General features: G+C 48.7%; 4 protein-coding genes across 4 annotated transcripts in view; 3 read left to right on the top strand and 1 right to left on the bottom strand.

Moving 5' to 3' along the window:
- Positions 1-365: 365 nt before the first annotated feature.
- Positions 366-16,645, bottom strand: LOC119971373 (agouti related neuropeptide). Its single transcript, XM_038806816.1, has 4 exons — positions 16,567-16,645; positions 4,597-4,761; positions 3,714-3,799; positions 366-705 (listed from the first exon to the last, which is right to left on the bottom strand). The coding sequence occupies exons 1-4, from the start codon at positions 16,643-16,645 to the stop codon at positions 517-519; spliced, it is 519 nt and encodes a 172-aa protein (XP_038662744.1). The 3' UTR covers positions 366-516.
- Positions 16,646-17,230: 585 nt separating this feature from the next.
- LOC119970888 (chymotrypsinogen A-like) lies at positions 17,231-68,596 on the top strand. The gene is made up of 8 exons (XM_038805996.1): positions 17,231-17,375; positions 17,975-18,088; positions 62,986-63,089; positions 64,128-64,207; positions 64,850-64,931; positions 66,455-66,635; positions 68,155-68,288; positions 68,380-68,596. Exons 1-8 carry the CDS (start codon positions 17,231-17,233, stop codon positions 68,539-68,541), a joined length of 1,002 nt encoding a protein of 333 aa, XP_038661924.1. The 3' UTR covers positions 68,542-68,596.
- A 26,355-nt stretch (positions 68,597-94,951) lies between these two features.
- LOC119971372 (chymotrypsinogen A-like) lies at positions 94,952-103,608 on the top strand. The gene is made up of 7 exons (XM_038806815.1): positions 94,952-95,019; positions 96,052-96,155; positions 98,212-98,291; positions 98,373-98,451; positions 99,499-99,679; positions 103,185-103,318; positions 103,397-103,608. Exons 1-7 carry the CDS (start codon positions 94,962-94,964, stop codon positions 103,556-103,558), a joined length of 798 nt encoding a protein of 265 aa, XP_038662743.1. The 5' UTR covers positions 94,952-94,961; the 3' UTR covers positions 103,559-103,608.
- An 8,707-nt stretch (positions 103,609-112,315) lies between these two features.
- LOC119970976 (chymotrypsinogen 2-like) overlaps positions 112,316-121,896 on the top strand; it is an 11,590-nt gene continuing 2,009 nt past the window's right edge. Inside the window, exons 1-5 of the mRNA XM_038806085.1 lie at positions 112,316-112,462; positions 112,562-112,665; positions 116,527-116,606; positions 116,703-116,781; positions 119,029-119,209. Coding sequence (XP_038662013.1) covers positions 112,354-112,462; positions 112,562-112,665; positions 116,527-116,606; positions 116,703-116,781; positions 119,029-119,209 — 553 coding nt within the window. The 5' untranslated portion in view covers positions 112,316-112,353. The remainder of the gene's footprint in view (positions 112,463-112,561; positions 112,666-116,526; positions 116,607-116,702; positions 116,782-119,028; positions 119,210-121,896) is intronic.

Here is a 121,896-nt window from a genome sequence, read left to right as displayed (position 1 = left end):
CTGGTATCCTGCGACCATCCCTGTACTGGTATCCTGCCACCATCCCTGTACTGGGATCCTGCCACCATCCCTGTACTGGGATCCTGCCACCATCCCTGTACTGGTATCCTGCGAATATCCCTGTACTGATATCCTGCCACCATCCCTGTACTGGTATCCTGCGGCCATCCCTGTACTGGTATCCTGCCACCATCCCTGTACTGATATCCTGCATTGTAATTAAGCCTGAGATTGATGTCTTATAGAAATATTTTTTTGACCTTTTCTGAGACACATTTAAGAAGTGTAGTTTTAAAATTTCCCCCAAAATAGTTACAAAGTCCTACAATGTCTACATGTCTCAAATAAAGAAAATCTTCGTGGTACAGCCATAAACACGTCTATTTTTTTCTGAAACGTGTGTCGTAAGTTTATTTTAACTCTTACATTACAAGCAAGACACAAAAAACAAATAACATAAATTTGTGCATATGCTCCCTACAGAAACATATTCAAGCACACAACATAAGTACAAAATTAACTCTTGCCCTGGTGACAGCTGTTGCCGATCTTCCTGCAGTAACAAATGGCATTAAAAAACCTGCAATAGCAAATGGCACATGGGTCACAGCAAGGCAGAGTATGACCAAAACAGGATTCCAAGTGTCGGACACATCTCCTGGGCGAACGCTCTGATCTCTCTATCTCCAGAGCATTGGATATTACCTGCAAAGCAAATTTAAAGATCAGAAAAGCACACCATTTCTTCATATTGCAGCAGTTAATGAACAATTGCATTTAATAGTGAAACACGAACAATAGACAGACACACAGGATCTGACAAGATCATTTTGTTGCATCTCGCCAGCCAGTAATAAAACACACAGTTCCCTACTTATATCTCTAAATTCTCATCAAATGCCTGTCTGAACCCACTTAAATGAGTGATGTTAAGCAGCCTTGATAGACTCCCAGGGCAGCTTTTCCAAACATTTATCTCTCTCTATAGATTTTCTTTCAAATATTTGTTCAGTTCACACAATTCCCTGCTTCTGAATGCTAGCACTGTAACTACTTATCCCAGAATTCACCTTGCCAATGCTTTTCTCTGGCTCTCTTCATTTAATGTCCTCATTGTTTGAGGGCTGATAATCATCATTTATACCATGATATCACAATGGGGCAAGGCCAGGAGAGGGGCCCAAAAAATTACCTCAGCCAGTACGGGGAATTGAACTCACTCTGTTGCTGCTATTTTGCACCACGCTTGAGCCAACTAGTCAACTGGCTCCCTGCCTATAACTTTAAGGATTTTTAATACAAAGTTGGGAAAAAAATACATTGAATGCTGGGATTTAAAAAATAATATCCATTCTCTCAAATTGTATTTTGGGGCCAGGGCGTTTTTTTTCCCAGTGACTAAATAAATATCAGAAAATGCTGGAAATACTCAGCAGGTCAGGCAGCATCTGTGGAGAGAAACAGAATTAATGTTTTGGGGTGATGACGATCCTTCCTCATATCAGATTTCTGGCATTTGCAGCATTTTGTTTTTGGATTAAATAAATGACACCCGTTTTATTTTATGCTTCCCTAACTCATGGATTAATCTCTTATCCTGTACTGTATTAAAAAGCCTGCGGCCTCCACCACCTAAAAGCCTGCGGCCTCCACACACCATCTCAATTTGGACGTGTAACACCATTCCTTCATCATCACCGGGTGAAAAATCTGGAGCTGCCTCCCTAACAGGCCTGAGGGTTCACCTTCACACACGGAATGGTGTGGTTCAAGAAGAAGGCTCATCACCACCTTTTCAGGGCCAATGATGGGTCAGCAATAAAACACCAGCCTTGCCCGTGAAGCCCATGTTCCAGGAATTAATTTGCCCCACCGTTGTAATATATCACTGATTAGGAAAATCTAAATTTGAAGTGTGGGCTCCTTGTCGCTCTTATTCCTTGTACTACTTCCTTGGGTTCCTTTATAAATCCTGCACTATTTATTTAAAAACATTCAGCTCCTGAATATGTGACTGCAGGACATTCAATTTACACTTATCTCGCATGTTGGTTACCACGTGAATCCCAGTCACTCCAGGATCTTTGCTAAAATATTTGCCTAGAGACACTGGGCGGGATTCTCCTTTCTGGGGACTAAGTCCCCATGCCGGTGGGAAAACCGGCGCGAACCACTCCGGTGTCAGCAGCCTCCGAAAGTGCGGACTCAGAGGCACTGCCAGGGTACCATGGGGCATTGCCAAGGGGGTGGGACCTGAGAGGGGTCACGGCCTAGAAAGGAGGGGTATTGAGAGGTGGGGGCATGAAGTGGAACATGGAGGGGAGGACCTTAAAGGAGGGGCCTTCGTGGTGTTGGTCACTTGGGGGGGGGGGGTGGTTGGTACTAGCGATGGGGGTGGGGACTGATGCCTGAGAGTGGGGGGAGGATGTTCTGCTGGTAAGTAGGAGGAGAGGGGCTATGGGTACGTCTGGAATTTGAGGCATTGGGGCATCCTATCTCCGAGGAGGTGGTCTGGTGGTGTCTTTATGTCCTGCACATCTGTTTCCCAACGGGAGCCTCCCCAAGTTACATGTGGGAGAATTCCGAGGGGAATCACGGTGGTATTGTGGCCGAGATTTTCACCGGTTTTCACGCCGCAAAGTAATTTCTTGGGAGAATTCCACTCAACGTTTTGAGTCCATATAACTTCTTCAGAGCCCAGATGATCTGCTTTTCTGACGTTGACCGAGGATATTAATTCTGGGATAACTTTCCAGCTCCTTCCAAATAGTGCAATGAGATTTTTATTGTACATCCACGCAGGTGGAGCCTCAGTCTAAAACCTCATCTCTCCCTCAGTACGGAGCTGGGATGCAAACCCAAAACCTTAGGCGGGATTCTCCGGTCACTGACGCCAAAATCGTGTTCGGTGATCAGCCGGAGAAACCCCGTTCATGAGCGGATCGGGTGCAGCGCCTCGTTCACGATGCTCCGCCCCCTCCAAAGCAGCGTACTCGGAAAGTACGCCATGCGCCATATTGATGGCCTCAGGACATTGCCTGAGGCTCACCTCCCGATGGTCCGCCCCTGACCGGCCAAGTTCCCGACAACGCAGGTCGCGTGTGGTCTCATCCATTGGGAACTCGGTGTAGCAGCCGGGGAGGCTGATCCGCGAGCAGGGGGGACTTTGCCAGGGGCCGGGGGCACTGTTGGGGGGTGGTCCAGGGCGCACGAGCCAGCCAAAGAGGGGCACTATTTTGCAGGCCGAGTCCCCGAGCGGCCGCTGCCGTGTCGCTGCAGGCCACCACTGTGTGCTTGCGCAGGCACAGACCTGGCAATTCTCTGGGCCGTATCAGCAGGTAGAGCTGGGTGCTCTACGCTGCCTTGATGCTAGCCTCCAGACAATCGGAGGATCGGTCGCTGTTTTACACTTTTTATGTCGTAAAATGCCACTGTTCCCACGCCGGCGTGGGAACATAGCCTCAAAAACGGAGAATCTAGTCCACTTGTGCCTCACAGGTGAGAGTGCTGCTAACTGAGCCTGTGCTGACAAGTCAATGTAACAGAAGAATTTCACAAAATCTCATTCAATCATACAAATAGGCCGATCTGCACAACATTTGAAAAATTATTATTAAGAGTCTATACTTATCTGTAATAAAAATTGAACTACGTTAATCACACAGCAACAGTCATCCTGCTTTGCGTTGTTGCTGTGTGAAAATTGCAACTACCTGAGGTTCCAGCATGATGTTCTCTGACACACGATCCTCCTGAACTGAACCCACTGCTCCGTCCAATGCGGGGCTGGACAGTGGACCTGGATTACAGAATCACATAACGTTAAATTAATTTGCAAGATGCTACTTGGTCAAGGTCAGATAGTGAAACACTCAGCTTTGATTTGATTCTTACTAAAAATGAAGATTCTTCGAAATCAACATGCATTCTTGTCTCTACCAGGACGGCATATTTTGCAATTTTAAACAATGAGGGATAGTTGAAAGAATCGTGCTTTATGCACCGTCTCTTCCCAGCAGGATATCTATCGAGTGGGGGTTAGGCGGAGGAGAGGCGGGGAAAGCACAATACAGGAACTGAGAGAGAAACAGGAGAAAACTGACGGAGACAAGTCAAAAAGAAACTTGACAAAAGCAGAGCGGGAAATGAACAGTCGATGGAGGGAAGAGGGACAAAACTATTATAAAAACAATATCCTCCTGTGAGCAACAGAAGAAGTCCGCCCACTCTTAATAAATTAAAGGTTACTTGTTTGTTGATACATTTGAAGTAAATATGAGACAAAATAATTGATTCAATGCGAAAATCAGAATGCAAGCTCAGAGATCTGAGGTAAATGTTGCAACTTAGAACAGAATTTTGCAACTGCCCAGCTACTCAAGTAGTGAGGACGTTTGCTTTACAAACTCAGAAATTACTCACTCCCTCTCGATAAGGACAATCATTTTTAAGTCGATTTTGTGACCCATTTGTTCTAAGCTCCTGAAAGTGCCACTTGACTGCCAATTGTGGGTGAAGCGGCGGGCATTTACTTGCCTGACTCCTGGACTAACACAGACAAGCGCAGAGTGAGACACAAACAGTTCAAACACACACCTGCGGCAGGCAGGAGGGTCTGGACCCTGCTCAACAGAGCAAGGTCGCTGTATGGAGCGTCATTCGGCATCAAGGTCAAGTCCAGCTCATTCTCTGCAGTCCTGGTGAGAACGACCTGAACCATCTGCAGGCTCCAGCACAACAACACAACTCTAAACATGATACCTAGGAGGCAAAGGAAGAAAGTTCAGCCGGAGCAAACATTCAAATTATTAGCCACAAGTATTGGTACACGGTATGATTTCTCTTTCATAGGTATAAAATGCATTTGCTAAGATACGATTTAAAACCCACTGCGAATAAATAACCTTTAGTTACCAAAACAAAAAGTATTGGTGAGAAACGAAAGGAAACTTTCTTGTCCAACCACTGCTTGGTGCGAAGTGCTACTGTTTTGAGCCCTGGATTTATATCCGCTGGATGCAACTTCATTGTCACGGTGACGCCAGCACTGAAGGAGGAGGAGTGGGATTTGTATTTACCTCACTCAAGCTTTCTTTCAAAAGCAATCATTTAGCTGATATCAACGTGGCAGCCTGGACTCAGTGGTAGGTAGTTCTCTGCCTCTGGGTCAGAAGGCTGCAAGTATAAGCTACACTCCAGAGGCCTCAGCACACAACCCAGGTGGACACTCCAGGGCGTGCTACACTCTCACTCACTGAGGGAGGCACTGTCCCTCCAAAGTCCTGTCTGCCCTCTTAAGTAGAAAAGGACCAGTGGTGCCATGTGGCAAGCACGCCAACAGCTCCCCTGTGTGCCCAGACTAGTATTTATCCTTCAAACAACATCGCTGAAAACAGATGGGGTTTTGGGTGCTTGTTTTTGACCAGCGCAGACGTGATGGGCCGAAGGGCCATTTTCTGTGATGTATGACCTCTATGACTGTATGAGGTTATCATTTTAAATGGGTAGGAATTTGGTAGGAAGAAAAAGTCAGCCTTGTTCCCTGTATGTTCAGCATTTTATTTGTCTTGCTAACCTTTGCCAAACACCATCAAAGTCTGTCATTGCTATTGTTGGCAGGCCGGGTGCAGTCGGTTAAGATGAACATTTTGCCGTGGTTTTTATTCTTGTTCCATTGCCGAAAATGTTTTTATGGGGGTGGAGAGGCTGATTTTGTTGTTTGTATGGGCTATTACAGGGTGGAAAACACTGAGAAGGAGCAGGGCTGGAGTAGGGAGACGGAGGCTTTGTGGGTGAAAATGGAGGCAGGTTTTTGTAAGGGGTCGGGATTGCGGGCGTTGGCAACGGCACCCCTTCCATTTGCCCCGGGGAGGTATTCAGGGAATCCGGTGGTCGTGGCCATGCTGAAACTATGCCGTTTTGGCAGCACTTTCGGTTGGGGGCGGGGTCGAAGTTGATGCCAATTCGATGGGAACCATGGGTTTGAGCCTGGGAGGATGGATGTGAGGTTTCGGGGATGCGAGGAGCGAGGGGTGGTGGAAATAAAAGATCCGTTCTAGAAGGACGGTTTGTGAGTCTGGAGGAGTTGGGGGAGAGGTTTGGGGTGTCGCGAGGGGAAGGTTTCAGATAGATGCAAGAGCAGCATTTTGTGAAAAAGATCCGTCCGATCTTTGTAATGACACCTCCCTCCTCTTTGCCAGAGCCGGTGTCGGTGATGGGATCGGAAGGGGTGGGTTGTCTCAGCGATTAATGGAAGCATTTTGGAGGAGGATAGAGAGTCTCCGGAGGGGTTAAGGCCAAGTGGGAGGAGGAGCTGGGGATGGTGCTGGAGGAGGTGCTACGGAGGGTAAATGCCTCAACCTCGTGTGCGAGGCAGGAGTTGATGCAGCTAAAGGGAGTACATAGGGCCTGACAAAGTCGAGGATGAGTTGGTTGTTTGAGGGGGTGGAGGATATTGGTGAACATTGTGGGAGGGTCCCAGCCAATCACATTCACATGCCTGAAGTTGGGGAAGCTTTGAGTGTCGTTTTTCAGCGTGTCGTTTTTCAGCATCATGTGGGCGATCTTGCATGTGGACTTAGAGCCCAGTCCCCTGGGGGCCATACTCAGGATGTTGCACCTGCCGGAGTTGCAGACGGGAGGGGGGACAGATGTTTTAGCCTTTGCCTCGTTGATTGATCGCAGGCGGGTTCTGTTGGGATGGAGGTCAGCTTCTCCACCCTGTGCCTCGCTATGGCTGGTGGGGGGGGGTTTAATGAAATTCTTGTATTTGGAGGTGACATTTGCTCTGATGGGGGCGAGTGAGGGGTTCCACAAGAGATGGTGTTTGTATTGCATTTCGGGAAGCTGGTTGCCGCCAACTGCTAGGGAGGAGGGAAGATGGGAGGGGGTTGGTTGGGGGTCTTTGGGAGGAGGGTGGGCCTGGGATTTGGCTTTATTTTGGGTTGGTTTTGTTTTGTAAATGTTATGTGTTTTATGTGTTTAATTGTTAAAATGTCAAAATTTGAATAAAATATTTTTTTAAATAACAGCCTGTCATACTTTCCAGGTTTATTTTCAACTTCATCCTCTGGCATTTTGGGACCATTCCCAAATTATTTATGACACCCATTCAATCTATAATATAAACAAAGTTCTTTTTGTGGCTGCTTGAGAGAGACCCTTCCAGGTGCAGGGGGTTTCCAGTTTAAATATGTTAAAGAGTAATTAGCTGTTTTAATTAGGGTCCGTAACTTCCTCAGTGTAGCAATCTCCAGCAGATTGGCACTCTCAACAGACTTACCCACGTTTTAAAAAAAATTTAGATTACCCAATTATCTTTTCTCCAATTAAGGGGCAATTTAGCGTCTGACCTGCACATCTTTGGATTGTGTGGCTGAAACCCATGCAGACACGGGGAGAATGTGCAAACTCCACACGGACAGTGACCCAGGGCCAGGGATTCAAACCTGGTTCTCTGCGCCGTAGTCCCAGTGCTAAGCACTGCCCCACATGCAGCCCTTCGACTTACCCACGTTGATATTCCAAAGCCTCTGTCTCGCCCAACCTTCCCTACTTAGGCTGGGTGAGACAGGAGCAGCAAAACATGCCCCTGCTGCATCGGTGGAGTCACTGAGACTCAGAGAAGAAAGAAACAAACTGCCATAAAATAAGTGTTTAAAGGGGCAATTTGAAGAGAAAGGGTAAATTTGTACCGGAATGGGGGAGGAGGGGTGTTAGACGTTTAACTGCTGTTGTATAAAGAGTCAAAGATTCTGCTCCTTTTCAGAAACACCTTTATTTCACTTTAACAGACTTTGCACAAAACTCTATCTTCACATCACCTGACACAAAGGCCACCTGAAGCCTCTTTACATATCAATGTCAATTGTTGGATACTTAACATAAATGAGACAACTAATTGGAATGTCTCTTAACCCATTACTTAACAGTCTCACCTTGGAGAAAAAAAAAGGTGAAAACAAAATTACAAGAAACTCAAAAACATACATGCAATTTTCACCCTTTAAAAAAATTTTTTTTTTGTAATAAAAATAAAACAGTCACAGAAACTTCATTAACAATATCCAAAAGTTTCTGTGAACTAGCCCCTCTTTTTGTAAAACAGTCTGACAATTGATAGCTACGGTCGACCCATTTAATTTTTGCTATCTCCCCTCTGTCCAACATCTGCTTCAAACTTGCGATGTCTATCTTTAACCTTTTTTCATTGACACTTTTTTTTTTAATTTAGAGTGCCCAATTAATTTTTTCCAATTAAGGGGCAATTTAGCATGGCCAATCCACCTAACCTGCACATCTTTGGGTTGTGGGGGTGAAACCCATGCAAACACGGGGAGAATGTGCAAACTCCACACCGACAGTGACCCAGGGCCGGGATTCGAACCCGGGTCCTCAGCGCCGTAGGCAGCAATGCTAACCACTGTGCCACCGTGCTGCCCTTTCATTGACACTTTTTGTAGAGTGCAAATTTTCCCACAGGGATTTATTGTCAATGTGGCATTCAATAGGTATATTACCCAAATCCTTTAATCCCAAAATTCCTGTCAATATCTGAGATATATAAAAGACCATATCCCCCGCCTCTACAAGGCTTAACGTCTCAGCACCCAAAGTGCTTTTGACCACTCTCCGTATTTTCTTTGTTTCCCACACAAGAGGGCAACATTTACCATTGTTCCCAAGAGGAAAATTATAAAACCTCCTGCGCTTGAAACCCCATCTCATAAATTTGCATAGGATGCATCACTATAAACTATAAGTTTCAAGTGCCTTAGGTCACCTAAAACCTGGAACCTCAAAACACACTCCTGCATTTTTAGTTTGACCGACGCTTTATTTGCTCTTATTATGTCTTCCACTTTGGGATCATTCATTTTTGTACTCAACTCTAAGACATCAAAACTCACGTCCGATCTAGTCTGCCTACCTAACCAATGTAGTTGCCCAATTAAACTTTGCAGTTGCTCTTTTTCCATCTTTGAAACCATTACGTCTTTTTGTGAAACCCGGCCACGACTAATTGCCATTGGGCTGATGCTTTCCAAATAAGGTTGCTGACGCAAAGTTGCCCTAACTTAGTCTGTCCGATTTCCAGTCCAATATATTTAAATGCACCAGAAGCCTGACTTCCAACACTGAATTCTTTCCTCAGATAAGAGATTACAATAGCTTCAAAATCACTAGTCCCACCCCACAAAAAATCATCGACATGCATCATAAAGATGCCAGAAAGATTTCCTTTATAGTGCCAGTAAAACATTGCCGGATCTGCTTTCAACTGGCAACAGCCTAACTTTAACAAAACTGACCTTACCGAAAAATACCAGACTCTAGACGCATCATTTAATCCATATACACATTTGTTCAACTTCCAGAGTACCCCTTCTGTGTTAGCTGTCACTTTAGGAGGACGGAGAAAAATGTCTCTCTGGAGCTGATGCCCCTGCAAAAAGGCATAGATTTGCATTCCCATGCCTTTGTGGCTAATAGAGCCAAGAAAATCTTTAAAATAACCTTTCCTGCTGTAGGTGAATCTACCCTTAAATCCTGATTGTCTAAGTTTTCTTCAAATCTCCTTGCCACAAGCCTGGCCTTTGCCCTAGAAGAACCTTTTCTGTGCAAATCCATCTGTGGGATAGAGCTCTTTGTCCCCTATCTGGTACTTCCGTATATACCCCAAATTCATTCCAACAGTTCTTGCTGTTTTGCATCTTTGATAACTTTTTATCTAATTTATTGAAAGTCACCAAATATCACATGCATCTGGGCTTCTACTCCTATTATTATTTGTATTCTTACTCATGTTCCGAGATCTTGATAAACTATGTCCCCTCTCCCGCCTGGCATCTTGTTCTGTACTGCTACTGCTTGATCTTTCCCTTCTGCTGTGGGATGTCCTTTCAATAGTTCTCGACCTTTTCCTGCGGAGTTGTTCACTATCCGATGTACTATCTGAACTGGCACTACGTTACTGTGCCCTCCATTTTTGAACTTTGTGTTCCCAATCCATTGTCTTGACTCCTCCTGAATGCTGTACATTCAACCAATGTTTATACTTTCCAGTGGCCTTCCGTGCTCTACTAATAACAGTTGCATCCTTCCATTGACTAGACCAGGGGTGGGCAAACTTTTCCGTGCAAGGGCCACATTCAGAAATTCACAATTTTAAAGGGCCGCATAGTATTAATAGTCCCGGTTGTAACCAATTAGCATGCGGCATATACCTCAGCGCTTCCCCCGGCGGCATCCTGCCTTTAGCCCTCTTTATCTCTACTTTTCAGGGTAGCATGGTGGTTAGCATAAATGCTTCACAGCTCCAGGGTCCCAGGTTCGATTCCCGGCTGGGTCACTGTCTGTGTGGAGTCTGCACGTCCTCCCCCTGTGTGCGTGGGTTTCCTCCGGGTGCTCCGGTTTCCTCCCACAGTCCAAAGATGTGCGGGTTAGGTGTTCAGCTGTTGGTTTTGTAAATAAGGAATTCTGGTGATGGGACTTCTGCCTCCTCGGACTTATTACAGGTTCCCAGACTGAAAAAATCAAACTGAGCAAGTGCACAGGCCCGGTTTCCCGGCCTGAAGAAATTAAAAAATCAAACTGAGCAGGTGTATGTAATGTTTCTTAAATGAATGCTAGAAGTCGTTCAGCAGTTGAAGGATTGTTTATTGTGCTCCACAATAAATGACTTTGTTAGCTTTTTACTTACAGAATAGCACTTGTAAAGGTACTGCTTTTCTATGCTCTGCAACTAGGCCTGACCACACTCACAGCCCTGAGCTCAGCTTCCGTCCCTGTCGTGCTCCGCCGTCTCTCCAGCCACAGTGAGCGAGGGCGGGCTTTCGGCGTCACTCTTATATGTCCCCGTGCTGCCCCCTGGTGGTACTTCCATTTCCCATCAGCCCCTTCTGTATACTCAGGCGAGGATCACTACAGTGCACATGCCCGGTTCCCCGTCTGCAGAAATAAATAATCAAACTGTGCATGTGCGCAGGCCCGGTTTCCGGGCTGAAGAAATAAAAAATGTAATTGAGCTTGTGTGCAGGCCTGTTTCCTGGCCTGAATAAATAAAAATCAAACAGTGCATGGGCACAGGTCCCATTCCCAGTCAGATGAATAAAATTCAAGCTGTGCATGTGCGCAGTCCCGGTTCCCAGCCTGAAGAAATAAAAAATCAAATTGTGCATGTATGCAGGCCCGGTTTCCGTTTGAAGAAATAAAAATTCAAACTGCTCAGGTGCGCAGGCCTGGTTCCCAGTCTGAAGCAATATAAAATCAAACTGCTCAGGTGCGCAGGCCTGGTTCCCAGTCTGAAGCAATATAAAATCAAACTGTGCATGTGCGCAGGCCTGGTTCGTAGCCTGAAGAAATAAAAAGATTTAAGTAGTAGTAGTGCACCCAATTCTTTTTTCAAATTAAGGGGCAATTTAATGTGCCCAATTCACCTACCCTGCATTTCTTTTTGGGTTGTGAGGGTGAGACCCATGCAGACACAGGGAGCATGTGCAAACAACACATGGACAGTGACCTGAGGCCAGGACCGAACCCCTGTCCTCTGCACCGTGAAGCAACAGTGCTAACCACTGCAGCACCGTGCAGCCCTAGGAATAACAAAACAAACTGAGCATGCGCGCAGGCCCAATTCCAGGCCTGAAGAAATGAAAAATCAAACTGTGCGGGTGCGCAAGCCCAGTTCCCAATCTTTGCATGTACGTAGGCCCGGTTTCGATTCTGAGGAAATGAAAAATCGAACTGTGCATGTGCACATGCCCCATTCTTGGTCTGAAGGATTAAAAAATCAAACTGTGCATGTGTGCAGGCCGATTCCCTGCCTGAAGATATAAAAAAAATCAAACTCTGCAGGTGCGAAGCCCGGTACCCAGTCTGAAGCAATAAAAAATCAAACTGTGCATGTGTGCAGGCCGATTCCCTGCCTGAAGATATAAAAAAAATCAAACTCTGCAGGTGCGAAGCCCGGTACCCAGTCTGAAGCAATAAAAAATCAAACTGTGCATGTGTGCAGGCCGATTCCCTGCCTGAAGATATAAAAAATCAAACTGTGCATGTGTGCAGGCCAGTTTCTAAGCCTGAAGAAATAAAAAATCAGATTCTGCATGTGCGCAGGCCTGGTACCCAGTATGAAGATATACAAAATTAAACTATGCATGTACGCAGGCCCGGTTCTCAGCCTGAAGAAATAAAAAGATTTAAGAGGTATTAACGTACCCAATTCTTTTTTTCCAATAAGGGGCAATTTAACGTGACCAATTCACCTACCCTGCACTTCTTTTTGGGTTGTGAGGGTGAGACCCATCCAGACACAGGGAGCATGTGCAAACTACACATGAACAGTGACCCGGGGCCAGGATCGAACCCGTGTCTGCTGAACCGTGAGGGAACAGTGCTAACCACTGCACCACCACGCTGCCCTAGAAATAACAAAATAAACTGAGCATGTGCGCAGGCCCAGTTCCCGGCCTGAAGATATGAAAAGTCAAACTGTGCCTGTGCGTAGGCCCCATTCCCGGTCTGAAGAAATAAAAAATCAAACTGTGCATGTGCAGCTTCCCAGCCTGAAGAAATAAAAGAATACACTGCATTAGCTTCATGTTATTTTTTTTAAATTTAGTGAACCCAATTTATTTTTTCCAATTAAAGGGCAGTTTAGCGTGGCCAATCCACCTATCCTGCACATTCTTGGGGGCGAAACCCACGCAGACACGGGGAGAATGTGCAAACTCCACATGGACAGTGACCCAGAGCCGGGATCGAACCTGGGACCACTGCGCCATGAGGCAGCAGGGCTAACCCACTGTGCCAGTGTGCTGCCTTCGCTTCATGTTATTGTAATTGATATGGGTACTTCACTATTGCCACCCAAGTAACAGCAGTTATTTGTAGCTGAGATGACAAATGGAAGAATGAATGCAGTGCATCGAAATTGAAGACAAACACATTTTTGAAGTCAGTGGAACAAAGGTTGGAAAGGTGAATGTAAATCTGTTTCCTGGAGCTTTCAGCTAAACCAAAGTGTTTAAATTGAAAATGATCAGAAATCCATTTAGGACTGAAAAGGGGAGTTTGTTTGCTCTGACATTTATAACTGAGGCAATTATTTTTCCCGCTCAATACGAATAAGTAAGAAGGCACTTAATTAGAGAGGACCTGAAATGTACTTCGCTGCTATCATTTAAAGTCATTTTAAAACCTACTATACAAAATGTTGAGGGTCTGGTACATTTGCTAAAATCTGTTTTACCTTATGTATTGATTTCCCTTTAATATAGCAAATGTACCATGCTCTTGATGTCAGCAGCAATCACCAGCCTGATACCGTTTACTTTCAGTACAATTTTTACTCATCTCGATATGCAACATTTGACTGCTGCTGTGGACTTCGCTATCCAAAATTCAAAACTAGACACCAAATTAAGCAGAACTTCCAGTCTATCCTAAATGTGTGAAAACATTTATATAAAGAGAAAGGTAACTATTTAAGCAATTTATATGTAGGTGATAGTAGTTAAAATGCAGGGCAACAAATATTTTGTGTTGCTTTGTTTTTACTGTACTGTCTCTTTCTCAGGCAGGTTGTTGGCAGGTTGGCACCCACTGACTGCACCCCCCTCATCCGCCACCCACAGTCAGGGCTTCTCAAGAGCAAGCAGTTCTGATGGGCTTTTGGGCTTTTGTGCTTTTAGACATTGACTGAGAGCTAGGAGATGATTGTCCGTTCTGGTTGTACGAAAGGTTCATGGGTCTGAAATAGCCCTTGTCTCAGGTCGGATGTTCCTCACGGGGTTGACGTTCCACTGGATGTTGTGCTATGCAGGGTAAAGCTGGAGATTGGGTATGGGCTGCTGCCCTGAGTGATGCCAGTATCGCCAAGTTTTAACTCCCTCGTCCTCCTTTGGTGGATCAGCACAAAGTAAAAAGTAGAAGCTAAAATGGGGTGAACATTATTCCCTTGACTCTGGTAAATGTGAGCTCAATTTAACAATGGATTATCATTGTCAGGTAAATAGTATCTGATGGGAAATAAATAAATCTCATTCTTCAATTCTGCTTTGGCATCAGTGAACTGAAACAAAGTCAGAACTTCTGGGTAAACGCCAGTGAGAAAAGTCAAATGGTACAGGGTGGGAAACTATAGACATTGCACACACTCAGAGTGTGGCATTTCCATTTAAAGTTAAGGTGGGGAAAATACAAAAAAATGGGGTTTACTATTATCGAGGTCAACTCTTGGTAAACAGAAAGAGTTGTTGCTGAGAACCATGGATAATTCAAACAATATTTTGTGAATAAAGCATCTTCATTTGTTACATGCTCATTCCAAATTGGTGTTCAGAGTTCAGTAGATCTATGTTTGCCTCGGTTAAATGGAGATCTATGTTGTGTGACTTACATTAAAAACCCAAGTAATTTTTTTCTTCACTTCCCATTGCTGATCCACCCTGTAAAAACCCTTAACTTCATGCTTTTTCATTAGCAGCATCACACCTCCTTCCCATTGTTCTCATTATTAAGAAGCTGCCTTCCTTTACCTCGAAATCAAGGAACTCCTCTATCCACTGCTCTCACAATCTTTCACCAAGGTTTCTCTCCCAAAACTAACACACAGCAGCATCCATTTTAGTGCTGGCAAAGTTCTCCCCCAACACCTTCCAGGCTCTGCTATCCCTGTCTCAATGCTCTCAAATCTTGTAGGGTCCTTTCTAGTTCTCCTGGATCTTTTAACTCCATTAGTCTGACAAGTAACCTCTTCACTCAGGGTTTCCTTGCTGATAATCCTAGATTTCACAATTCAGTGCTATTGTCCAAGAACTACCACAACTTGAAAGCCCATCCCACCACCACCATACTCTGAAGCAGTCATGATGTATCTTAGAGCCTATCCCCACCACCCCTCTCCTGCCTCTCCACTACTTCCACACTGAAGGATCCACCTCTCCAAAGATTATGGACCGAGCAACTCTCCATTCTTGTCACACGCCAATACGCCCTTTATCCGCAAATCAAGGAAATACTCTATCCGCTGCTCCCACAACCTTTCATCACTGTGCCATTGCCATTACATACCAAGGCCACTCTTCCAACACAACCATACAGCAGCATGCTTCTTCCCCAGGTAGCAGAACCATTATCTCCCTGCAACCTGGAGGATTTTCTCTCCTATCATTTTCCATATCCTGGACTGTAACAAAGGGTAAAATGAAAATAAATGAATATTAACAACATACAGTATTCAAGGTTTACATTTTTCACTGAAACATGGGCATAATCATCAAATTCAGTCTGAAAATGCCACAAGGCTCCCATATTAATAAGGGTACCTTAATTCATTCTCCAGAAATCAGTCACTCAAATATAATATTGAATAAAACAGCATAGAATTACTTAGCATTACATAGAAACTAGAGCAACAATAGGCCATTCAGCCCAATTGGTCCATGCTGTATTTGTGCTCCACGTGAGCTAAATGCTCTGAATCACTCTGCACAATTGTAGATAGATTGCTTTCAACCAAAGTTACTGCCATCTTTGCGTTGTTCTGTGAATTTCAAATAATGAGCGTGATTCTCCCAAAGAATTTCTAAGTTAATTTGTGGCGGGTGTGATGATATACATAAGCAAGTTTGTATATAATGTTATGCATGGCCTCTGACCACTAGGTGGCATTGTGAACCCATCATGTGACCCTGTGATCTGGGAGTTGGGAGTAGGTCATGCTGGGAGATAGATGTAGTTTCTCAATAGTTGTTAGTGTTAGTTGTTCATTATTTAATTTATCCCAGTTATCTTATCACGCAGTTGTTCTATAATAAATTATTTTAAACTACATGTTCTGCAGTTCACCATTCACTTCAGCCAGTCAATAGAACATGACAGCAGGTCTTTCAGAGAGTTTCATGCCAGCTCTGCCAGCAACTTCCCCACCGCTATTCAATGACACTAAGAGATTTATTTGGGCCCTGGGAGTTTCTCACCGGTTTAGCCCACACTTCAAATTTTTTTTAGCACTGGGGAACTGAACTCAGAGATCGGGCCGTCATTTTGAAAGGGTGACCCAATCTCTAAGTGAGCTTGTGGGTCCCCCACTTAAGGGCAATATCACCACCCCCCCACACACACACAGATGGACATTACCCCACACCTATTCTCAAGTGAAGACACCCCGCTATGGGTCCCTAGGGGTGCCCCCTCTTCAGGCCTCCCCAAGCCCCCTTACAGTACTCCCTTCCTTCTAGCACCCCCACCCATCACCCCCCCCCCCCCCCCAACCTCCTGGAGGCCCCTACCTACCTGCTCTGCACTTCCCCATCCTTCAAACCTTCCCTCCACCCTTGTTTCATGCCATGGCCCCCCCTCAACCCCTGACCCTTGGCAGTATCATCCTGGCACTTGGGCACCCTTGCACTGCCACCCTGGAACCCAAGCAGTGCCCCTGCCAGCGTGGCAGTGCCATCTGGGCACCTTGGCAGTGCGAGGATAGCAGTGCCAAGGTGCCAACTGGGCAATGCCAAGGTGCTCATGTTCCAGGCTAGGGCCAGGGAGCCACCCTGCACTTACCCTGACCACCAAGGGATCTCCAATGGCCTGGGAAATCCCCCGGATACTGTTCCACCTGGTCCATGTTTGTGTGGACCATCACTGATTGGCACCGGCTGCAGAATCGAAGGAGGCTGGTGGACCCTATGCAGTTAGTTAGTAAATAGGTTTACGTCCTACTTCTACGAGCGTCATTCAGTCCTGACCATTTAGGGCGGGGTTCCGACTCCGACATCTCGCGAGACTCCGGTGAATCTCGCGAGGCACGGAGCCTGTTGGGAAGCTCGCTGCAGGCCTCTCCCGGGATTGTCCAGTCGTGTTGTGCTCTCACATGAGCGCATCGCGGCTGGAGAATCGTGCCCAATGACTATTACTATCCCTCACTCCCTATTAATGTTGTAATTTTAAATTGTGGTTGAGGGGTTCTTTTCTCTACAGAGGTATTCACAGTTCTCATGCTAGGGGCATTTGACCAAATATCTTCGGAAACATCCATCATATTGTCATCACTGACGAGGAGGCTGAACTGTGATGCACTGCATGGTTGAGTAGCTTACCAACACTTACTGTCGAGGCTCATAGCTTAAGAATAATTATTTCACCATTATACTGGAGGAATTGTGTTGTTTTTGGCTCCATACCTGATCTGACTAAGGTTGTGGTTTACTGGGCAGCAGTGATCCCCATGCTTCTCTCTGCTTCAGTCACTTGGACAGCCTGCAGCAGGTGCCTCAAAGCACTGGAGAAGTATTGCCAGTGGTGTCTTCGCAAGATCCTCCAAATCTGGCAGCAAGAAACAGGATCCAATTGCAGCATCACCTCCCAAGCCAGTATGCTCAGGATTGAGGAGCTAACCATTCAAAACCAGCTTTGCTGGATGGCAGATGTAATTTATGTGCCTGACACTAGATTTCCAAAGAAACTGTTGCACTCAGAACTTGGTTGTGGCAGGAGACTCCCAGGAGGATAGTGGAAACACTTTAGAGATGCCCTCAAAGCATCCGTGAAAAGGACAAACATCCCTTCTGACCCACGAAAGAACTTTGACCTGTGACTGACCAAAGTGGCGAAGGTTCATTAAGGATGGTACCGAACACATCACGAGACTTTATTGGGACCACAAAGAGGCAAAGCCAATGCATTGGAAAGAGCGCACAACCTTCCAAAAAACCTCATCTACCTGACCCTTCAAACACCACCTGTCCCGTATGTGGCAGACGCTGCAGATCGCGCACTGAACTTATCAGCCGTTTCCGAATGCACCAAACAGGAGTGGAAGCAAGTTACCTTCATTCCCAAGGGACTGCCTCAGAAAAGAAGACCTAATCTGGATCAGCATCTTCAAATGTGAGGAGAGGGAAGATGAATGAATAAATGAACGGTTTTCGGATCAGACTGGCTACAGATAAATAATTTAACTATATTTTAGTGAATTCAGGGAGAGAAAGGAAAACCTTATTTGGCAATTCAGCCCCAGAATGTTTTGTTCCTGCATCTTTGAATCATAGATGGTTGGTATGTCAACACCAAATCAGTTGTTCCGGTAAGTACGTTTCCGAACATTTTGTAAAATTAAGCCCTAATGTATAATGTACAGTCCTTGACACAACAAATTATCTTGACCTTCTTGCTAAATTGGCTGTGGATGGAAGGCCCTAATTTGAAAGTATAACAGAAAAATAAACTCAGGAACGAATAGAGATTTCTGGCTCTAAATTATTGTGAAGGGAAAACATGTGGAGATTATTAAACCAATGTTAGGTTGTTGTCTCTATGCTGATTTGCTCAGGAAATTAAATAAATTGCTTAGGGCTTGAGAGATAATAAAAGAATACATTTTCCTGATTTGTCAAAATATTTTTGTTGAGAAAGGAAAGCTAATGGAACCAAAGTCATTCAATAAGGTAAACCGTATCCTATTGGACCAACTGTCCATCCAGTTTGATTTGGCCTAGGTTTCATTGCAGCTCATACTGACCAGAACTGAAATTAATTGCTGAATGTCTCAGACATCTTTCAACAAAGGCAGCAAATTCCATCTGCGCCCAAATATAGACGGTTTATGCATTTGAAAAAGTATTTCTTGTAAGAATGATGGTGAATGTGAGTGGTTCAGCCTAAAACATTCCATACTTTTGAACACATTGTATCAGACTCAAGCATACATTAGATGTAAAATCATAAAATGACAGAAAGAGGCCATTCGGCCAATCAGGCCTGTGCTGACTCTTTGGTGGTGCCACTTAATCAATCTCATTCCCTGCTCTTTTCCCATAACCCTGCAAATTTTCCTTTTTCAAGTATTTATCAAATTCCCATTCGGAAGTTATTAAGTTTCGGCCACTTTCAGGCAGTACAGTTGAGTAATTATTCAGCCTATCCACTATTTCCTTCTTTTCATTGACAGTATCCCTATTATCAGTTTTTAAGTGGCCCACATTGATCCTGAATGCCATTCACCCCCCCCCCCCCCACCCACCACACACACAATGGTAAAAATGTTGTTTGATTTGATATCTGTTGCAAGTTTCTTCTGAAGCTCCATCTTTGTAAGTTTTACTATCTGTTTTGCCATCCTTTGTATTTTTATGTGTAACATAAACAAGACTTGGGTCTGAATTTTCAGGGTGGCAAGCGCTCGCCCCTCACTCCCCGCCTACAAACCCAGCAGCAGGGGAACTTAAAATTCTTCCCCATATTTAAGAAAATACAACATAGCATAAATAAGTCAAAATACAATGGTTAACTTCACCAAACAGTTAAAGAGCAAATAAAATGTTGATATAGAGCCTGACTAACACCATAAGGTTGCAAATATTTTGCAGGGGACTCGCAAGTGTGTCCAATTCTACTCCAAGGGAACTCTAACGCCTGACTTCCAAATGTAGGTTCATATGCAAAAAATACATCACTGAAGATACTTTCAAATAAATGAGGTTCTTTGTGTCTTCCGAGAAACATCTGAGGTAACACAAAGAATATCTAAGCATCCAGTCCTCCCTCAAACCCTAAAGAAAAAAGTCCTCCTTTCCTTGGGACAGCCCAAGGTTGTGCTTGCCTGGATATGGTTTCTGTAATAACCCGCGCGGGGCCTATGGAGTGGGAATGATTATCTTCCCCATGGGTCTTGTGGAGCAGGCATTGTCAAATTCGGGGACTTGGCGCGGGTGGGTCACGGGCGGGTGTCGGGAGGTTCGGGGAGCCGTCCGTCGCGGTGCTCCCGATTGCGCAAATCCACGTGCAAGAGCCGGCTTTTAATAACGCTGGCTGCGAGTCACCTTCAAAATAGGAACAGATAGAAAAAAATGCAGCCGCACTGCGCATGCGTGAACGGTCATCAGTGCGCATGCGCAAAATGCGATGATCGGGCACGCATGCGCAGTGCAGCCGCATTTCTTTTTTATGTGGTCGCAGTCATTTTTTTACAAGTTGGGGGCCAAAGGGACCACTGGGCCCAAAGGGACCCAAAACCACTTCCTCCATTTTTGTCAGCAACAAACAAGGAAAGAGAAAATGGTGGGTCAAGCAGGTCGGCCGGCGTGGGTCGCGCAGGTCAGCCGGCGTGGGTCGTGAAGGTCGGCTGGCGTGGGTCGTGAAGGTCGGTGGGTTGGATCCAAAGGTTAGCCGGTTGGTAAAAATGGGTCCCCGGAAAAAAAGTTTGAAAAACACTGTTGTGGAGTACAAGCTTCCCTGCAAGGGGCGGGAGATCTCTATTGACCTCTGTATAAAAGGTCGGCCAGGGAGGCACCAACCAAAAAGGACCCGATAGGGATCTACTGTGCTGTGTATATATAGTGCTGTAAATAAAAACTTTGTTTCTTTTATTTTATTCAGTGTGGACTCCCCTGGGCTGTAAATGATTGGAGGATTAATTTTGAAGAAGAGTCATATGGACTCGAAACGTTAACTCTGTTAACTCCACAAATGCTGCCTGACCTGCTGAGATTTTCTAGCATTTTCTGTTTTTATTTCAGATTTATAGCAACTCAGTATTTTACTGTTAATTTATTGGAGGATTAATGTTGTCGTCTGTGCTAATTCTATTGCAAAAACTCAAATGCAATTTAATGGGAATGATTAATTATGATATTCCCATTTAGCCTAATGACGGAAAAAATAATCCAGGCTGAATTTACTTGATACAAAAGCAGAATGTTGTGACAGCTGGATACATGAGCCGGAATTCTCCAGCCGTTGGGATTCTCTTTTCCCGCTGGCAGTGCACATTCGCCCACAGGCTGGTGTGGGGTGGCTTCAATGGAAATCCGATTGACAAGCAGCGAATGTCACCAGCGAATGACTTGCTGCCAAGAAACACACGGCTGGGGGACTGGACCTCCAGTCCCGACATAAAAACAGAAAATGCGCGATGGCTTGGCGGCACAGTGGTTAGCACTACTGTCTCACGGCGCCGAGGGCCCGGGTTCAGTCCTGGCTCTGGGTCACTGTCTGTGTGGAGTCTGCACATTCTCCCCATGTCTGCGTGCGTCCCCCCCCCCCCCCCCCCCCCCCCCACAGCCCAAAGATGTGCAGGGTAGGTGAATTGGCCACACTAAATTGCCCCTTAATTGGAAAAATAAAAAAAACCTGAAAATGCCGAGGAAGTATTCAACAGCTCTGATGACCCTTTGTTCTGACTGGAGGCCATTGATCTGAAATGTTCATTTCGTTTCCCTCTCTCCAGAAGCCATGAGTAAGTCCAGCGTTTCCTATATCTATTCCATTTATTTGGTAATGTTTAGGGTAGGATTTGGCAACCCATCTCGTTTGCGGGATCTACTGGTCCCCCCGAAGGCAACTCACCTCGTGATGGGTTACCTGGCGAGGGGGGTTGGGCGACCCATGCAAAATGCTGTAGGCATCAGCAGGACCCCCTAAAGTTCCCGTCGGCAGCAAATGGGAGCTGCCTCCGCCCTCAGAAAACACATTCTGGCGAGGAGGAGGGGGGGGGGGGGGGGGGTGGAAACAGGACAAAATTTGGCCCTTAGTCTATAGATGGCAGTCAAATGTCACAATATTTGGAAGGAGAGGGAATGAAATCACAATGCTGTATTGACTTGAAAACAAAAATGAATTCCTAAATACAGAGGGACAAATCACAGAATGCCTGCATTGCAGAAGGTGGCCATTCGGTCCATCGAGTCTGCAGCTGCCCTTGGAAAGAGCACTCTACCCCACCCACACCTCCACCCCAACCCTGTAACCCTACCTAACCTTTTGGACACTAAGGGCAATTTATCATGGCCAATCCACCTAACCAGCACATCTTTGGACTGTGGGAGGAAACCGGAGCACCCGGAGGAAACCCACACAGACACAGGGAGAACGTGCAAACTGCACACACACAGTTACCCGAGGCCAGAATTGTAACTGGGTCCCTGGAGCTGTGAGGCAGCAGTGCTAACCTCTGTGCCAGTGATAGATAGAAGATGGATAAATATTGTACATCAAATTTAAAAAAAATAATTTTTATTCAAGTTTTTCAATAACAAATTTTCTCCCCACAATTTAAAACAAACAAGGCGTGTTTCCACACCAACACAAGAAAAGAACTCACCCCCCCCAAAATAAATAACAACAAAAAACCAACAGCAATACAAGAAAGAAGTAAATAACAACATAGCAAACCCACCGCCGCAAGAACAAACCCCCTAACCATCCCCAAACCCCCCCCCCCCCGCCCCCGCCCCCCAAGTTGCTGCTGAGACCGACCACTCTCTACCCCTTCGCCAGGAAGTCGAGAAAGGGCTGCCACCGCCGAAAGAACCCCTGTACCGACCCCCTCAGGGCAAACTTCATCCTCTCCAACTTGATGAACCCAGCCATGTCGTTGATCCAGGCCTCCGAACTCGGGGGCCACGTATCTCTCCACTGTAACAGAATCCTGCGCCGGGCTACTAGAGACGCAAAGGCCAGAATGCCGGCCTCTCTCGCCTCCTGCACTCCCGGCTCCGAAGCTACCCCAAAGATCGCGAGCCCCCAGCCCGGCTTGACCCTAGACCCGACCACTTCCGACAAAGTCCCCGCCACCCCCTTCCAAAACCTCTCCAAGGCCGGACAAGCCCAGAACATATGGGTGTGGTTCGCCGGGCCTCCCAAACACCTCCCATACCTGTCTTCCCCTCCGAAGAACCGGCTCATCCTTGCCCCTGTCATGTGAGCCCTGTGCAGCACCTTCAGCTGAATTAGGCTGAGCCGTGCGCAAGAGGAGGAGGAATTCACCCTCTCCAGGGCGTCCGACCACGTTCCATCTTCAGTCTCTTCCCCTAGCTCTTCCTCCCACTTCGCTTTGAGCTCTTCTACTGAGGCCGCCTCCTCCTCCTGCATCAGTTGGTAAATAGCCAAGACTTTTCCTTCACCGACCCACGTCCCCGAAAGCACCCTATCCTGCAACCCCCTTGGTGGCAGCCGCGGAAACTCCGCCACCTGCCTCTTAACAAATGCCCTGACCTGCATATACCTAAAAGCGTTCCCGGGGGGGAGGTGTCACTTCCCCACCAGCTCCTCCAGAGTCGCGAAGTTCCTATCCAAGAAGAGGTCCCCAAACTGTCTGATCCCTGCCCTGTTCCAACTCCCAAATCCCCCACCCGTTCTACCCGGCGCAAAATGGTGATTGCCCTGTATTGGGGCCCAAACTGAGGCCTTCACTTCCCCCCTATGCCGCCTCCACTGTCCCCAGATTTTAAGGGACGCAACCACCACCGGACTCGTGGAGTACTTTGCCGGGGGGAGTGGAAGTGGGGCCGTCACCAAAGCCTCCAAACTCGTACCTACACAGGACGCCACCTCCAATCTCTTCCATGCGTCACCCTCCCCTTCCGTCACCCACCTGCGAATCATCACCACGTTCGCCACCCAATATCCAAACTAATTTTAAGTACACTCAGTTGTCCTCTAGCCATCGTTTTTTGGGTGATCTTTTCCCCAGCTTCGCACTGGTCTAAACAATGTATCAGACTTGTTTTAAAACGCTAGAGCAACTGGCCGCCTTCCTTAGTATTTCTGGGTCCCTTTGCTTGGGTATTCAAGTTGAGTTTCACAGCAATCTATCTTGGAAAACCAGAGGTGGAATGGGTGAGCTTGGCACCAGACACTATAATCTGAGGGTCTCAGAGGATCTTTTTGGGAATAGGATATTCTGTCCAGTGTACCCGGAGATAGCAATCTAGAGTACAGGAGGAAAGGTGCTCTACCGATCATTGATGATCATCACCAGACCATCAATGGGCAAACTAGGCAAGAGAAAAATGCATTAATTGAGGTGATGGAACCATCAATTTAGCGAACACGTGTAGTTGGATCTGAACAGAGGCTTTAATACACTTACAACAGAGCCAGCCTATTCTTCGTTGAAATCCAAATAACTGCAGGCTGGCTCAAAGGCACTGATCTTTATACATCGGTCCCAGGGGAGGAGTCCTGGGCAGAGCCAAGGGAGGAGCCCAGTACAAACTCTCACGTACTCCCAGAGCGACTCCCCCTGGTGGTCGGATAGTGCAACTGCACTTACAATGGTGGATAGTGAACATATATACACGGAGTTATATTGGAAACTATATACAGCATTGATCTTACAATGGGTAGATAACGAACACACATGGAGTGATATTGGCAACTATATATAGTGTGAATCACATTCACCACATTCACCCCCTGTTAAAAAAATCAAGTCCGGCGGGGGTGATGGCTCAAAGAGTCAGTCTGTCCGGTGGACAAATTGTCCGTTTTGATCTGCGGAGCACCGGGGTTGCAGCCTCTTGCGGTGGCTGGGCGGGCGTCGAGGTCTGGGGTACGGTTGCTGGGTCCGGGGCGAGTCTTGTCCAAGCCTCATACACCTCCTGGTCGAATGGAGACTGGGGGCACGGGGGGCGGGCTGGTGCTGGCGCTCGGGACTGGTGGGGTGAGCTCGCAGAATCGGGGGCGCAAGGGGGCGGCCGCATAGGGAAGGGGGAAAGGAGTTCCTCGGTGGGGGTAGATGGGGGGCTGGATCCAGCGGGTGCCAGGTCCCGGAGGGATACTGTGTCCTGGCGACCGTCCGGGAACTCAACAGATGCGTACTGTGGGTTGGAATGAAGCAGGCGCACCTTTTCAACAAGGGGGTCGGTTTTGTGCGCCCTGACGTGCTTCCTTAGGAGAACCAGGCCTGGGTCCTCAGCCACGCCGGAAGTGAGACCCCTGTGGTAGTGCCCCTGGAAAAAATGAAGAGCCGCTCGTGGGGGGTTTGGTTGGTAGCTGTACACAGGAGGGATCTAATTGCATGGAGTGCGTCAGGGAGGACTTCCTGCCATTGGGAAACTTGGAGCTTTCTGGACCTGAGGGTCAGTAGGACGGTCTTCCAGACCGTCGCTTTCTCCCTCTCCACCTGTCCATTCCCCCTGGGGTTGTAGCTGGTAGTCCTGCTCGAGGCGATGCCCTTGTCGAGCAGGTACTGACGCAGCTCGTCACTCATAAAGGACGCACCCCGGTCGCTGTGCACGTAGCTGGGGAAACCGAACAGGGTGAAGACACTATGCAGGGCCCTAATCACTGTGTGGGAGGTCATATCGGGGCATGGGAGGGCGAAGGGGAATCGTGAGAACTCGTCAATAATGTTAAGGAAGTAAATGTTTTTGTTAGTGGAGGGGAGTGGCCCTTTGAAATCGATCGCAAGGCGTTCAAAGGGCCTAGAAGCCTTGACCAGGTGGGCCCTGTCTGGTCTATAGAAGTGCGGTTTGCACTCCGCACAGATCGGGCAGTCCCTGGTGACCGCTTTTACCTCCTCGTTGGAGAAAGGCAAGTTTCGGGCTCTGATGTAGTGGACGAGCCGGGTGACCCCTGGGTGGCAGGGGTCATCGTGGATGGCTTTTAGACGGCTGATTTGCGCGCTGGCGCATGTCCCGCGGGATAGGGTATCCGAGGGCTCGTTGAGCTTCCCTGGTCGATATTTGATATCGTAATTGTAGGTGGAGAGTTCAATCCTCCACCGAAGACTTTTGTCATTTTTAATTTTGCCCCTTTGCGAGTTGTCAAACATGAAGGTGACCGACCGTTGGTTGGTAATGAGGGTGAACCTCCTACCTGTGAGGTAGTGCCTCCAGTGTCAGATAGCCTCCATGATGGCTTGTGCTTCCTTCTCGACTGAGGAGTGTCGGAGTTCTGAAGCGGATAGGGTACGGGAGAAAAATGCAACGGGCCGCCCTGCTTGGTTTAAAGTGGCTGCTAGCGCTACCTCTGAGGCGTCGCTCTCAACCTGAAAGGGAGTGGCTTCATCCACCGCCCGCATGGCTGCTTTGGCGATGTCATCCCTGATGCAGCTGGAGGCCTGGCGCGCCTCAGCAGACAGGGGAAATAGTGTGGCCTTGAAGAGTGGGCGGGCTTTTTCCGCATATTGGGGGACCCACTGGGCGTAGTACGCAAAGAGCCTCAAGCACCGTTTGAGGGCTTGGGGCCATGGGGGAGGGGGAGTTCTAAGAGCATGCGGTCCGGGTCTGGGCCCAGGACTCCGTTCTCCACGACGTAGCCGAGGATGGCTAGTCTGTTTGTGCGGAACACGCATTTCTCCTTGTTATATGTAAGGTTTAATTTTTGGGCCGTCTGGAGAAAACGGTGGAGGTTGGCGTCGTGGTCCTGCTGGTCATGGCCGCAGATGGTAACATTATCCAGATACGGAAACGTGGCCCGCAGCCCGTACTGGTCTACCATTCAGTCCATTGCTCGTTGGAACACCGAAACCCCGTTAGTGACGCTGAAGGGAACCCGGAGGAAATGGAAGAGGCGGCCATCGGCCTCGAAGGCCGTGTAGTGGCGGTCCTCCGGGCGGATTGGGAGCTGGTGGTATGCAGACTTCAGATCAACCGTGGAAAATACCCGATATTGGGCGATCTGGTTTACCATGTCTGCAGTTCTGGGGAGGGGATACGCGTCTAGGAGCGTAAAGCGATCGATGGTCTGGCTATAATCGATGACCATGCGGAATTTTTCCCCGGTCTTGACGACCACCACCTGAGCTCTCCAGGGACTGTTACTGGCCTCTATGATCCCCTCACTGAGCAGCCTTCGGACCTCCGTTCTGATAAATACCCTATCCTGCAGGCTGTACCGCCTGCTGTGGGTGGCTACCGGTTTGCAATCCGGGGTGAGGTTGGCGAAGAGGGGGGGGGGGGCGATGCACAGCGTGGCGAGGCTGCAGATAGTGAGTGGGGGCAGGGGCCCGCCGAAGCTGAGGGTGAGACTCTTGAGATTACATTGGAAATCCAAGCCTAAGAGGAGTGGCGCGCAGAGGTCGGGCAAGACATACAGTTTAAATTTGGAATAGCTAGCGCCTCGAATCGTTAGCGTTGCTGTAGTGCGGCCTTGGATTTGGATGGAATGGGAGCCCGAAGTGAGGGCGATAGTTTGGTTGACGGGATAAATAGGGAGGGAACAGCGTCTTACCAGCTCTGGGTGTATGAAGTTCTCTGTGCTCCCGGAGTCGAAGAGGCACAACGTGTTGTACCCGTTGATCTGGACCTCCGTCATCGAATTTCTCAGATGCTTGGGGCGAGATTGGTCGAGGGTGACCGCGTTGAGTTGCGGGCCGCGTGGTGGGTGCCCGGAAAAGTCGAATTCTTCCGATCGGGCGTCCTGTCGAGTAGATGCCGCTGCGTTCTGGCGAGCTTGATGCAGGAACACTGCGCTGAGTTGCGGGCCATGTGGTGACTGCCCGGGGAGGTCGTACTCCTCCGATGAGCTGTTTGAGACTGGGGATGCAGCTTGGGCCCGTGGATCGCACGTGGAGGGTGGTGATGAAGATGGCGTCCAAGATGGCGGCCCCCATGAATCGCACGTGGCCGGCCGCATGGTGGAGGTTTGCCAAGATGGCGGCCCCCATGGATCGCACGTGGCAGGAGGGTGCGGAGCCTGAGCATAGGCCGCAGCGTTTCGGGCCCCGCGGGCCTGCTGGTGCTGGGGGCGATGTTTTTGGGCTGTTGGGGTGTTGAGGCCTGGGACCCTTCTGCCGGGGCACACTCTAGCATCGTGGCATTTCTTCCCGCAGCTGCTGCAGGCCGCGGGTGCTGGCTTTGTCCACAGAAGTGGCACACTCTGGCATAGTGGCCTTTCTTACCGCAGCTGCTGCAGGTCGCGGATCGGGCTGAGCAGTGCTGCCGCGGGTGCTGGCTTTGTCCACAGAAGTGGCAGGCTGGAGCAGTTGAATAACTGGTTTGGGGAGCTGAATAGTGGCAGGCTGGAGCAGTTGAATAACTGGTTTGGGGAGCTGAATAGTGGCAGGCTGGAGCAGTTGAATAACTGGTTTGGCAAGCTGAGTAGCTGGCTGGGGGAGCTGAGTAATTATCTGGAGCAGCTGGATAGCTTGAGTAGTTGACTGGGACAGTAGGGCGACCGGCTGTGGCCGCGCGATAGCTGGGGGGCCTTGCGGCACAGGCTTGAGGGATCCTCAGGTCGGGGGCCCATGCGGGGTTAGCGGGGTCCGCGGGAAACGAGTTGAGGCTGCGGAAGGAAACTTCCATTGTGATAGCAGCCTCTACGGTAGTCTCTAAGCCCTGGGCCCCATTTTCTAATAGTCTCTGGCGTACATAGTTAGATCGAAGGCCCGCTACAAAAACGTCCCGCACAGCAAGCTCCCTATGTTCGGCCGCGGTTACAGCCTGGTAATTGCAGTCATTTGAGAGATTGTTCAACTCGCGTGCAAATTCAGCTAAAGTTTCGGTAGACCGTTGTTGGCGAGTCGTGAACACATGGCGGGCAAAGACCTTGTTCATGGGCCTAATATACATTTTGTCCAAAATCGCCAGCGCTGTGGTGTAGGAACCGGCTGGATTTAGTTGTGTCGAAATTCTGTGGCTTACCCTTTCGTGCAGTAGGCTGAGCTTTTGTTCCTCCGTAGTTTCAGCGGTGCTGATCTGGGCCAGGTAGGCCTTAAAACATTTCAGCCAGTGACAGATGGTTTCTTTCGCCTCTGCATCCTGCGGATCGAGTTCTAGACGTTCTGGTTTTAGAGCGGATTCCATGCTTTACTTCGGCAGCTTCTTAAGTGTATTAAATTGATGGAACCATCAATTCAGCGAACATGTGTAGTTGGATTTGAACAGAGGCTTTAATACACTTACAACAGAGCCAGCCTATTCGTCGTTGAACTTCAGATGAACTGGCAGGCTGGCTCTAAGGCACTGGTGTTTATACATCGGTCCCAGGGGGAGGAGTCCTGGGCGGAGCCAAGGGAGGAGCCCAGTACAAACTCTCGCGTACTCCCAGAGCGACTCCCCCTGGTGGTCGGATAGTGCAACTGCACTTACAATGGTGGATAGTGAACATATATACACGGAGTTATATTGGCAACTATATACAGCATTGATCTTACAACGGGTAGATAACGAACATATATACATGGAGTGATATTGGCAACTATATATAGTGTGAATCACATTCACCACAACCAGGACAGTGATGGTGGCAGGATACCAGTACAGGGATGGCCGCAGGATACCAGTACAGGGATGGTCGCAGGATACCAGTACAGGGATGGTGGCAGGATACCAGTACAGGGATGGTGGCAGGATACCAGTACAGTGATGGCCGCAGGATACCAGTACAGGGATGGTGGCAGGATACCAGTACAGGGATATTCGCAGGATACCAGTACAGGGATGGTCGCGGGATACCAGTACAGGGATGGTGGCAGGATACCAGTACAGGGATGGTCGCGGGATACCAGTACAGGGATGGTGGCAGGATACCAGTACAGGGATGGTCGCAGGATACCAGTACAGGGATGGTGGCAGGATACCAGTACAGGGATGGTGGCAGGATACCAGTACAGGGATGGTGGCAGGATACCAGTACAGGGATGGCCGCAGGATACCAGTACAGGGATGGTGGCAGGATCCCAGTACAGGGATACGCGCAGGATACCAGTACAGGGATGACCGCAGGATACCAGTACAGGGATGGTGGCAGGATACCAGTACAGGGATGGTGGCAGGATACCAGTACAGGGATGGTGGCAGGATACCAGTACAGGGATGGTGGCAGGATACCAGTACAGTGATGGCCGCAGGATACCAGTACAGGGATGGTGGCAGGATACCAGTACAGGGATATTCGCAGGATACCAGTACAGGGATGGTCGCGGGATACCAGTACAGGGATGGTGGCAGGATACCAGTACAGGGATGGTGGCAGGATACCAGTACAGGGATGGTCGCAGGATACCAGTACAGGGATGGTGGCAGGATACCAGTACAGGGATATTCGCAGGATACCAGTACAGGGATGGTGGCAGGATACCAGTACAGGGATGGTGGCAGGATACCAGTACAGGGATGGCCGCGGGATACCAGTACAGGGATGGTGGCAGGATACCAGTACAGGGATGGTCACAGGATACCAGTACAGGGATGGTGGCAGGATACCAGTACAGGGATGGTCACAGGATACCAGTACAGGGATACTCTCAGGATACCAGTACAGGGATGGTCGCGGGATACCAGTACAGGGATGGTGGCAGGATACCAGTACAGGGATGGTGGCAGGATACCAGTACAGGGATGGTGGCAGGATACCAGTACAGGGATGGTGGCAGGATACCAGTACAGGGATGGTGGCAGGATACCAGTACAGAGATGGTGGCAGGATACCAGTACAGGGATGGCCGCAGGATACCAGTACAGGGATGGTGGCAGGATACCAGTACAGGGATGGCCGCAGGATACCAGTACAGGGATGGTGGCAGGATACCAGTACAGGGATGGCCGCAGGATACCAGTACAGGGATGGTGGCAGGATACCAGTACAGGGATGGTGGCAGGATACCAGTACAGGGATGGCCGCAGGATACCAGTACAGGGATGGTGGCAGTATACCAGTACAGTGATGGCCGCAGGATACCAGTACAGGGATGGTGGCAGGATACCAGTACAGGGATGGTGGCAGGATACCAGTACAGGGATGGTGGCAGGATACCAGTACAGGGATGGTGGCAGGATACCAGTACAGGGATGGTGGCAGGATTCCAGTACAGGGATGGTCGCGGGATACCAGTACAGGGATGGTCGCAGGATACCAGTACAGGGATGGTGGCAGGATACCAGTACAGGGATGGTGGCAGGATACCAGTACAGGGATGGTCACAGGATACCAGTACAGGGATGGTGGCAGGATACCAGTACAGGGATGGTCACAGGATACCAGTACAGGGATACTCTCAGGATACCAGTACAGGGATGGTGGCAGGATACCAGTACAGGGATGGCCGCAGGATACCAGTACAGGGATGGTGGCAGGATACCAGTACAGGGATGGCCGCAGGATACCAGTACAGGGATGGTGGCAGGATACCAGTACAGGGATGGTGGCAGGATACCAGTACAGGGATGGCCGCAGGATACCAGTACAGGGATGGTGGCAGGATACCAGTACAGGGATGGCCGCAGGATACCAGTACAGGGATGGCCGCAGGATACCAGTACAGGGATGGTGGCAGGATACCAGTACAGGGATGGCCGCAGGATACCAGTACAGGGATGGTGGCAGGATCCCAGTACAGGGATGGCCGCAGGATACCAGTACAGGGATGGTGGCAGGATACCAGTACAGGGATGGTGGCAGGATACCAGTACAGGGATGGCCGCAGGATACCAGTACAGGGATGGTGGCAGTATACCAGTACAGTGATGGCCGCAGGATACCAGTACAGGGATGGCCGCAGGATACCAGTACAGGGATGGCCGCAGGATACCAGTACAGGGATGGTGGCAGGATACCAGTACAGGGATGGTGGCAGGATACCAGTACAGGGATGGTGACAGGATACCAGTATAGGGATGGGGGCAGGATACCAGTACAGGGATGGTGGCAGGATACCAGTACATGGATGGTGGCAGGATACCAGTATAGGGATGGGGGCAGGATACCAGTACAGGGATGGTGGCAGGATACCAGTACAGGGATGGTGGCAGGATACCAGTACAGGGATGGTGGCAGGATACCAGTACAGGGTTGGTGGCAGGATACCAGTACAGGGATGGTCTCAGGATACCAGGACAGGGATGGTGGCAGGATACCAGTACAGGGATGGTCACGGGATACCAGTACAGGGATGGTCACGGGATACCAGTACAGGGATGGTGGCAGGATACCAGTACAGGGATGGTCGCAGGATACCAGTACAGGGATGGTGGCAGGATACCAGTACAGGGATGGTCTCAGGATACCAGGACAGGGATGGTGGCAGGATACCAGTACAGGGATGGTGGCAGGATACCAGTACAGGGATGGTGGCAGGATACCAGTACAGGGATGGTCGCAGGATACCAGTACAGGGATGGCCGCAGGATCCCAGTACAGGGATGGTGGCAGGATACCAGTACAGGGATGGTGGCAGGATACCAGTACAGGGATGGCCGCAGGATCCCAGTACAGGGATGGTGGCAGGATACCAGTACAGGGATGGTGGCAGGATACCAGTACAGTGATGGCCGCAGGATACCAGTACAGGGATGGCCGCAGGATCCCAGTACAGGGATGGTGGCAGGATACCAGTACAGGGATGGTGGCAGGATACCAGTACAGGGATGGTCGCGGGATACCAGTACAGGGATGGTGGCAGGATACCAGGACAGGGATGGTGGCAGGATACCAGTACAGGGATGGCCGCAGGATACCGGTACAGGGATGGTGGCAGGATACCAGGACAGGGATGGTGGGCAATCTTCTCTCCTGCAATGTGAGGGTGAAGAGTTTAGCTACAGTTCACTCTCCCATTTGACGATCATGGTCCAGAAACAGAACAGAAGTGATGAGCCTGTCATTGGTATGGACTAGGGCTTCCATTACCATCCTCCCAAACATACATAGATTTAATTCCATCCCTAGGGTGAGGGTTGGCACTGGGCACATATCTCTTCGGGAAACTATACGCTGCCTGCCTTGGGGCCTCCCTGTTCAGAGGTGTGCAGCCTCTTAAAACTCTCATGGTTGACAGCTTGACCGCAGAAGGTCACTGAAGCGCTTCCTGCGCAGAACCCAAGTCCTGTTGAACGAATTGTGGCAGCTGACCTCTCTGACGACTCCAGTCTAGCCTCCTTTGTTTGTCGCCTTTGCCTCCTCCTGCTGCTCTCTGTAAATACAATGCTCCTCCAGGCTCAGGCTGCATCCAGCTTGACGTTCAGGGAGGTTGTGGTGAGCCTTGAGTCCACCCCTGCCACGTTCGTGATCTGGAAGCTTGTTCCCTCAGGGCTGCCACTCATTGGCTGCATTCGCTTTGAAAGCTGACGGACCCCTTAAAATGGAGACTGACACCCCATTTCCCGCCTCCTCATTGAGCCCACCATATGCAGTTGCACGGATATTGCAGGGGAACTCACTAGGTGGTGCACTCTGACCTCCTACGGGATTAGGATCCGGGAAAAGGCTCAACACCAACAACATCAGGAAAATCCAGCCCAAAGGCTCAGAGCTGGTTGAGAAAGAAATGGAAGATGGTGAAGGGATATTGAAATTGAGTACAAAGAGGTTTTGCTGAATGTCTATAAGTCAATGGTTCGACTCATTGGGAGTTTTGAGTCTAATTCTGGACACCACACTTTAGCAAGAATGTGGGATGGGAGCAAATTTATTGGTATTGTCCGTGGGGTGAGGGGCTTCGTTTACATGGAGCACGTGGAGAAATGGGGAATATTCTCTTTAAAGCAGACAAGGTGACGGGTAGACGGGTTCAACATTTTTGAAGAGTTTCAGCTGCGTAGTTAGGGGGAAACTGTTACCATGACAACAGAGGGTTGATAACCAGAGGATACAGAATTACGATGGCTGACAAATGATGAGGGAAAACCACTTTACTCAGTCAGTTGTTGTGATCTGGAACACGCTGCCTAAAAGAGTATTGAAAGCAGAATGAATTGTAACGTTCTTAAGGGAACTGGATAAATACTTATAAAGGAAACATTTTTACTGGGACAGCTTGGCTAGGGGCGCAATTAGTTCTGGAGCACGGTCTTCAGTACTACTGCCAGGTCCTGGTCAGAGTCCATGGACTTTCCTGTGTCTAGTGCCTTCACCTTTTTCTTAATATGAGGTGGAGTGAATCAAATTTACTGAAGACTACCTTTGCTTTCGGGTCCTCAAGAGCAGGCCTAGAAGGACTTTTAATTGGGGGTTCTGGTCAAAGATGATGCAAACGCTTCAACCTTGGCTTTTGCACTGTTGCTGGTCTCCACCATCATTGAGGATGGGGATATTTGTGGAGTCTCCTTCTCAAGTTAGTTGTTTCGTTGTCCATGACTGGATGTGGCAGAACTCCAGAGCTTACATCTGTCCTGTTGAGTGTAGGATCACTTAGCTCCATCAGATACGACTTCCACTGTTTAGTGTGGATGTAGTCCTGTGTTGTAGCTTCACTAGGTTGGCATCTCATTTTTGGTTATGCCTAGTACTGCACCTAGTATGCTCTCCTGCACTCCTCACTGAACTAAGTTGAGTCCCTGGTGAGATGGTAACAGTAGGTTGAGAGATCAGGCCCAGAGATTGTGGTTGATTACAATTCGCCTGCTGCTGATGGCCCACAAATCCTCAAGGACGCTCAGTTTTGAGCTGCCGGAGCTGAATTTATTCCATTCAGCACGTTGGTTGTGCCAGACAGCACAAAGATTATGTGATGATGGACATTGCCGATCCCTGATCCATTCTGTGCCCTTACTCCTTCCAAGTGGTATTCAACATGGATGAGCACAGTTTCACAAGCTGAGGGAGATCAATAAGTGGCAAGTGGAGGTTTCCTTGTCTATATTTCACCTGGTGCCATGAGACATTATGGGGTATACCACTGTGCTTTTCACCAGTGTGAGGCCCCTTCTGGTGAATCTGCCCTGGGTTGGGACATTCCCAGAGATGGTAGTGGTGGTGTCTGGGACATTGTCTGTGAGGTATGATTCCATGAATATGACTATGTCAGGCTGTTGCTTGACAAATCTGAGGGACAGCTCTCCTAATTTTGGTACAAGCCCCCAGTGCTCATCCATGTTGAACACCACTTGGAAGTAGCAAGGGCACAGAATGGATGAGGGATCTTCACTGTCCATCACCATGGTTGGCTTGGGAAGCACTACTACTGATAAAGCTGGCCGAATCCAGAACAATATATATGCCAGTCTGGGCTTGAGACAGGTGGTGAGGAATTTAACAAGAGTAAAAACCTATTTGACCTCATCCTCACCAGTCTACCTGTCACAGGTGTATCTGTGCATGACAGTATTGGTACGAATGACCACATAACCTTTGTGGAGACAAATGCCTGGATTTTCCAGCCCTTCCTGCCAATGGACTTTGCCGGGTGGATGGGCAGGATGTGCCGTTGTTATTTTCGGTGCCGAGGTCAATGCTAGGTGGTCCATCTGCTTTTATTCCTTTTCAGCTTTTCTGTGGCGGTTTGGGAAGACTGAATTCATTAAAAGTCAACCACGTTGCTATGGGTCTGGAGTCACATGTAGGCCAAGCTGGGAAAGGACAGCAGATTTCCTTCCCCCAAAGAGCAATTTGTGAACCACTATTGTTTTGATGACAATCTGAATGTTTCATGGTGAGAATTACCGAGATAAAATTCTAGATTTATTATCAAATTGAATTCCAAATCCACTGGCTGCCTCCACGGGATTTTAACCCATGTCTTCGGAGCATTTGCTTGGGCCTCGGGATTACCACTCTGGTAAACTTGCAACAACGCCAACATTAGCTGAAACGATTGGGAAGTGTCACAATCCTCAATCCCCTTCACTTCATGTGTCAGCCGTGGTTGAGTGGGACATCCAAGTCTCCCTAAACTCAAAGGTTGTTGGTTCAAGACCCACTTCAGCTTAGGCTAACGTTTTCTGGAGTGCTGCACTTCTGGATAAATTTTTTAGAGAAATTTTCAAACTTCAAATTTTAAACCAAGGATCTGCCTACTCTCTAAGTTAGACGTAAAAGATCTATTGAAGTATTTTGAAGAAGAGCAGGGGAGGTATTCCTGTTGTCCTGGTCAGTATTTGTCCTTCCATCAACATCATAGAAGCAGGCGATCTGGTCTCAATCACATTGCTGTTTAAGGGACCATGCTGGGTGTAATTGAGTGCTGCGCCTCATACAATTCACCAGCAAATGCACTTCCAAAAGATTTTATTGGCTGAAAAGTGCTTTGGGATGTCCTCTGATAGTGAAAGGTTCTACAAAATGCAAGTCGTTTTAATCATTCATATAAATTTATGAAAGTTTCAAATGTTGGCTTTGCCCAAATATAAAGTAGTTAATCAGAGCTGCCACCAGATGGCAGCCTCATACAAGTTATTTTAAGTTTCTCAGGTCACCTTTACTCACCTACATCAATGCCTTTTCAATGTACTTTGGAATTTAATGACCTCCCTTCTTCGCTGAGGTTTTGTGATCATTTATATCTTTTATGCAATCATTACATTTCCGCTATTTTATTAAACAGAGCTTTTCTGCTCCTGGCACATCACAGGGACCTCCCGCATTTATTTTATTCTTTCATGAGATGTGGGTGTTGCTGGCAAAGCCAATATTAGTCCCCAACCCTAATTGCTCTTTTTAAAAAATATGTTTTTATTGGATTTTCATATTTTATATTCAACAATTCATAAATTACAAATTACAAAACCGCTCCAAACAAAAAAAAGGGAAAAATAAAAGACCCAACGCATATTTTTCCCAGCATTGTTGCTTCACAGTGCCAGGGGCCCGGGTTTGAATCCTGCTTGGGTCACTGTCTATGAGGAGTCTGCACATTTTCACATTCTTCCCGTGTCTGCGTGGGTTTCCTCCGGGTGCTGCGGTTTCCTCCTGAAAAACGTGCTTGTTAGGTGAATTGGGTATTCTGAATTCTCCCTCTGTGCACCCGAACACCAGGGGATTTTCACAGTAACTTCATTGAAGTGTTAATGTAGGCCTACTTATGACACCAATAAAGATTATTATTACAAATAGTGTCTTCACTACAACTGTAGCCGTGACCCCCTTTTAAATGGCACACATATTGTACAATCCTCAATATGGCCAGAACACGTATTTACAGGTGTCTATTTATGGTTGGTTTGGGCCTCAGCTTGCCCTCGGACCAGCCTCCTCCGGCATTGCCCTTTGTGTTCTCTTTGCGCGCCTTTGCACCCCCTCCCTCTTCCCCCCCAGTTCTCTTCCCTTCCCCCTCTTTCCTCTTCCTCTTTGACCCGCGGTTCATCGTGTCTTCCCCCCCTTCCTCTCTCCCTATCCACATTCTGTGGAAGCCTTCTACCAACCCATGTGTGGTGAATTTATTCACCTAATGCATGAGCTGCCTTTAACCTATGACCTGGAAGTGGTGATACGAGCTACTTCCAGGTCCTGTACTGTAACCCTGGTGGGCTCTGTGGTAGTCACCACTGATGCGTATATTGTATATATAGGTGCTTTACGGTAAGGCCCTTGTATTACAGGTACGAGGGTAGATCCCTGCCTGCTGGCTCTGCCCAGTAGGTGGAGTATAAATATGTGTGCTCCCCATTTCGTCAGCTGCTGTAGGAGGCCACACATCTCAGTGTAATAAAGCCTCGATTACATCCTACTCTCATCTTTGCGCAATTGATAGTGCATCAATTTATTACACTAAGATTTTTCAGAGATGGACCTCCGCATCAAGCCGGATCGCTTGTAGCTGCATCCTCAAGCAGACAACGCCAAAAAGGACTTTGAACATTGGCTAGCCTGTTTTGAAGCGTACATCAGGTCTGCGCCAGACACAATTCCAGAAGCACAGAAGCTCCAGATCCTTTACACGCGGCTGTGCTCCGATGTCTTTCCACTCGCTCAGGACGCACCAACCTATGCAGAGGCCATGGAGCTACTGAAGGAAAACTATACTCAGCGGACTAACAAAACCTACGCCAGACACCTCCTCTCCATGCGGCGCCAACTTGCCGGTCAGTCGGTGGAAGATTTCTGGTGCGCCCTGCTCGCCCTAGTTAGAGACTGTGACTGTCAGGCCGTTTCGGCCATGGAACACTCAAATTTGCTGATGAAAGACGCAATTGTTACGGGCATAGGGTCTGACTACATCCGCCAGCGCCTCTTAGAAGGGGCCACGCTCGACCTCGCGGCGACCAAAAAACTAGCGCTCTCACTTACGGTCACATCACACAACATTCAGGCCCATGCCCCCGACCGCGCGACCCACCCCCCACTGTGCATCGTGGACTCCACAGACGGCCGCCCCATCGTGGACCCCATCAGTGACCGCGCTCAGCCAACCCCACGCCTGTGCTGCACGGCAGCCAACCAACCCCGGGGGGCCCAAATGCTACTTCTGTGGGCAGTCAAAACACCTCCGACAGCGCTGCCCGGCGCGGAGCACCCTCTGCAAGGCCTGTGGCAAGAAGGGACATTTCGCTGCAGTGTGCCAGGCCGCTATTGTCCCGGCACCCCCACGTGCGGCCAGTGGGTGCCGCCATCTTCCCCTCCTTGGACCACGTGCGGCCAGTGGACACCGCCATCTTGCTCGGCTCACAACACGTGTGGCCCATGGCCGCCGCCATCTTGTCCCTCCCAGGACCAACGGGTGTTGCCATCTGGCCTCCCCCACGACACGTGCGGTCCTTGGGCGCCGCCATCTTATCCGCCCAGTAGGTGGAGTATGAATATGTGTGCTCCCCGTGCAGCAGCTATTTCATCAGCTGCTGTAGGAGGCCACACATCTCAGTGTAGTAAAGCCTCGATTACATCCTACTCTCGTCTTTGCGTAATTGATAGTGCATCAGGCTCCGCCTCTGGTTCCGCCCTCACCGGGGCCATATATAGACCCGCCACCTGTGGATGTCACTCACCTGTATAACCAACTCTGACTCGGCAAGTTCATGATTAATAAAGCCTAATGTTCACTCGCTCTCTCAGTCTCTCGGTGAATTGATGGTACATCAACTTATTAAACATCGACAGCACCAAGGAAGCCCCTCTAAGGCCAAATAAGTTAGAACTCGACGCGCATGTGTCAGAAACCAAAGAAATATCCGAACATTGGCTTTGATGTTTCTAGGCCTACCTCGACTCCTCCACAACGCCTCTCACGGGGACCCTCAAGCTGCGACTCCTCCACGTCGGGTGAGCCATTGAATCTCAGTAATGATCGAGGAAGCGGCCATGTACGAGGCAGCGGTCGCAACCCTCAAGGCTAATTTCGTAAAGCCCGTAAATGAGGTGTTCGCCCGACATCTTCTCACTACTCGGTGTCAAAGCGTCGGGGAATCACTGGACGAGTATCTGGAAACCTTGACTCTACTCACGAGGAACTGCAGCTATTGGGATGTGATGGCGGAGGAACATATGAATTTACAGATCCGGGACACCTACGTGGCGGGGGTCCGATCGAACTACATCAGGCAGCGCCTGCTGGAAAACAGGACCACTGACCTGCGGGAAATGGTAAAGCTAGCAACCTTGTTAGAGATGCCCTACCAGAGCCTCAGTGCGTTCCCCGTGGGCCCGGTGAATCCCTTGTGGACACCATCGTTGCGGCCCCCGCTGGACCCGATGACGTCACAGGCCTGCGCAGCGCGCCTGCCCGTCCAGACCTGGGAACTGCAGTGCTAATTCTGTGGCCAGGGTCAACACCCCGGCAGCGTTGCCCAGCCCGCACAGAGATTGTGGCAAAAAGGGACACTTCGCTAGAGTCTGTCTGGACCGACCTAAGGCCCAGAAATTGAAAACGCACCAGGGGCAGCACGGTGGCCTAGTGGTTAGCACAACCGCCTCACGGCGCTGAGGTCCCAGGTTCGATCCCGGCTCTGGGTCACTGTCCGTGTGGAGTTTGCACATTCTCCCCGTGTCTGCGTGGGTTTCGCCCCCACAACCCAAAGATGTGCAGACTAAGTGGATTGGCCACGCTAAATTGCCCCTTAATTGGAAAAAATAATTGGGTAATCTAAATTTATAAAAAAAAAAGAAAACGCACCAGGCACGACCCATCGACTCGCATGCCCGCAGACCCCGTAATGTGGCTGCGTGCCTGCCCGGAATGCCCCCTTCTGACGCGTCATCAGCCTCGTGCGACTCGTGGGGGCCGCCATCTTGGCTGCCTGCTCCAACACTGACCCACACGTGCGACTCGTGGGGGCCGCCATCTTGGTCGCCGGCTCTGGCACCGACCGAGCCGTGCGACCGATGGGTCGGCCATTTTGGTCACCGTCCCCGCCCAGCCTGACACGTGCGATTCATGGGGGCTGCCATCTTGTGAGTCCACCGACCACACAGGCTACCCGCAGCTGGGCGCAGTCACCCTCGACCAATCGCAGCCAAAACAGCTGAAGAACTCCATGGTGGTCGTCCGGGTCAACGGGCACGAGACTGTCATAATATCCACTTATGTATATAATGAGGTGCAAACAGACAATGATTGACACACAGGATGACCAGTAAGCACACAGAACACAGCAGCCAATTACCAGGCACGACACGACCACTATAAAGCCAGAGGGCACTAGGTTTCCCGCTCTCTTGGGATCCAGCCTCTGAGACAGTCAGAGTCCATGAGCCAGCAAGTGAAAACACCATGCGGTAGCTAGTAAGTCTGGTCAGGCTACTACTAGGTCTCCAGTCAGTTCAGTATAGTGTTGTCAGCTGAATATATTTATCAGTTCTATCGTTGAATAAAACAGTGTTGGATCTTCTCCAGTGTTAGACGTCTGTTTCTAGCTTCCCTGCATCGAGTGCAGTCCACATCAAACCAACCTGCCTAACACATCAGAGACCTCCTGCCTTTGTCTATCCCGACATGGTAAGGCGCTGCTCCCTTCACACCTACCCAGCCTCCCAAACAATCTCCCTTGCTACGGGTCCCATTCGGTTCAGATCCGGGGGTACTGTATCGCCAATCTTGCAATGCAGGGCGCAGAGTACGCTTGTTTTAAGCTCTATGTCCTCCCCCACCTCTGCGCCCCCTACTGCTCGGATTGGACTTCCAATGTATTCACTGAAGCCTGACCCTACAGTTTGGCGGACCCTTGCCCCCCCCCCTCATGGTATGCAGCCTCGCGACCCTCAAGGTCTCCCCCCTTCACTCTTTGCGAACCTCACTTCTGACTGTAAGCCCATTGCCACCAGGAGCAGACGGTATAGTTCCCAAGATATGACGTTTATCAAGTCGGAGGTCCAGCGACTGTTGAGTGAAGGGATCATCGAGGCCAGCAACAGCCCCTGGAGAGCGCAAGTGGTGGTCGTCCGGACCGGGGAAAAGAACCGGATGGTTGTGGACGACAGCCAGACAATTAACCGATTCACGCAACTGGATGCGTACCCCCTCCCTGCATAGCAGAGGTGATCAACCATATCGCACAGTACTGGGTATTCTCAATGGTCGATCTGAAGTCGGCCTACCACCAGCTCCCGATCCGCCCGGAAGAGTGCTGAAGCAGCCGGCCGACTCTTCCACTTCCTCAGGGTCCCTTTCGGCCACCAATAGAGTCTCGGTCTTCCAGAGAGCGATGAACCAAATGGTGGATCAGTACGGGTTGCGGGCCACTTAACCAGTACTTGGACAATGTGACCATCTGCGGCCATGACCAGTAGGACCATGACGCCAACCTTCAGGGGTTCCTCCAGGCCACCCAATCCCTCAATCTCACATACAACAAAGAAAAATGCTTCTTCCGCACCACCCGACTAGCCATCCTCGGCTACGTCGTGGAGAACGGAGTCCTAGGGCCCGACCCCGACCATAAGTGCCCCCTCACAGAACTCACCTCTCCCACAGCCTCAAGGCCCTAAAACAATGCCTGGGGCTATTCTCCTCTACGCCCAGTGGGTCCCAAATTATGCGGACAAAGCCATTTATTCAAACCACCATTTTTCCCCTGACGGATGAGGCCCACTCAGCCTTCAGCCGCATCAAAGCCGATATCACCAAGGCCGCAATGCACGCGGTGGATGGGTCCATCTCTTTTCAGGTAGAGGGCGATGCATCAGACGTTGCACTGGCTGCCACACTCATATGCGGGCAGGCCAGTAGCATTCTCCTCTAGGACCCTCTACGCTTCCAAAATTCAACACCCCTCAGTCGAGAAGGAAGCACAAGCCATAGTGGCAGCTGTGCGGCACTGAAGGCACTACCTAGCCAGTAGGAGGTTCACCCTCGTCACCGACCAGCGATCGGTCGCCTTTATGTTTGACAACGCACAACGGGGCAAAATAAAAAATGAAAAAATCTTGAGATGGAGGATCGAACTCTCCACCTACAATTACGATATCAAGTATCGTCCTGGGAAGCTCAACGAGCCCCCAGATGCCCTGTCCAGCGGCACATGTGCCAGCGTGCAAGTTGACTGACTTTGGGCTATCCACAATGACCTCTGTCACCCGGGGGTCACCCGGCTTACCCACTTTATTAAGGCCCGCAATTGCCCTACTCCACCGAGGAGGTCAAGGCCATGACCAGGGACTGCCAAGTCTGCGCGGAGTGCAAACCACACTTCTACCGGCCAGACAAGGCCCGCCTGATAAAGGCCCCCCGGCCCTTTGAGCGCTTGAGCATGGTCTTCAAAGGGCCCCTCCCCTCCACCAACCGTAATATATATTTTCTCACCATCATCGATGAGTACTCCCGCTTCCCCTTAGGTGTCCCCTGCCCCGACATGACCTCAGCCACCATATTAAAGGCATTGCACAGCATCTTCACGCTGTTTGGTTTCCCTGCTTACGTCCACAGCGACTGGGGCACATCGTTTCTGAGCGATGAGCTACGTCAGTACCTGCTCAGTAAAGGCATCGCCTCGAGCAGGACTACGAGCTATAACCCACAGGAAAACGGGCAGGTGGAGAGGGAGAACGTGTCGGTATGGAAGGCCGTTCTTCTGGCCCTCAGGTCTAGAAGTCTCCTGATCCCCCGCTGGCAGGAGGTCCTCCCCAACGCCCTCCACTCCATTAGATCACTCCTCTGCACGGCCACGAAAGAGACCCTTCACGACCGTTTGTTTGTCTTCCCCAGAAAGTCCATCTCCAGGGTCTCGCTTCCATCTTGGCTGATGACTCCGGGACCTGTCCTTCTCCGGAGGCACATGAGGAGCCATAAAACCGACTCCCTAGTCAAGAGGGTCCAGCTGCTGCATGCCAACCCCCAGTACGCCTGCATCGCACACCAGGACGGACGGCAAGATACGGTCTACCTACGAGACCTGGCGCCAGCTAGTTCCCCTGCCAACGCACCCCTCTCTCTGCTGCCCACCGCCACCCCCAGCACCCCGTATGCCCCCTTGAGTCTCCTGTATTGCCCCGCATTGGCACTGTCACTACCCACCACCCCCCTACCTACACCCACTCCCCAACCATCTCCGACACGCCGGACAGAGGCTCAAGCTCCAGACACAATGCCCCTGGAGTCACCACCTGCAACAACCGTGCTTGCCACACCACCAGAGCTGCGGAGGTCTAAGAGAACGATCCGGCATCCAGATAGACTGAATATGTAATGACCCCCACGTCACCCCCGCTGGACTTGATTTTTTAACAGGGGGTGAATGTGGTGAATGTACTTCACCAGAATGCATGCGCTGTCTATATGATACTGTAACCTATGACCTGGAAGTGGTGATACGAGCTACTTCCAGGTCCTGTACTATAACCCCGGTGGGCTCCGCCTCTGGCTCCGCCCTCACCGGGGCCATATATAGACCGGCCACCTATGGGTGGCACTCATCTGTATAACCGAATCTGGCTAGGCAAGTTCATGATTAATAAAGCCTAATGTTCACTCGCTCTCAGTCTCTCGGTGAATTGACGGTACATCACCACGGATGGAAAATTTTAGTTTCTCCAGCCTGAGGAATTCAACCAGGTCGGACAGCCAGTCTGCAGCCTTGGGTGGTGCTGCCGGTTGCCAGCTGAGCAGGATCTCTCAACAGGAGTTTAGGGAGGCAAAGGCTAGGGCGTCGGCCCTCCTCCTGATGAAGAGCTCTGACTGATCTGATGCACCGAAGACCGCCACTTTTGGGCACAGCTCCACCCTCACTCCCACAGCCCTGAACATGGCCTCAAAGTAGATCGCCCAATACCCAACACGTCTGGGACATGTGCAGACATGTGGGTGTGGTTGGCCGGGCCTCCCTGACACCGTTCACATTTATCCTCCACCTACGGGAAGAACCCGCTCATTCGGGTTCTGGTCAGGTGTGCTCTGCGCACCACCTTTAACTGCGTTAGACTCAGCCCAGTGCACATGGATGTGAAGTCCGCCATGTGTAGTGCTTCAATCCAGAGTCCTCCCCCTATCTCTATGCCTAGTTCCTCCTCCCATTTTATCCTTGTTTTATCCGGGGGGAGCCTACCTCCTCCAACAATCACCCGTACAGGTTCGCACAGTTTTCCTTCCCTAGGTTGCCCATGTCTAGCAGTTCTTCCAGTAACAAATGTCCTGGTGTCTGGGCGTACGTTGTTTCCTTGCAGAGGAAGGTTTTGACCTGAATGCATCTCAGGTTGTTTCCTCTTGGGAACTGGAACCTCTCCGTGAAGAACCTCCCTAACCGACAGTGTCCCCTCGTCTGTCTCCACCTTTTGAAGTAGGCGTCCATTATTGCGGGAGTGAACCTGTGGCTGTTACAGATGAGGGCCGTGGTGGACATTTCGGTTAGGCCTAAGTGTTGCCTTATTTGGTACCACTGGGTGGCTACTACCACTGGGCTCCTCGGATATTTGGCCGGGGTGGGAGTGTAGAGCTGCTGCGGCTAGGGCTGGGAGAGATGTCCCTATGCAGGAACTCTCATCTTCACCCACTCTGCACCCGGTTCCTTAACCCAACCCCGTGCTCTTTCTGCGGTGGTCGCCCAGTGATAGAACCGCAGGTTCGGAAGGGCCAGGCCTCCCACATTTCTTCTCCTTTGTTGGACCTTCTTTTGGATCCTTAGGTTCTTCCCTCCCACACAAATGCCATGATTAGCTTGTCAACTGTGTTAAAAAAGGCCTTGGGGATGTAGATCGGGAGGGATCTGAACAGGAAGAGGAACCTTTTTGATCATCTGTATTCTCCCTGTGAGGTAGAGTGGGAGTGGGCCCCAGCTCTGCAGGTACTTTTTGACTTCCTCCATCCGACTCGTCAGGTTCCATTTGTGGATCTGTGTCCAGTTGTGGGCTATTTGGATCCCTAGGTAGCGGAATTTAGTCTGGGCTTGCTTAAATAGCAGTCCCCCTAGCTCTGTCCCTCCCCCCTCCGGATTTACATGTAATCGGCCATGCTCCATACCACCGGGATGTGAGATTGGAAGCAGGTCGGGAAACAACACCCCCCATGGAGGCTGGACACGGCCCTCCTGGCCGATAAGGCATTCTGTGGACAGATATGACAGGACATAGATGGATACATTACCAATAATCAAAATGGGGAGGTCTCACCCTCCACGTTCTGGGAGGAACTGAAGGCTGTGATAAGAGGGAAAATTATCGCGTACAAGGCGTGCAAAGATAAGAAGAGGGCACCGAAGCATCATCTAGGAAAATGGTGAGCATTTTATCACATTCATGACTTGTGCCTCGTAGATGGTGAAGAGGCTTTCGGGGAGTCAGGAGGTGAGTCACTCACACCAGAATTCCCAGCCCCTGACCTGCTCTGGTAGTCACAATATTTATACGGCTGGTCTGTTCAGCTCTGGTCAATGGTAACTCCAGGGTGTTGATACTGATGGTAATGCCATTAAATGTCAAGGAGAGATGGTTAGATCCACCTCCATGTAGGAGATGGTCGTTTTCTGGCACTTGTGTGACACAAATGTAACTTGCCATTTATCAGTCCAAAACTGGATGTTGTCGAGGTCTTGCTGCAGTACAACATGGACTGCTTCATTATCTAAGGAGTCACGGATGGTGCTGAACATTGTGCAGTCACCAGTAAACATCCTCACTTCTGCCTTATGATGGAGGGAAGGTCTTTGATGAAGCAGCTAATGGTATTCGGACCTGGAGGAACTACCCTGAGGAACCACTGCAGTGATGCCCTGGGGTTGAGACGATTCAACAACTGCAACTATCTTCCTTTGTGTTAAGTAAGACTCCAACCAGTGAAGAGCTCTCCCCTGTTTCCCATTGACTCAGTTTTGCTGGGGCTCCTTGATGCCATTCTCCATCAAATGCTGCCTTGATGTCAAGGGCAGTCACTCTCACCTCACCTTTGGCATTCAGCTCTTTTGTCCATGTTTGAACAAAGGCGGTAATGAGGTCAGGAGCTGAGTGACCCTGGCAGAACCCAAACCGAGCGTCTGTAAGCAGGTTATTGCTCAGGAAGTGCCGCTTGGTAACTTTCCATCCTTTTGCTGATGACCAAGCGGAAACTGATAGGGTGGCAAATGGCCTGGTTGGATTTGTCCTGGAGGACGGGATATATTTGGGCAATTTTCCATACTGTTAGGTAGATGTCAGTGCTGTAGCTGGACTGTCACAGATTGGTGAGGGGTGCGGTTAGATGCTGTGCCTTCAGTCAATTCTTTGTATCACATGAAATGAATTGAATTGGCTGACAACTGGCATCTGTGATGCTGCGCACATCAGGGAGAGTCCAAGATGGATCATTCACACGGCACTTCTGGCTGAAGATGGTTGCTAGCATATAACTTCCCATTTGAACAGATGTGAATATGTGGCATTAATGCAACTATGAAAATATCTTGATTCACAAAGAGAGAAATGAAGCTAATCAAAAACATATAAGAAAGAACCCAGGCGAGCTTCTCCGCCGCCAATGCTGAAATTGGGAAAAGCGATTGGGCGGAGAATTGGTCTAGTCGCTGAAATCGTGGCCGACACCTGGTTCATGACAAATCACCATTCTCAGGTGCCGCGACAGCTCCGTCAATACATTCTACTTTGCACGTACAGTAAATGCCATTCGCATATCTTTTAAATAAATAATCTGTTAAAAAGGTTTTCCAATTAAGGGGCAATTTAGCGTGGACAATCCACCCAGTCCAAAGATGTGCGGGTTAGGTGGATTGGCCATGCTAAATTGCCCGTAGTGTCCTAATAAAGTAAGGTTAAGGGGGGGGGGGGGGGGTTATTGGGTTACGGGTATAGGGTGGTTACGTGGGTTTGAGTAGGGTGATCATGGCTCGGCACAACATCGAGGGCCGAAGGGCCTGTTCTGTGCTGTACTGTTCTATGTTCTATGTTCTACCCTACACATCTTTGGGTAGCGGGAGTGGGGCCTACACAGTCACAGGACATGCCATCAAAGACTCCGGCTGAGAAGGGGGACAGTGTGACATATCTGCCAGATCATGGCGAACCTGGTACCACGGGGAATGGGGAGGACACCTGCTCCCGATGGCCGTCAAAGTGACGGTTGCCCTGAACTTTTACGCCATGAAGTCCTTCCAGGTGCCAAGTGGGGACCTGCCCGGAATCTCACAGAGCTCAGTGCACAGGTGCATCCGCACCATCGCGGAGATCCTGTATGTCCGGTTGCCACAATACATCAATTTCAATGTAGACCGAACCCACCAGGATGCCCGGGCAGCAGGATTCGCCACCATCGCCAACATGCCCCGGGTCCAGGGGGTGATCGATGAGATGCATGTCTGCCTGAGAGCACCTGCTGGTCTTCACAAACCAAAAGGGGTTCCACTGAATGAACGTGCAAATGGTGTGTGACCCTGACGTACGCATCATGTATGTCTGCGCCTGATACCCGGGCAGTGTGCACAACACCTTCATCCTAGCACACTCCAGGTTCCTGACCTCTTTGAGGCACCCCCTCGGCTGGGGGGTTTGTTCCTGGGCTACAGGGGTTATCCGCTGCGGTCATGGCTAATGATACCAAGCCGGAGGCCACAGACCGATGCGGAGACCCGCTACAATGATGCCCATACCGCGACCAGGGACATGATCGAGCAGTGCTTCAGCTTCCTAAACAGGCGGTTCAGGTGCCCTCCAGTAGAGTGCTCGGAGGGTCTCTCAAGTTGTGGTGACCTGCTGCATCCTCCACAACATCGCGCAGCACAGGGGCGATGTGCTGGAGGAGGAGGATGAACATCAGTCCTCGTCCGGCGAGGAGTATGCAGGGGAGGGGAGGGAAGGGCAGGACATGGGATCAGGGCAGGCATGGGAGGCTGCACAATGTGTGTGCCTGGACCAGCGGCACAGACAGCCCTACCCACCAGGCAGTGCATCAGCAGTGGAGACAGCCTGCTGCGATTCCCAATCTGTGGCCTGGGTCCCCTTTGGTGCCCGTCTTCTGGGGTGGCGGGGCCTGGATGGGTGCAGCTACTGCTTGCATGTCCCAGGTGGCATGGTGCCTCCTTGCTCTGCCATGCTGCCCATGTGCTGCATCAGGGACAGGAATGGGGGGAAGTCTGAGGCACCTCCCCTGCAGACCCCATCACCTCCTCCTCCCTTATGGTGCCCCATGACGCCTGGGCTACTCCATGGGACAGGGTCCCCTGTCACCTGGCACTGCCAGAACTGGAGGCACGCTCTTGTCTCAACCAGGGTGTCCATACTCGCGTCCATGGAGCACAGGGATTGGATCACCTTCACCTGGGACTGTGCCACATCAACTAGTGACTGTGTCACAATCTTCTGGGTGTGTGCCACATCAGCAAGGGACTGCGCCATCTCCCTCTGGGACTGGGCCACTTCCCTCTGTGTCTGTGCTACTTCTGCCCGCGCCTGGGTAATGCCGTTGATGCTCTCAGTGATGACCCGCGCGCCACTGCAATGTCCAGGTGGCACTGATACATGGCTGCCTTTGAGATGTCAGCCCTGTCCTGGGCTTCAGCCACCGCCTGTACAGAGTACCCCTGATCTTGGACATCTGGGCCCATGGCCGAAACCTTTGCCCCCAAGGCCCCCACTGCGGACGCCACCCATGCAGTGTTGGCCTGGGTAACATGCATGTTTGGCACCACCTCCTGCATGCAGTCGGACTCCTCCAACTGCACTTTCAGATGTTGGATGCTCGCCAACAACGCCTCATGTAGTCCCTGGTTCTGTGACTGCGTCTCCCCAATCAATGGGACTGTCTGTTCCAGAAGACCGATACCCGTCTGGACGGCAGCTAAATCTTGGGGTCAGAAAATGCACAGTCCAACATATACAGCTCAGGGGGTGGGTAACTGGTGGCTTCAGTGACCAGGGCACCTGGCCACAGTAGCCGTTATGGGTGCTGGCATGTGGTTCAGGGTGGGGTTTGGCCACCTTCCGGGTGGGGGGGGGGAGGGGGCGAGGTGTTACGGGTGTGTGGGACAGTGCTGTCTACTCACTCTGGTCATCCTGAGGAGATTGTCCAGTTTTGTTCAGCATTACTCACAACGCTCATGACCTCTGACACCTATGCCCAGGCATGGCGAACAGCCTCCTCCTCACCCCAGGGTACAGGGCCGCCTGCCTCTCCTCCATGGTATCTAGCAGTGTCTCCAATTTGACGTTCCTGAAATGGGGTGCCACCTTCCTTACTGCCAACTTGTTGGCTGGGATGGTATTGTGGGGAGTGAAGTGTGTATATGCGGCGGCAGCTTGTCGGCCTCCTGAATGTCAATCCTGAACCTGGTGAATCCGGCACCATTTCTCATTGGAATCGATTGTGTTCCACGTAGCGACGGTGCTAGCCTAGTTAAGGTCGTTGAATCGGTCCAGGTGCGGCGCCAGTGTTGCTGTCATAGAAGTCCATGAATCCTGCCCTGTGTCAACACTTAGCCTCAGGGAGAATCCCGCACCCCATGTTTCCTCACTTTGATTTAAATAAAAGGTTTAAGAAAAAAACATCTAGTCATTTACAAAAGACAAGGCCACAGTTATCAATCTGTCGACAAAGCTGTGGGTGAAGGATTTCTTTCTGCAGCTCTTTGGGAACTGACCATATGTGCAGAAATCTATATCTCAATTAATAAGCAATGAATTTATTTTGTTAAGTTCTAAAAAGAGCAGGGTTTTATCCAGGGCCCACCAATACAGTGGCAGCGGCTGTCAGAGGGCAACATGACCAGGAGGATCGTTGTCCAATGTCGGAAGGCCTCCACCGAGCTGCAAGGGTAGGTTAGCACCTCATTCCTGGCATCAGTTCCACCTGTCCCCTCTCAAATTCCCAACACCTCCCCAAAACTCCCACAAATCACTGGCTGACACCTCGCACCCTACCCACATCCAATCTTTGGGCTTGTTCCTCAGGACCCCCTGGCACCCACCAGCGCAACCCCTTCATAGCCAGTTGAGGTGCCCACACATGCCACCTGCCTAGACAACCCCCAGCCTCCGATCCATCAAGTGTGCAGCTCACAATGCCCTCTCTTTGTCCCCAGAGGTGAAGATAGCCCATAATAATTGGGAAAAGGCCAAGACAGGGGGCGGAGTACCAGGGATTGGGGTCACCCCTTTTGAGGAACGCACCCTGGAGACAGGCTTCTGGGGCACATTCTGGTAAGCACCACAGAGTTACTGATGCACACCAGGGGGAGGCAGGAACATCCAAGGAAGACAGCAGTTGGAGTTCTGCTGGATCCCAGAGCTGATGCTACTGATTGAACACAGCCGTGAGATTCAGAGAGGATGTCAGTGACATTCCGGCGAGTGCATAGTTGGTTGGAGGAATCCCAAAGGCTATGGGCGCAGGAGATGATGCTGACAATGTGTGCCATTGAGGCCAACACTGCTAGGGTGGCGATGGTAGTGGAAAGCCTGTAGCACTAGGTCAACGTCTTGAGTGGTTTGTCCAAGGCGTAGCTCAGTCTGTGATGACCATGGTTGAGGGCCTCGACATCATGTCCCTGTCACTAAGAGGCCTGTCCCAGATGCATTTGGACATTGCCGAGGCACTGCAGCGCATGGCCCAGTCGCTGAGGAGCATAGTTGAGGGCGTCTGCACCAAGGTGCAGACAATGGGGAGGCACCAGGATCAGCAGAGGAGATGACGCAGAGTCCCCTGGAGCTCACTCCAGCTGCCCCTACATTCCATGGAGCCCCTGGGGCCTGCCACCAAGGAGACGACGGCGGTCTCCAGCTCTTCCGGATCCCCCTCCTTCTGACATCCGCGCATTTCAAGCATAGTAGGCAGAACAGGTTGGCACGGTGATGACTCCTGAGGACATCAAAGGCCACGGGAAAGTAGCACCTCTGATGTTCATCCTGGGGACACACCAGATTTAGCAGTGGACCACATAATATCAGAAGATTGAAGATCACTGGTTGGGCACTGTGTGTGGGAGTCACTATCTGTAGCTAGGGGGAATGGAAATGTTCACTATTAAAACATGTCATGCTTGATACGTGTGAAGCCCCTGCCAAGTTAACCTTCACAGTGGGCTTGCCTGCACCCCCATTCCGTGTTGATCTCCACTCCCCCCCCACCCACCCTTCCCGCCCCCCCGGAACAGTGTCCAAAATCAAACGGCCCAAATGCAGACCCCATTAAGAGGATGAGTGCGGTGTCAACAGAAAGGCAGGAGTCAGACTTTGCCACAAGCTGAGGAGCACCAGATCTAACCTCACAGTGCGTGATCATCACTCTCCTGTCTTGGGCCAATAGAGGCCTATCACCTTGAGGTGGTGTTACACAGACTCTGGGAGGGTATAACAGGATAGTCGGGGGAAGGGGGGGTCCGGGAATAGGGAGGAAGGAGAGGAATGGGAGGGAAGGAGGGGAATAGGAGGGAAGGAGGGGAATGGGAGGTAAGGAGGTGAATGGGGGGGGGGGGGGGGTGAGCTGACGGACAAAGCTTTGTCCTATGACCAAACATACATTGTGTATCTTTGGTAAAACATTTTGGGGTCTATTTTGGAAGATCTTTTTAAACTGTGTATCTTTTATGTGGTGTGCTTAAATGTTATATTTTCATTTAATAAACATTTTAATTGTTCATTTCTACGGAGAAAACAGATTAGAATCAGCCAATATGGATTTCAATCTGAGATCTGGCTTGCTCAGCATTAACATGAGCTATGACTCGCTGCATCCGCGGTGGGGAAGCCTACTATGGTGGGCTGGAACATTCCAGCCAACATCTCCAAGCATTGCGCCTTTGTCAGATAAACAAAAATTTGGGAGACATTCCCCATATCAATGCCTTGACTGATCAGTATTGACCTGTCTGGTTTGAATTTCCGCAAAATCATGATAATGTACTGTTCCCTGTTGCATTTTCCATGGCAATTCCTCTACCAATCACAGTCCACTTGTCTTCCAATGAGAACTCTCATCTCATGCAGTACAAATTGTAGTTCCATTGGAGATATGACATTCATGCAAATCTGCCCTGATGAGTGCAAGATGAAAAGTTTTGACAATATGTTTCTTTGTTCTACAATATTTAAAATTTAACCGTGCAGCTACTACTGCTTATGCTCAAAAGAAAATAAGTTTAACGTGAAGGGTCTTTCTGAGCCAGCACAATCATCAGAATCTTCCAGTTTTAATATGGGGACGTGACCAGTTTTATGGGCTGAGCCTGCCCTGGGCAAACTGAATACAAAGAGTAAAGAACAAAGAACAATACACCACAGGAACAGGCCCTTTGGCCCTCCGAGCCTGCGCTGATCCCGTGTCCTATCTAGATCAACCACTTGCATCCTTCTATATCCTGCCTGTTCATGTGCCTATCCAGATAAGTCTTAAAGGTCGCCAACATATCTCCCTCAACCACCTCACTTGGCAGTGCATTCCAGGCCACCATCAACCTCTTTGTAAAATCTGTGAATTTAGAATCATCTTAAAAGATATGGAGAAATATGTATGTAAGTGATTTTGGACATTATTTAAGTTTGCAATGCGTTAATCTTGTGGGTTGGTTCAGCCAATTATGCCCAGATTATATTGATGTTACTAAAGTAAACAAGTGGAGATTTAAGGCCACGTTTTCTTTCATCAACATTCCTATCAATTAAATGGTGTGGTGAAAAAATATTTGTACAGTTCTTTGATATCGTGTCATCCATGTGGAAAATCTATCACTGTATCATTCATGAAGTAACTAGTATACCACATATAATTTTCAGTGATAACTGAAGTAAATGATTTTAATTCTCAGTAATTATATTGCACAACATTTATTTTACAGATCTGGGGGCGAAATTCTCCGACCCCACGCAGGGTCGGAGAATAGGCGGGAAGCGGCGTTATTTCCGCTCCCGCAGGTTTTTGAATTCTCCCGCCGGTCATAAACCGGCGTTGTGCAAATCCCACCGGCAGCCTGTGAAAACAGCTGGCGCCGGCGGGACTTCATTTTTAAAAAAACTTACCTCAAATCTCCGGCCCGGATGGGCCGAAGTCCCGCCGCTGGGAGGCCTTCTCCCGCCGCCGAGGTTTAAACCACCTTGGTGGCGGCGGGCTCAGCGGCGCGAGCAGGCCCCCGGGGTCCTGGGGGGGCGGGGGGCGATCGGACCCGGGGGGGGTGCCCCCACGGAGGCCTGGCCCGCGATCGGGGCCCCCCGCTCACTCTGCGGGGCAGTGCCGTGGGGGCACTCTTTCTCCTTCCGCTCCGCCATGGCGGACGCGGAGGAGAACCCCGCATCGCGCATGCGCCGGCAGTGACGTCAGCGGCCAGCTGCCGCTGACCTCACTGCCGGCGCATGCGCCGACCGCCGAAAGCCTTTCGGCCAGCCCCGCTTCCGACGGCGCCGGGTGTTTGCGCCAGTCTTCTGGTGCAAACTGCTCCGGCGCGGGGCTGGCCCCCAAAGGTGGGGAGAATTCCCCACCTTTGGGGAGGCGCGACCCCTGAGTGGTTGGCGCCACTCCCCTACGCCGGCACCCTCCGTCACGCCGGGTAGGGGAGAATCCAGCCCCTGTTTTGACTTTTCAGATGCAGGGGAGGCAACGATGTAATGGTATTGTTGCTGGACTAGTACTCCAAAGACCCAGGGTAATGTTCTGGGGTCCTCGGTTCCAATCCCACCTTGGCAGATGGTAACATAAAAATCATTTAAAAATTTGGAATTAAACTTCCAATAAATACCATGAAACCATTGTCAATTGTTGTAAAAACCCATCTGGTTCACCAATGTCCTGTAGGGAAGGAAATCTGCTACCCTTACCATCCTGGCCTACATGTGACTCCAGACCCTCTGAACTGGCCCAGCAAAACACTCAGTTTAATGGGCAATTAGGGATGTTTGTAAATACCTGCACCACATGCCCGACCAGCGATACCTACATCCTCGAACGAATAAAATAAAGTCTGGATGTTTTTAATTATTACTCCAGAACAAGGAGTATGCAGTACCAAATATATAACATCAAAATTATTGAATTGAAACATTATAGACAGTTTATTGAATTGATTAATTTAATTGGTTCTATTGGAAAGAAATAGGACTACAAACACCAACCATCTCTCTACACAGTTCCAATCAGTTGCAATGACACAATTCTTGATTTTTTGATTAGATAACTGTTACAAGTAGTTTTCAAAATGCACACCATGGACCAAAATAACAGCCATCACCGTTAAATCTTATATCAAACCTGGCCAAGACCAGGTATCTGGTGGAGGGCGGCCGGGGGGGGGGGGGGGGGGGGGGGGGGGGAGGGGCAGGTCTTGCATTGTGGGGGGGGTGGCCCTCCAATGGACTTTGGGGCATTTTCCTTAAAGAGTTACCCCCTTGGTCCACCGCCAGGTCCACTGCATCAGGGCCACGTTTGTAAATACACGCACCAATTGTTGCTCACATGATTCCCAGCTCAGAGGACTGGAGAATCACCAGTCCTCGGAGAATATGGTGCTCAGCCCATTAATAAGATGCAAATGGGTCTTAATTTGTGTACGTCCCCCATAATTTGCAATGGAATAAATAACTTGATCACTTGTTTTTGGTATTGGTTGATGAATAAATATTGACGAGAGCATTGGATGAACACCCCTACTCTTCAATGAATATGTCAAGGGAGCATTAGCTCCACCCAAGAGGAGGGTCTCAATTTAACGCCTCAACCAAAAGTTGCCACCCTCAGTATTGCACTGTTGCTGGCCGTGCCGATATGCTCTAGTTCTAGAATAGAGTTTGTGACGCAGCTGCAAGAGTGCAAGCACTGAGCCAAGGTTTATATAATTTTAATACTGACCCAAACACCAGGGACTAACTCCCAAAAACTAAGCAGGAGTGAAATTGAATAAAACGTTTTGGATATTAAATTTCTTTGAGAAACCAAGACCCACAAGGTGAGGTATCATTAACCCACAGGGTAGGCTTTCATTAACCCACAGGGGGAGGCACATTAACCCACAGGGTAGGGCATCATTAACCCACAGGTTAGGGCATCTTTAACCCACAGGGTAGGGCATCATTAACCCACAGGGTAGGGCATCATTAACCCACAGGGTAGGGCATCATTAACCCACAGGGTAGGGCATCATTAACCCACAGGGTAGGGCATCATTAACCCACAGTGTAGGGCACATTAACCCACAGGGTAGGGCACATTAACCCACAGGGTAGGGCATCATTAACCCACAGGGTGGGACATCATTAACCCACAGGGTAGGGGATCATTAACCCACAGGGTAGTCTTTCATTAACCCACAGGGATAGGCACATTAAACCACAGGGTAGGGCATCATTAACCCACAGGGTAGGGCACATTAACCCACAGGGTAGGGCATCATTAACCCACAGGGTAGGGCATCATTAACCCACAGGGTAGGACATCATTAACCCACAGGGTAGGGCATATTAACCCACAGGGTAGGGCACATTAACCCACAGGGTAGGATATTATTAACCCACAGGGTAGGGCATCATTAACCCAAAGGGTAGGGTATCATTAACCCACAGGTTAGGGCATCACTATCCCACAGGGTAGGGTATCATTAACCCACAGGGTAGGGCATCATTAACCCAGAGGGTAGGGCATCATTAACCCACAGGGTAGGATATCATTAACCCACTGGGTAGGGCATCATTAACCCACAGGGTAGGATATCATTAACCCACAGGGTAGGACATCATTAACCCACAGGGTAGTGCATCATTAACCCACAGGGTAGGGCACATTAACCCACAGGGTAGGATATTATTAACCCACAGGGTAGGGCATCATTAACCCACAGGGTAGGGTATCATTAACCCACAGGGTAGGACATCATTAACCCACAGGGTAGGATATCATTAACCCACAGGGTAGGACATCATTAACCCACAGGGTAGGGCATCATTAACCCACAGGGTAGGACATCATTAACCCACAGGGTAGGATATCATTAACCCACAGGGTAGGGCATCATTAACCCACAGGGTAGGATATCATTAACCCACAGGGTAGGACATCATTAACCCACAGGGTAGGGCATCATTAACCCACAGGGTAGGGCATCATTAACCCACAGGGTAGGGCATCATTAACCCACAGGGTAGGGCATCATTAACCCACAGGGTAGGATATCATTAACCCACAGGGTAGGACATCATTAACCCACAGGGTAGGGCATCATTAACCCACAGGGTAGGGCATCATTAACCCACAGGGTAGGGCACATTAACCCACAGGATAGGACATCATTAACCCACAGGGTAGGGCACATTAACCCACAGGGTAGGGCACATTAACCCACAGGGTAGGGCATCATTAACCCACAGGGTAGGGCACATTAACCCACAGGGTAGGGCATCATTAACCCAAAGGGTAGGGCATCATTAACCCATAGGGTAGGATATCATTAACCCACAGAGTAGGGCATCATTAACCCACAGGGTAGGGCACATTAACCCACAGGGTAGGGCATCATTAACCCACAGGGTAGGGCATCATTAACCCACAGGGTAGGGCACATTAACCCACAGGGTAGGGAATCATTAACCCACAGGTTAGGGCACATTAACCCACAAGGTAGGGCATCAATAACCCACAGGGTAGGGCATCATTAACCCACAGGGTAGGGCACATTAACCCACAGGGTAGGGCATCATTAACCCACAGGGTAGGGCACATTAGCCCACAGGGTAGGGCATCATTAACCCACAGGGTAGGGCACATTAACCCACAGAGTAGGGCATCATTAACCCACAGGGTAGGGCATCATTAACCCACAGGGTAGAGCATCATTAACCCACAGGGTAGGGCATCATTAACCCACAGGGTAGAGCACCATTAACCCACAGGGTAGGGCATCATTAACCCACAGGGTAGGGCACATTAACCCACAGGGTAGGGCACATTAACCCACAGGGTAGGGTACATTAACCCACAGGGTAGGGTATCATTAACCCACAGGGTAGGGCATCATTAACCCACAGGCTAGCGTATCATTAACCCACAGTGTAGGATATCATTAACCCACAGGCTAGGGCATCATTAACCCACAGGGTAGGATATCATTAACCCACAGGGTAGGGCATCATTAACCCAAAGTAGGATATCATTAACCCACAGGGTAGGGCACATTAACCCACAGGGTAGGGCATCATTAACCCACAGGGTAGGGTACATTAACCCACAGGGTAGGGCATCATTAACCCACAGGGTAGGGTACATTAACCCACAGGGTAGGGTAACATTAACCCACAGGGTAGGGCATCATTAACCCACAGGGTAGGGCATCATTAACCCACAGGGTAGGGTACATTAACCCACAGGGTAGGGTAACATTAACCCACAGGGTAGGGCATCATTAACCCACAGGGTAGGGCATCATTAACCCACAGGGTAGGATATCATTAACCCACAGGGTAGGGCACATTAACCCACAGGGTAGGGCACATTAACCCACAGGGTAGGGCATTATTAACCCACAGTGTAGTACATCATTAACCCACAGGGTAGGGCATCATTAACCCAAAGGGCAGGGCATCATTAATCCACAGGGTAGGACATCATTAACCCGCAGGGTAGGCCATCATTAACCCACAATGTAGGGTATCATTAACCCACAGGGTAGGATATCATTAACCCACAGGGTAGGGCATCATTAACCCACAGGGTAGGGCACATTAACCCACAGGGTAGGGCATCATTAACCCACAGGGTAGGGCACATTAACCCACAGGGTAGGGCATCATTAACCCACAGGGTAGGGCACATTAACCCACAGTGTAGGACATCATTAACCCACAGGGTAGGGCACATTAACCCACAGGGTAGGGCACATTAACCCACAGGGTAGGACATCATTAACCCGGGGTAGGGCATCATTAACCCACACGGTAGGGTATCATTAACCCACAGTGTAGGGCACATTCACCCACAGGGTAGGATATCATTAACCCACAGGGTAGGGCATCATTAACCCACAGGGTAGGGCATCATTAACCCACAGGGTAGGGCATCATTAACCCACAGGGTAGGGCATCATTCACCCACAGGGTAGGGCATCATTAACCCACAGGGTAGGGCATCATTAACCCACAGGGTAGGCCATCATTAACCCACAGGGTAGGATATCATTAACCCACAGGGTAGGATATCATTAACCCACGGGGTAGGGCATCATTAACCCACAGGGTAGGGCATCATTAACCCACAGGGTAGGATATCATTAACCCACAGGGTGGGACATCATTAACCCACTGGGTAGGGCATCATTAACCCACAGGGTAGGATATCATTAACCCACAGGGTAGGATATCATTAACCCACAGGGTAGGATATCATTAACCCACAGGGTAGGACATTATTAACCAACAGGGTAGGGCACATTAACCCACAGGGTAGGACATCATTAACCCACAGGGTAGGGCATCATTAACCCACAGGGTAGGGCATCATTAACCCACAGGGTCGGGCATCATTAACCCACAGGATAGGATATCATTAACCCACAGGGTAGGGCATCATTAACCCACAGGGTAGGATATCATTAACCCACAGGGTAGGGCATCATTAACCCACAGGGTCGGGCATCATTAACCCACAGGATAGGATATCATTAACCCACAGGGTAGGGCATCATTAACCCACAGGATAGGGCATCATTAACCCACAGGGTAGGGCATCATTAACCCACAGGGTAGGGCATCATTAACCCACAGGGTAGGGCATCATTAACCCACAGGCTAGGGCATCATTAACCCACAGGGTAGGATATCATTAACCCACAGGGAAGGGCATCATTAACCCACAGGGTAGGGCATCATTAACCCACAGGGTAGGGCATCATTAACCCACAGGCTAGGGCATCATTAACCCACAGGGTAGGATATCATTAACCCACAGGGTAGGGCATCATTAACCCACAGGGTAGGGCATCATTAACCCACAGGGTAGGATATCATTAACCCACAGGCTAGGGCATTATTCACCCACAGGATAGGGCTCATTAACCCACAGGGTAGGGCACATTAACCCACAGTGTAGGGCATCATTAACCCACACGGTAGGGCACATTCACCCACAGGGTAGGATATCATTAACCCACAGGGTAGGGCATCATTAACCCACAGGGTAGGGCATCATTAACCCACAGGGTAGGGCATCATTAACCCACAGGGTAGGGCATCATTAACCCACAGTGTAGGGCACATTAACCCACAGGGTAGGGCATCATTAACCCACAGGGTAGGGCATCATTAACCCACAGGGTAGGGCATCATTAACCAACAGGGTAGGGCATCATTAACCCACAGGCTAGGGCATCATTAACCCACAGTGTAGAGCATCATTAGCCCACAGGGTAGGGTATCATTAACCAACAGGGTAGAGCATCATTAACCCACAGGGTAGGGCATCATTAACCCACAGGGTAGGGCATCATTAACCCACAGTGTAGGACATCATTAACCCACAGGGTAGGGCATCATTAACCCACAGGGTAGGGTACATTAACCCACAGGGTAGGGTACATTAACCCACAGGGTAGGATATCATTAACACACAGGGTAGGGCATCATTAACACACAGGGTAGGGCATCATTAACCCACAGGTTAGGGCATCATTAACCCACAGGGTAGGGCATCATTAACCCACAGGGTAGGGCATCATTAACCCACAGGGTAGGGCATCATTAACCCACAGGGTAGGCTTTCATTAACCCACAGGCTAGGGCATCATTAACCCACAGTGTAGGGTACATTAACCCACAGGGTAGGACATCATTAACCCACAGGGTAGGGCATCATTAACCCACAGGGTAGGGCATCATTCACCCACAGGGTAGGGCATCATTAACCCACAGGGTAGGGCATCATTAACCCACAGGCTAGGGCATCATTAACCCACAGTGTAGGGCATCATTCACCCACAGGGTAGGGCATCATTAACCCACAGGCTAGGGCATCATTAACCCACAGTGTAGGGCATCATTCACCCACAGGGTAGGACATCATTAACCAACAGGGTGGGACATCATTAACGCACAGGGTAGGGTATCATTAACCCACAGGGTAGGGCATCATTAACCCACAGGGTAAGGCATCATTAACCCACAGGGTAGGGCACATTAACCCACAGGGTAGGGCATCATTAACCCACAGGGTAGGGCATCATTAACCCACAGGGTAGGGCATCATTAACCCACAGGCTAGGGCATCATTAACCCACAGGGTAGGATATCATTAACCCACAGGGTAGGGCATCATTAACCCACAGGGTAGGGCATCATTAACCCACAGGGTAGGATATCATTAACCCACAGGCTAGGGCATCATTCACCCACAGGATAGGGCTCATTAACCCACAGGGTAGGGCACATTAACCCACAGTGTAGGGCATCATTAACCCACACGGTAGGGCACATTCACCCACAGGGTAGGATATCATTAACCTACAGGGTAGGGCATCATTAACCCACAGGGTAGGGCATCATTAACCCACAGGGTAGGGCATCATTAACCCACAGGGTAGGGCATCATTAACCCACAGTGTAGGGCACATTAACCCACAGGGTAGGGCATCATTAACCCACAGGGTAGGGCATCATTAACCCACAGGGTAGGGCATCATTAACCAACAGGGTAGGGCATCATTAACCCACAGGCTAGGGCATCATTAACCCACAGTGTAGGGCATCATTAGCCCACAGGGTAGGGTATCATTAACCAACAGGGTAGAGCATCATTAACCCACAGGGTAGGGCATCATTAACCCACAGGGTAGGGCATCATTAACCCACAGTGTAGGACATCATTAACCCACAGTGTAGGGCATCATTAACCCACAGGGTAGGGTACATTAACCCACAGGGTAGGGTACATTAACCCACAGGGTAGGATATCATTAACACACAGGGTAGGGCATCATTAACACACAGGCTAGGGCATCATTAACCCACAGGGTAGGATATCATTAACCCACAGGGTAGGGCATCATTAACCCACAGGGTAGGGCATCATTAACCCACAGGGTAGGATATCATTAACCCACAGGCTAGGGCATCATTCACCCACAGGATAGGGCTCATTAACCCACAGGGTAGGGCACATTAACCCACAGTGTAGGGCATCATTAACCCACACGGTAGGGCACATTCACCCACAGGGTAGGATATCATTAACCCACAGGGTAGGGCATCATTAACCCACAGGGTAGGGCATCATTAACCCACAGGGTAGGGCATCATTAACCCACAGGGTAGGGCATCATTAACCCACAGTGTAGGGCACATTAACCCACAGGGTAGGGCATCATTAACCCACAGGGTAGGGCATCATTAACCCACAGGGTAGGGCATCATTAACCAACAGGGTAGGGCATCATTAACCCACAGGCTAGGGCATCATTAACCCACAGTGTAGGGCATCATTAGCCCACAGGGTAGGGTATCATTAACCAACAGGGTAGAGCATCATTAACCCACAGGGTAGGGCATCATTAACCCACAGGGTAGGGCATCATTAACCCACAGTGTAGGACATCATTAACCCACAGGGTAGGGCATCATTAACCCACAGGGTAGGGTACATTAACCCACAGGGTAGGGTACATTAACCCACAGGGTAGGATATCATTAACACACAGGGTAGGGCATCATTAACACACAGGGTAGGGCATCATTAACCCACAGGTTAGGGCATCATTAACCCACAGGGTAGGGCATCATTAACCCACAGGGTAGGGCATCATTAACCCACAGGGTAGGGCATCATTAACCCACAGGGTAGGCTTTCATTAACCCACAGGCTAGGGCATCATTAACCCACAGTGTAGGGTACATTAACCCACAGGGTAGGACATCATTAACCCACAGGGTAGGGCATCATTAACCCACAGGGTAGGGCATCATTCACCCACAGGGTAGGGCATCATTAACCCACAGGGTAGGGCATCATTAACCCACAGGCTAGGGCATCATTAACCCACAGTGTAGGGCATCATTCACCCACAGGGTAGGGCATCATTAACCCACAGGCTAGGGCATCATTAACCCACAGTGTAGGGCATCATTCACCCACAGGGTAGGACATCATTAACCAACAGGGTGGGACATCATTAACGCACAGGGTAGGGTATCATTAACCCACAGGGTAGGGCATCATTAACCCACAGGGTAAGGCATCATTAACCCACAGGGTAGGGCACATTAACCCACAGGGTAGGGCATCATTAACGCACAGGGTAGGGTATCATTAACCCACAGGGTAGGGCATCATTAACGCACAGGGTAGGGTATCATTAACCCACAGGGTAGGGCACATTCACCCACAGTGTAGGATATTATTAACCCACAGGGTAGGGCATCATTAACCCGCAGGGTAGGGCATCATTAAGGTGGGAAAGAGTACAACATATGAGGGAATACAAAATATAAGGCGAAATCTAACTGCCATACTGTGCCCGAACCGGGGCGCAACACGGCTGGTAAATCCCGGAAGATGCCTCATTTAAAGTGACAGGCACCCTAATGAAGGTAAAACCACTTCAAAACTTCAAATTACAGTAAAATACAGTAACTCTGCATCAGTAATACTGGACAAGACCAGTTACTGGTACCCTTCATTGCCAAGTTTTACTGGGCTTCGCTTTGCAGCGAATTGACTGGCTGATAGGCCTGAAATGTGGCCTGAAGTAATCCAAAAAGCCAGGGTGACTTTGCCGCTGACTTTCCGACCCAATGACCAGACCCCTGCCACCCTGCTGAATGTATGGTGATTGTGTACAGGAGCACATAAACCTGCACGTATGAAGCCAATTATACTCTGCATGCGGGGAAATAAAAATAGTCCAGACGTTAGCTGATTTGTTTCCAGATTTTCAATAACCTTGTACTCTTCCATTTGTTTACCTTGGAAAGGAATAAGCAGCATGTGCACTTGCTAATTTGTTTAATGGTGCTTTTCAATCTTTTTAAATACTATTCATTATCTGTTCACAACATTCCTACTGTATGGCACCCACAGTGCATGGCAATATATAAAAGCCATCACCATTCTCTTAAAGCTCATAGTATCACAAGCCATGGCATTCCTTTGGCTTCTCTCCTGCTTTGCCTTCATTGGTGCCAGTTACGGTAATGTTGTTTTGAACAAAGTCCTAGGTTTAATAAGTGACATTGAATATATTGGTTTGGATCGTCAGATGCTGTGATAATACAAAATTGTAATAATTGCTTCTTTCTACCTGGACGCAGGCTGTGGCTCTCCAGCCATTTCTCCTATTGTCACGGGCTATGCTCGAATTGTCAATGGTGAAGAGGCTGTTCCAGGATCCTGGCCCTGGCAGGTCTCCTTACAGGTGAGATAAAGATTGAATGGTATATAAATGTGATGGATTTATAATTGTTCTGTTGAAATTCCAGCAATGAAAACCATCTTGTGTTATACACGAGGACATGGTCTTCTACATTTAGGTCTTGTTAAATAATTAAAAGTTAGACCGTAAACAGTGAGGGGGAATAATAAAGGACTATTTGCTGTTTATTGCACACAAGATTGATTGGGATGAAGAAGGGTTGTAGGCTACACTAGTTCATACAGATAGAAGGGATCTCTGCACTTTGCATTATCCAATTGCTTTCATGAAATAATTCCAATGTATTTAATCACCACTGAATAGTGCAAGACCATTCCATGTATACCTCTATATTCTTATTTTCACCATCATATGTACAGAAAAATCAAATATTCAATTAATATCCTGCCACACCTTCATCCTACACAACTGGACTCTGTTGAACATCCACAAGTGGTCCTAGCCTGTCTTTAAGTATTTTTAAATAAACCTTTTATGTGTCTCTGAAAGCCAATATCATTCATTTTTCTATTATATGTTGTTGTTTCTTCATCTTTCCTTTAGCCATTCTTTTTTACCTCTCCAGCTCCCTGTCCCGCATTTGTCTTTTGTATTGTAAGTCCTAATGTTATCATATGCCTACCGTGCAAAGTTTCAGTTTTGTTTTATCTCATAATGCACTTTTCGAACTCTCACCTGCAATGTTTTTATTTTAGTTCACATTATCTGGTTTTAAAGATCCCCTGGAGCTGATCTGATGACTTTTAGCAAAAAGAAGATAAATCCAAAAGAAATTTAATTCGACAACAAAAGTAAAGGCTGCAACGCGGCTTACAGTCCCAAGGTCCCAATCAGGACTATTGCACGCGCTGGTCCCATTCCGAGCCGGATTTTATGAGGTGATCTTTACGATCGTACTTCTCAAGTCCCATGGTGGTTCTCGTGAGGGTTATTACAGAATGGATATTGAATTGCTATTTACAATGAGAAAAAAATACATTATCAAAGCGATACTGAGCATTTGCTTTCTTTGTATCATAGACCGACTCTGGCTGGCATTTCTGTGGGGGCTCTTTGATCAACGAAAACTGGGTTGTCACTGCTGCCCATTGTGGTGTGAGGTAAGTCTTTAATGAGGCATGCAAAAAGAAAAAGAAAAAGCTGGAATTGCATCTGTACAGCTTCGTTCAAGTTAAATGGGGCGGCACAATGGTTAGCACTGCTGCCTCACAGTGCCAGGGATCCCGGTTCAATTCCAGCCTTGGGTGACTGTCTGTGTGGAGTTTGTACATCCCCCGCGTGCCTGCGTGGGTTTCCTCCGGGTGCTCCGGTTTCCTCTCACAGTCTGGAGATGTGCAGGTCGGATGGATTGGCCATGCTAAAATTGCCCCTTAGTGTCCAAGGGTGTGCATTGTAGGATTACGGGGATAGGGTGGGAGAGTGGGCCTAGGTAGGGTGCTCTTTCAGATTGTCGGTGCAGACTTGATGGGCTGAATGGCCTCCTTCTGTACTGTAGGGATTCTATGAATAGTGCAGTTTTAGCCAACATAAAATCATAATGCAAGATGTAAACTGAGGGAAGAATATTGATCTGAAGAATAAGAAGATCCTTCCCTGAATAGAGTTAGGGAAGGGGAAGCTGCCGGGAAAGTAACAATGACAAGAAAGTACAGTTCTCAGTTTGAAATCCTGGTGGAAGTACACCTAGATTTTGCTGCAAATACACTCACTGTCACTTCCTGCTTCTTTTCTGTCTTGCACAGTACTGCAGACTTGGTTATTGTTGGGGCCCATGACAAAAGTTCAAAAATGGAATTGAGCCAGAAATCCATGTCCGTTGCCAAGGTATGTACAAATAATTCTGTGAACCTAGGATTTTATTCAAATTCCGTTCAAGTTTGGATTAAACCACGGTTAAGATCCCCAATAATTGGTGGGGGTGGCGGGTGGGGAAGGAGTGAAATTGGGTGCCCCAAAGTATAACCACATGTGATGCTGGCTGATGTACCGTCAATGACCACGAGACGAGAATGGTGAAACAATCGAGGCTTTATTGCACAAGGTGTTGTGCCTCCTGCAGCTGGAACCAGAATGGGAGCAGCGTAGGAGAGCACACACTTTTATACGCCGCCTGCTGGGAGGAGCCAGCAAGCAGGGATTTACCGTGGTACCTGGGTAGTACCGTAATACATGCAATGTATTACTAGTGTTTACCACACTGGCATTGGATGGCCAGAAAAGAACTGCTCCATTCCCTGACATTAATATTCCTCACATGTTTGAGCATGAAACCATCATGGGTGGAATCCTCCATTTCCCCAGCTGCGTGTTTCTTGGCGGTGCGAGATTCTCTACTGCCGCTGCTGGTCAATGGGCATTCCCATTGAGGGCACCCCATGCCCACAGATAGAAGCGCATTGCCAGCAGGAACAGAGAATCCCAGCAGCTGGGGAATTCCATCCCATACTTCTGACAACAGAATCATCAATCGTGTTGAAACCCATTGGAAGCAAAAGTTACTTTTGAGTAAGAAAGAGTAAAGTAATGGCAGGCATGGATTCTTAGAATTCCACATGCCCCTAAACTCTGGGCCATTGTTTCAATCCATCTCCCTTTCAAATTCTCGAACATTGATCAGTACATACTATCTGAAGAGCTGTTAATAAAATTATTAGCCATAACTGTGATTGAGAGGATCATTAAGCTCAAGCATGCATACGTCAGGCAGGATTAGATCTTTCACTTTTTAATAGATGAAATTGCAAGACTGTAAAATCCACAAAGGTCAACGCTGAAAGAACATCAGGGTCAAGACTTACGAGGTTGGTTTCAGAATCATTTCACAACTTGCAGCTGGGATTCTTCTAGGACCGAAAACCCACAAAATAAAACATTATAATTTGCAATAAGTCAATCTCACTCAGAATGAATAAGGACTGACAGGGCTAAATATTATAAACTTACTTGTTGTTCTCAATAGATATTTTAGCTTCAATTTACTGGAAATATGATAAGAATTCTATTAATTGAAAACTATAAAGAATATTAAATTCACAAAAAAAGAAATTTGAAATGTGTTTCATACAATAGCTTACAGTGAGCCAACGTGCATATTTATTTAGTATTATAGTTTTTATTTTGTTCACCTGTTTTCCATTACCTTGCTGACTAGTCAATCTTTTTTCCAGTGATGTGTTTTAATTTGTATTATTAATGACCATAGGAATGTACTGTTGCATTTATTTGTGCAAAGATTTCCCCTCTGAAATCCAGCAAAGCCTGCAGCTATTTGTCTGAATTAACTGCTTACCTCTACAAACATACAAGAGAAATGAGTACAGCCGCTATTCCTGCTCTTTCTATTACAGGTCATTACTCATCCCAAGTGGAACACTTTCACCATTAACTATGATGTTTCTGTGGTGAAGCTTGCATCCCCTGTTCAGTTCAGTAGACAAGTGGCCCCTGTTTGTCTTGCTGCCGCAGCTGCTAACTACGCCGCTGGCATGATGTGCGTCACGACAGGATGGGGAAGGACCCGTGCATACCGTACGTCTGTTCAAAACTTGTTCTAATGTGGCACAGTTCAGTATTTCTCTGCAATTGCCATTGGGTTGGTATCTTCAGCCTCTTCCCTTGAGGAATAGTAAAAGTGGTGGAGAGATAATAATAATAATCTTCATTAGTGTCACAAGTAGGCTTATTAACAGGCCGACTGACAGTTTGGCAGGCCAAGAGATGGGCATTTTGCGTGGCTGCAATCTTTGCTGTACCTGAAATGAAATGAAAATTGCTTATTGTCACGAGTAGGCTTCAACGAAGTTACTGTGAAAAGCCCCTAGTCGCCACATTCCGGCGCCTGTTCGGGGAGGCTGGTACGGGAATCGAACCGTGCTGCTGGCCTGCTTGGTCTGCTTTAAAAGCCAGCGATTTAGTCCAATGAGCTAAATCAGCCCCTGATGGGGTGGTTATTCCTAAACAACAAAATAGCTTCACAGGCTCAGACAAGCCATTACACAGTGATGGGTTAACCTGCACTCACCCATCACCAATATTCCACACTGCGAGTCTCCACTTGCTGTGAGACTCCAGGGCCAGGATTCTCCCCTACCCGGCGGGGCGGGGGGTCCCGGCGTAGTGGAGTGGCGCCAACCACTCCGGCGCGGGCCTAGCCGCTGATGTCACCACTGGCGCATGCGCGGTAGGGGGATCTCTTCCGCCTCCGCCATGGTGGAGGCCGTGGCGGCGGCGGAAGAAAAAGAGTGCCCCACGGGACTGGCCTGCCCACCGATCGGTGGGCCCCGATCGCGGGCCAGGCCACCATGGGGGCACCCCCCGGGGTCCGATCGGCCCATGCCCCCCCCAGGACTTCGGGGGCCCGCTCGCGCCGCCAATCCCGCTGCCACCAGAGGTGGTTGAAACCACGTCGGCGGGATTGGCCTGTAGGCATCGGGACTTCGACCCATCGCGGGCCAGAGAATCGCCGCAGGGGGCACGCCGATCGGCGTGGGGGGCACACCGGTCAGCGGGTCGTGGTTCCTGCTCCCGCCGATGCGGGAGAATTCCACCCCAGAGGAGGATTTAAACCTTCCAGCCTCTGACTCCCCAGCGTAATTTCTACCACTAAACTAAAGGCTATGGTGATCAAATTTCATCTTTCACTTGCTCCTATTGAATAGCTGCGTTTTCAAATAGTAATTTGTGGAAAAGGTGTAGAACAAATCTATATGAGTGTAGGACACTGGGAGGGCTACATTTTTCCAGGTTGGTGAAAAGCGCTTGCAAGTTCTTCGGGATTTTTGCTGCCCTCTTCTGTTTTTAGGACTAATCTTCTCGTATCAGAAGATTGGCTGGCTTTTAATTAGGAAGTAACACTCAAGAGGCCATCTGTGAAAATGAGTAAATACTGCTGCTAACAGCACCCAGAAATAAATGACAAAAGATTCTGTTGACAATTGTCTGAAAACAACTTTAATGGTCACAATGCAAAGAGAAAAATGAAGGATTAAAGCAAAGTGCAATTTTCTTGGCAAAAAATTGATTCAGACATCACCTTATTTGTTTTCAGCTCCTCAGCGTCCTGACAATCTTCAACAAGCAGCCCTTCCTCTTCTTACCAATGCTGACTGTAAGCAGTACTGGGGTAGCAAGGTCACCGACATCATGATCTGTGCTGGTGCCTCCGGCGCGTCCTCGTGCATGGTATGAACCTGCCTCAAGGCATTTTAAACTTTCATTAGTTGTAACAAAGTGAAAATTAAAACTCTGGGGTATTTTTCCCTCCGTTTTACAGGGTGACTCTGGTGGCCCTCTTGTCTGTCAGAAGAACAATGCCTGGAATCTGGTTGGCATTGTTTCTTGGGGCAGTGGCTCCTGCTCCACCTCCAGGCCCGGGGTCTACGCCCGTGTGACTGAGCTCCGAGGTTGGATTGATGAGACCATTGCTGCTAACTGATCGAAAAACAGACACATGAAATGAAAAATAAAACAAATGGATTTATCTAAAATGCATTTTAACCTTGTCTTTTTTAACTGGTCCTGAAGGGTGACGTAAATCGTAATTCATTCAGACTTAAAGGGCGGAATTCTCAAATTTGGAGACTAAGGGCTGGATTCTCCAATCATGGGGCTGTGTCCCCATGCCAGCGTCAAAACCCGGGCGTTTCGTTCTGGACTTCCTTTAAGAAAGTCCAGAGTGGTTCTCCAATTTGCAGGGGTTTAGCAGGGTCCCGGACTGCTTCTCACAGCTCTGGCTGCGGACACGAGGCCCTGCATTTCTGGTCGGGGGTCCGCGCAGGTGCAAGGCGGTCGCCCCGTGGGACATGGTAGACTTACACCGCGGAGCAACACCAGTAACGTAGGTGCACCCGAGATCGCGCGCACCCGCGGATCGGTGCCGCCTGATCGCTGCCGTAGCCATCCATGAGGCCCCTCCCGGTGAAGGATCCCCCCGCCCCCCACCAGGGCAGTCGTGGACTGAGTCCATGAGAGACCCACGCCGTCAGGAACTCGGTCAGTTACATTTGGAAATTCACCGTGGGGGCCTCTGTCAATGACCCGCGGTCCGTAGACCGCGCCCGCGCGATTCTGAGAGCGGCATCGCACCGGATTTTGGCTTCAGCGCCCATTCTCCACCCCTGCTCCGATCGCGATTCCGGTGCGGAGGCCCGAAGAATCCTGTCCTAAATGGGGTGGCGGGCAGCTCCGGCAGTGCCTTTCCCACTGGCCAGAATGGTGGGATCCCTCACTCAATTCCACGCGTGGAACCTTATGAACTATGAACAGGCGAGTTCCCCTCCGAGTCTCATGGTGGGCTGGCAGCTGATTCGTCTGTCCGTCCTCAGCTGACAGGTTTGAAGATCCCTGGTGTCATATTTAAATTCCAGTCCAGCACATTCATGTCACTCTATCCAGTCCACTTGTCTTCACCAGACTAACCAGAATGTCAGCAACCCAGAGAGAAAAGACTAATAGCCTCAAGAGGAAGTTCCTCAATTCAACCACCCTCCTCTCCTGAGCCATTCACCTGTGAAACACCCCATGCCCCACTTGGACCTCTACCTGTCACATCTGGAGTCTTCATCCATTCCCTTCCAGTAAACACTGTGCTATCCCTTTGACCCCCTTGTTTGTCAGCTTTTCTTGCAGGCTTGTCGCAGTCCAGCTTCCCTCCTCTCGGTCTTCTTTAAAAAAAAATTTTTATTACCAACATGTATCAAAACAAGTAACAACACGTAAACACCCCAGGAAACATACTTCCCAGCAATCAACTATACAGTCTGCACAGATTTTCCCCCTTTTTCACCACCCCTCCCCCGCAACGAACAGCCCCTCAAACACGGTCATAAACATGCCCCACCTTTCTTCAAACTCGCCTGCTGAGCCCCTTCACACATACTTTATTTTCTCTAATCGCAGGAAGTCATACAGGTCACTCAACCAAGCCGCTACCCCCGGTGGCAATGCCGACCGCCACGCCAGCAAAATTTGATGCCGTGCAATCAGAGAGGCGAAGGCCACGACATCGGCCTTCCTCCTCTCCATGAGCTCCGGCTTCTCTGAAACCCCAAATATCGCCGCCAAAGGGTCCGGGTCCACCTCTTCCTCCACTATCCTGGTGAAGACCACGAAAACTCCCGCCCAGAATCTTCCCAATTTTTCGCAACCCCTAAACGTGTGGACGGCCCGATGCCGGAGTGGTTCGCGCCACTCCGACAACGCCGGGACCCCCCGCCCCGCCGGGTACGGAAGAATCCCGGCCCTGGTCATCAGGACTGGTCTCCGAATTTGAAAAACAGAAGTGAGTTGCGCTGGTGTGATGACACAGCACCAGGGGACAGGGAAGAGATGTCGTGGGCAGATGTTACAGTCTCAAGCCTGGCAATTCGATTAAAGTTTATGGAAATCAGGTTCATGCCCTCATTGCGTGTGAACCTTATAACATTATCAGCGGTGGGGTCGGGGAAGATCTCAACCTGAGATTTCGCCGGCACAAATCCTGCTTTTGGCCACTCACAAGATTTTCCGGCCATTACGAGAGTTTCACCTGTGGTTAATGCAGCCGTTAGATTGCGGCATGGTGTTTAGTTTTAGATATCAGTGTTGCGGGTAAGGCCAGTGACAGTGAAGGAACAGTGACAGAGTTCCAAGTCAGGATGGTTAGTGGCTTGGAAGGGAACATGTGAGTGATGGTGTTCCCATGCGGATGCTGCCCTTATTCTTCTAGGTGGTAGTGGTCATGGGTCGGCAAGGTGCTGAGGCAATAAAGTTTGTAATCTATTGAGTGGAATTTACCGGCTGTTCATGCCAGCGAGATATTCCGGTCCCACCGACAGTGCACCCCCGCCTCAAGTTTCCCGGCGGACAGGGGTGCAGTCAATTAGAAATCCCGCCGACAGCGGCGGGATCAGAGATTCCACTGGTGGGTTGCCTCTGCTGCTGCAAAAACACGTGGCCAATCACGCCGAAAATCCCACCCATTATCATTTATACTGTCTTGGGAAATAGGGTATTTGCACAAATTGGAAAAATATATTAAATTGCAATTTCACTACAATACCGATAAGCCACAACCTCTCACACTGCTCAGCGTTCACTTGTTAATAAAGGAAACAACACCCAAACCAGGTTTTTCTGTCTATGTAATATTTTTATTACTATGTAATAGTAAAGAATCTTTCTTGAAATACTCAAACTTGAAACTTAAAATAGAGGGTTGTGGTGTTAGAGCAGATTAAAGAGATAGGGAGGAGAAAGACAGTGGATGGAAACTTTTCAAAATTTGGCTAAGTGTTATTTTTGGTGTGGAGCGAATCCCGTCAGCCCTATCGGTGTGATCTAGACCAGAATTGTTAGACACGGGGGAAAAAATGTTCACAGGACAAACGGCGTGCCTGTGGTACAATGTGTCTGATTAGCCCACACCGTCTGGTCCATCGCAATTATAAGTATCACTGCCAGCGCCATAGGCTCCATCGTAATATCTGAAATGAAACTATAAGGGAACAGACAGACATTCATTTACCATTAATGGCCCATGACCATGCCTAGACCCACTGGTCATCCTCACTTACCCGGGAGAGGCCAGTCGAGGAGAATTACTTGGACTGCTCGCATACTCACTGATATCAATTCCTGTCAAATCTCCAATGATGGGGAAATGTTAGGATGGTTTGGGTTCGGGCAGGGGTTTGTGGACTGGGTCCGGCTCCTGTACAAGGCGGCAGTAGCGAGTGTATGGATGAATCGGGTGAGCTCGGGGTTACATTGTCATGTTCCTCCATGAGGTTCGAAGGCAGGTTGGTTGAATGCAGTCAACTGCCCTCAGCCCTCACACCTGGGAGAGGGTAGGGGGAGTGCATGTGGCCTGCAAAGTTATGAATTTGAGAGAATCATGGAGCCAGGGAGCCAAGGTGGAGATGGTTGACAGCTTCCAATTCCTAGGGGAGCACATCACCAATAATCTGTCCTGGTCCACCCACATCGACGCTGCCACCAAGAAAGCACAACAGCGCCTAAACTTCCTCAGGAAATTAAGGAAATTCGGCATGTCCACACTGACTCTTACCAACTTTTACAGATGCATCACAGCCTGGTATGGTAACTGCTCTGCCCAAGGCTGCAATAAACTTCAGAGCGTCCATCACACGAACCTGCATCCCATCCATTGATTAAATCTACACCTCCCGCTGCCTTGGGAAAGCAGGCAGCAAAATCAAAGACCCCTGTTATATTACTCTTTGGTAATATATCTTTACTCTTTGCTTTATATATCTGGAATGGTCTGATGATATGATTCTCAAGAAACTACCAATCTTCACCTTAAAGCAAAACAGATTTAATGAATAACAAATTGATTAATATTGTGTTTGCACACTCTACAGAACTAAAACTAATCAAGTAATTCAGAATAAAGTATTAACTACTTTAAACTACACATGCTAGCTATACTGTTATCTATCTCTCTAACACTCTGCTGTCTAGTCACTCCTGGTTCGAAGAGACCCAAGATCCTTTGAGTTCTCATATATATGGTGGAATCTAGCGTTTCCATCTAGTGGCTGTATTACACTAAGATGTAATCATTAACCCGTTAAATGTCTCTCTATATATATATGTATATATATCTCTACATCTCCCTTTTTTAACATTTCTTATGTGTAGCAAAAGGAAACATTTATATGTATATCTCTGTACATTGCAAAATGAGTAATAATCTATTGTAAACATTTACAAGTTCAGTCTATTAGGTATTTCCCTTCTCGTTGATCTTCTTAATTGACAAGGAGGTGACGATGATGTTTTTACAGTTGTTTGTGTGTCATCACAACTTTGAGTGTTTGTTAAAGTGTCTTGAAATATTGTTTCATGGAGTTGTAAGTCCGGAAAAACGGACTTACAACTCCATGAGTAAGTGTGTAGCCTAATTTTCTAAAATGCTCGTCGATTTCTGCGAAGAATGTTTCCTTTAGCTGTTTTAACGATCTACGAGCATGGTGCTGCATGCCTTATGGTTCTGGCAGGAGCAGACCAACCGCCATCAGGTACCTTGATCCTGATGGTGTCATCTGGAATTTATGTCTCCAGCTGAGTTGCATGCATGTCATAGTATGTTTGTTGACGAGTACGTTGCTGTAGCATTTTCTGTAACACTGGCAGGTGATCTGGATTTGGCAGTTGTATGGATGCTAATGTCGTTCTCAGATCCTGGTTCATCAACATCTGTGCCGGGGAAAGTCCTGTTGATAGAGGAGTAGCTCTGTAGGATAGAAGCACAAGATGGATGTCTGACACAGAATCCAAAGTTTTATTGATGAGTTGCTTTATTATGTGTACACCTTTTTTACTTTACCGCTCGACTATGGGTAATGTGGACTTGATGCAACATGTTTGAAATTGTATTGTCATGAAAACTCAGTCCATTCTTTGCAGTCGAAACACGGTCCATTGTTTGACATGACAGTGGTGGGTATTCCATGTCTCGCGAAAGTTTCTTTGCTGGCTTTTATGACCGATTTGGATGTTATATCTGGTAGCTTAATGACCTATGGATAATTGGAGTAATAATCGATGATGAGTACATAATCACGACTATTTGAGTGTAATAGGTCCATACCTACTTTTTCCCAAGGAGTTGTGACTAACTCATCTTGCTGTAGAGTCTCCTTGCATTGCGGAGGTTGATACTTCTGACACGTCTCACATGCTAGAACCATGCCAGTTATGTCCCGATTTATTCCTGGCCAGTATACTGCTTGTCTCGCCCTTCGCTTTCACTTCTCAATTCCGTGGTGACCCTCATGAATGTGATCAAGTATCATTGGTCAGAGAAACACAGTGGTATGACTATCCGGTCGAGTCAAAGAAGTAGTCTGTCCACAATCGTCAAATCTGCCTGAACATTTCTAAATTGAGGACACTGCCCTTTTGGCCACCCATTATTGATATGGTGAATGACACATTGCAGCATTGCATCCTTTTATGTCTCTGTTCGGATTAGGTTGATCTTTTTATCCGAGGGAGGTAGAGTCTCTGCACACAGCTGTGCATGAGCTTCAACATCTTGTATGAACTCGAACGGTTCATTTGCAGACGTTATGGAGTGTGATAGCACATCCGCTATGATCAGATCTTTTCCTGGTGTATAGATGAGGTTGAAGTCGTACCTTGTGAGGTTCATCTTAATTCTTTGGAGTCCAGGAGTCATGTCATTGAGATCCTTCTGTATTATATGCACCAATGGTCTGTGATCCGTTTCTACAGTGAAAGTGGGGAGCCCATAGACATAGTCATTGAACATCAATATGCCTGTTAGTCGTCCAAGATATTCTTTTTCGATTTCAGCATATCGACATTCTGTTGGTGTCATTGCTCTAGATGCATATGAAACAGGAACCCAAGACGAGCTGTCGTCTCTTTGCAACAGTATGCTCCTATTCCATCCTGACTTGCATCAGTGGATATTTTCATCTCCCTGTTTGGATCAAAAAATGCTAATATAGGTGCAGTCGTTAATTGTGCTTTTAAATCAAGCCGCTCTTTGTGATGGTATCTTCCACTCAAAAGATCATTCCTTGATCAAGTTTCTAAGAGCTGTTGTTCTGGTTGACAGATTAGGTATGAATTTTCCTACGGTGTTGACAACGCCTAGAAATCGTAGTACTGCTGTTTTGCCCTCGGGGAGTTTCATGCCCTGAATGGCTGCAATCTTCTCATTGTCTGGTCGCACAACATGTTCAGATATCTGGTCATCCAGGAACTTGAGCGTTGAAGTGCCAAAACTATACTTAATCCGATTTAACTTAAGACCATACTTGTTTAGGCACTGAAAAACTTGTTTCAGTCGTTCAATATGTTCTTCCTTTGTTGATGACTATATAATAATGTCATTGATGTACACTCTCTATTCATAAGAACGGTGCTATGTCTTTTCGTCCGACGTCATTTCGTCCAACGACACTTCGTCCACGTCTTTTGGTCCAACGTCTTTTTGTCCGATGATTTTTTTTGTCAAAGACTTTTTGTAACTTGACTTTTTGTAACTTGCTTATTAGCACTCCACTCCACTCCCCACATTAACTTTTTGTAAATAGAAATCTTCTCTAATGCACATAGCAAGGTATAATATGCAAAAAAGGATTTTTATTACCGGTCTCTTTCCTTTAACGAGCCTCGTTAAAGGATAGTTATTATCGTTCTCTTTCCTTTAACGAGCCTCGTTAAAGGATAGATATTATCGTTCTCTTTCTTAATTCGCCCATCCCGAAATGGCAAAGTTCATTGTGTCAACGAAGAGCAAAAGGAAGGTAGCTGATGAAAATAACTACATCTACGATTTTCATTCGAGCAGTCCAAACCTAGGAAAAGAATACTGGAGATGTGAGAAAAGAAGGCTGTGTTCAGTGCGGATTCACACGGTAACGGAAAACAATGAGCCGAAAATTATTTATTTCTCTAATGAGCACCTTCATCCAGCTGATGTTGATTCGTTAAATGCTAGAAAAGCAGTTGCAGAAATAAAGCATGAAGCAGTGGAAAACATAGCAGCAAGTTCGCGTAGCATACTAGCGGCCAAGTTTACGCAGCTATCAGAAAATACCTGCTCTCAACTCCCTAGGTTGCCTGTCGTCTCAAGGACTATTCAAAGGTGCCGACAAAAAAATTCTGGATTTCCCGCTAATCCAGCGGCTAGACACGGTTTTGAAATACCTGACAAATATTGTAAACTTGACAATGGCGAACAGTTTCTGAGATACGATTCGGGCGCCGAGGATCAACAGCGCTTACTAGTATTCGCATCAGAAAGTGCTCTTCAGGATTTAGCATCATATCGTCATTGGGCATGCGATGGGACATTCAAGATTGTGCCACAACAGTGGTTTCAACTGTTCTGCATTCATGTACAAGTTAAAGGAAGCAGTTTTCCACGGGTCTTTGCATTACTGCCGAATAAAAGAAAGCAGACATACGAATTATTTTTTGACCAATTGAAAATTATGCAACCTAATGCAGATCCGATTGATATCATGGCAGATTTCGAAGTTGCAGTTCACAAGGCAATTAATTCATCATTCCTTAATTCATCTGTCGTGGCATGTTTGTTTCATTTGAGCCAATCTGTGTTTCGAAAAATTACCGATTTAGGCCTCAAAGAAAAATACAATACAGACTCTGAATTCTGTCTTAAAATTCGATGTTTTTCAGCATTAGCTTTCCTCCCCATTGAAGATGTCGAAGAGGCTTATGAAGATTTGATAGACGATGAAGAAATACCTGCTGAATTCGTCATTTACTTCGGGGAGATCAGTCGACTTCATGTACGCGATATAAGAAAATAACTGAACGCCTCAAAAGATTGGTCGTTGAATATGATTCTACAACAAAAAATGATTTCTTGAGGAATGTTGCTTACAATTTACATCAATTTTAAGAAACTTCGGGAATTTTAAGTAATTAGTAAACTTTTAGATTTTTTAACTGCATTTTTAGATTTTTTAACTGTATTTGTCAACTTGCATTTTACTTGCATTTTATCAATTACTTGCATTTTAGCAATTAAATTCACTTGCTGTATTGTACTTGCATTTTATCAATTAAATGGTTTTATACGGAGTTAATTTGTAATTGGATAATTGGACAAAAAGACGTTGGACCAAAAGACGTGCGGACAAAAAGACGTTGGACCAAAAGACGTGGACGAAGTGTCGTTGGACGAAGTGACGTCGGACAAAAAGACGCGACAGGCATAAGAACATAAGAACTAGGAGCAGGAGTAGGCCATCTGGCCCCTCGAGCCTGCTCCGCCATTCAATTAGATCATGGCTGATCTTTTCTGGACTCCGCTCCACTTTCCAGCCCGAACACCATAACCCTTAATCCCTTTATTCTTCAAAAAACTATCTAACTTTACCTTAAAAACATTTAACGAAGGAGCCTCAACTGCTTCACTGGGCAAGGAATTCCATAGATTCACAACCCTTTGGGTGAAGAAGTTCCGCCTAAACTCAGTCATAAATCTACTTCCCCTTATTTTGAGGCTATGTCCCCTAGTTCTGCTTTCACCCGCCAATGGAAACAATCTGCCCTCATCTATCCTATCTATTCCCTTCATAATTTGAAATGTTTCTATAAGATCCCCCCTCATCCTTCTAAATTCCAACGAGTACAGTCCCAGTCTACTCAACCTCTCCTCTCCTCATAATCCAACCCCTTCAGCTCTGGGATTAACCTAGTGAAACTCCTCTGCACACCCTCCAGTGCCAGTACGTCCTTTCTGAAGTAAGGAGACCAAAACTGAACACAATACTCCAGGTGTGGCCTCACTAACACCTTATACAATTGCAACATAACCTCCCAAGTCTTAAACTCCATCCCTCTAGCAATGAAGGACAACATTCCATTTGCCTTCTTAATCACCTGTTGCACCTGTAAACAACTTTCTGTGACTCATGCACTAGCACACCCAGGTCTCTGCACAGCGGCATGCTTTAATATTTTATCGTTTAAATAATAATCCCATTTGCTATTATTCCTACCAAAATGGATAACCTCACATTTGTCAACATTGTATTCCATCTGCTAGACCCTAGCCCATTCACTTAACCTATCCAAATCCCTCTGCAGACTTCCAGTGTCCTCTGCACTTTTCGCTTTACCACTCATCTTAGTGTCATCTGCAAACTTGGACACATTGCCCTTGGTCCCCAACTCCAAATCATCTATGTAAATTGTGAACAATTGTGGGCCCAACATGGATCCCTGAGGGACACCACTAGCTACTGATTGCCAACCAGAGAAACACCCATTAATCCCCACTCTTTGCTTTCTATTAATTAACCAATCCTCTATCCATGCTACTACTTTACCCTTAATGCCATGCATCTTTATCTTATGCAGCAACCTTTTGTGTGGCACCTTGTCAAAGGCTTTCTGGAAATCCAGATATACCACATCCATGGGCTCCCTATTATCTGGTAATGTCCTCAAAAAATTCCACTAAATTAGTTAGGCACGACCTGCCCTTTATGAACTCATGCTGCGTCTGCCCAATGGGACAATTTCTATCCAGATGCCTCGCAATTTCTTCCTTGATGATAGATTCCAGCATCTTCCCTACTACCGAAGTTAAGCTCACTGGCCTATAATTTCCTGCTCTCTGCCTACCTCCTTTTTTAAACAGTGGTGTCACGTTTGCTAATTTCCAATCCACCGGAACTACCCCAGAGTCTAGTGAAATTTGGTAAATCATCACTAGTGCATCTGCAATTTCCCTAGCCATCTCTTTTAGCACTCTGGGATGCATTCCATCAGGGCCAGGAGACTTGTCTACCTTTAGCCCCATTAGCTTGCCCATCACTACCTCCTTAGTGCTAACAATCCTCTCAAGGTCCTCACCTGTCATAGCCTCATTTCTATCAGTCACTGGCATGTTATATATGTCTTCCACTGTGAAGACCGACCCAAAAAACCTGTTCAGTTCCTCAGCCATTTCCTCATCTCCCATTATTAAACCTCCCTTCTCATCCTCTAAAGGACCAATATTTACCTGAGCCACTCTTTTATGTTTTATATATTTGTAAAAACTTTTACTGTCTGTTTTTATATTCTGAGCAAGTTTACTCTCATACTCTATCTTACTCTTCTTTATAGCTTTTTTAGTAGCTTTCTGTTGCCCCCTAAAGATATCCCAGTCCTCTAAACTCCCACCAATCATTGCCACTTTGTATGCTTTTTCCTTCAATTTGATACTCTCCCTTATTTCCTTAGATATCCACGGTCGATTTTCCCTCTTTCTACCGTCCTTCCTTTTTGTTGGTATAAACCTTTGCTGAGCACTGTGAAAAATCGCTTGGAAGGTTCTCCACTGTTCCTCAACTGTTCCACCATCCACAGAATACTGGATAGGAGGCCCAAGCCGAATGAGGTGCCGCGGGCGGTGTTGGTGAGGTTCCACCGGTTCGTTGACCGGGAGTGCGTGCTCCGGTGGGCCAAGCGGGAGCGAAGCAGCAAGTGGGAGAACACGGAGGTGCGAATCTTCCAGGGCTGGAGTGCGGAGGTGGCGAAGCGGAGGGCCGGGTTTAACCGGACGAAGGCGGTGCTCCACAGACAGAGCGTGAAGTTTGGCATGTTGCAGCCGGCGTGTCTGTGGGTCACCTACAAGGACCGTCATCATTATTTTGAGTCCCCAGAGGAGGAGTGGGCCTTTGTGCAGGCTGAGAAACTGGACTCAAACTGAGGGTCAGGGATGGGGGTTTTGTATGTAAATGCAACTGTGTCTAATTTTTTCTTGGGGGGGGGGGGGGTTCTCTGTTTAATGCAGGATGTGTGTTCGCTTTAGGGTGGGTGGGGCGATGTCTTTATGTCTTTTTGTATGGGTCTTGTGGACGGGTTCGGGCAGGGAGGTAAACTGGGAGTGCGGGGAGCTGGTGGTGGGGACTGGCAATGGGAGTTGCCCTAGAGGAGGTGGGGTTGGACAGGGCGAAAGCGCGGGCTTTTCTCTGGTTTCTCGTGCTGCGGGATGATGGGGGCGGGGTCGGGGCTGAGAAGCGCGGGCCTTTGCTGGTTGTTATTTTCCCGCGCAAAAGCGGGGGGGGGGTGGAGGAGGGCCAGTTGATGGGCACGAAGGAGGAGGAGTAGTCCCACGTGGGGAGGGGCTGGAGGATGCAGGGGGTGCTGGGGGGTGCTGGGGGGGGGGGGGGGAGTTGCCGCCGTGGGGAACGGGCCGAGCGGGGTCGCTGGCCAGTGGCGGGCAGAGGATGGGTTATGGCTAGTCGGCAGGGGACGGGGGCAGGGAGCCCTCTGATCCGGCTGATAGCCTGGAATGTGAGGGGGCTGAACGGGCCGGTCAAGCGGGCCCGGGTGTTTGCGCACTTGAAGGGGCTGAAGGCGGATGTGGCCATGCTCCAAGAGACGCACCTGAAGGTGGCGGACCAGGTCCAACTGAGGAAGGGATGGGTGGGCCAAGTATTTCATTCAGGGCTGGATGAGAATAATCGGGGGGGGGGGGGGGGAGCGATCCTGGTGGGAAAGAGGGTGTTGTTTGAGGCGTTAAACGTGGTGGCTGACAGTGGCGGGAGGTATGTGATGGTGAGTGGTAAGCTGCAGGGGGACCGGGTGGTGCTGGTGAATGTTTACACCCCAAACTGGGACGATGCGGGGTTTATGTGACGCTTATTGGGGACGCATTCCGGACCTGGAGGCAGGGGGCCTGATCATGGGGGGGGGATCATCCCCCATTGGATCGATCCAGGTCCCGGACGGGTAGGAGGCCAGCGGCGGCTAAGGTGTTGAGGGGGTTTATGGATCAGATGGGAGGGGTGGATCCCTGGAGGTTTGCGAGGCCAAGGGCCAGGGAGTACTCGTTTTTCTCCCACGTGCATAAGGCCTATTCTAGGATTGATTTTTTTGTCCTGAGCAGGGGGCTGGTTTCACGGGTGGAGGATGCTAAATACTCTGCCATAGCCATTTCGGATCATGCCCCGCACTGGGTGGACCTCGGGCTGGGGGAGGAGAGGGACCAGCGTCCGCTCTGGCGCTTGGAGGTGGGGCTGCTGGCAGATGAGGAGGTGGGCGGGCGGGTTCGAGGATGTATCAAGAGGTACCTTGGGGCCAACGATAATGGGGACGGTCTGGGAGGCATTGAAGGCGGTGATTAGAGGGGTGTTGATTTCCATCCGAACCCATAGGGAGAGGGGGGAGCAGAGGGAGAGGGAGAGATTGATAGGGGAGATGGTGAGGGTGGATAGGAGATATGTGGAGGCTCCGGAGGAGGGATTGCTGGGGGAGCGGCGTGGTCTTCAGGCCAGGTTCAATCTACTGACCACCAGAAAGGCGGAAGCTCAGTGGAGGAAAGCACAGTGGGCGGTGTATGAATATGGGGAGAAGGCGAGCAGGATGCTGGCACACCAGCTCCGAAAGCGAGACGCGGCCAGGGAGATTGGGGGGAGTGATGGATAGAGTTGGGAAGGTGGTGCGGAGGGGGGTAGACGTTAATGGGGTCTTTAGGGACTTTTATGGGGAACTGTACCGGTCCGAACCCCCGGTGGGGGGGGGGGGGGGGGGGGGGGGGGGGGGGGGGGGAATGGGGCGCTTCTTGGACAAGCTGCGATTTCCAAAGGTGGAGGAGGGGCAGGTGGGGAGACTGGGGGCGCCGATTGAGCTGGAGGAGGTGGTTAAAGGGATAGGGAGCATGCAGTCGGGGAAGGCGCCGGGGCCGGATGAGTTTCCGGCCGAATTTTTTAAAATGTATGCGGACCTGTTGGGCCCCCTGTTGGTCCGGACCTTTAACGAGGCGAGGGGTGGGGGGGGCTTTGCACCCAACTTTGTCACGGGCGCTGATTTCCTTGATCCTTAAGCGGGACAAGGACCCTCTGCAGTGTGGGTCATATAGGCCGATCTCGCTGCTAAATGTAGACGCCAAGCTGCTGGCAAAGATCTTAGCCACAAGAATAGAGGATTGTGTGCCGGGGGTCATTCACGAGGACCAGACGGGGTTTGTGAAGGGAAGGCAGTTGAATACCAACATACGAAGGCTCCTCAATGTCATTATGATGCCGGCTGTGGAAGTGGAGGCGGAGATAGTGGTGGCATTAGATGCGGAGAAGGCCTTTGATAGGGTTGAGTGGGGGTATCTGTGGGAGGTGTTGGTAAGGTTTGGGGAGTGGTTTGTCCGTTGGGTGAGGTTGCTCTATGAGGCCCCGATGGCGAGTTTAGCCACGAATAGGAGGAGGTTGGAGTACTTTCGGCTGTACCGGGGGACGAGACAGGGGTGTCCCCTGTCCCCCTTGCTCTTTGTGTTGGCAATTGAGCCCCTGGCCATGGCGTTGAGGGTGTCAGGGAACTGGAGGGGTCTGGTACGGGGTGGGGAGGAGCATCGAGTGTCGCTTTATGCGGACGACCTGTTGCTGTATGTGGCGGACCCGGTGGGGGGGATGCCGGAGATGATGAGGATTCTCAGCGAATTTGGGGGCTTCTCTGGGTATAAGCTCAACCTGGGTAAGAACGAGTTGTTCGTGGTGCACCCGGGGGATCAGGAGGAGGGGATTTGTAGGCTCCCACTGAAGCAGGCAGGGAGAAACTTGCCAAGATGACGGTGCTCCCGAGGTTTTTGTTCCTGTTCCAGTGCCTTCCAATCCTTATCCCGAAGGCCTTTTTTAGGAGAGTTAACAGGAGTATTACGGGATTTGTGTGGGCGCATGGGACTCAGAGGGCGAGAAGGGTGTTCTTGGAACGGGGCAGGGATGGGGGGGGGCTGGCGCTGCCCAACCTCTGTGGGTACTATTGGGCTGCCAACGCAGCGATGGTGCATAAGTGGGTAATGGATGGGGAAGGGGCAACATGGAAGAGGATGGAGATGGCGTCCTGTGTGGACACGAGCCTGGATGCGCTGGTAAAGGCGTCGTTGCCGCTCCCTCCAACGAGGTATACCACGAGCCCGGTGGTGGCGGCTACCCTCAAAATTTGGGGGCAATGGAGACGGCATAGGGGGGAGGTGGGGGGCTCGATGGAGTCCCCGATAAGGGGGAACCACCGGTTTGTTCCAGGGAGCATCAATGGCAATTTCTGGGCTGGCACAGGGTAGGTATTAGGAGGTTGCCCCTGTTTGTGGATGGGAGGTTCGCGAGCCTGGGGGAGTTAGAGGGGAAGTTTGGGCTCCCCCCAGGGAACATGTTTAGGTACATGCAGGTTAGGGCATTTGCCAGGTGGCAGGTGGAGGGGTTCCCTCTGCTGCCCCCACGTGGGGTACGGGACAGGGTGCTCTCGGGGGTGTGGGTTGGAGGAGGGAGGATTTCGGACGTATACCGCGTAATGCAGGAGGTAGATGAGGCCTCGGTGGAGGAGCTGAAGGTTAAATGGGAAGAGGAGCTGGGTGAAGAGATTGAGGAAGGGACGTGGGCGGATGCCCTGGAAAGGGTGAATGTCTCCTCTTCCTGTGCGAGGCTTAGCCTCATACAGTTCAAGGTGCTGCATAGGGCCCACATGACTGGGACAAGGATGAGTAGGTATTTCGGGGGCGAAGACAGGTGTGCTAGGTGCACGGGGAGCCCAGCGAACCATACCCATATGTTTTGGGCATGCCCAGCGCTGGGGGAGTTTTGGAAGGGGGTAGCAAGGACGGTGTCGAGGGTGGTGGAATCCGGGGTCAAGCCGGGCTGGAGTTTTTGGGGTTGCAGTGGAGCCAGGAGTGCAGGAGGCGAAAGAGGCCGGTGTTCTGGCCTTTGCGTCCCAAGTAGCCCGGCGGAGGATCTTGCTCCAATGGAAGGATGCGAGGCCCCCAAGCGTGGAGGCCTGGATCAATGATATGACGGGGTTCATCAAATTGGAGAAGGTGAAATTTGCCCTGAGGGGATCAGTACAGGGATTCTTTAGGCGGTGGCAGCCTTTCCTGGACTTCCTGGCGGAACGGTAGGGAAATAGGCCAGCGGCAGCAGCAACGCAGTGGGGGGGGGGGGGGGAGGGGGGGGATTGGGTTTGGTGGGAGGGAGAAGTGTGTACATGGGTTTGTTGGGTGTGGCAGGTGTTATCTCTTTCCTTTCTGTTGTTTGCTTTTTTTGGTTTTTTTCTTGTTTACGATTTAGTAGTTGCATTTGTAGGGGGGTGGGTGTTGTTCTTGGGGTTTTACCATGGTTATTCTGTTAATATTGTTTTGTTGTTTATATTTTGTGAAAACCTTAATAAAAAAATTTTTTTTTTAAAAAACTGTTCCACCATAAAGTCTTTGCCCCCAGTCTACCTTAGCTAGTTCTTCTCTCATCCCATTGTAATCTCCTTTGTTTAAACACAAAACACTAGTATTTGATTTTACTTTCTCACCCTCCATCTGTATTTCAAATTCCACCATATTGTGATCGCTCCTTCCAAGAGGATCCCTAACTATAAGATCATGAATCAATCCTGTCTCATTACACAGGACAAGATCTAGGACCGCTTGTTCCCTCGTAGGTTCCATGACATACTGTTCTAGGAAACTATCGCGGATACATTCTATAAACTCCTCCTCAAGGTTGCCTTGACCGACCTGGTTAAACCAATCGACATGTAGATTAAAATCCCCCATGATAACTGCTGTACCATTTCTACATGCATTAGTTATTTCTTTGTTTATTGCCTGCCCCACCATAACGTTACTATTTGGTGGCCAATAGACTACTCCTATCAATGACTTTTTGGCCTTACTATTCCTGATTTCCACCCAAATGGATTCAACCTTATCCTCCATAGCACCGATGTCATCCCTTACTATTGCCCGGATGTCATCCTTAAATAACAGAGCTACACCACCTCCCTTACCATCCACTCTGTCCTTCCGAATAGTTTGATACCCTTGGATATTTAACTCCCAGTCGTGACCATCCTTTAACCATGTTTCAGTAATGGCCACTAAATCATAGTCATTCACGATGATTTGCGCCATCAACTCATTTACTTTATTCCGAATACTACGAGCATTCAGGTAAAGTACACTTATGTTGTTTTTTTTACCTCCGTTTTGAATCATAACATCTCCAGTTTTATTCCTTTTAGTATTACTGGGCCTATTCACTGAGCTCCCCTCAGTCACTGTACCTTGTACTGTCGCCCTTTTTGATTTTTGACTATGTCTTCTCTGCCTTGCACTTTCCCCCTTCCTTTTTGCTTCTGTCCCTGTTTTACTACCTTCCAACTTCCTGCATTGGTTCCCATCCCCCTGCCACATTAGTTTAAACCCTCCCCACCACATTAGTTTAAACCCTCCCCCTTCCGTAAACCTTCCTTCCTTCAGTCACCTGTTCAATGATGTGGTGGAATATCTCAGATGCAGAGAATATACCGAAAGGCATTCCATTAAAGCAAAATCTTCCAAAAGGCGCAGGGGTTTCTGCTTGAGTCATCCAGCCGCATTTGCCAGAAACCTTGCGATGCATTTAATTTTGTGAACTTGCATGAATTTGCCATCTCGCTGGTGATCTCCTCTCATTTTGGAATGGGATTAGTGTTTCTTTATGATGTTTTTGTTGAAATCCTTGGGGTCTATTCATATACGTAGATCACCTGACGGTTTCTTCATGCAAACCATCGAACTGACCCAGTCAGTCGGTTTAGTGACTCTTGAACTTATACGTTGGTTCTGTAGTCACTCTAATTCTAGCTTCAATCTTTCTCTTAGTGGAGTAGGAATTCTCCGAGGAGGATGTACTACAGGTTTGGCATCAATCCTTCACAAGATCTTATACTTGAATAGAAGTGTACCTATGCCTTTAAAGACATCTGGATATTGTTTTAAAATACTTTGGATATTATCTTGCAGTATGGGTTGAGATGAAGTTGCAGTATAAATTTGCTATATTAGGCATAGCTCCTTGCAGCTTGTGCACCTAAGAATGATGATTTATCTGGCTTGACAATCTCGAATCTTAGTGAGCTCACAATATTTTTGTTGGAAACCTTCAAATCGCATGATCCAATCGATTAAATTGAATTGCCATTGTAGTCTCTCAGTCTACAGGCTGCTGGAAGTATCTCAGGTGCTTGCTTGAGCTTGATGAAATCCAGCTTTGAGAGCAAGTTAGTTGAAGCACCAGTATCCAACTTTAATTTAATTGGTCAGTTGTTAACTTTTAAAACAGTGTTCCATTTTTGTCCGAATTTATGGAGTTAATTAATTGTGGAAGTGTTCTTCACATTTATCTATTATCCCTACAAAGAACATGTTTTCCAGTGAGTAGTTATCTGTGTCAGTTGAAAAATTATCTTCTAAATCTTCTTCTTTGGATTCAACACTACATACATTAATCTGTCTTGAAGCCTGTTTAGCGGATTTAAATGCTAGGTGATGATCTGCACTATGCAGCAAAAATTGTTTCATTTGCCACATGTGAGCATTGTTTTCCTCTGGCAGTCACTTTTTTTGGAAGTGGGAGGTTCCACACCTTGAACACATCATGACATTGACGTCATTACGCACGACACTTCTTCGCGCATGTGCAGATTGGCTCTCGTCCATCTTGCATTTTTTCACGAAGTGCGCATGTGCAGGGTTTGAGTGCGCGCGCGCAAGGTGGCTGTCATCCAAAACGTGCATCTTCTTCATCTGCTACACTTTCTTAACACACTCAACCCCGTGGTGAATTTTTGTGCCCTTTTCACGGAGATAAGACTCTTAGTACTGATTCTTAGACTGTCGATGAACAAGTCATTTTTCAATCGTGATTGCTGGAGTTAGATCCTTGTGCCTAAGTAATTGTTCTCGGAGTGGTTCATCATTAATACCAAACACTATTTGGTCCCTAATCATAGAATCATACGGTGCTGAAAAGTTACAGGATTGTGCTAGCAGTCTTAAGATCAGTATGTGAAATGATTCACCCCTGTTTCGTAATCTCTTATGAAATATGAAGTGCTCAAACGTTTCATTAGTCTTCCAGTGGTCATCGAACTTCTCAAGAATTGTATCAAACTTTGTTTTGTCTTTACCCACAGTGTACTGAAAACAATTGTAGATCTCTATTGCATATTGACCAGCCATAGTTAATAGCAGAGTAATTTTGCAAGTATTGGTTGCATTAGTTAAATCAGATGCTTCCAGATAAATTTGAAATTGCTGTTTGAACAGATGGCAGTTTACATTTAAGTTATCGGTTATCCTTAGGTGTCGGGGAGCTTGAGCTTTATCCATCGATCATTTAGTCCTCGAAGGTCTGTTCTTTGCTGATGATGCTTCTCAAGTCGAATAGCTTCATCATTTTTTTCTTTCTTTCCGAGTTTACTACATTATACTAGCTAGTTTCTGAAGCCAATGACCTGGTACCCTGTTATATTACTCTTTGGTAATATATCTTTACTCTTTGCTTTCTATATCTGGAATGGTCTGATGATATGATTCTCAAGAAACTACTAATCTTCAACTTAAAGCAAAACAGATTTAATGAATAACAAATTGATTAATATTGTGTTTGCACACTCTACAGAACTAAAACTAGTAATCAAGTAATTCAGAATAAAGTAGTAACTAACTTAAATTACATGTGCTAACTATGCTTTGATCTATCTCTCTAACACTCTGCTGTCTGGTCACTTCTGGTTCGAAGAGATCCAAGATCCTTTGAGTTCTCATATATATAGTGGAATCTAGTGTTTCCATCTAGTGGTTATGTTACACTAAGATGTAATCATTAACCCTTTATATGTCTCTATATATACACATATCAATACAATCCGTCACATCCGGCTTACTCACTCTTCCAACTTCTTCCATTTGGCAGGAGATACAAAAGTCTGAGAACACGCACGAAAAGATTCAAAAACAGCTTCTTCCCCGCTGTTACCAGATTCCTAAACGACCCTCTTATGGACTGACCTGATTAACATTACACTCCTGTATGCTTTACAAAATGCTGGTGTCCATGCATTTACATTGCGTACCTTGTGTTGCCCTATTATGTATTTTCTTTTTCTTTTTTTCATGTACTTGTCTGTTAGAGCTACTCGCAGAAAAATACTTTTCACTGTACCTCGGTACATGTGACAAGAAACAAATCCAATCCAAGAAGTGTTCAGTATGGAGGAGTACTGATTCATCAGCTGAGGAAGAGGGAGGGAGGGAGGTGGTTATGGTGGGTGGGAGCATTGCGTGGTGATTGGCAGGAGGTTTCCTTGTCCATGATGCCTGATGCCATGAAACTTAATGGGGTAGGGAGTGAATGTTGAGAACTCCCAGGACAACTGCCTCCTGACTGTATACCATGTGTCATCACCTCTGCTGGGTCTGCTGGTGGGACAGGACATACCTGGGGATGGTGGTGTCTGGACATTAAGGTATGATTCTGTGAGTATGACTATGTCAGGCTATTACTCGACTAGCCTGTGAGACAGTCTCCCAGATGTTAGTATGGAGGAGTTTTCAGGGAAGACAGGGCCGGCTTTGCCGTTCTCGTTCCCGATGCCCAGATCGATGCCAGATGATCCATCTGGTTTCAGTTCTTTTAAGCTTTTTAGCAGCTTGATGCAACTAAATGGCTTGCTGGACTATGTCAGAGGGCACTTAAGACTCAACCATATTTCTATGGGTCTGGAGTCATATGTAGGCCAGACCAGGTAAGGGTGGCAGATTTCCTTCCTTAAAGGACATTAGTGAACCAGATGGGTTTTTAAACACAACGGACATCATTAGTCTAATTCCTGCTTTTATTGAATTTGAATTTTGCTATCTGCCATGGTAGAATTCGAACCTTGGTTCCTGAAGCACCCTGGATCTCTGGATTACTAGTCCGGTGACAATACCACCCACCACTCTGCAGAAGCAGTTTGACCTGATGCTTGTCACATGCACCTGGGATCATCTGGTTCCTAACTCTTGTTGGCGTTCTCCATCTGCCTATAATAATGCACTTTCACAGACTTCATTAGAAACACAGAAGGATTTTTAAATCAGAAGAACAGTACAGCAGCCAGTACGGCTGCATTAGTCCCTACATGTCTCCTGCCTAAGAGAGGACCCACTCAGGGTCCCAATTGGTCCCCCAAGCCAGGTGACACTTACTGTGTTGGCCTTAAAGGGACAATCATGGTCATGGTAATGGTGGGCAGGGGGAAGAAGAAAATGTGTCTTAGCAGATGCGTGGGCAAGCACAATGACCTTTCACTTCTATCAACCTTAGCAGAATGTTTAGATCTTCACCTCAATTCTATAAACGATGGCAGCCTTTTTTGGACTTCCTGGCTCAGAGATAGGTAACTGGGTCAATAGCAGCAGCAACCCGGGGGGGGGGGGGGGGGGGGGGGGTGCATTATTGTAGTGATTATTCTGTAACTTTATAGTGTGTTAATATGCGTTGTTGTTAAAATGCTGGGTTGTTCATGGGGATGGGGCGAATGTATATGATTGTTAATATTATTGTTATTTTCGGTATTTTACTAAGGTGCGTCAATGTTGTATAAAATCAAAATTTCTCAATAAAAATGATTTAAAAAAAAAAAAAAAAAGATCTTCACCTCAAAACCCCTTTCCAGGACTTGAGAGACATGGGAGGAATTTTACCAGGTCCTTGGAAGGAGGTTTTGAGGCAGGACCAGAATGGGGCAGGGGCTGGTAAACAAAAATAGAGAAAATGAGTCAGGTCAGTTTGCCAACATTTTTAGGACATTGGCCACTTTTCTTGAGGTGAGCTGAGTCCGATGCACACTTTCATCTCAATACCTGGAAATCAGGAATAACCGTTCCTACTAAGCAGATACAATATCAATCCTAAATTCCCGTGAGAGTTTACCTTCTTGAGTACCAAGACCTTTTACCTAGTAGTGTGTGAAAATTGACAGCTGAAACTTAACCTTCAGAGTTATTTCTTCTGTCATTTTTTCCTACACATTAATCTGTATACTTTACAACTTCATGATATAGAATTACAAACATACAAGCATACCCATTAATACTGTTCCACCCAGCCATTTATCTCCTTATACTGTTCTTTAAGTTAGAGTGAGTAATTGTACAAAACTTTACCTCAGGAAGTTAAATAGATGGGAATATAGTGTCAAATAGGGTGGAGGAGAGATTTATCTTAGCACCATAGAAAGTCTACAATGCAGAAGGAGGCCTTCAGTCCATCGAGTCTGCACCGACCCTCTGAAAAAGTACACTACCTGGGCCCAATCCCCCACCCTACCCTCATAACTACACCTAACCTGCACATCTCTGGGCTGTGGGAGGAAACCGGAGCACCTGGAGGAAACCCACGCAGCCATGGGGAGAAAGTGCAAACAGTCACTCTGTCACTCTGGCACTGGTGAGGCAATAGTGCTAATCACTGTGCCATCATGCCACTCGATGGGCATACTGGCCAATGTCTGGACAAATCAGAATCACCTGCCTGGTTTGAATTTGAACCAAAGCCTAGCAGTTAACTGCTCCCTGGTTCATTCTCTACGGTAACGCATGTACTAATCCTTTTGCCAACCGATCAGCACTCGCTTTTCATGCAGTATAAATTATTGTTCCCTTTACTATTAGTATTTTTGCTGACTGTCCTGGTTAGTGCCTGATGTAAAACCAAAATCCAATATCTTTTTTTCCAGCAGAGCTCCATTTCAGCGCTACCAAGCAATTATCTAGAAACTTGTGCGAATACTGGGAAAGATGCTTCACAGATTATTCATATGTAAAGAATCATTCTTTCAGTCAAGCTCCTAGATTCTTCCATCATCATCCCTGTGATTGTCCTGTCCCACTGGCAGGACAGACGCACCAGAAGTGGCAGTCTGCCACTACAGTGGTCTACAGCCGGGAATGAGTGGCCTTGGGAGTCTCCAACATTGACTTGGGACCCATCTCTGTCCACTTATAGTCCATCTCTGTCCAATTACGGTTGAGTCCGTAATTAAGAAAGCAAATGTAATGTTGTCATTTATCTCAAGAGGCTTGGAATATAAAAGCAGGGATGTACTTCTGAGGCTTTATAAAGCACTAGTTAGGCCCCATTTAGAATACTGTGAGCAATTTTGGGCCCCATACCTCAGGAAGGACATACTGGCACTGGAGCGGGTCCAGCGGAGATTCACACGGATGATCCCAGGAATGGTAGGCCTAACATACGATGAACGTCTGAGGATCGTGGGATTATATTCATTGGAGTTTAGGAGGTTGAGGGGAGATCTAATAGAAACTTACAAGATAATGAATGGCTTGGATAGGATGGACGTAGGGAAGTTGTTTCCATTAGCAGGGGAGACTAGGACGCGGGGGCACAGCCTTAGAATAAAAGGGAGTCACTTTAGAACAGAGATGAGGAGAAATTTCTTCAGCCAGAGAGTGGTAGGTCTGTGGAATTCATTGCCACAGAGGGCGGTGGAGGCCGGGACATTGAGTGTCTTTAAGACAGAAATTGATAAATTCTTGATTTCTCGAGGAATTAAGGGCTATGGGGAGAGAGCGGGTAAATGGAGTTGAAATCAACCATGATTGAATGGTGGAGTGGACTCGATGGGCCGAATGGCCTTACTTCCGCTCCTATGTCTTATGGTCTTATGGTCTTAAGTCCACTTACTTTATTCGTAAAATACGGAAAGAACATTGCAAATATTTCAAAATGGCCATCGCACAAAGTACAATAATATTCACTTCTCTCCGTACATCTTGTTGCAATCTGAGATGTTTCAATACAGTCAAAAAAACATTAGACATTTCAGAATGGTCAATACAAATGGTGCAAAAGTACTTAAGCTGTGTCCATAGATCAAGATGCACACAGAGGTGCTGCCATACAATTGTGATACATGGAATATTCACTGGATACATTCAATGTATAAAACCCCTTTGTCCTCCTCCCCTCTATCTTAGACAGCGTCCTTTTCCTATTGAGCCTCTGCTACAGCTGCCCCAGGCTTTAGTGAGTCCTTCTCATGGACAAGCACACTTCTTCGATTTTTAATTTGATTCCTTTCTCAAGAGTTACAAAACCAATGTGCAGAGTGGACAGGACAAGCCCTGACTCCGTCTCCTTGCTTGCTCCAAAAACCAATTGAAGTTGAATCCAATTCATGGTCTCCACAAAAGTGACATATTAGATCCAAGCTGACAAGAATAGGTATTATACCTAATCTCACGCTTGATCCTATGCCTGATCTGAGCTAAAAGGGCGAATAGTCCAGTATTGGGGAGTGCTGCCTTTTGGGAGATACCACATTTTGAACATTCAGGTAAGGGGAAGAGATCTGTTGAGGTCACAGAAGCGGCCACAGAGGAAGTGTAAGGAATGAAAGCTTTATTTACAGTAGAAAGATGATTCTATGTATTTTAAAAATAGTACACAATTCCTTTTCTCCAATTAAGGGGCAATTTAACGAGACCATTCCACCTACCCTGCACATCTTTTTGGGTTGTGGGCGTGAGACCCACGCAGACACGGGGAGAATGTGCAAACTCCACACGGACAGTGACCTGGAGGTGGGATCAAAGCCAGGTCCTCGGCGCTCTGAGGCAGCAGAGCTAACCACTGCACCACCGTGCTGCCCTAGGATTCTATGTACACTGATCCCAGAAGGGACTACCCGTGCCCAGCCACACTTGGTCTGAGGTTTTTATATGCTGCTTTTCTCTCCCGATAATGAGGGAGCTCTGCCCCTCAGCAGAGAAGCTCTTACTCCCTGAGACTCATGAGAAGCCAAAACGCCTCACCCCATGGATCTCGTGTAGGTTAAAATATTCCTTCCTCCCAATGTCTGGAAATACGTCTACCGAAGGAAGGCATGGAGGAGGAGTCCTGTATCTATTTGCCCGTGGCTACCTCTCGGGTGTTGTTGGGGCAGGGCCAGGTGGCGTATGATGGTCAGGCGACCATCATTGATTACCATGGCGGTACCACCATCACTGGATGGTCATCAGGAGACTCATCGCTGCCAACTTCCGGTGTTGGGACCTCCACCTCAGAGTCTAAAGCCTCGGCATCCAGCATCTTGCTGTTGAAAGCCCTGTGGGATGGCGCCTGCGGTGATGGCGCCATCGGGGTGTCCAGGGACTGTGCTCCCTGGGTTGGGTCCTCCGAAAGGGCAACGCACAATACAGAGCTCCTATCATGGAGATGATAACGGTGCCCATTTGATTCCCAGTCCCGCACGCAAACTTGGTGCGACACTGGCCCAGTCTAGTGAATGATAGTGCCCGGAATCCACTTGGCACCTGCTCCAAAAATGCGTGCATGGCCTGTGTCACCTGACACGAGCCACCTAGGCAGGGCATGCTTGGCAGGATAACACCCCAGCTGCTCATGTCCATGGTGTATCTTTCCGCAAACATTGGCTTATGCTCGGCTGAGGCGAGTGTGAAGCCAACGGCCCATTAGAAGTTCCACCGGCACCATGCTGGTGGCAGGGTAGGGAATGTGGTACAGTAGCAGACAATGAATCTCGCCAAACCCATGTCGAGGGACCCATGGTCTGCTTTTTCATTCTACACTTGATGCCTGGACCACCCACTCGGCCAGACCTTTGGACGCTGAGTGATGTGCGGCAGTGTGTATGTAGCGTACTCTATTGGTCCTCATCAAATTTCTGAACTCCACACTAGTAAACGGCGTCCCGTTGACAGAGACCAGTACCTCTGGGATGCTGTTAATACTAAACAACATCTTCAGCTTTTTGACTGTCGCCCTCAAAGTTGTCGATGACATCATGAGGACGTCCAGCAACTTTGAGTGGCCGTTGATAAGGAAGAGGAACGTGGAGCCTTAAAAGGGCCGGAAAAATCGGGCGTATCCACTGACAACCCACCACTCCCATGGATGAAGCGGTGCTGAGGTCGGGAGCTTCTGCTGCTCCTGGCGCACTCTGCATTCCTGGGCAAGATGTTCAATCTTCACATCCAGACCTGGCAACCCCACGTAACCGCGGGCCAGCATCTTCATTTTAGACACACCAGGGTGCCCATTATGGAGGCTGCCAAGATGGGCCCTTGTCCTTTGTGTGGCAGTAGTAAAATGTTCTCCACATTGAACTCAATGATCTTTGTACTAAAAGCTTTCAGTTTGCTGGGAAGGCCGTGGTTCTGGACCTCATACAAAATAATATGATGAACCCTGGACAACAGGAGGTCAGCCTGAGTACATGTAATTGGGTTGCCGTGACCGGCAATGTATCCATAAAATGCTTCCCGCCAATGACCTCGTTGGCCCTGTAGGGCAGTGGCAGCCTTGTCAGGAGGGGGTCAAAGCATCCGCGTGCGCGATCTGCATCTCCAGGTGGTGTTCCAGCGTGTATTTGTACGCTGCCAGTAAGAAGGCCCACCGTGAACCGTGGCCGAAGCGATGGGAAGGATGGCCCTGTCCTCCTTGAATAATCCCATCGCTCATCATCATTGTTGAATTCAAGGTTGCAGCCACACAGGTAGCGCAAGGAACAAAATACTTTTTTATAGTAGAACGAAGACTGTATGCACACTGGCCCCAAAAGGGATTACCTGCGCCCAGTCCACACTCGGACGGGATTTCTATATCCTGATTGTTCTCCTGCTAATGAGGGAGCTCCGCCCCTCAGCGGGGAAGGTCGTACTGCCTGAGACTCATGGTGAGCTTCACCGGCCTGACCCCGTGGGTCTCGTGTAGGCTACAACAAAATTCCATGGCATCATTTAAAAAGGAGTTGAGGAATGATCCCTTTCACAACAGCAAAAGAAAGCAATTGACTGGTTGTTTATCTCACTGCTGTTTTGGAATGTTGTTTTGAGCAAACGGTTTTGCCTAAATAACAAAAGTGATGAAACTTTATAAAAAGTTAATTCATTCACTGCAAAACATTTTGGGAAATGGTGGAGACACGAAAGGTGCTTTATAAATGTAGGTTATTTAATTTCTATCTACAATCCTGCTCAATCTCTTTACTAATGCCTTACTTAAGATGAATACCCTTTTATACATTCCTTTATTTACCCTCCTTGTGGACAAAATTTGAAGCGTGTTAAAGCGAGCTTTTTGAAATTACATTGCTCTTTTGCATTACAACTTTAAATGCTACCCAAGCAATTTGAAATGTGTGATTTTATTAGCTACTTTCAAAATATTCCAAAAAAATCTTCCGTAATGGAGTTTATTTGCTGGCCAGTACAATGGAAAGTTTTTCAAGGCCATGTGTTTTCTGTATCTGTTTGGACACCATTATTTTTAAGATAGGTGCCTTTGACTTTTAATCAATCATCTATGTGCAGCTTGTTGAACAACATGAAAGCTTTTCTTTCACCTGGCGATATTTTTACTCATTTATTCCCATATCCCACAATTAATTAGTTTACTTTGGAAGAAATTCTGCCACATGTAAATTGATCAACAGTTCAGGCTTTTATCTATTAGATACCTGGCGTCACAGTTCGACTATATAAAGTCCTAAACATAAACATAACCACCTCACAGCAGAACTATGGCTTTCCTTTGGATTCTCTCCTGCCTTGCCTTCTTTGGCGTAGCTTATGGACGGAGTAAGTTATAACATCGACACTGTTTTTATGGGTGGCACGGTGGTGTAGTCGTTAGCACTCCTGCCTATGGTGCTGAGGTCCTAGGTTTGATCCCGGCCCTGGGTCACTGTCCGTGTGGAGTTTGCACATTCTCCCCGTGTCTGCGTGGATTTCAACCCCACAACCCAAAGATGTGCAGGTTAGGTGGATTGGCCATGCTAAATTGCCTCTTAATTGGAAAGAAATAATTGGGTACTCTAAATTTATTTTTAAAAAGACACTGGGCGGGATTCTCCGACCCCCCACCGGGTCGGAGTATCGCCGTGGGCCGGCGTCAATCCCGCACCGGCTGTGTCCCTAATTCTCCGGCACCGGAGATTCGGCGGGGGCGGGAATCACTCCGTGCCGGTGGGCATGCCCCCCCCCCCCCCCCCCCCCCGGGGGATTCTCTGGCCCTCTCCCGCCGGCGTGGATCAAACCACCTACCTTACCGGAGGAAGCAGGCGGCGCGGACGGGCTCCGGAGTCCTGGGTGGGGCGATCTGGCCCCGGGGGGTGTCCCCACGGTGGCCTGGCCCGCAATCGGGGCCCACCAATCGGCGGGCAGGCTTGTGCCGTGGGGGCACTCTTTTCCTTCTGCCTTCGCCATAGTCTTCACCATGGCGGAGGTGGAAGTGACCCCCTCCCCTGCGCATGCGCGGGGATGATGTTAGTAGCCACTGACGCTCTGGCGCATGCGCGGACTTCCGCCGGCTGGCAAAGTCCCTTCGGCCCCGGCTGGCGTGGTGCCAAAGGCCTTCCACGGCAGCCGGCGGAGCGCCAACCACTCCGGCGCGGGCCTAGCCCCTCAATGTTAGGGCTTGGCCCCTAAAGGTACGGAGACGTCCGCACTTTTGGTGCGGCCTGACGTGGGAGTGGTTCACGCCACTACATCACGCCGGGACCCCTCTCCCACTGGGTAGGGGAGAATCCTGGCCAGTCTTTATGGTTTCTATTTTACAAAGAGTTGTACTGGAGAGATTGATTCCTGTTTGTGCATTGACTTCCAACACAGACTGTGGGGTGCCGGCCATCAGTCCTGTCATCACAGGCTATGCAAGAATTGTGAATGGTGAAGATGCTGTTCCAGGATCTTGGCCCTGGCAGGTCTCCATGCAGGTAGGTGAAGCTAACATAGCATAGAAGGCTACGGGCCAAATGCTGGAAAATGGGATTAGAATAGATGGGTGCTTGATGTCTGGCTCAGACATGGGCCGAAGGGCCTCTTTCTATGTTGTAAAACTCTATGACTCCAAGGTTTCAGGTCTATGTACCACTCAGTCAGGTAACTATTAGATTATTGACTCTTCACTCTGTTTAAAAAGGTCACCATTCCAGCAAAGCCCAAACACTCCGGGTCAGTTTGCATGGGACGCCATATGTTCATTTAGATGAGCATTGAATTTCTGCCCATAGATTTGTGGAAGAATGTATTTTGGGCAAACAAATTAATTTCCACATAATGTTGATAAAGCAAAATAATACTAATGGTGCATCAGCAATGGGAATATGCTGTCAGGAACCAAAGGTCTTGTGTGACCAATGGCCAGTTTCAAAGAATGCGAGGTGATCACAGCAATCAGGCTGTCAGCTAATTCAGACACTTAATAGGCAGGCATTTTCCGATCAAAACATGTGCGCATTTGTGAAAGTCAACCTCTAAACCTGTGATAAAGCTGCTTACTCATGCCTCTGTCATTCTTAATAATGCAAACTGACCTCCCCTTCATTTAAAGTCAGGGCTTTGGAGATTAATGCTTGCAAGACTGATAATCCTAACAATTGTTATGGACATGAGGAAGAGGTGGATTGGATTATTATTACCATTCCCCATTTCTGCCTATGACAGCAATAGTTTCTATTTCTAATTTAATTTGATTCCCTCAGCATCCTTTCCCTTGACTGAGATGGAGGTCAGAGACAAGCTGCTGGCCTAAACTCCAGTCTTAACCTGGACTCCAGGTTAAATTGGAACTGAAGACATTGTTCAAAAGCTGTATAATTAAAGCAATTCAAACAGCTCAAGTCTCAGCCATGTGACAGGAAAAGTTTGGGGTTGAGCCATTCAGCTAAGAATGTAGTTTAGGCATCCTTGTTAAAACCCATTGTATTTTGAACAGCTATACAGGTACAACCATTAGCACAACGTTGGAGAAGTGGTCTCAGAAATAGCTCTGCCTTTGTCCAGAGCTGGCTGGTGCAGACGTCTTGGATGGGATTCTCCGACTCCCCCCCACCCCCCGCCGGGTGGGAGAATCGCCGGGGGTCGGTGCGAATCCTGCCCCTGCCGTCCTCCTAATTCTCCTGCCCCCCAAAAATTGCCCCGGCGTGAGTCGTGCCGCCCGCCTCGGAGAATGGCAGGGGCCTCGATGGGCCCTGGGGCTGACCGGCCGGCGATGGGCCGAAGTCCCGCCCGTTCTTTGCCAGTCCTGCCGGCTTAAATTAGTGTTGGTCCCTTACTGCTGGGAGCTGGCAGCGCGGCGGGCTCCGGGGTTCTTGGGGGCTCGCGGGGGAACAGGCCCCGGGAGGTGCCCCCACGGTGGCCTGACTCGCTGTAGGGGCCCACCGATCCGCGGGCGGGCCTGTGCAGTGGGGGCACTCTATTGTTCCGCACCGGAGACTGTGGTCTTCCGCCATTCCCTTTGCGGAAGCGAATCCCTCTGCGCATGCGCGGGGATGATGCCAGCACGCGCTGACTTACGCCGGCCAGCGGAGGCCCTTTGGCGCCAGTTGGCGTGGCGCCAAGCCCCTTTCCCACCGGCCGATGGGACGGAGGATTCTGCACCTTGGGGTGGCCCGACGCTGGAATGGTTCACGCCACTCCGTCCCGCTGGCACCCCCCGCCCCGCCGGATGGGGGAGAATCCCGCCTCTTGTCTACTCGTCATTTGTGTTGGCTTGGTTAGAATGTTCTTACAATGTTGCATTCTAGGAGTTTGATGAATTAGTCATTGCCCATCTTTAAACTGCTCAGGAATTTCCAGAACTCCCATCATGTGGTCAGCTGAGGCCATTTTCTCAGTCCAGCCATATTGTCCATTTAAAATAAAATAGAATTTAAACAAGAGAATATGCAAGAGTAACAATTTTTAAAGATTTAGTTTCTTCAAGCTTTCTCAGCATGACAAAATACTGGAACTGTTTTTGATTGATTAACACTTTCTTTTCTGCATTAGCAAAGAAATGGCTTTCACTTCTGTGGTGGCTCCTTGATTAACGAAAACTGGGTTGTTACCGCTGCCCATTGCAGTGTGAGGTAAGGTTACAACATCTTCAGAGTCTACATTAAATATATAAAGGGACATAATACTTATGAGCCTGAGATTTTTTTCTCCAGCACAAGACACGTTGTAGTTATTGGAGATTACAACAAGTGCACAGCAGATGGAAAATCTCAGTCCATTTCAGTTGCTAAGGTAGGAAAGCTCCAATCTCCGCAGTTAATTTTATTCCCGGTTGTATCCATTCAGTTAACTATAGAAACTGAAATCAGTGAATGTCTTTAAAATAATCTACAGCAGGAAAATCATATTTCCAGCAGTGTTTGATTAAGTTTGTCTCATTTTGTGTGCTAGTTCTATTTTACTATTCCTACTTTAACATGATGTGGAGATGCCGGCGTTGGACTGGGGTGAGCACAGTAAGAAGTCTTACAACACCAGGTTAAAGTCCAACAGGTTTGTTTCAAACACGAGCTTTCGGAGCGCATTCACCTGAGAATGGAGCAGTGCTCCGAAAGCTCGTGTTTGAAACAAACCTGTTGGACTTTAACCTGGTGTTGTAAGACTTCTTACTGTACTTTAACATAAACACCTGTCTCTATATAAGGTACCACAACCGCTTTGATTATTTTTGCAAGCTCAAATACCTAACTTCACTTGTCTGGACATCACTGGGGAGGGTCAAAGTTCATCACCAGGGAAAAGCTGAGGTCCATAATGAGAATGGCCTGGGCTCACAATTTAGGACATCAACAGGATCTGAGGCCTATGAGCAGCACACCACCAGGATCAGCCAATGCCAATAGTGCAGAATATTGTCAGAGTGATGTACCATCAATTGAACGCGAGACGAGTTGCTGGACAAAAGTATGGCTTTAATCATCTAGATGTTAGCCCTGTGGTCGATTACAGTATAAGGACGACCGCCGGGAGTACTGGGTATTTATACCCCGCCCTGGAGGCGGGGTTAACTCAGCCTCTCGACCAATCGGGGAGCCGTCACAAGACTGGTCTCAACAAACCGATCGAGAGGCACATGACCGACCAGGGCCACTGGTAAGCTGGTGTTCTGCACCAATGGCAGGCAGCTATGCTAATCATACCACCACACAGAACAAGGCAGGACATTGCCATGGGAAGAGTTAAGGGCCCTCATATACAATATTACTGATTGAAAGCAATGGCGAAGAGCAGAAAAATCAAGTGGTTGGGGTGAACTAATCTGTGTCTTGTGTCTTACAGGCCATTACTCATCCTTATTGGAATTCGAATACCATCAACTACGACATCACTCTTGTGAAGCTCTCATCACCTGTTCAGTTCAATCAACAGGTGTCCCCTGTTTGCCTCGCTGGTGCAAATTCCATCATCAGTGCTGGCAAGCTGTGTGTCACTACAGGATGGGGGCTGACTAACTCTAATGGTACGGCATCTCCATTGCTTTGGAGTCAGCAAAGTTATATTGACTGCTGGAACTGGATGTGAGAGAAAAAAACAGTTGGACAGGAAGGACTAGATTTAATTCTGCTCAGAGCGCTGGGAAACATGCCAGCTGGGGGACTTAATCACGAGAGAGGTCCTGCACGAGTCTCCTGACAGCAGCAAACCACCTCCCGGATAAGTTGGAGGATGGAAAGAGCTGATGTGGGATTCCCGGCTGGTGGCAACAGGATGTCAGTTAGACTCATTATTAAGGCAACTGATACCCACTGTCCCTGAGACCATTGCAATTTAGCGGTGGATCAGGGATGGAATGGTGTCCACATGGCTTTCCTATGCCATAAGACCATAAGTGCCCTCAAAAGACTGCCCACATACCTGCCTGGGGGAGTCCCTCACTATCAGCACTCAATCGAGGAACCCATAATCAGGTAGGGTGATGGTTACAGAAAACCACCCCACCCCACCCCCGCCCTTGCCTCTGCCGCCCTGCCCCTTCTCTCCCATGGCATCCATCCCACAATTCCCATCTCAACCTCACTTCCCTTTGGTCTGGGCCCCGGGGGATAATCCTGGGACTCATGTCGGTTACATTGCCGCTAGCAACCACTTTTTCCACAGAAGCTGGTATTTCTGAAAGGCACAAATATAGAATAGAACCTGGTGTCTTCCCCAAAGTGAGGTTGGTGGTGGGGGTGGCATTTAATCAGTTGGGAGGATAGTGGTGAGACCCTGCCAGCTTCCATCTACAGCCTAATTTAGCCTGTTGGTCGCCTTTCTGCCCTGTTGTCAATTGACCCTTAAGTGGGTAATTAACACCCAGTTAAAGGCCTCATCTCACTACCGCTGGTATTAACACAGTGATGGGTGGGGTCCTCACCACATGGAAAGCACCACAAGCAATCCTTTAGGGCTCCTGGGGGGTAGGAAGGGAGATGGGGGTGGTGGACGGGAGGCCAAGGAGTCTCTCTTTCAAAGGCACTCAGTGTCTGTTCAAGGGACCTGGTGTTGGGAAGAAGGGGCCACGGGTAGTAACCCCCTTACTACTGACCCCACTCACCCATGATCGCCCAACTCACAACCCTCTTCCTGCCAACACTAGGGTGAGTATTGCACCAGCAGCAGAAACCACTTTCCTAGTGATGCTGCTCACTACAGATGGTGGGCTGTCTTCCACCCCCGGGTCCTTGATCCCAGGGGATGGTCGCCATTGGCCTGTCAAGTGCCTGACTGGCCCAAGATGCATTGGGAAGATTTGGCAGGAGGAGCATGAGGTGCGATTCAGTGGAACAGGAACAGAGTCCCATTTTGAGTGCATTTAGTGGAGTCATTCTCAGTGCCTGCAGTGCCGTGAACAACACCCGTATTTAACTGCACTTTGCCGCTTTTTGGCCTCGGCGGGAATGCCCTGCCCAGGCCGTACTTACAACATTCCCTGAACTGACGGGCTCAGCTTGCCAGTGCAGGAAGAGTATTTGCGGATCGAGGCACAATTTTTGGCTGCCGCCCAATCTTTCGCCCCCCCCTCAGACACCCCACCGTGGCCTTCGGAGCCCCCCTCCACTTAACCCAACTTACCTCGTACAGGGTCCTCGAGCCCCCTCTCATTCCAGCTCTTAAAGGCACCCGTGGGCCGGATCCATGGCACAGGCAACCTGGCACCTGGGCACCTTTGTACTGCCAACCTGCCACCCTGGTGCCCCTGCCAGCCTGGTAGTACCATGGGGGTACCCTGGAAGTGCCAGAATGGCAGTGCTGAGGTGCCAGGCTGGCAGTGCCAAGGTGTGCGGGTGCCAGAAGGAATGCCAGAGTACCACCCTGCCCAGAGGCTGATCACCTGATGATCTCTAATGGCCTGGGAGACGCCCCAGGTGCCATTACGCCTAGTCCACATTTATGGACCTGTACTAAACAGCACCATGATGAAATCTCCCAGGCCCGGCCCTTAGTTCACAGGCCCTAGGAGAATATGGTGCAGACATATTTAAATGAGCCTGATGGCCTCTCGCGAGATTCAGCAGCGTCACCAAGTCAGGCGCGATAAAGCCATTAAATCGCTTCCATAATGCGGGAAAAAAGTTGGATCTTTGGTGGGAAGAATAGAAAAGCAGAGTATTATTTAAAAAGAGAGAGACTGCAGGATGCTATGGTACAGAAGGGTCTGAGTACATGAACCACAAAAAGTTAGCAAAAAAGATAGAACAATTAATTAGGAAAGCAAATGGCATGTTGACCTTTATTACAAGGGGGATGAAGCATAAGAGTAGGGAAGACTTATTGCAACTGAACAGGGCTTTGGTTAGGCTGCACCTGGAGTACCTCAAACAGTTTTGATCTCCTTGTTTAAGGAGCAATGTACGAACATTGAATAGGGTTCATTAAGCTGGTTCCTGGGTGAAGGATTTGTCTTATGAAGAAAGATGCCTTTGTGCATTGGATTTCGGAAGAATGAGAGATGATTTAAGTAACTATTTAATATTTTGATGGGACTTGACAGTAGATACTGAGAAAATGTCTTCCTTTGTGAGGGGAATCAAGAACTAGGAAACACGGTTTAAAAATAAGCGATCTCCCATTTAAGATGGATATGAGGAGAGATTTTTTCTCTCTCAGAGGATGTTAATATTTGGTCTTGATAGACGTATTGGGTTGGAAAAGGATCATCCGTCATATTACTTCCAAATAAAGAGTGGGATAACGATGAGGAGAGAGCAATTTAAGTTATTTAAAAGTAAAAAGATGGCTCTGCCTGCAGGCAATAATCAACACTTAAATTGGAGCTGCAAGCAGAATGGTGCAGGAGAAAGTTCTGGAATCCCTAAAGAGAGAGCTAGATGTAATAAAGGAAGAGTGTAGGGTTACTCAAGGGGGAAGAAATTAAGATGGGTTGAATGGCCTTCTCCATCAAGGAATATCTTCTAACCATATTCCAAATAAAGGAATGTGAAGAATATTACCTTGACTATTCATCTTTAATATTATACTGTTCCTGAGATGTAAAGTAAAAGGAATAAGCAGAATTCAGTTTGTGCACAGAGATTGCAGCAAAGCCCCAAACTTTTCAAGTACAAGTGCTGGGCAGGGCAGTACGGTGGCACAATGGTTAGCACTGCTGACTCATGACGCCGCGGACTCGGGTTCGACCCCGGCCCCGAGTCACTGTCCGTGTGGAGTTTGCACATTCTCCCCGTGTCTGCGTGGGTTACACCCCCACAACCCAAAATAATATGCAGGGTAGGTGGATTGGCCATGCTAAATTGCCCCTCAATTGGAAAAAAAAATTAGGTATCTAAATTTATAAAAACAAGTGCTGAACAAACACAAATAATATTCTGTAGGAGGGTCAGATGGGTTCAAAACATGAACTCTGTTTCTCTCTCCACAGATGCTGCCAGACCTGCTGAGTTTATCCAGCATTTGCTGTTTTTATGAAAAATAATATTTGACTGGTTCAGGAAAATTTAACAGTCCTTTCCCCTCCCCTTCAGCTTTTGGAACACCTTGCATCTTGCAGCAGACATCCCTTCCCCTCCTGAGCAACGTCCAGTGTCAGAAATATTGGGGCGACATGGTCTCTGACGTGATGATCTGTGCTGGCGCCTCGGGCGCTTCCTCCTGCATGGTAAGTACATTTGCGCTGGGAACGGTCCGTGCAACTTCGTTCGGAGCTGTCTATTGAATGGGATTTGTTTGTTTGCAGGGTGACTCGGGTGGACCTCTTGTCTGTCAGGAGGGAGGAGCCTGGTCTCTGGTGGGAATCGTTTCCTGGGGCAGTGGCAACTGTTCCCCTCGTAAACCTGGGGTTTATGCCCGTGTAACCGAATTCCGCAACTGGATTGATCAGACACTCGCCACGAATTAAAAGAATGTCTATATCATGGAATTCCAAATAAAGAATAATTAATAGATATGTATCGTTTGTCAGACTCTTTCTTAGCATTGTGAGTGTTATTAAGAATGCCTTTGAGCAGAAAACTAAACACGGCTGCAGGTAGTGACGTAGTCATGTCCCATCTATGGGGAGGGAAGACAAGAATCCCCAGCCACCAGTGCAGCTCCCACTCTTTAGTTCTCAGTGCTGGTATATCACCGTGTGAAAAAGTGCAGTCGGTGTGAGGAACTTCCACACAGGAACAGCAATCAAAGGTAGAAACATCCACAACCCAGGAACCCGAGCAAGCCATTCAGTCACTTCAGACCGGTCCACCATTCAACTTGACCATTGTTGATTTTAACTCCATTTTCCCGTTTTGGTTCCATATACCATAATGCCTAACATTTATCTGATCAGGGACCAGGATTATATCAGAACGACTACATCTTTACAGTGGGCGGGGGGAGGGGTACATCTATTGAGCTGGCTGCCTCTCAGAGAAGGTGGAGGATGAGCCGCCGTTGTGTTTCCAGCTTAAATGTGGGGGTTGGCTGTGCACGCTGTCATGTTCTGTAGACTAGCCGGTATGAATGATGCACTACAGAACATCTAGTTCTTAACTAGTTAAAATAATTTATTATTAAAAAAATGTGGTAAAGATAACTGGAATAAATATATAACAAACTACTTAAGCTAACTAATTATTCTAGAGCTACTGCAAAATATGTCTATCCACCAATACGACTTACTCCCAACTCCCTAGGCACAGAGTCATGTGGTAGGTTTATACTGACACTTGGTGGTTGGAGGGCGTGCACATTATTATATGCAAGATTGCTTATGCATATCATCACACATGCTGCAATGAATTGAGAACTGGGAGGCACCTTAATGGTGCAGAACGTGAGTTTTAATAGATGAAATGGTGCTAACATAGATAGTTAATATCTAATCATGCCAAAACATGCCCAGGCTTCTGCTGTGACTATAACCTTTTAGCCTTCCTCTCGCTACATATAGGTCTTTCCCCAGGGTCCACAGCTGAGGTTGAGGTGGCCTGCTGTTTGCCAAGCCATGTTGCCTGAGTTATCCTTGGGAGGCACCCCCTGGAGGGCTGGGGCCTTGCGGACCCAGGCTAACTTTTGGGCAGCACGGGTATTGATATGAGGACTGGAGGTGTATCGGTCACAAGAAGGGGGGAGGCAAGTGGGCTGGACAGCCCCCCACCCATCCCGGGTCTCCTGGATGGAAGGCCCCAGGCTAACCACCCGCCAATCCTCTTCCCGGGGAAATTCTAGGCAGGACATGTGCTAGGTCAGATGGTAATGATGCCTGGCATGTGTGATAGGTGCGGGGAGCAGGGATGTGAGGAGGAGATGAGCCACTGAGGGGACAAGGAAGTGGGGGGTGGGGGTGGGGGGGAGAGGGGGAGACTGAGTGATAGGACCCCGTGAGGAGGCTGTGAATGAGCTCACTGTGGAAGTGTGATAGGTGTGTGAATGGAAGTGTGAGATGAGAAATGAGAACGGTGCCTTACCCTGGTCCCACCTGAGTCATTCAACTTCTTCCCGCACTGGATTCCCAAACTCTTATGGAGTGAGCTGGTGCTCACAATCGCTGCCACCGCCTCCGATGTGGGTTTAGTCAACTTGCTGGCTGGATATTTGCCCGTTCGAGGGTAAAATAGCCTCTGCTCCACCCAATCCAGCATCTTCATCAGGGCTCCCTCTGAAAACTTTGAGACTGTCTTCTTGGCTGCCACCCCCCTGATGGGAGTTGAACAATGCTGAGGAGGTGTTTAATAGGTGCACCCCCTGATTGATGAGCTCAAGTGATGAGGGGCGAGCGAATCAGAGGCAGACTACCAGAAGCGTGAAAAGAATATTTTTCTGAAGGGGCTGAAGATTGGGCAATTTTTATCACCGGTGACTTCTTGTCAAAACTGACACTTTGAAAAAATATTGGTAAATCCCACCCGGCGTCAGAGGCAGCCCGCCTTTGGCCAGAATCTGGGTCTTCTGATCCTGCTGTTGTCAACAGCATTTCCTGCTGTTCAGACCCTCCGTTTTTGGGACCAGAATATCCCGCTGTTGGGAAAGGCTGGAAAATTCATGCCCCCTGTATGTGAAGAAGTGTTTTCTGAACTCACCCCTGATAGGCCTAGCTCTGATTTTATGACACTGCCATCTTGGCTCCGGACACTCCTGTCTCAGATTGACTCCAATTTCAGAGAACAACAAAGAACAAGAAAGTCATGCTCCCTTTTCATTTGATGACAGGACCTCTCCAAACTGCCAGTTTCAGAGTTGAGTGGGTTAATCACAAATTTTTGGTTCACACGTCAAAAAGCTATCAAGCAAAATGTAAAACGCCTCTGCAAATCCACACTAATATTATGGGTTGTCCACCATTTTCTGCTGTGACCAGGGCATCTATTGTTGCTTCACTCTGGTGCATTACTTTCTCAGAATGAGGTAGCCGTCGCTGATTAAATTTAGTTGATTATTGGACTATGATTTTACAATTACGTTGGCTAAAAAAAAAACTTCAAATTCATACACAAAAATGTCCGTGGCAAATTTATTAATACAACTGCAGGAGCTGAAATTATAGCCACAATTCTAAGTAAGGGATTGAGTTCAGCAGAGACTAGGCCAAGGCAGGCATCAGGTTTCACATGGTCCTTCTAGGACGGGGTCCCACCATTTTACTCCCTAACCTTCATCATCACCTCGCTGAAGAATCCCCGCTCAGGAGAAAGTGCTTGGCTGACAGGCAGGAACAGGATGGATGGTGGTGGGAGCCCACCATTGGTGACCCTTGGAACAGTCCATGGCAGTCAGGTGGTGGGGGGATCTGGAGAGATGGGGAGACCAAAGGCACTCCTGTTCATCCTGATCATGTGCAAGCATCAAAAAGCAAAATTTTACTTTTGATTGGTTTCTCTCTAACAAAGCCACCGCTGGACTCCAAATGTGAAAAATACATGTTAGAATCATGTCAACATCTTTCTGAAGTCTTTAGACCTCATTGTTTGCATATTTATAAGACTCTCACCTGTGTCAAGTGACAGCTACCATGATTGCTCAAAACACACCCCTTGCATAGCGTGTAGTGCAAGAATGGCACAAACAAAATGACGACACACATTGCCCTGATACTAAACCCCCAACATTCCACGTTTTTTGATTATTTGAACGCATTTGGCCTGAATGCACTGCATGAAGGAGTAGTAAAGGAAATCCAATGGATGCAATTTAATGGCCGCGTTGTGCTTAAGCAAGAGTGCGACGAGGCTGTTGAATCGCGGGAGGGACCGAAAATGAAAATCGCGCCAGGTGCAGATCAGTTTACGATGTAACCGGCCCGCTCCTGTTGTCAAAATCTGGACCCTGCCATAGCGTGGCGAGAATCCAATAATTACCACTTAAGGCCAATCTCTATACAATTAACGCGAGCAACCCACTATCCAACGGCCTCACGTAATCTAACTGCTTCGCAAGTGGTCATGTGGGCGCCAATTAGTGCACCTTTTTGAAAACATGAGGCTGGCGGAAGGCCTGTTATGGGGATCCGAGGAGGGGAGTAGCCATCTTCGCTCTCTGGGATTGAGCCCAGGGGCACTGGAGTTGCAGCACCAGTGCTTGGATGGGGAGATGGGAGAGCCCTCAGGTGGGCCAGTCTCGGTCAGGCTGTACCACCATCGGAGGTGGGAGGTGTGAGAACCCGGGAGGGTAGCGGGGAGGGAAGATGGGTGCCTCAGCGGCCATGGGTCCACCCCTGGATCGTGTCTTCCCACGAGCACTTCACAGCTCCCAAGTAGATTCCCATGGGTAAGCATGCCTTGTAGCATGTGAGAGTTATTGCCCAGCATCCCAATCATACCCTGATGCCTGGACACTGTGCCTGAGCACTGCAGGAAGCAACCACCACAGACGCAGCAGCCAACATCTGAATATTAAGGGGCTGGGCCCCTGCACCGGGGACATTTCAGCGCCGAGAGGGTGGGTGTGTGCACCAGGGAGGGGACCACCACCCGATCCAGGAAACGCTACATGCGGGTGTCTGGGGTACAGTGATAGGGTCCCCTGCTGCGGCCGGTGGTGCTTAGGCTGGGCGTGTCGGATGGCAGGGGTTGGGGGAAGGGTGAAGAAATGGGAGAATGGAGGGTCCTGGGTGGAAGACACTGCTAGTTGCCAGCCTCACACCCTCCCCAATTCCTCAGATATTACACGGGGCAGATGACATCTTGGCCCCCTTGGAGGCTGACCATGTGGTGCTGCTGCAGGTCAGGCAGCCAGAAGCCAGAAGAGGAGGCGGCAGCAGCATCGACAGAGGCTCGAGGCAGCGGTACGTGTCCAGGTAGGGGGAAGGGGAGTATGGGAGGTGTACGGAAGAATAGGGGTTGGGGAGTATGGTGGAAGGGGAGTACGGAGGGAAGGGGGAATAGTGAGGATGTCTGGAAGAATGGGGGTTGGGGAGTATGGTGGAAGGGGAGTACGGAGGGAAGGGGGAATAGTGAGGATGTCGGAAGAATGGGGGATGGGGAGTATGGTGGAAGGGGAGTAGGGGGAGAGGGGGAGTACGGGAAGATGGGGAGTTTGAGGAGGGTGCCAGCGTGGGAGGCACTGCTAGATGTGGGTGGGTCGGGGCATGGAACCGTGCTGGGTGGGGCCAGTGCTCGGGGGGTGGGTTGGGGGGGGGAATGGCGGGGGTCAGGGATGGCAGGGAAAGCCGGTGCCAGGGGGCCAGTGCCAACCCACCCATGTGGCCCGGTGGAGATCGTTAACCTTCTTATGGCCCTGAGTGCCGGTCCTCCTAGTGACGCTTCCCGAGCTGACGGCCACAACCATTTATTCTCAGGTGGCACTGGCTGCCCTGTGGCTGACCACCTGAGACCCTCGGGGGCACAGGGCATCCAGTCTGATTTAGAACATGTCCAACAGTCTGGCCAGGTCGGCATCCCCGAATCGTGGGATGGTCTCCTAGGTGGCATGGCTGCCAGCTGTGTGAGATGGCTCTACAGGAATGTTTTAAGTGCTGCTCTCCCTTGTTAGCAGAGGGCTGGCGAGCGCGGTCCCAGTGAAACAGCCAGCGAGACAGTCAGTTGTGGCATGGAAACCTTTCCAATGTTTCAAAAAAGTTTCAGCAAAAATGACAATATTAGTTAGGCACCAAACTTGAATTTTGTTGCATGCTATTTGTTCAAAACCTACTGTACAATGTGCAGCAAAATACATCATTGTCATTTACAAAGTCAATGAAAAACTTCACTGGAATTAAAAGCCACTATTATCGCATATCAATGTTCTGTTTTTGTTTAAAGTTAAATCAAACTCCCGTATAAAAGTCTCTCTGCACATTGTGCTATACCTGCTGGTTTTACCTGCTCAGATCTGCTGAGATTGTCCAGTATTTTCTGTTTTTGTTTCAGATTCCAGCATCCGCAGTAATGTGCTTTTATAAGAACGTAAGAACAAAAGAACTAGGAGCAGGAGTAGGCCATCTGGCCCCTTAAGCCTGCTCCGCCATTCAATGAGATCATGGCTAATCTTTTGTGGACTCAGCTCCACTTTCCGGCCCGAACACCATAACCCTTAATCCCTTTATTGTTCAAAAAATTATCTATCTTTATCTTAAAAACATTTAATGAAGGAGCCTCAACTGCTTCACTGGGTAAGGAATTCCATAGATTCACAACCCTTTGGGTGAAGAAGTTCCTCCTAACCTCAGTCCTAAATCTACCTCCCCTTATTTTGAAGCTATGCCCCCTAGTTCTGCTTTCACCCGCCAGTGGAAACAACCTGCCCGCATCTATCATATCTATTCTCTTCATAATTTTATATGTATAAGAAACCCCCTCATCCTTCTAAATTCCAACGAGTACAGTCCCAGTCTATTCAAACTCTCCTCGTAATCCAACCCCTTCAGCTCTGGGATTAATTTAGTGAATCTCCTCTGCACACCCTCCAGCGCCAGTACGTCCTTTCTCAGGTAAGGAGACCAAAACTGAACACAATACTCCAGGTGTGGCCTCACTAACACCTTATACAATTGCAGCATAACCTCCCTAGTCTTAAATTCCATCCCTCTAGCAATGAAGGACAAAATTCCATTTGCCTTCTTAATCACCTGTTGCCAACTTTTTGAGACTCATGCACTAGCACACCCAGGTCTCTGCACAGCAGCATGTTTTAATATTTTATCATTTAAATAATAATCCCTTTTGCTGTTATTCCTACCAAAATGATCTGCTGGTTTTATTATACACAGAGTTGTCTCTAATCATGGTTCTCGGTCCCCTATCTCTGTGAACACATATAATTTCAACAATCTCTCAAGGACTTTCCAGTCTTTTACAAGCACACTGTTTCTGGAGTATAACATTTTTTAACTCACTGCATTACATAAAATAACTTTCATTTATATATCGTCTTCCACAATTTCAGGATGTTCCAAAGTGCTTCACTGCAATCAATGGTGGATCCTTACCATAGGAATCCCGGCTGGAACAGTAAGACCACTTTCGGACTGGAATCCCGAATTGCTGATTTGCGAGCTTTATCCCAGAATAAAGCAATTAGCAACCAGCCTTCGGGTTCCCCGATCAATCAGTGAGGGAAGGCAGGATGGCACGTCGATTGTAGTAATGAAGGATCCCTATTTAATGGGTCCTGTTATAACCCCCATGAGATTCACGGGGAAGCCCCGATTGATTTCCCTGTGGGGCCCGTGGTGTACGGGTTCACCCGCTGAGATGCTGAGGTCTCAGCGGACTCGTTAATTCCCAAAGGTAAAAACCAGCCCAGGAGGGAATTGGATCCTTGGGATGGTCCCAGCTGGGACTTGGACTGTTGCTTAGTTGCTGTATTTCCTAGCTGTGAGTGGGAAATTAACTGCTTTTGACTCATCTTTTCAGGGATCCTTATTGACTATAATAGTCCCAGACTGACAATGACAGCGGTGCTTGGGGCAGGTGGGGCTGGAAGGTTCACTATGACTGAGGAAATGGCTGCAACATGGATTGTAGATGTGGAAAGGTTACACCCTCCAGTTCACCAATTCCTCTCTGGAGGTGATTCAAGCAGAGAATGAACACCGGAGAGAAGTCCATCCCTAGAGGATGGCAGTAGTTGGCTGGCCAGCCCCTCAAACAGGCATGGTTGCAAGACCCAGAGGCTGGCAGTAGCCGATGTGGTGTTAAAGACCTGGATCCAGTTTATTGTCCTCACAGGTTCTGACAAGGTGAGAGTCTTAGCTGCCGACTCTCACTTTCTCATCTCCCTCGCATTCACCTGCACAGCACTCCTCTGATACACACACATGGCTGTCACACATATCTTTCTCTCCAGTCTCTTCCTCAAATTTCCATTGCACCAGACAACCCTCAACCTATTGCCTTCTTGCACTCATTCTTCACCTCACCCCATGTGCCCTCCACCAGCTCAAATACTTTCATACAGTGAGTCCAGTGTCACAGTGTGACAGGGTGGCACATGGTGAGGGATATGTCACATTAGAACTGGTGCAGGTGCTGGAGACAGGAACAGCAGCAGAGAGCCCCAATTGGGGAGTGCCAGACAGTTCAGGTTCTGTGCAGCTGGACACAGATGCTGAGCCTCAAGTCATACCCAAAATTGACACTTCCAGAGCTGGAACAGGAAATGCCTGTGCTTCCATTAGAATTTCCAGGGGGAGTGTGAGCCCTTGCACAGAAAATGGAGGAGGCTACCTCAAGCATGCGTGCCATGGTGTCTCAGGCATTTCCACTGGTGACCACCTCCATTGAAAGAGTGCTCACCCTCATGGCGAATCGGACACAGTACGTCACCAAGCACATGTTGGTCCATACAAATGGCCTGTATACTCTGGATGCCAGTTTATAGAACATCAATTAAATCCTGGCATTGGCTGAAACTACAGGCTACCAACAGGATCCTGCCATCATACCAAAAAGACTTTCTGCCTACCACTCAAACATGTAATGTGGCATAGGAATTTCAGTGACAGTCTGATGTCAGGTATGAAGGCCGTGCATCCCAATGATTGGTGGGTGATATCAAACAGTACGTCCTTTTAGCTGTTTACAATAGGCAAAATACTGACCACACTCAACCAAACCATGCTTGCAAAACTCAGATCATAATGTCTAATGTTAGGTGTGATTTTGTGACTGGGCAGCACTTGCTGAACAATCAATCCCAAGTGTGCTAAGAATTACACTAACAATCAATTTAAGATTGGGCTCACTAATGGTTCCTGGATGATGCATATATTTCTAGGCAAGGACCCGTTCAGACGTTGCACCTTTTTAAAATAAACAAAAATTTCCTGATACATTAGTCATGGCAACGTCCCAGCCAATCAGAGCCAATTTGCCAACCAATCAGCATCCTTTTCTCATGTGTATAAATCGTTGTTCCCTTTGAAATTTGGTGTTCTTGCATCTGTCCTGATGAGTGCAAAATAAAAAGCTTCAACGGCATGTCTCTCTTTTCAGCAATGTTTTCTGTCACCATATTTAGATTATTTTGAGTGATTAAATGGGCACATTACAAAGATTGGCGAGATCTTTGCTTCGTAGAAATTTTCATCTGCGTTCAACATTTCCAGACGCACATACTAAATTTATCAAGAGTTGGTCATTTATATTCACTGTTTCAACAATGGGTGCACTTTCCACATCATCAATTTACTTTGGAAAGAAATGCTGTCAGGTACACATGGTTACAAAGCTCAGACTTTAATCTATTTGATAGCCAACATTGCAGTTAGGCTATATAATGCCTTCAATCACAATTCTCAAACTCAAAATAGCAGCCAAAGCAGCAGTCATGGCTTTCCTCTGGCTCCTCTCCTGCCTCGCCCTCCTCGGCACAGCTTATGGACAGAGTAAGTTCAATTTTAGAGTGACTATTTTAGCTTCTGATTTAGTTGGAGGCACATTGCTTAAGCGCACCACTGACTATGCACTGACTACTTGAAATCTAGGCTGTGGAGTCCCCGCCATCAGCCCTGTGGTCACTGGCTACGCAAGGATTGTAAATGGTGAAAATGCTGTCTCAGGATCCTGGCCGTGGCAAGTCTCGCTGCAGGTATGTTGTTACTACAGTTAGAGATTAGCACAACTCCCAATGTGCCAGACATTAATGGCAGACACGCTTTATAAAACGGCCGTCAACATAATTGAGCGGAACTCTCAATAGTACTGATCTGCTTTGAAATTTGTTTCTGTTCCCTTTCCTATTTTCAATTACACAGTCATTTTACCTCAGTTTTTTTTTGTCATCCGGAGAAGCAAATGTCCAAACAGTATCTGATCTGCTGACCTCTTTCACTAAGAATAAGGAAACTCGGGCTAATCGCAGATTATGCTTGGCTACATTTGCAGTGGAAATCCCGGGGTGGGAGCACCATATTTTTGGGCACTGCAGCTGCTGTTGGAGATCCACGCTCACACGACTCGGGGGTGCTGTGCCAGCCATCATGTCGGTGAGGGCACTAGACATCTTCTGGCAGTGAGCACAGCAGAGAAACTATGATGCCAATCCGTGTGCAATTCTGATTTGACACCAACGGTGCTATCTGGAGTTCAGTACTCCAGCAATCGCAATCCCAAATCAAAAATGGCTGAATCTGCATTCAGCAGCAGGAGGGGCATAGGGTGACAATGGGACATGTAAGGTGAGTGAGGGGGAGTCAAGGTTGGGGGGTGAGGATTTAGAGGGAGGGGAAAACACTCAGCAACAGATCTGGGTCAATATCCCAGGGAATGGAGGCAGGCCTTTGAGGTGAGCATCCACTCACCTCAATTCTGGCCTGAAGCTTGCTTGAAATGCCAGCCTCAACTCCAGCCCGCCCCATCGCCAATGGTGGAAATAGCAGGAGTGGGCACTGACAGGAAGGAGGCGGGATAGCAATGTAGGAAAATGGCCTGACTCATGCTCCCCTACTCAAAGTTGAAAGCCCAGGCCCAGTTCTTCAGCCACACATGTAATCTTCTATTCCGTTCATCATAGGAACATAAGAACATAGGGATATAGGAATTAGGAGCATAATTAGGCAATTCAGCCCTTCGAGCCTACTCCGCCACTCAATCAGATCATGGCTGATCTCTTCCTGGTCTCAAAACCACCTCTCTAACTACTCCCCATATCCCTTTAACCTGTTTTTTTATCAGAACCCCTAAGCCAATTGGTAACAATGCAGATGTTATTACCTTTAGGTTCTGCTTTTAAATTTGGACACAACATTATTGGTTTCATGTTGAAAGCACTTGAAAGAGCAGTGTCTTTGTGAATGAGGTGTAACTTGGCTTTCGATAGTGTCCAAAGTCAAAATCTATTGATGAACAATGGGGGGGGGGGGGGGGGGGGGGGGGGGGGGGGTATTCTCCGTTTCAGAAATTAAAAGTGTTGATGTTGGATCTGAATCGGTGGGTAGAATTCTCCGCTCCCCACGACGCCTGGGAGAATAGCGGGAGGGCCTCCCGCCATTTTTCACGCCCCCCTGGTGCCTCCCGCTATTCTCCCCCCCCCCCCGTTTTTCATGGCGAACGGTGATTCTCCGAGGCCGATGGGACGAGTGGCCGGCCGTTTCCGACCTTTTCATGACGGCGGCAACCACACCTAGTCGCCACCGTCGTGAAACGGGCGCCAGATGCCCGTTTGGGGCTTCTAGGTGCCCGATTGGGACGGGAGCACCACAGCCGTGCTCGGGAGGGGACAGGCCCGCGATCGGTGCCCACCGATCATCGGGCCTGCGTCCAAAACGGACGCTGTCCAACCTGCGCGGCTGACGTCATTAGGCGCGTCAGCCGGCGTCATTCTTGGCGCGCGGCCTTAATGACAGTAGTCAAGGCCGCGCTGCCGAGACCCCCGGGGCCCTGATACTAGTCCCGCTGGGGGGGAAGAATCCCGGGAGGGGGCGCGAAGACTACCGTGAGTGACGGCCTCTTTCACGGCAGCCTTCCTGGTTTTCCGCCGTTGCGGAGAATCGGGCACGGTGGATTTCTACCACAACTAAATTGCTGCCGGTCCCAGGACAATTAATGATCCGTTAATGGGCTTGCACTGGTGTCCGAATCGTCAGGGTTGGGGTTGCCACTCAAGAGGCTGAGTAAGCTGCACGACCTCCTCGGGCGGACAGTGTGAGGAAGCAGCACTGTGCCCCTGGCATCAACCCCCATCCCACAAACCTGTAACCCCCCCCACCCCGCAACCTGGAGGGCAAATAAACTCCATCACCAGCAGTCTGCTTGCTCCCCAACCTCACCACATACCAGCACCCATATCGCCCACCGTGGCCGGGTGCCCTGGTCACAAAGGCCACCAGCTGCCTTGATGACCACCACCACCTTGACGGCCACCGGGAGCGGGTATCCTTCCCAATACCTATGCGGTTCCAGGAGCACCATGATCCAACAGATATGTCGCACTGTCTCCCTGCTCAGCTGGAGTCTTCACCGGCATGCCCAGTCCGGCAGGTCTTCGAATGACAGGCGCTGCCGGTACACACAAGGCCTCATGCGGCACCTCCTTCCCACATCCTCCTCGGCATGCTGGGCAGGGGGCTCTCCAGCCTCACTGGCTGGCTCCTGTTCCTCTGCAGGCTCCACTGCTGCAGATTCCTCACTGAGCACCTCCTGCTCGTACAGCCTCAGTGCGCCCCCCCCCCCCCCCCCTCCCCCTCCCCCAGAGCTGCGGCGGTTAGAATGAAGGCCACCATTCCTGGTTGGATTCAGAAGTCTATTATCTGCAGGGGGTAAAATGCCGACATGTTAGCAATGTGTGTACCTCCATGTTCAACCAGGTCCACCGGGCTATGTGGTGACCCCGGCCTACACTGCATCCGCATGTCCCCCTCCCCCCCTCAATCTGCACACCCATCCTCCTGGCACTCTGCCCTCCGCACCGCACCGCTGGCTCCGTCGGTACCCGGCTCATGGCTAGCTGGGGGGGGGGGGGGGCATGGCTGGCTGGGGAGGCATCTGCCAGGGCCGGAGGGTGCTAGTGGGGGGAGGTCAGGGAGTGGACCATGGCTTCAGGGTGAGCCCTGGTGGTGTTCAAGCATGGGCCGCCATTGCCACGGCCTGCAAGACAACCATCTTACTGCACACCACACTGACCATCCACCGTGGCTGCACAGAGTGACACCAGCCATGTGAGTGCCCCCATCCCCACCACCCTCCCCAACCCCAACCCCTCTCTCCACGCCACGTGCACCTCTGGGAATATGTCCTACCTCCTCTCTCCCTTAGCAGCTATGGCGCCTGTTCCCCGATTTTTGGAACTGCAAGTGAAACTCACCATCGGTAATTCCACCTGGCAGAGGCGGAGCCCTGCGGAATACCAGGTCGGGCCCGTTAATGATTTGCCAACAGCGTTTACTGGGTATGCGGAGTAGAATGCATTGACTCCGTTGAAAATCTTCGCGGGTAGTATTTTTTGATGCCAACAGTTGTCAAGGTTCACCGCTGACTGCAAAACCTGATTCTGGCAGCAAATATTGGGCATCTTGGGTTTCCAGCAACACTTATGCCACCAAATAGGCTGAACAGCCAATCAGATTGAAGACTCCTCATAGACAGCAAAGCAAATAACAAGTGGGCTCAACATTTCTGTCCTGAAACAATCAACTGACTCTAATTCCAATATAATTTCTGCAATATATATATTTCGGGCAGTTTTAAAGACTAATTATTTTGTACACAAAACTGTTTTTTAAATAAATGATCGTAGCTTTGAAGCTGCCCCCAAATATGTGGCATATCTGCATTAGACTCACATATTTGTTAATTTAATGCGGACACTCGCACAAGACAAGGTGGGCGGAGATGCTTGCATGAGTCGGACATTTTGATTGAAAGTGATGGATACTGGTATGGTGACGGCCAAAGGAAAGTGATTTTTTTTCACCCTTTTCTCTGCTAAATACTCATCGTTTCTGCCTAACAGGACGCCACGGGCTGGCATTTCTGTGGAGGCTCCTTGATCAATGAAAACTGGTTTGTGACTGCTGCCCATTGCAGTGTGAGGTAAGAATTCCACTCACTGAGAATCTTCAGAATCCATAATGATAGTAATCATGGACATCAGAGCCCTACTCTGAAAATTGTCTTGCTTTCCCACAGCACAGCACACAGGGCAATCGTTGGAGTGTCCAATAAATGTTCGCCAAAGGAAGACTCCCAGGTTCTCAGGATTCAAAAGGTACCGAGAAATCCTCTGGTGACTTCATTGCCTAATTTTATAGAAATAAATCATTGTTGAGACTAATGTACTGACAATGTTAGTTGAAATGGTAAATCAGTTAATGCAAGGTCAAATTCCACCATTGAGAATCTGAATTCAGTTCAAACAATTCTAGAAATAATAAGTTGGCATTCAATAAACGTGACCGTGAGGCTGCCGGATTGATGCAAAGCCTAAGGGGTTTACTAATATTGTTTAGGGAAGGAACCCCCTCGTCCTCACCCGGTGTGGCCTGTATGGGGCGGCATGGTGGCACAGTGGTTAGCACTGCTGCCTCACAGCTCCAGGTACCCGGGTTCATTTCCGGCCTCGGGTGACTGCCTGTGCGGAGTTTACGCATTCTCTCTGTGTCTCTGTGGGTTTCCTCCAGGTGCTCCGGTTTCCTCACACAGTCCAAAGATATGCAGGTTAGGTGGATTGGCCATGATAAATTGTCCCTTAGTGTCCAAAAAGTTAGGTGTGGTTACTGGATTACAGGGATAGGGTGAGGGCTTGGGCCTAGGTAGGTTGCTCTCTCCCAGGGTCAGTGCGGACTTGAAGGGCCGAATGGTTTCCTTCTGCACTTTAGAGATTCTATGATTCTTCTCAATTGCACCAAACTGGTCCCCACCAGCATCTTTTCAGGCCAATGAGACGTGCACATTAATTGTGAAACCTTGATTGTGAAACCCAATTTTCCAAATGAATTACAAACTCTGCAGAACTCAAAGAGAAACTTTCCTTGTGTCAGAAGGGGTAAGATTTTGATCTTACCTTAGTTATTCTCTTCACTCTTTAACTAAGTAAAGCCCTTACATCGTGATTTGCGTTCGCAATAATTCGTGTTCTGAAGTTACTGTTGCACAAAAATCATGTTGGTAGGGGCTGGTTTAGCAGAGTGGGCTAAACAGCTGGCTTGGGATGCAGAACAAGGCCAGCAGCGCGGGTTCAATTCCCGTACCAGCCCCCCCGAACAGGCGCCGGAATGTGGCGACGAGGGGCTTTTCACAGCAACTTCATTGAAGCCTACTTCCGACAATAAGTGATTTTATTATTATTATTTACACTTTTATTCTGCACTGGTGGCAAAAGTTTATATTGCTAAATCAAGAGGCCATGCCAACATAAAAGTGCCAGAACTTGCTTTCCCGCTGCTTTAAATTCTGAAAATGTTCTTTATTCTGATCTTATTAAGGTTTCCTCCCCTTTATTAGGCTTGTGCAGAGATAGATGATGCAATCAGTCATGTAATATGGGGTCAGTTATCCTGGGTGTATTGTAATGATACACATGGAGCTTGCCCTAGGGCCTCTTGGAACAAAAAGCAAAATACGACGTATACGACATAAACATGCTGGAAATTTAAAATCAAAATTGCTAAATACTGGAAAAATCAGGCAGCATCTATGGAGAATGTGGAGAGTTTGGGGAGACCTGAAACATGAGTCTTTTTCTTCACACTGGAGATGCTGCAATCCCTTTCAAAGCCTGACAATGGACAGTGTCAACCCCACATAGAACCTCAAAAAAATCAGAAACGGCCCAATTTTTTTTGAAGGTATATTTATCCCATCAAGAGCCCCTCAAATGAATGTGATAATCCTGTTAGCTACAGGAAATTGAATTTAAAAAATAATCAGGGAAGATTCGGCATCATTCTGGGCTACATGGTCATAGCAACCTCTCAGCGGTGGTTCTTCAGAGATGTTCCCACTCAATTGTTCCAATTTTACTGGAACTACCCTCCCCCACTCCTAGATTCTTTCTGAGGTAAATGCGAAGTATCATAGAATTTACAGTGCTGAAGGAGGCCATTCGGCCCGTCGAGTATGCACCAGCTCCTGGAAAGAGCACCCTACCCAAGGTCCACACCTCCACCCCATCCCCATAACCCAGTAACCCCACCCCAACACTAAGGGCAATTTAGCATGGCCAATCCACCTAACCTGCACATCTTTGGACTGTGGGAGGAAACCGGAGCACCCGGAGGAAACCCACGCCCTCGCGGGGAGAATGTGCAGACTCCACACTGACAAGTGAACAAGCCGGGAATCGAACCTGGGACCCTGGAGGTGTGAAGCAATTGTGCTAACCACTATCCTACCGTGTTGCTGAGCTCCCCTATTTGCCAAACTTGAGAGCAAGTATCGTTTCTTCTGTATAATAGGATGGAAGCTTAATCATCCCACGTGAGCTGGATCTAACCTTCACCTTTTTCTGTTACAGGTCATTACCCATCCTGCCTGGAATCCATATACCATCAATAATGATGTGACTCTGGTGAAGCTCACATCCCCTGTTAAATTCACTAGCCACATTTCCCCAGTCTGTCTGGCAAGTGCCCCAGCCAATTTCCCAGGGGGAAAGTTGTGCGTCACTTCAGGATGGGGTCTCACCCAATCGACTGGTATGGGGCCCTTAGATTTACTTTCCAAATAAACTGTGTTGTCTGTAGAATACTACAGATGGATTCAGCTAACAGTAATCACATTTGAAAACACTCCTTCCTGCACTTTACTTTCTAAAAACAGTAACTTTTATTTCCATAGTGCTCATGGTAACAACCTGCATTAATATGGGTATGTTTCAGGCATTGAGTGCCACAGGAATTTTGCAGGAACATAATCAGATAAAAATTGGCACTTGATCAAAAGAAGGAAACTTTAGGACAAGTGACTAAACTCAGAGAGACAGGCTTTAAGCTTCATTTTGCAGAGAAGGGAGGCGATGACAAATGAGGAGGGAATTCTAGAGCTTTGGGGCTACATTGTCGAAGGCAGGGCTGTTAATGTTCAGGTGAAGGAGTGACAGTACACAAGAAGCCAGAGTTTATTACAAAGAAGAGGACCAGGATTCTCCGGTTCCCCAGCCGTGTGTTTCTCGGCAGCTGGCAACGGGATTCTATCTTCCCTCCGCTTGTCAATGGGATTTCCCATTGAAGCCACAACACCGCCGGGAAACCCGTGGGCGGGGAGTGCGGTGCTGGCGGGAAAAGTGGGTGGCAATGGCTGGAGAATTCAAGCCGAAATACCTCAAGGCGCATGGCGATGGATAATCTGGATAGTGAAAGGGCTCTGAGTGGGGCAAAAGGAAGAAATTTAAGTGATTAAAACACAATTGAAGAAAGGTTTATGCAGGTTTTCTAAGCATGAAGGGAGGTGACAAAGTGGAGAAGCCAAGAAGGCAGAGGCAAGTTGGCCAAAGCAGTTCAAGGAGAGGGGAATAGGACATGAGCCACTGTTGGAGAACTGTAGACTTTAAGCAGTAATACAATCTTGAGAAGATCATGAAGGTGGGAAGGAGCGAAGATGTGGAGGGATTTGAAACTGAAGACTAGAAGTTTAAGATCAATTCTCTGGGACATTGTAAAACATTGCTCTTGGCAAGCATTTTGATGTTGTTTGAGAATGGAAGCCATTGGAGATTACCTATAGGGCAACGATTCAAAGGCAATATGCAACAAATGATTACTGTATGTAGCACAGAAACAGTCATTACTTTGAACCCCGTGATGTAGCATTGTAAATTTTCTTCCCCTTCTGGTTACGAGATTGTGACAATTGATTCTTGACCAACTCGTCGCATCTAATTTTTCCCCTGCGTAATTCTGCCTAATTTTGGTAGAGCGGGGGAAAATCCAACCCTGTCTATTTAAACGTCAGCAAGGCGTATATGCTGTATCACATGAGAGGGAGGTCCATTAGTTAGAGATAGTGTGGGGTAGCCAAAACTGTTTTTCAAAAAAAAAATACTTTAATAAAGGCATTTTACATATGTACAAAGAGATATCAGGAAACCAAACATCCACAGAAACAAACAATACATGCCCCAACAACCCCTAATTCCAAGCCGAGAACTCCCTCCTTAATATTCCCCCCTTATCTCCCCCCTCCCCTAAACAGCAAAAACAACCCGCCCACTCCCACCCCCTCCATTCGCTGACACCTTAATTCACCTTGAAGGAATCGCTAAATGGCATCCACCTCTGGGTGAACCCCCCCCCCAATAAGGCGAACGTGACCTTTTCCAAATGCAGGATTCCGCCAGGTCACTCACACACACCCTCGCATTCAGCGGCTCCGAGTCCCACCAACACAACAAAATCCACCTCCGGGGTATCAGGGAGGCAAAGACAAACACATCAGCCTCTCTTCCCACCTGGGCTCCCGGATCTTCCGATACTCCAAATATCTCCACCTCAAGACTCAAGGCCACCCCTACACCCGGAATCTCTGACATGACCTCCAAGAACCCCTGCCAGAACCCCCTCAGCTTTGGACACACCCAGAATATGTGGACGTCATTCGTGGGCCTCCCCGCACACCACCCACATCTATCCTCCACCCCTGCAAAGAACCTGCTCATCCTCACAACCATCATATGGGCTCTATCACCACTTTAAACTGGATAAGGTTTAACCTCACACACGACGAGAACGCGCTCACCCTCCACAGGGCTTCCTTCCACAGCCCGGCCCTCACCATGCCTCCACCTCCTCCTCCCATTTGCACTTGATCTCCTCCACCAGAGCGTCCACCCCCTCCATCAACTCTCCATAAATGCCTGACACTCCCCCCTCCCCAATGACATCCACCGACAACAGCTTATCCTGCAACACCGGAGGCAGCAGTCCCGGGAAGAACAGCATCTCTCTCCTCACAAAGTCCCACCCCTGCAGGTATCTGAAGCCATTCCCCTGAGGCAACTCATACATTTCTTTCAGCTCTCCCAGGCCTGCAAACTTGTCCCTGAAGTACTGCATCCCCGTCTGCTGCCACCCCCAGAATCTCGCATCCCGCCCCGCCTGCAAAACCTGTGATTATTGCACGGCAGTGCCCGCAGCAACGTGCCCACCAACCCGAAGGCACAGGTTCCAAACTTGCAATGCCGAGACTGCCATCGGGTTCACGGAATACCAGATCAGCACAAACGGATGGGGGTACCAACAACAGTGCCCACAAACCCATCCTCCTATACAACGCTGCCACCATCCCTTCCAAACCGATCCTTCTTCCACTATCCATTTTCTAACCATTGCAATATTCACCACCCAGAAATGGTTCATCGAGCTCGACAACGCCAGCACCCACCTTG

This window comes from Scyliorhinus canicula, chromosome 9 (genome assembly GCF_902713615.1).
Source record: "Scyliorhinus canicula chromosome 9, sScyCan1.1, whole genome shotgun sequence".
Classification (NCBI taxonomy): Eukaryota; Metazoa; Chordata; class Chondrichthyes; order Carcharhiniformes; family Scyliorhinidae; genus Scyliorhinus; species Scyliorhinus canicula.
The sequence above is the reverse complement of the archived record's forward strand: the minus strand, read 5'-3'. Positions and strand labels throughout refer to the sequence as shown.

Coding starts and splice junctions, on each gene's coding strand:
- LOC119971373 (XM_038806816.1), bottom strand. CDS start 16,645: ATGGTCCACACAAACATGGACCAGGTGGAACAGTATCCGGGGGATTTC. Junction 4,762..16,566: donor GAGATCCCTTGGTGGTCAGG/GTAAGTGCAGGG, acceptor TTTGCCTCCTAG/GTATCATGTTTAGAGTTGTG. Junction 706..3,713: donor ACATCATGCTGGAACCTCAG/GTAGTTGCAATT, acceptor TTTGCTTTGCAG/GTAATATCCAATGCTCTGGA.
- LOC119970888 (XM_038805996.1), top strand. CDS start 17,231: ATGCTTCTCTCTGCTTCAGTCACTTGGACAGCCTGCAGCAGGTGCCTC. Junction 17,376..17,974: donor CAGCATCACCTCCCAAGCCA/GTATGCTCAGGA, acceptor ACTATATTTTAG/TGAATTCAGGGAGAGAAAGG. Junction 63,090..64,127: donor CCTGGCAGGTCTCCTTACAG/GTGAGATAAAGA, acceptor TTTGTATCATAG/ACCGACTCTGGCTGGCATTT.
- LOC119971372 (XM_038806815.1), top strand. CDS start 94,962: ATGGCTTTCCTTTGGATTCTCTCCTGCCTTGCCTTCTTTGGCGTAGCT. Junction 95,020..96,051: donor TGGCGTAGCTTATGGACGGA/GTAAGTTATAAC, acceptor CTTCCAACACAG/ACTGTGGGGTGCCGGCCATC. Junction 99,680..103,184: donor GGGGCTGACTAACTCTAATG/GTACGGCATCTC, acceptor CCTCCCCTTCAG/CTTTTGGAACACCTTGCATC.